Raw genomic sequence first — 144,179 nt, forward strand, 5'->3', positions numbered from 1 at the left:
CAGCAGAACTAAAGTCTGCAGAACATGTCTAAAGTGAGCTCCATCATCAGGGCAGCTAGGGCTCCCAAAAACACAAGTGCCAAAAATCTGGAGGCTCTTGGTATTCACAACACATATGAAGAACATGCCACAGCAGTGGTCACGCCTCAGACAGAACGTCTGAATTCGACAAAACAAGGAAAGGCCCTATTGCAAAAGGTGGCCCTGAGAGCGCAGTATGGCTGGGAAAAAAACAGTTTCGCTACCCAGACAAACAAGAGAGAAAATTCTAGTTTCACCAATCCCAAAGAATATGAGCACGGAACACCACCGAAGCAGGAAAGCGCAATCAAAGGCTTTACTAAAGAAGTATGAAAGAAATCCAGACATATACTACACAAATGCGTGTAAAGTGGCAGCAGACAAATTCACAATAGTGGCCTTCAATCGGTTCACAGTGATAACAACCTCCATTCGTAACCCTTCAGCCTGTACCATGGATGCAGCAGCCATAGCACTGGCCTTTCGAGGTGCAGACAGACAGACAGACAAAGAACTTTAATGACAAGGTCCTGAGAAGCTTTGCCCTAGGGCAGAGCTGCGGGCTGCTCTCACGTGGGGACTGTTAGGCCGAGCCTAACGGCCGCATCGTGGGCTCTCTGGACAGCCTAAGTTTGACGTGCATATTCTGAACGTTAAGAGACGGGAAGATAGCGGTATGGATTAGAGAGAAAACGAGGACAGCCGATATTCTAATTGTCATTAAGTAAAATAAGTGGAGCTGGGCAGGCCATGTAGTGGGTAGCCTAAGTTTGATGTGCATATTCTGAGCTCTGGATGGCAGAGCTCCCAAAAGAAACCATCTGCATTGGCTATGGTGTACCTCTAAGGCAGCATGCTGTTCGTTAATGACGGGTACCGTCCCACGCAAAACTCACAGAATTGCACCAGGTGGTAATTTGGTGCCCGGCGCATTCTGGACTCGAGGGAAATGAGAGGGCAGACCGACTGCTCGGGCAATAAGCATCCAAGCACTAGTCGGTCCTTTCAAGGAACCCCCCATTGACCCACGTGACACCTTCGAAAACCAGGCAAAAGAGAGACAAAAATACAGGCGTCCGCACCCCAACCTTATGGGAGAACAGGCCAGGGATTAGTGCTGTGTACAGACTAACACATATCTACGCCTACAAATACTCAGTAAGATACACTCTGCATTCTATGAAAGTATGTGTTCTTGGTGCGGGGAGCTGCCAACTCTTGCCCACGTAACATGAATGTATAAACTACAGTCTCCAAATTCCAATTCGCCCCTTACGACGCAAGTGCCAAGTAACAGACAATGGAATGTTTGGCTTGCTAGTGAAGATGCAGAGAGCCAGAGAGCTCTTCTTGATCAAGCCCAGCAAACCACAGAGACCAGTGGAGCCCTGGACTGAGGGACGCACCGACCGCCCAAACGACTAAAAGAAATAAAGTTTATACTACTACTATTTGCCCTTAGTGCTATCAGCCATCAAGTTTACGTGCAATTACATATGAGCCACATGTCACTTGATTCACTCAGTTTCCATCCAGAAAATGCACTCTTTGTTGGAGGGCATGCATGATTGATTGTGCATTATGCTAATAGTCATTGATTGTAATATCATGCTGGCACATTTGATTCTGGAACTGTAATAAATTTCCAGACATTTTATTGCTTTGTCATAATTTTTGCACCTCGTTAGACACAATCTACTAAACACACAAAAAACTCCCTTCAACCTCGTAAAATTCCCAAAAGGTGCATAATAAACTCCCGACCTACCTGTAAAAGCTCTAATAAAGAGCTAAAATGCACTCCCAAAACATCTGTTTAAAACTCCCTTAATAAAACAGCTCCCTAAAGCTGTAAAAATTAACTCCCAAACATTCTCTTATATATTCCCATAAAAAGCAAAAATTCAACTCTCAAAATTAACCATAATTGCTCCCTTAAGCAAAGCTCCCAAAATATGGGAACAGTTGCTCCCATGTTTACACCTAAGCACTCCTACAAGGAGGCAAAATAATTTCCCAAAGGTCTCCTTCAACACTCCCTTAAGAAGCCAAACGTTTCCGAAAATGTACGTAAGGACTCCCATCGTTTCTCCTATAAATTCCCATAAGCAGCAAAATAAAATACCCATGTCAACTTGTAAAAGCTCCCAAAGCTCCTCATAAAAAGTTCCATAGTGCTGGTGTCCAAAAGAGGAATGAAAAACTCCCAACGTTCCCCATAAAGACTCCTGCAACCGCTCAGGGGTTGGTGTTTAAAGGAGAATTCAAAAACTCCCATAATTCCCCATAAAACCACCAAACACAAGGAGGTGAAAAAAAACTCCTTTCGAAGGGAGGATCTTGTCCTCCCTTAAGGGCTTGAGTTATGCAACGAGGCCAAAACTCCCTAAAAGGGTCAAACCTGTTTACAGTGCAGTAGTAGGAGCGTCGTGAAGTTGCTGGAGCACGGTGAGTCGTAGGGGCTTGGGAACGACTAGAAGGAGCTCCGGGCTGTCAGGACGAATGCTACGACGGTATAAAGTTCCATCGCGCAAGGTGAACATCCGGAGGGACGGGTCATTGGGCGAGGTGCTTAGGCGTTCCATAAGTGTTCAAAGAACAGGATCTTTGCGCTGCTCGTCACCAATGTGGAGGAAGCCGGAGAGAGATAGATAACTGATGTCTGAGTCTGCATCGGTATCGTAAGGTTGATCCAGGGGATTGCGGGACAGGCAGTCAGCGTCTTTATGCAGGCGCACTGACTTATTCATAATAGGAAATGTATATTCTTGTAGACACAATGCCCAACGTACAAGTCGTCCAGTTGGGTCCTTAAATAAAGAGAGCCAGCAGAGGGCGTGATGATCGGTTACGACGCAGGAGCTCCGATCGAAAAGGTGCGGCCGAAATTTCGCGACCGCCCGTACGAGCGCGACACATTCTCTCTCAGTTATGGAGTAATTTCGCTCGGGCGTGGAAAAAATGCGGCTAGCGTAAGCGATGACGTGGTCTTGGCCCTCTTGACGCTGAGCGAGGACAGCGCCGATGACATGACCACTTGCGTCAGTTCGTACTTCAGTGGACGCAGAAGGGTCAAAGTGTGAAAGAATTGGGGAAGTTGTAAGCCGCTCAATCAGGGTAGAGAAGGCTTTCTCCTGCAGTGGTCCCCAAGAGAAAGAGACGTCTTTCTTAAGAAGGTCAGTGAGAGTGTGAGCAATGTCGGCAAGTTTTTTCGCAAATTCTCAAAAACAAGAGCATCAGCCCAGAAAACTACGGAAAACTACGGAAACTATGGTTTGTTGAACAAGGTACAGGAAAATTTCGCACGGCGTGAACTTTCCTTGGATCAGGTTGGATTCCGGCAGCGTTTACGAGATGGCCGAGCATGGTAATTTCACGGCCAACAAAATGGCACTTGGAGCAGTTTTGCTGAAGGCCAGCCCTGCGAAACACGGAAAGTATGGTTGTGAGGCGCCGCAAGTGGCTCTCAAAGTTCGGCGAAAACACAATCACATCATCGAGGTAACGGAGGCATGTGGACCACTTCAAGCCACGCAAGCGAGAGTCCATCATGCGCTCCAATGTAGCTGGCGCATTGCATAATCCAAAGGGCATAACTTTAAATTCGTACAGACTGTGCGGTGTGACGAAGGCGGTTTACTCGCGGTCCATCTCATCGACGCTAATGTGCCAATTGTGGGAGCGGAGGTCAATCGATGAAAAGTATTGGGATCCGTGAAGGCAGTCAAGAGCGTCATCAATGCGAGGCAGGGGATAAATATCCTTCTTTGTTATTATGTTGAGGTGACGGTAGTCAACGCAGAAGCGCCACGAGTTGTCTTCTTTCTTTACTAAGACAACTGGTGATGCCCATGGTCTACTGGAAGGTTCAATGATGTCCTTTTCCATCATCCTGTTTACCTATTTCTGTATGATGGCCCTTTCTGTTGCGGAGACACGATATGGCCGCCTATGAATGAGGCTAGCGTCAACGGTGTTCATGCGACGCGTGACAACAGATGTCTGGCGAAGTGGACGGTCGTCCAAATCAAAGATGTCCCGGTAAGATGACAGGAGGTGACGAAGAGCTGTTGTTTGCTCGGATTGTAGGTCAAGGGCGATCATTTTAGAAACATCGTCCGCATTCGTCGAGCACGAAGGAGTGGTTGACAAAGGTCCGTTGGTACTGAGGAAGGATTCAGAGGTCAAAGAAGAAATCTCCAATTCTTCCAAAGAAGTGATATGTGCTATGGTGATACCGTGTGGCAGCACATGCGACGAAAATCAAAAATTGAGGATGGGCACGCGAGCGCAGTTTTCGCGGATCCGGATTAAGGTGCTTGGTAGGGCAATATTGCGCGAAAATACCACGTCAGTAAGCGGCGACACGACGTACTCGCCATCAGGTACGGGAGGACAGGGCATCTGGAGGATATTTGTAGCCGCCTGTGGAGACAGCCTTGCAAATTGCAAACTCAGCAGAACATAAGCGGTGGGAAGCAGAAGTTGTTGTGTCGGCAGGAAGCGGCAGATCCAACTGTACAACACCTTCGGAGCAGTCAATTTGGGCAGAGTATTTCGAAAGGAAGTCGAGGCCGAGAATTATGTCGTGCGGACAGTGCTCAAGGACGATAAATAGAACAACGGTATAATGTTCCCCAATGGTCACACGTGCTGTGCACATTCCAAGGCGAGGTGAAGTATTCGCATTGGTTACTCACAGTGCACGGTACGGCGGGTGTCAGAACCTTTTTGAGCCTTCGGCGGAGAACAGCGCTCATAACTGAAAGCTGCGCTCCTGTATCAACGTTAGATCTAACAGGAACGCCATCAACTTCAATGTCCAGTAGGTTTCCACATGTAGGCAGGGTCAACAGAGGATTTGTGGGCCGGGTCGGAGTTGCAGCTTCACCTCCGGGAGCTTCACCGCCTAGTTTCCCGAAGCGAAGCGACCGGTTTCAGAAGGGGACGAAGACTGGTGAACTAGAGGCGAACGGGACCTAGGACCTTGCGGATACGGGGAGCGGCTAGATCTTGGTGGAGCACTGTCCGCGTTGATGTTGCTAGTCGGCATATAGGACGAGAAAGTACGATTGTCTGGTACTTGCCTGTAGTGACTCGGAGACGACCACTGAGGAGTCGACGACCAGTGGTTACGGCAATGACGGGTGATGTGTCCGATACCGGAACAATTAAAACAGATGGGTTTATCATCCACTGTGCGCCAGCCTGCTTGGTTGCGACCAGGTGGTGGAAAGCTTTGCGTCTGGGAGCGAGTGGCCGGAGAAATCTGGTAGGTGTTTGTATGGCGGATCGAGCAGAGAGATGGAATGCTCAAACTATGACAAGCGTTGCCGTATTTTAAATGTCTGCAAACTTTTTTGCTAGTTATCGCGTTATCGCTGAGGCACAAAAAAGAACTGGGCCCGTAGTCACAACACTTTCTTACGATAAGAGCGTTTGTGCCAGCCAATAGTGTTGTAGGACAAATTATTAGCGAATGCCATCAGCTAATGTAAAACAGCATTTACAAACGAAAACCTTCGTGAATTCGTCCCCTGTTCATTTGCTGTTTGAAATGGCCAACGCATGAAGCTTACTTCAAAAAGGGGGATAAAAACCGAATGTTTGTTTTTATGAGAAGGGCAGGTCAGAATTTTAATTCAGGTGAACGTTTTATCTTTTCTATCACAATGAATGTATTTGTCCTATGAGGATAAGATAATTGGATAAATTACAAAAATAAATTCATGTCATCGAAATGAAACCTCAATGTTTCAGTGTTGGAATCAATTATTGGGATGATGACAGTGCACATTGGAAGCTCTAGAAACACTTCGGTCGATGTTTATATTCAGAAAAGCATTGAAAGAGAGAGTGGTACGTTTAAGAGGAAGCGACAGGGGTCTTGTTCATATGAATTTCGCGAAAAAGCACAAATTATAGCCACGGGATGTAGTAGCATTTTACCTTCATTCGAAAACTTTAATTCAAGATATTTCATCTGAGAACTGTGCTTGATAGAGAAGTGTTTATTATGTGCAGAAATTCTGCACTTCTGTGAAGACAACTGCAAAGTGAAAAAAAAATCTTTTTCATACCTAAAATTTTATATGATGTTCTGGATGTTATGTCATACAAGTTGCACTTCAGCATTGTGAGCCTCTACGACTATTGCTGACATAAGAGCAGAAATATGTTTCGATGGACAGAGATAACGGTTTTATGTGAGCGGCAGAAGTAACATGACCCTTATAACCGGTATCGGATGCAACTAACTTTGCAGTGCCAAGAATTTCTCACCATTCATTTAGGGGCAATGAAATGCTCACTTCTGTACAACCAATTCCCAATGATACCAAATGAAATTGTGTAATAACTTTAAACTGATAAATGTGCCCATTTTATTGTGTTTAATTTACTTGGCTCAGTAAAGGATCATATCAAGTGAATTACTTTTTTGTAGCGTGCAGTGCTAATTAAGGACACAAAGTGTTCATAAGTATTTCAGTATTTGAAATGTATTTTTTTTTCAAACAACCAAAATCAACTAGTTTATTTCGCTAGTACATGACTGTTCTTAACGTACGAATTATATAGCAGAAATTAATCAAGTATACTACTGACCCATAAACGCTATGATTAGGCATTAAATTAGGATTTACACATTGTACGTCTAACCATAATAATCTTTGTGCAACATTTCCACGTTGATAAGAATTTGCATTTCAGTGCAAGACATCCGTCTAACTTTGTTTCTTTACCACAGACACAATGACATTTCTGGACATACCCCAAGCTCTGAAATTGGCAGCGTTAGGATGTTTTTTTATGGCTGGTGTGGAAGTTATCAAGACAGGCCCGTGTACTTCACGAAAGGTTCTATTGTACACTCTCATGGACATTGCATACTTGGTAAGATGCGTATTTTGGTTCTGAACGTCTGAAAAGGTTCGTTACCTGCTTCTGTAGTGAAGTATTTGAACCTGTTCTTCCATTTTAACGTGTCACGAGTAAAAAGTTGTCTTTGTAGCAACTTTGCATTTCCACATTGTGCTGCATAATAAACCAAATGTACTACCAAAACTGAAGAAACTAATTAACGTGGGTGGAGCTCGCTGCGTAAAATGCATTCGCTAATCACGGATATCATGATATACCTACTGTATCGCTGTTTGATGGCTAATACACAGCCATAAAAATAATGTTTTGTTCTGATTCAAATCTTTATCTTCCTACAGGTGTCATGCGCTGCAACATGTTTTGTATATATATCAGAACTATATTACGTTGTCTGCAACGACACTGCAGGCATTAGGTGGACTGAAAGTCAAGTTTTTGACGTCGTCTTCATCTTGGTGTTCTGCGTCGCAATCGTAAGTAGCCCTGGGACATATTGTATCACGTGGGAGCACTCGCATGTGTGACCTTGTGTTCGTTACGGCGAACCGCGTGATCACAGCACGACAGTCCCGAACAGATCAGCATATTTTGGAACGTGGCTGCAAGCTGGAGTAGTGCCGTGGCTATCATACGCTGGCACATACTAGCCCCTCATGTAACGCACGTGTGGCTCACATGGGCAACCATATGAGGTATATATGAGAAGCTCAATTAGACATAATCGCGTTGATAATAGAGTATCTTGCTAATAGGTAGGGGTCAGCAATTTCTCTTGCTTTCGTGGACATATTTGTTAAACAGTGGTTGCTTTCACAAGTGAAGAAGAAAACGTACGCAAGTGTTTTTTTAATAATTTCCTGTCTCTGTTTCGCCGTAGCATTGTTGTTTCGCCGTAACGTGGCTTGACCCCACATGGCCAAGCCACGTTCCACAGTGCTGTCAGAGTGATTCTTCCTGGTTGTCTTTTATTGTAAGGTTACTAGAAAAGGTTTCTATCTTCTGCTATTTGGTGAACCAGCAGCGCTCAATGTTTTTCACAGCAGATTTCTATGCTGTTTACTTCGCACAGAACAATCTTCGTGCTTTAATATACCGGTAAATGTTTCTACATACCGTGAAAGGAACATGTGGTTTCCCCTTTTTTTCCACCTTAGAAAAGTTTAACAGGCGCTGCACTTTGCCGTTACCCACCGGCATATAAACATCATACCCCCACTGCTCCTCGCCACTCATATGAGGATAAGTGAAGGGACTTCATTAGATGGAGGTCCATGTAGGAGGGCCTGTGCCAGCAGTTACACTAACTGCTGGCTGCAAAAGAGTCTGACTGTGGTGTTGGGCTACTGCGCACAAGGTCGTGGAATCGAATCCCAGCCATGGCGGCCACTTTTCTGTGGGGTTGAAATGAGAAAACACTCGTGTACTTAGATTTAGGTGCACGTTAAAAAACCCAAGGTTGCCAAAATTTCCGGATTCCCCCACTATAGCGTGCCTTTCAATTAGAAAATGGTTTGGATAGGTAAAACCCCATAATTCAATTTTTTTAAAGGTCTGTATCTTGTAGTGTGATTCGAAGAAGCTCGAAGCAAAGCTGTCTCCCACGCTGAATAGTAATCTAGAATGTGCATTGCAGGCAATATTTATGACACCCAAACCTCAGTGTACTTCACTGTCTGCTTAGTTCCATTAATGGCCCTGTTGACACGTGTAAGCGCCATGAGGTCTCTTCGATTTGGCGAGACTTTCTGAACCAGTTCTTGAGAGTGCTGCGCTGATACTGTATACGACCGTGTATGCGTGCCGGAAAGAGTCAGTCTACAAGCTGTGCTCTGGCTTGCAAAAGGAAAAAAGCCCCTCTATTGCGATGGCCGATAATATATACTTCGGCGGACTTCGCGTGGTAATGTAGCTTGGCGTACGTAGCGCCACCCAGCTATCCGTAGTGACGTCACACGCAGAACACATGCAGGTGATAACAGCACAAGTGCCGTGTGCGATGCAGCACGAATTCACGTCGTGCAAGTGCAGCGCGGCACCTACGTGTGTCGTGGACATTGCAAATCGATAAGTGCAACGATTAACGAACGCTGTTGACTGCTGTCGACGGTCAAATTTTTTCGACAAAATAGCACGTAGCAAAGGCGACGACATTCAAAATAAGCCTTCTTTCCCTGTTTACCAAAATATGGTGCCCTATTTTAAGTGCTAGTAAACTGTCAGGTGCATCCTGAGATCCAAACTGGGTTGCGCGATCACGGAAATTGCATCACAAGGTATGCGGAGCAAGAAGAACAGCGTAGAAACGATGGCCTCTATGTTTGTTAGCCGCATTGATACGAAGTAGGTTGTAGTGAAGCTAGCGAAAGCATAGGAGAAGGTAATTGTTACGTTTAATGGAAATGTAGATCTGGCAGGGTAATCGGAAATGAAAGTGCCTGAAACGACAATTTTGAACTTGTGAGAACCGAACCTGCCTCTCCGCATTTTGTGCGCTGTAGTCTACCTAATAGGCTACCTCGGTGTCATCCCTCTTACCGGGGCGTATCCCGTCATGTCCTCTTTTCCCTTCCTCCCCAGCCATAATGGCGCCATACAACGTCCATGGCTTTGAGCGGCACTGGCTAACCTTCCACCAAGAGAGCGGTGGAAGAAAAGATGTCCGGCAGCCTAATACAGTCCTGCCGCGCCATGCTAACGCGCTTCCTTTGTATTGGTCTACTCACTAAATATTTGGAAACGTTCATCAGGGAGAAATATGGTAGCATCTACGAAGGAGAGGGCGTTATAAGGCACAAAAGAGACGTTAATACTGATAACTACGGCAAGAAATAAAGCGTAATTCATGTTTAAGAAGTCGCAACATAGAAGCCTGACGTCTCAAATGTTATAACGTAGAAAACATGAGAAAAGGGCTGGATGAAATGTCCCCAATAACCTGGCAGGTAATCAAGCAGCGGGCTGCAAAGAGGATGGCACAGCTGACTAAAGTCCAAGAGCTAGATATTAAAACAATTAAAATCGGTTTCGAGTGGCTTGAAAGGGCGGAAGCTTATGTATAAAGTAAAAGGTGATAAGGTACTGCCCAGTTACCGTAACTTCGGCGATCATATATATATATATATCGTAATGAAAGCCATAAACCTAAACTATTGTAGCGTGTGCAGAAAAAGAAAATATTGATGGCCTGCAGAATGCTTTCAGACTGCGACGGCGTTGAAAGAATAATTTACGAGTAACTATAGTAACTTACTAGATAGAGGTGTCTGTAGCCCAAAACATGCATTTTTGCATAGAATTTCTATTAGGGAACCTACGACTTCAACTCCAACTTCACGTCCCAATTATTTCTATATTTCAAACACCCATAATTCGTACCTTATCTTGGCTTCAATGTTTGTCACATTCTGTAATTACGGCGCACAATATAACAAGATATATTGTCTTGTATCGTCCTATATAGTGCCTAATTCGTACCACACAACTTGTAGGTTTTTCACGTCCTTCGCTCTCATGAATACGGAATCAGCTGCGATCGACTTTGGCTTTTGACTAAAGTTTGTGGTACGTGTGATCTTAGTTTAGTACGACACGCTAACACATTTTCACTCTCAATTCGACACTCTAACACATTTTTTCTCGTTTCCGCGTCCTCCCGCTTCACACCCTCTCCCCTTTAGAAGAACCCCACCTATATATATACTGTGGTGAGGAAAGCATATGTCGCCTTGAAGAAGATAAGTCCACTTGTCGAAACGTTGGCTCCTGCATTCACCTTGTTCACGTTTTGCTCATCGTCTTGAATTTCCATCTCCCGCATTCCCCGTCTTTTCTCTTAGTTTAGTAAGGTTATTTACGTCGCATGCACATTATTGTAAATGATATATATGCATGGAAATTGTGAGTGCGGAGTCTTTCGTTAGTAGCAAGTGCAGCCGAGTTTCGCATCTACTCGCCGGTATTAGACAAAGAGACACCAACCTCGTAATTCGCTGAATTACGTGCTCACCAAAGCAATAGTCAACTTGGAAGCCGTTAGGTACGCGTGTTACCCTCCACGGGCACCATATTACGCGCAGCCACGGAACCATTCGAAAAACATAGGCACAAAGTAAACTGCCAGTAAAGAAACATGTGAATTGCACATATGTGTGTTCTGTTTGCAGCGTTATCCAAAACTAATAAATATTCGCTTACATCAGCAGACATTAGTGGACGTGCTGTGGTTGACTTTCGGTTTCGTTAGGGCAAGGATATATATCGGAGTAGCACAACTTCGTGTGAATAAAATAATAGCCTTGGATGCCACTTTTGTGATAAAACACGAATAACAAGAGCATAGTACAGGCAAGACAAATTTAGAGCGTTAGAAGTGTATATTATTGTGCCCTTAAAACTATTCAGAAATTATACCTCACGCTCTTATGCGAGCTACAGTAACTGTTGTCAACGAGATGGGGGATATTTACGTCTACCCACCATAAATGAACCAACGCTGAGCCATGTCGTCTGTGATACCGAGAGCTTTCGATGTGCCAAGTGCAAGAGCTCCGTGAACTCGTGTTAACCTGACCTCGGACGAAGTGAAATCGAATCTTAAGGAACGCGGCGGGTACTGCCCCGTCAAATCAAGGACGAAAGTATGGATGGATGGAAACAACTTAATTTAAAATCCAGCAAAGTTTGACGACCCGGGTTCAGGCCTCTCATGAGGGGACTTCAAGTCCTTGCCTCGTCGCCGCCTATCGAGCCTGCTTGACAGCCTACTCTTGCGTCTTGAGGTTGGAGCTGCGCAGAGCCGTGGCCCATTTCGACGCAAGAGCCTCCGGAGCTACTGCCATTGTAGCTGATGTAACACGACACTCCCAAATGTGTGAGAGCGTCGCTCTAGTTTCCTGACACAATTTGCAAAGAGCACTTGGGCATTGCGCGGGCAAAATGCGCCGCAATCGCACCGGACTGGGGAAGGTTTGTGTCTGCAGTTGTCACCAGACTACTTCCTGGCGATGTTTCAGGGACGAAAGTACTGCAGTTCCTGAACAAAGGTCAAAACGAAACCAAACCAAAGAGCTCTATCTTAAAATATGGACGCTATATAATATGTTCTTATTGTTTTAGATTGGTGACAGGCTTGACAAACATGTTGAGCTAACAATAGTTCCTTGTGAGTAAAACGGATACAGCTGTAAGCCGGAGGACATTGTTCTGCAAAATTATATGTCATTTGTATTTTGGTCGTTCGGTCAGATACATCCGTAGCCAGGCAACCAAGAAGTACACACTACAATGAGTGTGCCGAAGTCACGGCAAAATATTAACTTCACGTACGTAATTATTGTCGAACGCTCCAATGTCCGATGCTTCAAACATTCCTTAGCGCCTACAGGAGTCCCGTGTTTATAATTTTTACCCACATTACTACGATATTTTCGCGTTATACAACAGAACCATTTATTATGACACGTGTAATAACTTTTAATACTAAGTCTTTTGCATATGCTCTGCTTTCTGCCTGAGCGCAAGGATTACTATTTATGCAAGCGAGCCACGACCTAAAGCGAAGAAAGCGGCTTGCTCCAAAATGTGGAGAAACATTTCAGCCCTGAGTAATCACGAGAAAAGCAATCTTCTACATTTTGTTCATTCTACGACAATGATACGAAACATGCGCATCAATTTTTGAATGTGACGTACGTGTGCCTAACACACTGTAGGTCACTCTGTCATCTTAATAACTTAGGGCAATGATACACTGAGACGCTACACCAATTTCAGATAATGACTAATATATATTTAGGAAAATAATTCTCCATAGCTCACAATGGGAATGAATAACGTGTATTTATTTAAGCACGCTTCTTTTGTTATGATAAATGCGCAATACCGTGAAATATTTGCAGCACCCACTGTTGTTTGCACGTGAAGTGTTTTAGCCAACTATTTAAGATCTCCTAGCCTATTTACTTAATTTACCTGCTGTAGAAAAGAAAGCACCTTTTTGTTCATTGTATATTTAGGTGCCTTGATTTTTTTCTGATAGGTGGGGCTGTGTGCCATATTTCTCGAGCGACGACTTAGTGGCGCATGCGTCCCAGGTATTATATGCGTTGTTCACGGTATGATTCTTTCAACGTCGATATGCGACATTTTTCAGGCAGTCGAATATGAATACTCCTCCAAGGTGAGTATTTTTTTTTATTTCTTGGGCCGATGTTTGCTGTTAGGCACACGTAATTCGCTCATCAGCTACGGAGGGATATATGAATCTTTGGAATGCACCATGTAACCACGCAAACAACCAAGGACAAAGAAGCAAACACACAGAACAGGCGCAGAACAGGCGCATCGACGTTCCGCTCTAAAATTTACGATGACGCACGGAACCCATCAATACGCTTGTTACTTCTGCGATGTAGGACAGAGAACTCGCCTTCCTTAAGCACCAAGCTTCGACGTGAAAGCTTCGGAATCAAATTTCGTTTTGTGTGTAGCCATTTCAGAGCGATGTCACTCACAATGATGAACAACGCAATTTTATATATGGGCTTGTCGGTAAGTCATCTCCAAATTTGTCGTAGTGGTCGCCCGATGACATGTATACTCGCCCTACGTGTTGCGCTATGTCATCAATAAAATCGTGTTGGAACTTTTCGATCGCCCACACAATCATGACGCACTGCCGTTCTGATGAACGGTGTCTACTTTCAGGCTCCCTAAGTCGGCAGCTGATGTAGACAACAGGGCGGGCGCACTACGCTCGACGACGAATCACGCTGCTGGAAAACAGCTCCTGATTCATTGGCAGTGGAATCTGTTCTTGCTGTTAAGAGCCTCTTCGTGAAAACGGGGCAATGTTGATGAAACGGCTTCGCCAATAGATCTATTTGAAACCTTTACTACCAGTGACAGCGTCCCTGCTTTGTAGTATCTCGTGAGGCGGCAAGCGATGGCTGTAAACGCCCCACAATCAAGGGCCAAGTGGCATCTGGTGCCAAACTTTGTAGCAAGTAGTAATTGGTTGCTCCGGCAGCAGTTGTGGTAACCAGAAGAGTTTTATCAGTTCCGAATGGCGGGAAAATCGTGCAGGTATGCGAGAAGAGCCTAAATATAATATTACCAAAAGCGGCAAGAATGTTCTTCTGATTTCTTTTGAAGTATGCAGTGGCCCGTCATGAGATGCTCGGTTTTCATATGCTAAGATATTTTGTTTGCGCCAACTTTGAAAGGTTCTACGAGTCACTTGGCGATGACGGACACTATCACTCTCTGTGGTGCGCAAAGACCCCTGTTCGGAAACGTTCGGAGCACATGCAAGTGTTGTCCTGTCTGTAGCCATTTTTTCTGAGCACTCTTATCAGCTGGGGTGAGGCTAAATGTGAATTCTAAAATGCTTTAACACGTCTTCATCGGTGATCGCATGCACAAATATTGTCTCCATCTAGCGGCGTAGCCACGAAGTTTGCACGTGGCCTCCCAAATTCATGACGCCTTCCGAAATACAAGTACGCGCTAATGCTGGGAAACGCGTAACTGGACAACCGGGATCCACCTTCGCGTTTAGATGATGACCATGATGATGGCGACCAATAGTCCCGTAGTTTGCTTGACTTATTCAGGCATAACGAAACCTTGAAAGCGAGTTACATTGTGCCATAGTTGCGCTGTTAATAACATTTCTTTCGTAGCCAAATGTAGATAAGGCTTGTAAGGAGAGGTCGCTCCACTTTGCTGATAATAATATTACCAAAATATTATTATAATATAAAATAATATTATTATTTAATATATTAATAAATATAATAAATTAATGTTATAATATAATATTAATAAATATAATATTAATATAATATTACCAAAATATAATATTATAAATATAATATTACCAAAAGCGGCAAGAATGTTCTTCTGATTTCTTTTGAAGTATGCAGTGGCCCGTCATGAGATGCTCGGTTTTCATATGCTAAGATATTTTGTTTGCGCCAACTTTGAAAGGTTCTACGAGTCACTTGGCGATGACGGACACTATCACTCTCTGTGGCGCGCAAAGACCCCTGTTCGGAAACGTTCGGAGCACATGCAAGTGTTGTCCTGTCTGTAGCCATTTTTTCTGAGCACTCTTATCAGCTGGGGTGAGGCTAAATGTGAATTCTAAAATGCTTTAACACGTCTTCATCGGTGATCGCATGCACAAATATTGTCTCCATCTAGCGGCGTAGCCACGAAGTTTGCACGTGGCCTCCCAAATTCATGACGCCTTCCGAAATACAAGTACGCGCTAATGCTGGGAAACGCGTAACTGGACAACCGGGATCCACCTTCGCGTTTAGATGATGACCATGATGATGGCGACCAATAGTCCCGTTGTTTGCTTGACTTATTCAGGCATAACGAAACCTTGATAGCGAGTTACATTGTGCCATAGTTGCGCTGTTAATAACATTTCTTTCGTAGCCAAATGTAGATAAGGCTTGTAAGGAGAGGTCGCTGCACTTTGCTGATTAGATCATTCCGCTGAAATTGAAAGTTTAGCAGGTAATAATTAAATGTTTGTAATGACGGAATAATTATCTCGCATCCCTTGTCCGCCCACGGTCACCACCGCTGACGGCATGCCTCCCAAGTTGCCATGCTTTCATTTCAAAGCGGCAATTTTTAAAGATTACTAAACGCGCTGGTAGGAACACAAAGTATGTGGGCCTGGCAGCTGGTTTATAAGATTTATTATAGTCAATTTGTCACAGACTGCCTACATAGGCTGTGACCTTGACTTGAAGCACTTATATCGCACCATGCGGCACAACACCTGTCACCAATTCGTTCATCGCCAAGTATGTCGCAAAAACGGCATTTAATTACTTCTGAAAATTTCGCCAAGGTAACAAATTCTTTTCTGTTGCGACCTTGGTGGTCCCCAGGATGGTACAGGGTAGTGCAGGAAAGGACAGGGGAATATGAGCTGATCCCCGAAGTGGTAAAGTATAACACAGCGTACTCAAGCACTAGCTGCCACGAAGAGAAATAGGGCGAACTGGCGCACTCCCACACGTAAGGCAAGAGAAAAAAAATTCCAACTCCCTGACTAGGGCCAACTAGCGCAGGCACACGTGTTGTAGCTCGTGCTGCGTCATGTGACGCACGCGCCGGTCCTCTCAAAAAGCTAGGGGTCGCTGGCACTAGGGAAGCATGCATGCGTCTTACCTCAGCCCAAGCTCAGCTGGTATGCATGCGTACTGTATCTTTGTGTCATTTGAATGAACGCTATAAATTTATTCGAAAGCGGCAATCGTGACCTAAAGATTAGACCATCCGGTTGTGGTTTTCCGCGTCAAATGTTCGATACTGCATTCAGACACTTGCATATCCTTCCTGCCTACCTATCTACACGCATACCTAACTACCTCAAGAACCCTGGGATGAGCCAATGAATACTTGGCATTAAAAAAGAGAAAACATTTGTTTGGGCTTTGTATTGAAAACGCACTCGGAAGCGCCGCATTTTAATTAAGCAAACGAGTCGTGGCACAATCGTTTTTCATTAATTGTGGATTTCGCTTAAGAATATGAACACAATTACCACAGAAGAAATATCCTCGTGCAGACAACCTTCATGGAAGCATTAAAAGCGTTGTACAACGTTTATGAGCACGGTATATCCTTAAGAGAATATGTTAAAAGTTAGATAATGAAATATAAGAAATTTCCAAACAGATCTGCACTACAATGCACGCATGTGCGTTTTGCATGTACATTCGCCTCTAACGTGTAAGTAGTTTTTTTTTTTGAGGTGTGGTTCGATTCACGTAAACCTCCCTGTCTAATATGAATTCTGCAACACCTTCTTTAACCTCTTTTGAAAAAACATCTGGCTTTAGAAACACTTTGAACCAACGATATAATCTATTGACAGTGTGGCCACTTGGCGTTAAAAAGAATATAAATCTTGCCATTTGCTAACCTGACGAAAAATTATGTTCTTTTTGCACGCGAGCTCTATGTTCAACATTTATTCGTCTTTTTCTTTTTCGCATCAGCTGTCTGAAAGTATTTTTCCCGTTCGTTCTGCGACAAAAGCGACCATGTTGATATGTGGGACGTTCATGGCTTTTGGAAACTTTTTGTTGTCTGGCTTCGCCTACTTGCCATCGGATAAACGGAGTCTCAAGGTATTAAAACTCGTCATTCTTACTGGTATACTTTTGTTGACGCGGCATGCATTTTCATCACAGGGTCGCACACGAAATCTTTTTGTGATGACAAAATCCATTTTGACAGCACGCAATGGCCACTCCAAGATCTTGCTGAATAGGTGAAGCCTTCCCTACTTTGCAGTGAATAAATTACGCAGATACCACAGATTCTGGGAATCAGTGCTAATCGGCAGCATATGCTGCACAACGCTATTACTGCTTTAACGTTTTTGTTTGCGCGTACTTCTCTTCAGCTGTTGTAACGGGTGAGCTTTGATAAGCACGCTTACACCCTCTTCATGAGCTTGTATGTAAACGCTTCGGCGTCGCGAGTGCCTGAGCGTCCACCGGAAACGGAAGGCGATAGCTGCATTAGAGACGGCTTGCAAAACTTGCGCGCTCTAACATTCAGTGCACTTCGGTATGCTAGGAGACACACGCGCCAAGAGTTTTCCAGTGCTAGCTTGCACGGGATATGGACTGGTGAGGTCACCATTCTGTCGAGTTCTACGTTTTTCTGCTGGCTGACGGGTAGCGAAATTAGTTGCTACGATGAGCGAGCTGCGCCAACGACCGCCTTCAGGCTCGGGGTTCTATAACTTAACGCTGATCCAGCTTGTTTCTATTCCAGTTCTTCGGCAGGCTCCGTCGGGTTGGTCAAAATTTTCTTCATCTGTCTTTCACGCGACGTCACGAAAAGTGCGAAAACACCCCCATCTGACAAGACATGTACATACTGATTACACATGATGCTACCGAATGAAAGAAACAATGATTTCTGATACGACTCATTTTTCGCCGTTGGCCCTGTCCTAGTGGTCAAACGTTTTCCAGGTTGCACCCACTTCGCCTGTCCGTCACGCGACACCGAAAGACCACGAATTCTCACCGCATTAAGTTCATGTGTACGCGTTAAAGACGTAATAACATGCAGGACAAAACAGATATTTTTCTAAATAGGCGTAGGTTGCCCCGTTCTGAAAGGAATGGCATTGGCCCCTGGGAGCTTCCGGGGGAAAATGGATTTATTTGCGCGCAATAAAAACTTTTCGTGGCCATATTACGTCTCGGATCCCTTGCGGCACGTATACGACACCGTTCTGCCAACTTTTCTTTGGTGAAAATCTGTGCTGGCAGCATTTCTGCCCATCTTGCGCTGGCTGGACGAAAATAGCAGCGGCGTGCAAAATATGTGCAGAAATGCTGCCAGAAGAGATCTTCATCAAAGAAAAGTTGGCAGAGCGATGTCGTATACCTGCCACAAGGGCTCCGTGACGTAATATGGGGCGCTATAACGTAAAACTATTCCAAACTTTCCTATTCCAATTTTGCAATCAGCCCACCGCTATTGGTCAACAACTCTTTTGGACCCCCCCACTTCAACTGTCTGTCACGCGACGTCAGTAGAACTGCGATAGCTCCCCATCTGATATGACATGTCGACACTAAGTATGCATAATTTGACCGCACAAGAGAAAAAGTTATTTCTGATTCGACGTCTTTTTGCCATTAGTCTTCGGCTATTGGTCAAAAGCTTTCGGGCTGCACCCACTTCACCTGCCTCTCACGCGACGTCACAAAACAGCAAAAGCTTACCGCGTCAAAGTAACGCCTACGCGTTAAAGATGCATTATTATACTGAACAAAACTGAATTTTCTTTCTGAATAGCCGCTTTGCCCCGTTCTGAAAGGAATAAAAGATGGCTACCACCGATCACTGCGGCACTGGCTACTCGCCCCTGCCGTAGAGCATGGGTTTATTTGCGTGTAATAAAACTTTTTGCGTGGCCGTATAACGTTTTCGATAACTTTCGGCACGTTTACTTTCTCGTTCTGCCAACTCTTCTTTGCTGAGGATCCGATTTAACGTCATTCTTAAGCTTCCGTTACATGCCGCCGTGATTGTTGACGAGCCACCACAAGCTAAGTAAGAGAAAGCTGACCAATCGCAGATGCCGGCACCACCCTCTTCATCCGTTTATCGATATTCAGGGCAGAGGCTGGTCCCCATCGAATCCCTCTTCACTTGAGCATGCTCCTCGCCTGTTATGAGCCAATTAAATAACACAAGCCGCTCAGCGTAGGCAATGTTTTTCGTATTTCAAGCAAACAAAAGTGACCTCTTATGAACGAGGGGAGCATTTGATTGCTTTGTTCAGACAAACCTGCGGGTGACCGTCCGATGCTTGCGTCGGTGGTCACCCAAATTTTACGTCAGGAAATTGGAATAAAAACATATTGGAATAGCTTTACGTTATACGGCCAATGGCCATGAACAGTTTTATTATGCGCAAATAAATCCATGTTCCCCGGCTGCTCCCAGTAGCCAAAGTAAGGGGAAGCGGACCAATCGCAGATGCCGGCACCTCCCTCCGCAACCAGTTATCGACTGTCATTGTCCTTGCTCAGCCCCATCGAAACCCTCTAGACTTGAGCGTGCTCCTTGCCTCTGGTCAAGCAATTAGATAAGAAAAACTGATCAACGTAGTCAATGCTACTCGCTTTGAGAGCAGCAAAAAAATTGACATTCTATAAACTACTAGCGCGCTGGATTTGGCCTTTCAAACAACGGTGCGGGTTACAGCCTGATGGTTGCGTTTGTGGTAACTTAAATTTGACGTCACGACATTTGAATCAAAACAGGTCGAAATAATTTCGCTTTATTAGATCCCCACAATTGTAAACACACTTTTGAAGCTACTTGATCAGACGCACGAATGAAACCATGGAATTGAGCACCATAATGCTAGTCAATAAAATAATATATACACTCTCCATGAATATCAACATTGAGCTGTACCTTCTTAGCGTGTTTCGCTTTCCAAATGACTAGAAATATTATTTACGCCTACAGAGCGCTGCTACCCAGACACAAGACGAGCACCTCGCCAAAACTTCTTTGTCCACTTCATCATGCAAGCAACGGAAATAAGTGTAATCTTTTATGTGCTAGGTGACCGCTGTTCCTGCTAAGCAGGGAATTCAAGGCACGCATTATCAACGAATCTGTTTTAAGATTGCTTTTACCAACTTGCACGTAATTAGTAAGAACTAAATAATTACCTACAATCTCTTGCGTTTTGTTAATATTCTAATTTAACTGTTAAATGCTTTACTCGTTGACACTCAATGTATTTCAATTATTTTTTCAGAGCCAATTACAAGTAATTAGTCACCTTATTGGAGAGGCAAACTTAGAAGAGATGAAAAATTGGCGAACTTGACTATGGCGGGATCTACAGTAGAACGCCCGAGATCATGCCACGCATCAGTTTCACAGATGCTTATGTCCAGACAAGCAAACGCGGCAGCACAATATTTCTTTCCTCGTGTTTAAGGCTCCGCCAGATGTTGACATAATAATTCAACCGGTGCTGATGTGTCTCAAAGCGAACGCCACTTAGGACGCTCATGCCAATATATCACCTAGAAACTATTTTTAGACGTTTTCATTATTCCCAATGGGAGGGTCTTCTTCTAGTCTCGGAGATAATGAACGCTGTTCACTGCAGAGGACCCAGGCGCTCAGTAACAAATTTCTGTGCAAGATGTTCGTACGTGTCAGCACCACTCTCCCACCTAGCCTGCATGTCGAGCGAGCTTTAGGTGTCACTGCTGATGCCTTAAAAACAATAACGAGGGAAGATGACCAATGAAATTATTTAAAAGCCATTGAGGATATAAAATTTCTGAATGTGAGCTTTTCTGTTTGGCATATGGTTTGACCTAACCACAATGGTGGACTTCGGATTAGCATTGTAATAAGGCGTCAGCATGCGGGCTATCGACACCATTCCTGCTGCATTCCTTCGCTCACTCCATCCTTGCTTTTAAAACGCAGTCTCATATTTCGCAGTAATACTAGGTTGAACGCGGCCGTCTTGCTTAGCGCAAGTTAGCAGTGCTGCAAAGGCTGCTTACGGAATTTCGCATATTGTTTATTGTTTGTAATGACAAGCAATGTATGAAGAGCTACAGAGCGCGCACCGGATGTGCCAGGCCAGCTCGTTCTGTTTACGGTATCCAGGCAGTGTTAATAAATGTGCGGCTGAAAGTTACGTAGAAGTAATCGATTACTTTTTAGTAATTCCTCAAGTATTTCCTGTGGGCAGTAATTAGTAGTGACAATGAATTAATATTTGAATGACGTATTTGTAATTGTGATCGGTTATGTTTGCCTGTAACATGCGCAAATTCTGGATTTTACTGATCTTTGATTATTGAGTAATGTGCAGTTTAAGGGAAAGCTAACTGCTCTTAATAATCGCTAACACTGCAGGCACGAGGTCTTGAGGAATTGAGTGCTATGTATCATGCAGAATTTGAACCAATCAAAGAAGCAATAGATTTTGTCACCGTCCTGCTAAGCCTTCCTTCGTTCGCCTTCGCAAAACAACTGTGGCAAAAACTTTAGCTGTATTTCAAAAAAACTGCATGATCATTTGACTTTTTATGTGGTACGTCGTGCCCTAGAGCTTGCAGAAGGCGAAAAACGAGCGACGAAACAAGCGAAGTTGATTGGCCTGTTTTCTACTGCATAAACGCTCTTTGCAGTAAAGAAAGATGTCTTGCAGCTAAATGTTACATCTATGAAGGAGCAAAGCCTTCTTTACCTTCTGAAAAACGAAGCTTGTAATTGTTTTTTAACCTTTCACTTTTGTTTTCACAGCGAAAAAAACGGCAAGACTTGGACGGTTGCTCACCGTTTTCTAAAGTGGCTGTCAGTATTATTCTCAAGTGAGTGTTCATTCTATTTTCCTAGGGACAACAAGAGATAATACGCATTCTAATGAGCAATCCCTAGGCGGTAATGTGCTACACGAGAGCAAGCAACTTACCACAAATGCAATATAGCGCAGCCTTATCTCCCTACACTCTCTTAAACTAAGTATGTGGGTAGGCGACTCATAATGAACTTGAACTATGCAGATTCGCTACTTGCAATATCGAAAAACTGAGTTTTTAGGCTTAAACGCTACAACCCCGTGTTTTATGTTAATTTTCAAATATGCCCAAAAGCTGCTTTATGTGAAGATCTTGGTCTTTGCCACAGCCTAATCCAAGTAGAGGGTTTACATTCTTTTTTTGTACTTGATTAGTTTCTTATCTAACGCAGGTACATCAAAAACGCTCTTGTTCAATCAGGAGTTATCACAGAAGACATCCCGAGGCTTACTCGGCGCACTCGTTGCAGCCCACGCAGGGAAAACGATTGCCAAAAATTGATCAAGAAAACGCAAGTATTATAATTACGAGAATTGAGCTTTCATTTTTTGAGCACACGTATGCACCACGAATTCTCTGGAATAGTGTCATAACCCATTGAAACAAGGATATGTTGACAGATAATAATTGAATTTGAACTGTAAAAGCAAGAAAAGGCTATGAATGATGTCCTAGGAACGGGCTTCGAACGTTTGCAGTGCTTAATTTCTTTTTTATCCCTGTCGGAATTCTGCCCATGCCACCGGTAATGGTAATGCCCTTGGTGTGAGCTCATAGAATGGCTGGGCAACTAGTCCATGGCGAATAATAACGTACTTACCGAAACAGAAATCTAGTGGTGAAGTCATAAAATTTTAATCTATTAATAGGAGAACTAAGAAAATATACTTTTGTTCACAGTATGTTGCCTCTGTTAAAACTGTGGGGCCCAAGCATATAAACTTAGGACATACTGTGGACAAAGCTGCCTTACGCAGAAGCACTCAGTGTGTCCAAATACCACGTCGACAATGTTCTCACAGAACCTATTTTCAAATATTTTAAGGCCCTAGTTTGGAAGAATACGCCCAAGATGTAGTTAAACTTTGAGATTAATTTACGATAAAATGACAACATAACGAGTTCGTCTCAATGCACGCTGTAAAACAACTCAGCGCTAGGCGCTGGGAAGAGCAAAGTATTATGATCAGAATGGTGACAAGCGACCACTAGCTTCTCAGACAAGCCTTGTCAAATACTCAGCTCGCATTTTCTCCCCGAGAACCTATGCAATACCTCGCGTAACAAAGCCATTCTGGTGCATTCATCACACAGTTCTTAGTCATGTTCTTTTGTATATATTTTGCATGCAGTACAAATTTAAAGCAATATGCAATGCACTCCACTTCTGAATATCCGCCTTCGTCAACGCCATCATGATGTTTCATATTCCAGCCAAAGTGTCAGCAACCCGTACCGTTTCATCTGCCTGGTGCTGAGGCATATCTGGAGGGAACTGTTCTGGTCGAATGCTTTGACCCTTCTCTACTATTCGTCGCTTCTGCTCCGAATTCCGCTGTTTGTGTGAGTTATTAGTTATTGTTTTCGTTCTCTTAGCTCCGCTCGCCAAAACTATCTTTCCCTTTGAAGACATCTTGTTACAATGCCATTTCCTTTCCAGAACTTCGCAAAGGAAAGCCCCATAGATACTGCAAATTCTGCCAAAGTAATACCGCTTACTTGTAGTGTCATTGTCTTGGCCAGCTAGTATCATTGTAGGCTATTTGGAGGGCTTGCTGTTTTTTTTTCTTCATTTATACAAAGAAGCTTTTCAGAATTGTCACAAACCAAACTAACTTGAAAATTGGAATATAAAAACAAAGCTATCTCCCAAGGGTTGACGTGGTTAGAAAAGCGGAATTAATTGCCGTTACTAACTTTATGTCAACAGCGCCATATTTCTGCATTATGCATATGCAAACGATTGCCAATAATTTTATTTATTATACTGGAAACTAAAACGCTAGGTATGAGTGCAATTTCGCTTGTACACCAGTCTACTGGTTGGTGGTTTCGATGCCATGTAGTATGCTCTGGCCTAAATAATCTTAAAATTGCTCTTTTCTTGATCATGAAGCACTTTTGTCAGTGAACTGCGACGACTGTCGTGACGCAAAGACAAATTTTACCTAGACTCCTAAGCAACGTAATATTTGTCAACGAAAGTACTCATGTCCTCAAAGTGCTTCGCCGAAGGAATTCACGATTAATCGTTTCAAAGTTCATTGTTCAGTAAGCAGAGCGCTATTAAGATATGGTTTTGGTATATCCAACATAGAATCCATCTGACCAGATAATAGTACCCTCCAGATTCAGAGAAGTGCACCTCCTAAGCCAACCACAGAGTACGTGCCAATATTCGTGTTTTATACAGTTTGTGCTTAGCTCAGAAGAAAAATTACAAGTTAAACGTCGATACAGTAGTAAACCCTTTATTTTTTTATGTGCGCAGCGGCCTACTGGAAGGTACCAGCAGCTTCTCCTTCTATCAATCTGTTGCCCTCCTGTCTACTTCATGCATCACTGAATGCCTCGTGTCAAGCATGCAGTCTTACTCTATAACGCAAAATCAACTGAAGGCACAACTTTTTCTTCAAACTGCCGTGTTTCAGAAGGTAAGCACTGCATATTGTCGAAATGTACTAGGTTTCATGTTCAGTGAAATACCGAGCATACTTTCTGTAACATTAAACTCCTATCTTTGAGGTTTCAGAGAACACGTACGTTGGTTTTATACGCGATAAACTTTACAGGTGCATCTCTCAGCCCCAGTCAACGCATTGTGAATAAAATACGAGCTTCCGTAGCCATTCACTATACTCCTTTGCGTGGTTTGGATAATGTACGCGGGCTATTCATTAAGTTATTTAACACCAGCAGTGCGCAGCGGAGCAGCGAATCATCCACACGCATTGCTTTCATCCAGATTCTCTGAACAAGAAAGGTGTCTCGATGTTACATAATAGCAGGGACGGTGCGACTCTTCTAGCACTGCAAGTTAGAGCCTGAATGCTGGGTGAAAATTAGAGCTGTCAGGGTCGACTATCGAATGCCTTTCAGGGCTCTTGATGCAACAGCCCTTATAAGATAAGCCTCATGGCAGGCATGTTTAGAAATTTGGCAACGAACACACCTGCAGTTCACTTAAGTTGCTCCTGTCTCATTTAATCAAATGTTCACCTCTAGTCGCATTCGACAGCAACAGCGCTTTTGTTTCTCAACCACGCCGGAAGACTTTCCATCCCGCTCTTTCTTTCCTTCACTAGAGAGTGACTCCTACGGAAAAGCAATGGTAATGAGCCTAGAAACATAGTGAGCTCATTACCGGTAGGAAACTTTGAAGGCTAACTGAAAGACAGTAAGGATCATTAACCTTTCCGAAATTGGTCCTTCCTTATTGGGTTGCTTTCTTATATTTCTCTTTTAAGTGTTCGCTTTTTAAAAGAAGCGTAATTATGAAGGAACCTTCTGTGAAATACAGTAGGCAACAATAATGAACCTTTAATAGTAACGATTTCATTGCAACAAATTTTTTGTGATATGGAGGTAAATACAGAGTTCCTTCAAGCAAAACGGTAGCTGTTATTTTCACAACATTTCCGTGCGCCGAGCAAATTGGTGCAAATAGATATATCTATTGTAACTGGCTTCTCAGAACAGAGGTAGGATTATGTGCTACCTCAATTTCATTTCCCATTTTGGAAAGGCAACCCTCTTTTGTCCAGAGCTTTCGGAAAAGCTACAGCAAAAGCCCATGTAAGACAGCGATAGGTGCTTACTATAATATAAGAGGTTGACGTTTACTGTTGTATGCACTATATTTCCCATTCTTGCCATTTAATTTATTTCATCTGCAGGTTACATGCCTGTCAGCCACCGCTATCGCCGAGAATCCTGCAGGTCACGTTGCTTCACTATTAGCCGCCGACAGCTGGCAAGTTTCAGTGGCCCTTTTTTTCCTGCCTAACACTATGATGGGCGTTGTGTGTGTGGTCATAGCGCTGGGTGTGCTTGGTGTCCGCATGGGGTTCACAGCGGCGGGCGTCTGTTTCCTGTGGCTGGTTTTCATCGCAAGTGCATCGTTCTCTATGGAACCATTGCTTGACAAGTACTGCGTGAGTATTTCGGGCACCTTTCGTATGCATTTCATTATCATGTTAACCTCTTAGGCAAAAGTGAAATCAATGTAGTGTCCCTTTGGAAACTGCAGAAGGACTCTTCCAGCATGTGCCACTGCTGAGAATATGACTACTCGTTATACATATGGAAACCGCTGATGCGGATAGGGCAACAATACTAAAGTGACAGTGTAATTGAAAAGTGGCCTCTTCTCGTACTATTTGATGCATTTGCTTGATCGAATGAGTCATTTGGGAGGTAGTGGCCGAATACCGAACCAGGGAGGCGAATTCCTATTTTGGTGAGAGAGTGTCGTTTGTTGAAGCCTAGTGGGCCTTCCTAATTTGGTTGTACTTGGATTAGCATAGTGCCATTGTTTCGCGGCAATTTTGCCGGTGTCAGGCGCCATTCCAAACCTGGGGATGTGCACTGGAGGTAAGCTGCAGTGGAAGGATGTGCCTGCTCACATGCTCCACTCAGGATATCCTGCTCCACTCACGAGCAGGATATACCTGCTCACCTGCATTCACCTGCTCCAGTACACTTCGTGCACTGGAGCAGGTGAAGCTGAGCTTACCGTCTTCAGGTTAGAAAAAAAAGCCGATAATACGAACTTCTGACTACGGCAACCGAGCAGCCGAGATAGCCAAGTCAGATAATCCTACAGGCTGGGAGGCACCCTTATGGCGGAGAAGTCCAGCCCAGAGGATCCTACAAGTCTAAATACTCCCTTGATTTATCCGTGATAGACGGGTTAGATAGGTTAGGCGGGTTTGATAGGTAGCTAAAGAAAGCGTTGCTTTACTTTCTAATAGTTTAAATAAAACGTTCTTGAAAATGCCACCAAAACGTGTCGTGGCTGAAAAATTGGAAGACAACCATCGCTCACCCGCGGAGAAAGCATGCCAAAACTAATCCGTACTGCGTGCTAAGAAAGTGAACGTCGTCTACAGCTAATGAGTGCGCTAAACGACCATCGACAGCAGCTCGATGGCTGTTCACTTGCTTATATAGTTATATAATTAAATTATATATAATTCGCGTGCTTATCTAATTATATTTGATAGTTTTTCGACAATTGTCTTACAATTTCTGCACACGTTTGCTCTTTTCCACAGAACATCCTTTACAAATGCCGCAATGAGCGACTGAAAAAGTTCAGCGATTTTCTTTCCGTTTTTCGTCTGGTGAAGATGTCTGCACTTGAAGACGTGTTTAGAAGTAAGCTCTCTGAACTCCGACTGAAGGAGATAGACCAAGCGTACTGCGTCAACGTACTGGACAGCCTTCTCGAGACTTTCATTAGTGCATCTACATCTGTGGTAAGAATGCTAGCTGTGTCATTTGTATTTGGTATATATATAGTTTATTAGGATACTGCTTGTGACATTATCAGATAACACTCGGTTACTTAATGTGTTGACATATTAGAAGAAAGAAGTTTATTCGTGTGATCTAGTTAGGTACACCTGAAGGCGAAGAAATGCCTTTATGGCTCTTAAGCGAAAATGGAAGATAAAGGAGCCCAGAAGAGTCCATGCAATCGGCTCTAATGACAGGAGACAGCACTGATCAAAGCGTTACATGCGGGAGCACATCTGCGTTGGGTAATATCTGCTCGAAGCATCCAGCCACCACAATTAAGTTGGCAAGCGTTACGATTCCAGTGTATTGCGGTTGATATAATCACCTGTCAATATTTTGTTCTTTCTTAAGCGAAGCCTTCATTATCTACCCTCCGAGTTTTGACGTGGCTGCTTTTTTTTCTTATGCACAAACGGTTGATAACTACACGAATATTAATATCTTTGAAGAAATCTACTTTGAAAAACATGACACTCATTTTTTTTCGATGTTTCAGCAAGGGACGATATTTTATCAAGAATCGTTTAGCATGCCTATCGAGAGCTCCTTCATGCATTTAGGCTACAGTCCTTGTGCAGCGTTACACAATAACTGGTTTTAAACGAAACAATCAAAGTGCCCAATTCGACACAAAAGAAACCCTGGAAATAAATCGTGACTATGGACAGCACCGGGGTAGGGCCCGTTTTAAGGCGTGTCCGAAGCATAGTAATACAATCACGGGCATTAAGGCTTTCAAGACGTACTCAGTTCCGAAGTCCTAATCTTCTAGCAGTGTACGAAGAAAAGGCGGCAGAGCATAGCTCCACCATCGAGCAACTGACACAATTAGTTACAACAGGTAATTCATTAGGTATGACTCGCAAGCTTCTCTGTTATAGTTGACTTGAATTGCAGACGGCAGAATTATCACCTCAGAGGTGTGTCCGCGTGTGTTGAGAAACGCAAAAATGCACGCACATGCACATACATGCAGACATGCCCGCACGCACACACAGACACACACACGCATATATATATATATATATATATATATATATATATATATATATATATATATATATATATATATATATATATATATATATATATATATATATATATATATTCTAAAGGTGTTTATTTGTTTATTCGGCAGAGCTCGGAACAGCCCAACGTCGACGGGCAGGGCAGTCACAGCTTCCAAGCACGAGAGCCTTTGCTGAGCAGGAGCGCTCGACCCACTAGCATTTAGAGCCAATAGCGCTGAACCCACTAGCGTCTCTCATCGCTACAATCACCCCCCGGTAGCGAGAAGGGAGGCGTCCGGTGACCTAACAGCTCGTCACGATGAGCGGGTCGTAGTAACGCTTTAAGCGGGCGACATGGGCAATGTCTCGTCCACGGCGGCGCATGTTTGAAGATGGCTCAACTGGTTCTATGACATGGTTCACAGGAGAGGCGCGTTCGAGAACACGATCAGGGCCTTCATACTTAGGGACCAGTTTTGATGAGAGGCCAGGGGCAGTTAAAGGGACTGAGAGCCACACGAGCGCTCCCGGATCGAAGGTGACCATGGCAGTGGCGTCACTGCGAGTGCTCCTCTGGTGCTCTTGATCAGCGGAAGTGAAAGCCCGTGCGAGGTCGCGGCACTCTTCTGCATGTCTGACCATGGCAGAAATAGGCACGCACTCGGATGCGTCCGGCCGGAACGGAAGAATGGTGTCGATGGTGTGCGAAGGGTGTCGACTATACAGCAAGAAATAGGGTGAAAATGCCGTGGTGCTCTGCGTAGCGGTATTATACGCGTAGGTGACGAATGGCAGAATGGAGTCCCAGTTCGTGTGGTCGGTGGTAACGTACATTGAAAGCATGTCGCCGAGCGTACGGTTGAAGCGTTCTGTGAGACCATTCGTTTGAGGGTGGTAGGCCGTAGTCGTACAATGAACAACGTGGTACTCCTTGAGAATCACTTCAACTACTTCCGACAGAAACATGCGTCCGCGATCGCTGAGCAGTTCTTGAGGTGGACCATGCCGCAGGATGAATCGGCGAAGCAGGAATGATGCAACATCGCGCGCTGTAGCTGCTGGGAGAGCGGTGGTTTCAGCGTATCGTGTAAAGTGATCTACTGCCACAATGGCCCAGCGGTTACCAGCCGACGTCAGGGGAAGTGGCCCATAAAAATCGATGCCAACGCGCCCGAACGGCCGGGTAGGGCAGGGTAGAGGCTGCAGACCAGCTGGCGAGAGGCGGGGGGAAGATTTTTGGCGCTGGCAGTCGGGGCATGAGCGAACGAACTTTTGAATGTAGTTGTACATTCCTCGCCAGTAGTAGCATCATCGGGGGCGCTGGTAGGTTTTGAAACGTCCCGAGTGAGCACACTGTGAATCAGAGTGGAACGTTGCGCAGATTTCAGCACGCAGGCTTCGAGGTACAACTAATAACCACTTGCGGCCGTCAGAGGTGTAATTGCGTCGGTGAAGCAGGTCGTCGCGAATGGCGAAATGGCGAGCTTGATGGCGCAATGCACGAGTGGTTGGCTGCGATGACGGATCAGCAAGGCAGTCTATGATGGAGGAAATCCAGGGGTCCTTGCGCTGCTCAGAAGCGATGGTCCCAATGCCGACAGAAGAAACGTCAAGCTGGGATAGTGCGCAGCAGGAATTGTCGCCTGGCAAGGGAGAACGTGAGCGGGCGTCAGCATCAGCATGCTGGCGTTCGTTGCGGTACAGTACGCGGATATTGTAATCCTGTAAGTAAAGCGCCCAGCGGGCGAGTCGGCCTGAGGGATTCTTCAATGACGACAGCCAGCATAGTGCATGGTGGCCCGTGACGACATCAAATTGGAGACCATACAAATGGGGCCGGAACTTGGTAAGCAGCCAGATGATCGCCAGGCATTCTTTTTCCGCGACGGTGTGATAGATCTCGGCTTTCGTAAGCATACGGCTTGCATATGCCCCAACATATTCAGGAAACCCTTCTTTGCGCTGCGCTACGACAGCACCGAGGCCAACACCGCTGGCATCTGTGTGTACCTCAATAGGTGCCGTTGGGTCGTAGTGGCGCAAAATGACAGGAGACATCAGCGAACGACGGAGCTTAGTGAACGCCTCGTCACACTCGGACGGCCATGAATGGTGAGGTCCGTTGCTGCCAAGCAGCTTCGTCAGGGGCGATATGACGTAGGCGAAATTGCGAATGAAGCGCCTGAAGTAGGAACACAAACCTACAAAACTGCACTGTTCTTTGACGAACGTCGGTTTAAGAAATTCAGCTATGGCACGAAGTTTGTCTGGATCGGGGAGGATTCCATCCTTCGAGACGACGTAACCTATTATCGTGAGCTTCCGCGCTGCAAATCGGCTCTTCTTTAGGTTCAGTTGGAGGCCAGCGTTTGCTAAGCACGTCAAAACACGCCGTAGGCATTGAAGGTGCGTGGTGAAGTCAGAGGCAAAAACAACAACGTCGTCGAGATAACATTAGCACGTGTGCCACTTCGAACCACACAGAACTGTGTCCATCATGCGTTCAAAGGTTGCTGGCGCACTACAAAGTCCAAACGGCATGGCGTTAAATTCGTATAAGCCGTCGGGTGTGACAAACGCTGTCTTCGGCCTATCGACGTCAGCCATGAGTACTTGCCAATAGCCGGAGCGTAAACCTAGAGATGAAAAGAATTCTGCTCCTTGTAGGCTATCGATGGCGTCATCGGTTCGCGGCAGCGGGTATACATCTTTGCGAGTGATCTTGTTCAGGCGTCGATAGTCTACACAGAAGCTTACCGAGCCATGTTTTTTCGTAACAAGGACGACAGGGGATGCCCATGGACTGTTCGAGGGTCGGATCACTTCGCGGCGAAGCATATCGTGCGCTTGCTCAGTAATCACACGACGTTCTGTGGCAGAGACGCGATATCGTCGTTGCCGCAACGGCGGTTGCGAGCCAGTGTCAATATGGTGCGTGACAGCAGACGCCCGGCCCAGGGAATGTTGCCCGACGTCAAAAGAAGAACGAATATCTTCTAAGATGCGCAGAAGCTGCGAACGCTGAGGTGGGGTGAGGCCAGCGGCAATAGATGAATCGAACACACCTGTGGGCAAAGGGTCGGACGTAGAGAGAGAACCGAGCGCGTTGTAACTGGCGCAGGACGTGTCTTCGGGAACATCCGTAATTTGTACGGCGTCGATGACTTCCACGTGGCCAAGATATTTGCCTTGAAGCCGCACCACAGGGTATGAGAAGGGGTTACAGACAAAAAAAGCTGTGGAGTCCTGTTTGACGTTCACAGTCGCAAAAGGCAGCTGCAGACCTTTTCGAGTATAAAAGCGGCCCGACGGAGAAAGTAGTGCGATGGCGTCAGAGAGGCTGCTGCCATGCATTGACACAATCACTGACGAGTTGGGAGGAACGCTGGTGCCGTGCCTGACGAGTGTTCGCAAAAGAAGCATTATCGGCAAGCGTCATATGTTAGATCGGCGACAGTTCTAGTTGGGCCCGTGCGCAATGAATGACGACATCGTGGCGAGCGAGAGGGTCTCACCCCAGGTTAACTTCTTGGGAGCCCGAGGAAACCACAATAAATTCGACGGCGTATACAACGTCCTCGATGAGAACATGAGTGGTGCTCGCGGCAATCGGGAGAATACGCTGTGCACCTGCTGGGCGGAGGGCGAATCGAGCAATGGGGGTCGTAACATTTCGAAGAAAGCGACAAAGCTTTGCGTCCATAACTGATGCAGCGGCTCCGGTATCCACGAGGGCATATGTGCGCACACCGTCAACTAACACGTCTATCACATTGGTGGGGCTACGTTGAAGACTTCCGCGTTTCGACGGCGTCGCAGTCCTTGCCTCATGGACTGCGACGATTAGTTTTCCTCATCCCGAGCTTCGGGATGAGGCCGCATCGGTGATGGGGAGCGTCGGCGTGGAGAAGTTGAGCGGCAGATGTTGGCGGACCGGCGGAATTGTGGTGACGCTGCCCGAGGTTCGTCGTCGTAATAAGGACGCGGAGAACCCGCCACAGTACTTGGCACATATGGTGTAGCGCTAGGCGACTGCACGCGACTGCAGTGGCCTGCTACGTGGCCTGCATAGCCGCACGTAAAACATATCGGTCGATTATCCGCTGTACGCCACCGACTCATTGCGGCAGGTCCCATCCATGTGGAATGACGCGTTCGACGTGGCGGCTGGTGAAGTGATTGCATAGCAGGCTGTTGTCGGCGCATAGCGAGGACTTCGGCGTAGGTGAGAGGTCCCCGTTGAGGGAGTTGTTGAGGCTGGGTGACGACTTCCGCGTAGCTGAGTGGCACAGCCGTCGGGATCTGTTGGGGCCTGGCCATGACTTCAGCGTAGCTGTGAGGCGCAGCCGCAGGAACATGCTGGTGGTGCTCAGGCAAAATCTTGTGTAGATCTTACGCTATGACGCGGCGAAGCGGAGGCGGAAAACTTGGCGTAGGCGCGTGTACCGACTGCGGGTGTGCAAAATCCGTCAACGAGAGTTGCCGGGCAACTTCCTCGCGGACGAACGCCTTCATTTCTGTGAGCGACGCTCCGTGGTTGGACATTGCAGCCAAACCAGCGAGGTGTTCGTCACGCGGTAGAGATCGACGGGTCCGTGACCGCTGCCTGCGGAGTTCTTCATAGCTCTGGCACAGTGTGACAATTTCAGCCACAGAGCGTGGACTTTTGGCCAGCAATATGTTAAAGGTGTCGTCTTCTATGCCCTTCAGGATGTTTCGGATTCGATCAGACTCCACCATGGTCAAATCGACTTTCCTGCATAGGTCCAGGACATGTTCGATATAACTGGTGAATGTTTCGCCTGGCTGTTGGGCTCGTTCTCGCAAACGTTGCTCGGCACGCAGCTTGCGAACAGCAGGGCGACCAAATACATCAGCTAGGGAAGTCTTAAATTCCGACCATGTCTGGAACTCTGCTTGATGGTTGTTATACCACAGGCTGGCCACTCCGGCGAGGTAGAACAGAACATGGCTCAGTTTGGCCGCTTCGTCCCACTTGTTATGGTCGCCTACCCTGTCGTACGCCGTGAGCCATTCGTCCACGTCAGTGTCGTCCGCTCCAGTGTAGATAGGAGGGTCGCGATGACGAGGCACTCCGGGACACGCAGTGGGTGCAGGAGGAGGCGTTTGCTGGGAGGCGTCTTGCGGCATGGTAGTTGGTAGGGTACGGGACCGGAGTTCCAGGATGATCGTCTGAGGGTACCCCGAACACTCCACCAATTATAAAGGTGTTTATTTGGCGGAGTTCGGAGCAGCGCAACATCGACGGGCAAGGCATTCACAGCCTCCAAGCATGAGAGCCAGTAGTGCTGAACCCACTAGCATCTCTCTTCACTACAATGCATATATATATATATATATATATATATATATATATATAGCAGGTACAAAGACGTCTGCCTTCACGAAGGTCTGAAAAACGTTTTATATTCTGCACGGACGCAGGTATCTTGTAGACACCATATTAACTTCGCAGCAGGGTAGCTACTAGAAAAATCGACGCACTTAAGTACCTGTGCTGCAGTATCTTGACCTCAACATATTAAAAGGGAAACGCAAATGTGACCACGGCACAAACATCTTTGATGAAATAGCGAGTGTACGACATGCGTGGCTATCGAGTGTTTTATGTCTACCAAGTGCCCGGTTACCTGGGAAACCTTCAAATTGTTTGTGTGCAACAGTCGACGCCTGCAGATGACGATATTGATAGCTGATTGATTTCTTAGATAAGTTGCTTTATGTTGCGAAGTTGAAAGCTAGCCCAAATTAGCGGGAAAGAGAAATGACAGGCACCTTTTCCATGTTCTTGTTAAAATACGCTCGCTTTCAACTTGGTACTCACGATTCCACGCTAGACTATAACTGTCTTCATGTTTTATGTGGGATTAGGCGTATGTCATTACGTTTGCTTCATTTATTTTGTTCCCGTTAAGGGGCTTCCGCAATATAGCAGTACATGATGAGAAATAGTGTTAACTGAAACCAGCATACGTCAACAAGGACTCAGAAGATCCCGACACTGTACTAAGCAGAAATAAAGATTGCATGAGGCAGAGTTACCCGGAACAGGGAGATGGTGGCTTTTGCCGTGGCAGTGGATTGTCCGGCGCTCAAGCCGAGATGAAGAAGCGTGGTGCCAGTGTACAGATACTAAAATATTTGTTGTATTCCCAGAGTAAGTAGTGATAAACCTGATTGTGATATTTTCACTCAGGAAGCAATATATCTTGAGCAAATTTGAAGCTACATAGCTATCGTGTGTCAGCGTATTGCTTAGAAGGAGGGTGAACTGAACAAGGTTCTCGTGCTCGATATTTTACGTTGAAGATGTTACTGCTTTGAATGCTTCTTTCTCGTCTGCTACAGTTCCGAAATGCAGTAACCTCAAATTTAAAATGTTTATTTCAGATGATCATTATTGCTTTTGCAATCGTTACGTTCATGAACCCGGAGAAAATATTTAGCCCAGCTACAATATACTCATGTATGTACATCTTAATACTGATGGATGTTTTCACAAATACGATGCCCCATGCTATCAGGCTAAAGAGCCCGGTGAGTAAAAAAAAGCATTCTATCAAAGCGGAAGAAGAAAGAAAAGGGCTCTGCTCGATGCCCATTATGAAATTAATGTCAAAAACAGGCAGCAATAATGGTGTCATTGTTCAATATGAATTTTAAGCTCGCGTTAGCCATCACAGATATATTGCATCCAGAACACAACCCGCAGGGCCCACAGAAACCTCGTAATCTGCTCATGCGCCATGATATAACGTTTCTATTGCGCCTGTTTGACTCCCCAACTTTTTGGTCAGACATGAATGGAGTTAAGTATTTACGCAACTGCGCTCTCTCGTCGCCTTCCAGTCGTAAACCATCTGGAGAGTGTAATTGTGCTAACCTATAGGCCGCTGACGCAACAAGGAAGCGTAGTTAACTGCAACTACTTACGCAGTGTAATTTTCTCGAAATTCAAACTTGTTGCAATTTGAGGCTGGCGAAAATTGTCCCCACGCTTGCTCGCTGCTGCACGACGCGCGCACCGATGGCAATGTCGTGGTAGTGCTCCGTTCGGAGAGTTGGCTCAGCACTGCGGAATTTCGCATTTGCGATGGTTCCAGAGAGGATGCCCAGCCACTCGCATACTCAACGTCTTTGTCGTTTTTCCAGGCAAAGTGCATTTCCAAATGGAGTGATCCTAGCTTTCGTTCGCAACGAGAAAGCGAGAAGCTTGTATGGAAATGGACGTCAAGCTGATCGAGCTCACAATGAAAAGCATGTGGATGCAGGATGCTGGTTGCAAGAAATAATTCTATTTTACCAAAGAAGCACAAGGATAGGCAATTAACGATGAGCTGAACAATATAACTGCTGCTGGCGAAAACTTAAGCCAGATGTCAGATACATAAACAAGAAACGGGCAGTCGTCCGAAGCAACCTACCTGTGTAGTAATGAATCATGCCAAGGTGAACCAGGTGTAGCGATCAGGTTCTATCGCCTCCAGAAGATGAAAACATGTGCGATTTGAAATTGCAACACTACAAAAGCTAAGTAATAAAAATGACAGAGAAGTAGGAAATCCTGACAAAATCAGGCGATGTATTAAGCAAAAGCGAATAAGAGGAATAGTGAACTCAACTGCGAAGTCTCAGCTGCTACCTTTGACAAATATGAAATCCGACCTCATGGTAGGAGGGAATGATGCTGGATCCGAATGGATGGAGAGCACTCAAATTGCTTGCGATCTTGTATGCACGATACCTAATGATATCGGTTGTCGTAATGATGTCAAATAATATTGTTGCTTAAAAAATGGGCGATGCTACACTGATGAGGCTAATATTACCTATTATCTAACTCAAAATTACAAATTTTGCCTTATAAGCTACTCTAGTAGACACACGTAAAAAGGGAAAACGAAAAGAAAGCTTGGCTTCAGGAAGGTAGCTGCCGGTAAATTAGGATTATGCAAGAAAGAATGATTCAGAAAATGAAAGGCGTGATGCAAAGATACTTGAAAATTGAAAGAAAACATAATTAACATGATATCACAAGAAATGTTGTCATCCACCTAAATTTACCACGAAGCTACAGATGAATTCTTACGGGTTTCTTAAAAGAAAGCTTCGCAGCTGTAGAAAAAAAATGTTTGGTACAGGATTCGAACCTAGGACCCACGCCTTCGAGGGGCGGTCGCCCTACTATCTGAGCAAGCCAAGAGGCCACCAGGGACCTCCACAACTAGGAAGCCTTCTTCCTGAGATTCCAGAACGAGTTACCTTTGCAGCTTCCGTTACATTTGGGTGGATAACAATTTTCTCTTCCATGACACTTTGTCCAAGTTATGGGATTCTGCAGAACGGTTCTATCAAGCAATATCTCATTTTTTAGTGGGTATGTGGAGCTGTTGCTAATTACTCAATTCCGTTCTTTTCGCTGTTAAGGTTTTTCGCAGCAGTCGAAGACTAATGTCATTTTTTGCTGATGAAGAATGGAAGTCTCCACCACCTGAAAGCACTGAAGTCCGCGAAGCTGCCAGTAAGACGTGTTTCCCCTTGAGCCTCAATAATTTCCCATAAAAAATTTGAGTGCATGTCATTAATAGCGTATATAATTTTGTTTTTGCATAACGTTGCCAAGAATCATGCAAGCATTCAAGTCGACTAGGAATAGAGCGGTACAATATTTATTTTCCTCTAACGCTATCACCCCCCCCCTCTACCTAATTGCCTTACTCCTTTAGTGAAAGAAATGTTCGGCGGAACTCACACTGGCTCAAATAGACATTAAGCGAAGCAGGGATAATTACAAGAGCGCCGCCATGTATATGTCCATAATTATTTTTGGGGAAGTTAACCGCTTCCACATGATATCTGCTTTGCTGACTTGCATGTAAACAATTAAATGTAATTCAATTCAATTCTTTATTGGCTGACTTAGAACATAGAGAAATACGAAAACTAGTTGGACCCATAGCCACAGGCTAGTTTCTGGTCCAATGAAAAGTATATAACAATTACAAGTACAAAGCAAGTAAGATACATCATGTGCATACACATATTTGTCGTACACTCTTAACTTGCACGAGCGTACAAAAGGAAATGTGAAATTGTGAAAAGCATGTTATGGCATCAAGCATTTCTGAGTAAACATATAAAACACATATACCTGGCGAGTAATTAGGTTTTTGTAAATCTGTAATTTAATGGCTGATTGATTTACTCAGTAAGCTAACTGTAATTAGGTTGCTTTCTTTATAGTCATCAATTATTATTATTCACCGTTATATTTGGTACGAAAGAAGCTCTGACAGGCGATGCAGCTTTGAGCGCCTAGATTTGGCGCGAATAACAGAGTCCACAGGGATGAAAACGTGTGCGTAGGTTGCCTCCTTCCCAGAATCAGCGCCTTGCAGCCGCGTATAAATCACCATATTTGCAGCTTATCTTGAATTTCCGACGTCCGCACTTTCATTTTGTGATAAATGTATCTCCCTTTCTCCTGGAAGCGCTTAAGGGCGGCTTTCTAAAGCGGTAAGAGATGCTGCCCAATTTTTCGCTTAATGTAGTGAATTAATTCCCTTATATACACCGATGTATTTCGCAATCCTCTATCGCTTTGATTTACTGGACTCGAGTGCACATATTTTTTATTGCAACACAGGAACACTATTTGTAGAAGGGAAGAATATCCAGCATCATAATGAATTACACTGCGTATTTGGCCTCTTGACCAAGGAATGTGAGCGTTTGCAGCTGTCCATTGCAATTACTTTTTGAAGTCTAAGTAGATAACGATTCAAGGGCGCCGAGAAGAAGTCTGCCAAATGTTGGCAATCAAATTAAATCGGTGCTGCTGGGGCCTCTTAGAACGTTCCTTTTCACCTAACATACATTTTTTTTTTATTTTCACTGGCCCTGTCGGGAGCATTTTTTATTAAGCCCAGCAACATTGAAGAGCTCCTCTTCGTGACAACCTCTACACCAGAGCATTTAGCGATCACGATGTCTTGAGGAAGGTGCTTGGGCGTTACTACGCAGACGTTCTCTGCGGCGCACACAATCGATCAGGTTTCGGTGTCTCTGCATATGTCCTCGCAAGAAAATGAAGGAATATTACAAAATAATATTTTTGACGGAATTTTTGCAAAGATAAACAAGCTGCGAAGGACCGCAGAGGACATATTGGAAATTTCAGGGCAGCTCATTTGCTTTATTGCATTTGTGCAACGGTATTAAAAATAGGGATGAAAGCAACGTGAAATTTATCGATTGCATTTTAATAATGCCTCATCTTTGTGGGACAGTAATCGGTAACTGTAATCAATTGCATTGTTTGAAGAAGTAATTGAAATTGTAAACGGCTACTTTTTTTGTACCGTGTACAAGTCCGCTGCTACGAAATATTTTTACACATGTTGTGTGGTCGATTTGTTTTTCTCCTGGTGCTCCACGTGTGCTTATATATGAAAATATCCCTCGTCTGGATGGTAACGTGTCTTCACTGTCGGCCTGTCTGTATGAGTGAGTCGTTAGACTACACTTCTAATTTGCTCAAGTTCTCGTTCCACGACCGTCTTCGCCGTATACTGTAATATTTCACAGTGTGTCAGTTCCTCCACTCTTTCAAAGGCTGGGAAGGTATCACATGTTAGTTTCATGGCTTTCTTTTTTTGAGAGGGGTAACCCGACGTCCAGCAGCGTTGCCGCAGAAGCCAGCGCACCCGTACCAAGGAATCGTCTTCAGTGAGGTGCTTAGAGATGTGCGGATAGAAGCGGCATCTATGTAATGGTCTTCCAAAGAGCCCAGCATTGCAGCACATTACGCACATTTCCATTAGTTGAGTGATAATGTGAATGCCGTCTTTATTTACTTGTGTGGCCGACAAAAAGTCGCAACGGTCGTCGGTTGAATATATCTCATAAACCCAGTTGTTTCGATATGCGACGTAGATAACGAGTAGGCAAAATTTTAGTTGCAAGATATATACAGAGAGTTCATAGATAAAATGGCAGAATAACCAAAAGCACGAACGAGTTCTTTCGATGGTCCTCTGAAGATGACTAGTGACCATACAACAGGGTTATCTCGTATGTCACCTCGGTGAGCTGGTGTAGAACCTTGTAGGGCCCGGATTAGCGGGAAAGAAGTTTCGAAAACATGCCGATGTGACGACAAGGCATCCAAAGAAGAATGGAGGAGCCCATTTCGAAATGAAAGATTTTGCGGTGCCTCTCGTAACGAGCTTTTTGAGTCAGCTGCCAGGCAGAGAGATGGTCCCATGCGATGTTAGGAGCAGTTTGAGCAGGAGCAATAGCGTTGCGAGCATATTCTGTAGCAGCGTACGGAGCTGATGGAAGTGGCGTCTCAAAGGACAACGTGGGGTGACGGACAAACAAGAGCTAAAAGGGGGGAAACCAGCTGTGTGGTTGTAGGACGACTTGTATGTGAATGTCCCAATTACGTGGTCTATTGAAACGTACACGGATAGCATCGTGATGAGCGTGTGGTTGAAGCGTTCTGTAAGTGCGGCTGAAGCGTTCTGCGAATGGTAGGTGGTGGTCATGTTGTGACGTGTACAACAAAAGACCGACCGCGATCTGTCACACTCCGCCATGGAGCGCCGTTGTGGAGGATAACGTCGGTGAGCAGGAAGTCAGCAACGTCCGTGGTGCAACTGGTTTGAAGTGCCCGTGCGATCGCGTATGGTGTCGCGTAGTCAGCAGCTACGGCGATCCACTTGTTCCGCAAAGTCAGAAATGGCCCAACGAGATCAAGGCTGATGAGGTAGAACGGACTAGTTGGAATGTCTATAGGCACAAATGGGCCGACAGGCTGCAACGACGAACGCTTGCGGCGTTGGCAGCACTTGCAACCAGCAACTTAGCGGTGCACAGAACAGTAAATGCCTGGCCAACAGAATCGACGCCGCACGCGGTTGTATGTACGGGGTACTCCGATGTGTCCGGCTGCTGGGGTATCGTGGAGCTGGGAGAGTAGAACGGAGGGTCGTGGGTACTACGAGCAGAAGCTCGGTACCGTCGCAGTTGGTATTGTGATGGTAGGGAATATTGTCGCAGAGAAGGAGCAGGTGGAGCGACGGGTAAGGTGGATTACAGCGCAGACGATCGATGACGGACCAGGAATTTGCATCTCTAAGCTGTTGATTGCGCATACCGCGCATACCACTCATGTCGGAAATGGCGAGGACGCAGGTGTCGGAATCGTGGGCGGTGGAATCGGAAGGTCAACTTAATGACGTGATAGACAATCGGCGTTCGGGTGCATGGCGCCGGGCTTGTAAAGGGCATCAAAGCTGAATTTTTAACACTTAGCAACCAGGGACCAAGGCGTCCAGTCGGGTGATGGCCGACCCATGATGGCCGAAAGTATGCTGACAAACAAGTACGGTCGAAATTCGGCGACTACCCTAACTACAGCAAAACATTCGCATTCAGTGATGGAGAACTTGCGCTCTGAAGGAGGGAGAAGGCGACTAGAGTAGGCGAGGACGCAGTCTCAGTCTCGTTGCTGCTGTGCGAGGATAGTGCCGATGCCATGTCCACTGGCGTCCGTTCGTACTTGTGCAGACGCTGTGGGGTGAAAACGCGCTAAGATTGGAGGAGTATAGTAAGCAACAATGTGAGCGTTTGAAATGCATCGGCTTGTGGAGGACCCCATGAAAATGTGCTTTCGTTCTTTAGGAGCTGCGTTAGCGGACTGCAAATGTCGGCGAAGTTCTTGACAAAATGTCGGAAATAAGAACATAAGCCAACAAAGCTTCCGACGTCTTTGGCCGAAAGTGGCATGCAATTTTGTTAAGGTCAGGTTGGACGCTCCAAAAACGCACATGGTTGCCTAGGACAGTATCTACACTTTGAAAAGTTCAACTAAAGGCGAGCACGTGGGAAATCGTCGAGCACTGCCGGTAAGCGAGTCAGGTGGCTCTCAAATGCTGGCAAAAAATGACCACATCATCAAGGTAACAAAGGCATGTCGGTGATTTCTTGCCACGATGCAGAGAGTCCATCCTTCTTTCAAACGTGGTGGGGGCATTACATAACCCAAAAGGCATAACTTTGAATTTAGAAAGACCGTTGGGTGTAACAAATGTGGTCTTTTCGCGGTTCAAGGTGTCAACAAAAATCTGCCCATGTCCTGATAGAAGTTCGATGGATGATACGTAGGTAGACCCGTGAAGACAGTGGAGGGCTTCATCAATACGCGGCAGTCAGTAGACGTCCTTACATGGGACACTGTTATTAGTGATGGTAACGAGGGTGTGGGGAAAGGTAATGTTTTGGGCCTACACCTATTAGAGTCAAGAAATAATCACCATCGGAATTAAAAGTAGGGCAGTAAAGTTCACGTTCGGTGGCTGTCCAACCTGATCGACCAAGCAGAAACACGGTTGGCATGTGGACGGACCATCAGAGGGAAGAGGCAGGTCGATCTCGAGGACACCACTTCCATAATCAAACAGGACGGAATGGGCTGATAGAAAGTCCATGCTGAGGATTAGCTTATGAGAGCACGACTGCACTACTTTAGTAGTGCAGTCGTGGCGCCGTCGACAACACTTACGCGTACTCAGTCCATCCCAAGGACAGGAAGAGTTCCTCTATCAGGGACACAGATAGTTGACAACATGGGTGGGGTGAAGACCTTCTTCAAGTGATTACAAAGCTCTGAACACATCACAAATATCTGTGCTCCCTTGTCAACGAGAGCAGCGACACGTACGCCATCCACTTTAACCTCTATTAGGTTACGTAGTGTCGGCAGTGTGGTCAGAGGACTTTGCGGACTACTTGTTAATGCAGCGTCACCTCTGGGCGCTGCGTCGCCTATTTTTCCGAAGGTTTTTCCGAAATCGGGCATGAAGGAGCGACGGCGCGCACAGAATACAAGACAACGCTTCACAGCTCCGAACGAACGGTGGCTTGGACAAGAGGTATCATCGGGGACGTAGGCTGAACGGCGCGGAAGCATGCGGAAGCAGGAGACATGGCCTTTTTGCGACGGGTAATCTTTGTGAGATGGTCCGCAGTGAGCGGTACCTGTGGTACAGGTACCCCTTGTTAGGCAGTCACGCGAAGTTGTGAGCGATGCGCCGGCTTCTGACGTTCTCAAAACGCTTACACTCCCGCATAATGGAATCGACCGTGTTTGAGTTCTTGCAAGTGAGCAAATTCAAAGCATCATCTGCTATCCCTTTTAAAACATATCCCACTTTGTGTGAATCCATCATGTCATCTTCCGCTTTGCGATAAAGGGCCAAAGTCCTGTACATAAGAAATATAGGACTCCGTAGATGTTTGGGCCCGTCACACCAGCGCCTACTTCGCGGTGGCCATACGATCAATGGCCTTCCCAAACAGATCATGCATCTTTCGTTTGCAGGAATCCCAACTTACGATGTCGGCTTCATTATTCCCGAACCAAACCTTTCCTGCTCTTTGTAACTAAAATATAACTTTCGCCAGCATCACCGTATTGTCCTACCCCTTGATTTAAATTACACGCTCGTATAAGGACAACGAGTCGTCAATATCGCCTTCATCGGTTGTGTAAAACGTGCCTGGATCTCTTTGTCGCGCAGGGATAACCTTTGACATTGCCACCGCTGAGAAAGTGGCTGCCTCTTCAGCCATTATGTAAACATCCAAGTGACGGTCGCTGCGGAGCTCCATCATAAGTTCTTGCCCAATCCTCAAAAGGCAAAATTATACGTACAAAATGCCGTCGCTTCTTCACGCCCGACTAACCATCATCAAGTCAACTATGTTCAAGGCCCCCGCTGCATAAATTCCCAGCCAAGATGGAAGAATAATTAAAACCAGGAACGAGCTCTTTCGATTGTCCTCTTCGTCGTCCTGCTGAGCACCTTATTAAAATTGCGGGAATGGCTTGTGGCAATGTCCCTAGAAAATTACGGGGCCTGTAACTTTGCAATGTAATTTGCAAATTTCCGCGAAGCGGTTTAAGGCTATTGGTCCGTTAGAATATCCAGTTCAGTTCACTTCTCTTTACTCGCTTTCAAATTATTGCGCAAGGTTACTAGCGCAAATGCTGAGCTCGTGAAATTGTCGACTGCTATACCATAGGGGGCTCAACTGTGAGTCGCGTTTGGTAACAACCATCCTGCATAACACTATTTTGCAGCTGGAGAAATTACCTTGAGTGACTGCTCCTTTGCCTGGGCAAAGGAAGAATCCAAGATGGATCCTCCGGTTCTTCATAATATCAGCGTCAACGTGAGCAGTGGCTCCATTGTAGGCATCGTGGGTTCTGTAGGAAGCGGGAAGTCTTCGCTCTTGTCGGCTGTCTCCGGCGACATGAGATGCCTGAGGGGCTCCGCAGTGCTTAGAGTGAGTGATCAACGCACTGGGTCTCTTTGCCACTTCTTTGTAAATGAGTTGATGGTAAAGCTACATTCTGATGTGCGCGCTTATTCTGATCTTATTGCAAGCTAGATGGCAGGAAACCAATCCCTGCACGAGAAGATGTCCGCTTCTTTCCCGGTAACAGATCTGGTAATTTTGGTAACGCTTATCCCTAGCACGGTGTTTCAAGAAAGTTTCGCACTCTCATTGCAGATTTACTTTTTGCAAAATTTCCTATCAACGTCTAATAAGCCCTAATTTTCAAGCACGCTGTGCGCTTGGCAGCAAGAGCGATCTGCCACTATCAAGTCTTGTGCTCGGTCAGTGTTTTTTCGTGTAGTGGACACTTGTCTAACTCCATCGCTGGAAGTTTGGTTCGTCTTTGCATGTTTGTATGGCTTCGCTTGTTCACAATTGAGCGCTCCTTTATACTATGCAGAAACTGGTTAACAAGCGCTCGAAAAAAATGGTTGCCCGCCGATCTTTTCTGTAAACAACAAAAGAGCAGCCATTTTTTCTACAGCGCGTGCCGCTTTTATGACGTAGTGCATTCAAACTTGCACTGCCATGCGAGAAAACACGCACTAAATAAGCATATCAGACCATTCATAGGCCCCAGGGTTTAGGAAACCGCACGAAAGAGCACGTTTCGCTAACGGGAGTTGTCGTTGTAGTGTAGGTGTTGACCAACAAAGTATCTGGTGAGTGCTACCGTGATGTTAAATTCAGTGTGCTCTTTTCAAACACCCTGTGCAGAACCTATTAATATTAGTGTCACCCCCTTGTGGTGACTCACGTGCGGCTTTGCGCTGCTCAGCACGGAATCTTCGATTCAATCTGAGCCGCGGCAGCTGCGTTCAGATGGAGAAGAAAAATGCAAGAACCCTTGTGTCCCGTTTTTCAGATGCACGTTAGATGCCACCAATTGGTTAACATCGAACCGTAGTCCCCCACAACGCCATCCCTCATAACGCGAATGTGCAGTTTCGGGACGTTAAAACCCAGAATTTATGTAATTGCTATTGTTACTTGTACACTGCATTCCTCTTGGCCTCTGATTGTTTTTTTCCCACGGATTATAACTTTTACGCAGTTAACGCATGGTTACTGATGCGCCCGCATGAATCTAATTTTTTTTATGTTGTCGCCAATTCTATGGCAAAAGAGCCTCGTGTATTGAGAATTATGCATGCGAAGCGCATAGTGTTGTCGTTCCTAAAATTCCGTGAGAACCACTGATTACTCGCACTTCCCACAGTTGTACACCCGTAAATGGCCGACGGACTTGATTTGTTAGCTCACATTCGACGATGAATTATTGTGCTCGCCGCGGTTGTGATTTGGTTGTTTCTTGTTTTTGTGGGAGCAAGTTGCCCAATGCAAATTCGTAACTCACCTTTTTGAATGTAGCTTGCTTCTTCGTCGTCGCTACAGCAAAACATTACATAGTTTGGCATTTGGCAAGAATGTTTTGTACACAGAGCTCCTGCATGGCAATTAACTTGTTTGATTGAGTCAATGGAGCTGCCACAAAACTATCGAGTAAGTTGCAAAGAAACCGTTTCTAGTTGCTTTTATCGCCAGGATGACAAAAAATACTGTAACTCTATTCCTACAAGCACCCCAATTATTTATTGCGGTACGTTTACGCAGGGCACAATTGGTGTTGTATGTCAAAGACCTCATGTGTTCAACATGACCATAAGAGACAACATAATCTTCGGCAGAAAGGTTGATGAATCGTACTACTGGAAAGTGCTGGAAGCTTGTCAAATGATTCGAGACATCGAGAGTCTTCCGGCTGGTGACTTGGCTGAAGCAGGAGAGAAGGTAAGGTGACAGTATACTGGAGGGGGGGGGGGGGGGGAGGAGTTACAGATAAGGCATCGCAAATGCAGAGCTTTCAGGAGTGATATATCATTTGGGACAGCCTTTACGCTAAAGCAAGGTGTAAGCACACTACAATACCGAGTCACTTCATTAGGCAATCATTTTTAGAAGCTAGTGGCATATGAATGTACTCGTTGTGATTCTGCGTTCATTTTCTTATATAACGATGATAGTACAGTAGCTATAACGAATACAATATTGCATGCAGGAGAAAATGGATAATTTTACATCTTTTGATACATCTGATTTGTTTCAGAGCACTGGTTTAGCCTTTAGTGAGCGCGAATCACACATTCAAAAGATACATTCAATAGATGGCAAATACTCTTAATAAGTGGTTCTAAATAACGCGTAAGCAATGACCAATGTGTTATTTTTTACTCTGAAGCGGTTGTTTCTAATTGTGAAGTCCCGGGATCATGCGTCCGTGATAGAGGCAGATTATGCCTCTCGCTTCTCCACAAATAACTCTAGAGGGAAATGGCTTCTTTTCGTCATCGTATGCCAGAAAACTATTCGCTTGATGTACTCGCCTTTGCTAGTGGCCCTGAAACTGACGTTGTCCAAGCGCTCGCTTGGACAACGTCAGTTTAATATTTTATAATGTAAAACAGTATGAAATGTTCAAATGTGCAATATAATTTGGAGAAGGGTTGAAATCTGGGCCAGTTGGTACATACTTGAACGGAAAAAACCAGTCAAAAACACAAAGGACCAGAGGAGAAGTTCACGACACAACGACTGGACTATCAACTGTGGTTTATTAGAATCGGTGTAGTCCCAGCAAGGGCAGCAGAGCATGCGCAACCGCATCATCACTTATCACATAGCATAAAAGACAGCGCCGTTTCTATCGGGAGCGACTTAGAAATTCAAATTCTTTTTCTTGTAAGCGCACCGAGGTTGTACTAACGCAGTCATCACCTAATAAACTGATGAAGTACGCTTCCAAGATTTCACGCTCTTCTTTGCCCTTGCCCCTACCAAGAATGGTCACATTGCTAAACAAAGGATAACAACCACACTCATTGCAATGGCGAGGCAAGTTTGCACCGTTATCTGACCCCAGGGAGGAGTGGTGCTCACGCAGGCGGTCATTAATACATCGACCGGTTTGGCCTATGTAAAATCTTTCGCACGTGAGAGGGAACTTATAAACAACCCCTGCAGCACATGCCGTGAAACGATTTTCATGCTGCGTTGTGCACACATGGTTCCTTGCCCTGCCTCGAGAAATGCGCGAACACAGACCCGAAAGCTTACAAGGGGCAGAAAAAACAACACTTACTCCCTCCTTGGCGGCAACTTTCTTAATACTGTGGCTCACTTTATGCACGTACGGCATAACTTCAAGTTTCTTACGTTCAATAGCCCCACCATCTACCAGCTCCGTACGTTCCTTCTTTAGCCTCTGAAGCAGCGATTCAGCCACCGCTTTCAAAAGAGGCGGAGGGAACCCTGCTGCTTCTAGACGTTGAAATTGTGCGTCAAAGCTACTTTTAATGGCGTGGTGACAGCTTCTTTCAAGTGCATTGCGGAAACAATTCATTGCAATCCCTCTTTTTACAATCTTTGAATGTGCAGATCCAAATGGTAAAAGAGCTTTCTTGCCCCTAGGTGAAAACATCCAGCACAAATGCCCGTCGTCAAAGAAAGTTAGTTGCAGTTCTAGGAACCTGATAGAATGATTGCTAGGAAGTTCATGAGTGAAATTAAGAGTGCGTGAAGAAGCTTTAAAAGCAGTCAATACATCGTCTACTGCTGCGGGCAGAGTGTCATTTGGTAAAAGCTCTAAAAGTACTAAAAAATCGTCCACATACCTAAAAACTTTGCACACACGCTTGTTTAGAAGGAAGCCTTGAAGTTTCCTGTCAAATTTTGCTAAAAATATCTGGGAAAGCACTGGGGCAACACTAGAGCCAATACATATTCCTTTTTTTCTGAAGAAACAAGGAACCTTTGAATTCAACAACAGTGGATGACAGATAAAAGGATAGGAGCTCTAGAAAGGCATCCACCGACATACCACATGCATTCTGGAAGTTTACAGCACTGCAGTGATCAATAAGTTCACGCACAGCTACAAAGAGTTCATCATGGGGAATGCTGTAGAAGAGGTCTTCAATGTCAACTGAAAAGGAGTTAGCTGAATTTGGAGTTAGGCACTTCGCAATGTCTAGCGAGCTTTGGTTCGTGATGCCTTCGTTATACTATTGTTACGGCTTTCACTGCCTTCGTGACTAATATTTACGAAAGAACATGAGCCGATTACATAATTCAGCTTAGTGCCAGCTAAGGTGAGTACCATAAGTATCCAATGTATCTAAAAGTATCTAAATGCGCACTCTATCGGTAAAACATACAACAAGCGCTATATTACTGCTTGCTTGAAAAACAGTGGCCAGCCCCGACGTTTCTGAAGATTGTTTACTCCTAGTTCACATCTGGTCCTACCACTTGTTTCCAGTCCAGCAGCTGTTACCTGATGCTTTCGTCATCAAGAAATATTTCTTGATGACGATCCATAACTACGTTCCAAGAAATTTGCGGCAAATGTTTGCTCATGAGTGTTTCATTTCTGTCGCCTCTTATATCATGCCAAAATTATTACTCTTTTTACCCTGTGCAGGGTGAAATGCTCAGTGGAGGTCAAAAACAGCGAGTAGCTTTAGCCCGGGCGGTCTACTCAAGAAGCGACATTTACCTCCTGGACGATCCGACCAGCTCTCAAGATTCCCGCGTAGCCCACGGTATCCTCGAGCGAGTCATTGGGCCACGTGGTCTGCTCGGAACAAAGGTGAAATATTTGTTTGTTAGTACACATCATATAAAGGTATTTGCGGCCATTAACTATTTGCGCATACATCATTACATCGTGCTAAACGGTGTGAAACTTAGGTAAAAACTTATTAGACAAGTTTAGAGTGCCATCATAAGCATTTAAAAAATTCACTCGTGGGGTTCTTACGTTTTCAAACTGTACAGCGGTTTACGAGTAAGTCCGCTGCGGTGTGCATCGGGACCCCCTGGGGTTCTTTATTCTGTACCCACTGCATGGTACACGGGCGTTTATACATTTCACCCCATCGAAGCGCCGCTGCCTAGGGCTGGATTCGAACTCGCGCCCTCGGGCTTAGCAGCGCAACACCGAATGCACTACGCGACAAAGTCGGGTTACTGCAAAGATACGAATGCAGGCTAAAGTTAGAAGCATGGCTGATTGTGCACGATGAGTGCAAGCGCTGGCGAAAATTAGTCACCTTCGTCCGTCCCCCTGATCTCGGGATCTGGAACGTCCATCTTTGGTAAATTATAAAATATATTTTTATAATGTGCCGTAACCCGCCTTGCGTGCTCACATAAATAATCGTAATCGGCGAACGACTCGCCAGCTATCCCACCAGACACGGTGGTGAAACGTGTCCCGCCGAGCGAGCATCTCGCAAAAGAAACTCGTCGATAGAAATAATTTGATTCATCCTGCGAGGCACCACTCTTGTCCCGAAACATACATAAGTTGCTCCTCCACCTTCTCCGCTGCAGAAATTTGAAGGATCTGCTGGAAGACAGCCACTTTCGTCAATATTGTTACGGTGAAGTGAAGGAAGAAGTTGGATTGGTCGAGAGGAAGACGAAGTCTGGCACTTGCCTGAACGCCATTAACCTCACTTGTAAATATACATTATTTTACATTCGTGGGCCTGCTTTCTTCCTGCAACATTTTGGTGGAAGGTGCGGGGTACAATTACGGAACTTCGCAGCGGACGTCATCTACCTGCCGCCACAATGGCAAATCAACCGACACAAGTGACAATGCCTCAGCAGCCCGTGCCAACGGTCATGCTCACTCACCCGCGGGACCCAGGGACATTTTGTGGCATGGACAACGCCGACGTCGAGGACTGGCTTACGATGTACGAGCGAGTGTGCGACAACAACAGGTGGGATCCAACAATGATGCTTGCAAACGTGATATTTTATCTAAGAGGAACTGCGAAGCAGTGGTACGACACACACGAAGCTGACCTAACGAGCTGGGATGTCTGCAAAGACAAAATGCGAGACCTGTTTGGTAGACCTGTCGGTCGTCAGCTGGCAGCTAAAAAAAAACTTGCGTGCCGCGCTCAGATGTCCACAGAATCCTATGTCATGTACATACAGGATGTGCTGGCCCTCTGTCGCAAGGCTGATGACAACATGACCGAGGCAGACAAGATTGGTGACATACTTAAAGGTATTGCAGACCATGCCTTCAATCTCCTAATCTGTAAGGATTGTGCCACTGTGGATGCAATTGTAAAGAGTGCCGGCGCTTCGAACAAGCGAAGGGCCGCCGCGTCGCTCAAACTTTCGACCGGCTCCCAATACCGCCGCGACATCTTTTTGCGAAGACCCGCCGCAGTTCGTTCAGCCCGCAGGACCGGAAGATATCACGCGCTCGTTCGCCGTGAGCTTGAGGCCATGGCTCCGGCTCCAGTTCGTCCCGACTGTCGGGAAAGCGTGCCCGCTATCTCCCTTATACGAGCGGTCGTTCGGGAGGAAATAGCAAGTTTGGGCATTCCATCTCTCTGCTCGGTCCGCCATACAAACACCTACCAGATTTATCCGGCCGCTCGCTCCCAGACGCAAAGCTTTCCGTCACGCCGTCGCAACCCAGCTGACTGGCGCACAGTGGATGATAAACTCATCTGCTTTAATTGTTCCGGTATTGGACACATCGCCCGTCATTGCCGTAACCATTGGTCGTCGCCTCCTCGGTGGTCGTCTCCGAGTCACTACCGCCAAGTACCAGACAATCGCACTTTCTCGCCCTATCCGCCGTCTAGGAACATGAACGCCGACAGTGCTCCACCAAGATCTAGCCGCTCCCCGTCTCCGCAAGGTCGTAGGTCCCGTTCGCCACTTGTTCAGCGCTCTTCGTCCCCTTCTGCAACCGGTCGCTTCGCTTCGGGAAACTAGGCGGTGTAGCTCCCGGAGGTGAAGCTGCATCTACGACCCGGCCCACAAATCCTCTGTTGACCCTGCCTACATGTGGAAACCTACTGGACATTGAAATTGATGGTGTTCCTGTTAGATCTCTCGTTGATACAGGAGCGCAGCTTTCAGTTATGAGGGCTGCTCTCCGCCGAAGGCTCAAGAAGGTTCTGACACCCGCCGTACTGGGCACTGTGCGAGTCGCCGATGGGAGTACTTGACCTGTCCTTGGAATGTGCACAGCACGTGTGACCATTGGGGGCCACTATACCGTTGTTCTATTTATCATCCTTGAACACTGTCCGCACGACCTAATTCTCGGCCACGACTTCCTTTCCAAACACTCTGCCCAAATTGACTGCTCCACAGGTGTTGTACAATTGGACCTACCGCTTCCTGCCGACGCAACAACTTGCGCTTCACACCGCTTATGTTCAGCTGAGTTTGCAAGGCTGTCTCCACAAGCGGCTACAAATGTCCTCCTGACGCCCTGTCCTCCCGTACCTGATGGCGAGTACGTCGTGTCGCCGCTTACTGACGTGGTTTTGTCGCGACATATCGCCCAGCTGAGCACCTTAGTCCGGATCCGCGAAAACTGCACTCGCGTGCCCATCCTCAATTTTGGATTTTTGTCGCATGTGCTGCCACACGGTATCGCCATAGCGCATATCACTCCTTTGGAAGAATTCGAAGTTTCTTCTTTGACCTCTGAATCCTTCCTCAGTACCAACGGACCTTTGTCCCCCACTCCTCCGTCCTCGACGCCTACGGACGATGTTTCTAATATGATCGCCCCAGACCTTCCTTCCGAGCAAACCGCAGCTGTTCTTCACCTGCTGTCATCTTATCGGGACATCTTTGATTTCGACGACCGTCCACTTGGTCAGACATCTGTTGTCACGCATCGCATCAACACCGGTGACGCCAGCCCCATTCATAGGCGGCCATATCGTGTCTCCGCAACAGAAAGGGCCATCATACAAAAAGAGGTAGACAGGATGCTGGACAAGGACATCATTGAACCTTCAAGTAGCCCGTGGGCATCACCAGTTGTATTAGTTAAGAAGAAAGACAACTCGTGGCGCTTCTGCGTTGACTACCGTCACCTCAACAGAATAACAAAGAAGGATGTTTATCCCCTGCCTCGCATTGATGACGCTCTTGACTGCCTTCATGGATCCCAATATTTTTCATCAGTTGACCTCCGCTCCGGCTATTGGCAGATTAGCGTCGATGAGATGGACCGCGAGAAAACCGCATTCGTCACTCCAGATGGCCAGTACCAATTTAAAGTCATGCCCTCTGGATTATGAAATGCGCCAGCTACATTCGAGCGCATGATGGACTCTCTCTTGCGCGGCATGAAGTGGCCTACATGCCTCTGTTACCTCGACGATGTGATTGTGTTTTCGCCGAACTTTGAGAGCCATCTGCGGCGTCTCACAACCATACTCTCCGTGTTTCGCAGGGCTGGCCGTCAGCTAAACTCCTCCAAGTGCCATTTCGGTCGCCGTGAAATAAACATGCTCGGCCATCTCGTCAACGCCGCCGGAATCCAACCTGATCCACAGAAAGTTCACGCCGTGCGAAATTTTCCTGTACCTTGTTCAACCAACGATGTCCGTAGTTTTCTGGGCTTATGCTCTTATTTCCGGCGTTTTGTGAAAAATTTTGCTAACATAGCTCACCCTCCCACTGACCTTCTTAAGAAAGACGTCTCTTTCTCTTGGGGACCACTGCAGGAGAAAGCGTTCTCCACCCTGTTTGAGCGGCTTACAACTTCCCCAATTCTGTCACACTTTGACCCTTCTGCGCCCACTGAAGTACGAACTGACGCGAGTGGTCATGGCACCGGCGCTGTCCTCGCTCAGCGTAAGCAGGGCCAAGACCGTGTCATCGCTTACGCTAGCCGCCTTCTTTCCACGCCCGAGCGAAATTACTCCACTACTGAGAGAGAATGTCTCGCGCTCGTATGGGCGGTCGCAAAATTTCGGCCCTACCTTTTCGGTCGGCGCTTCTGCGTCGTAACCGATCATCATGCCCTTTGCTGGCTCTCCTCTTTGAAGGACCCCACTGGACGACTTGCAAGTTGGGCCTTGCGTCTACAAGAATATACATTTTCTATTATGTATAAATCAGGGCGCCTGCATAAAGACGCTGACTGCCTGTCCCGCAATCTAGTGGATCCCCCGGACTATACGGATGCAGACTCGGGCATCAGTGTTCTATCCCTCTCCGGCTTCCTCCATATTGGCGACGAGCAGCGCAAAGATCCTGTTCTTCGAACGCTTATGGAACGCCTAAGCTCCTCGCCCAATGACCCGTCCCTCCGGATGTTCACCTTCCGCGATGGAACTTTATACCGTCGTACCGTTCGTCCTGACAGCCCGGAGCTCCTCCTAGTCGTTCCCAAGCACCTTCGACTAGCCGTGCTCCAGCAACTTCACGACGCTCCTACTTCTGAACATCTGGGCATCACTCGAACATACGACCGCCTCCGGCGACGCTTCTTCTGGCCCGGCATTTATCGCTCTGTGCGCCGTTATGTCACTTCTTGCGACCTGTGTGAGCGCCGGGCGACGCCTGCTCTGCCTCCCGCTGGCTTACTGCAACCAATTGATATCCCTAGAGAGCCCTTCTTCCGTGTGGGCCTAGATCTCCTTGGCCCCTTTCCAACTTCCATCAAAGGAAACAAATGGATTGCTGTGGCAACCGATTATGCCACGAGATATGCCATCATACGAGCGCTACCAGCCAGCTGCGCTACAGATGTCGCCGACTTCTTATTATACGACGTCATCCTGCACCCCGGCGCCCCTCACCAGTTGCTGACGGATCGCGGCCGCTACTTTCTATCGAAGGTCGTCGATGATCTGCTCCGCTCCTGTTCTACACAACACCAGATTGCTACCGCGTACCACCCTCAAACGAACCGCCTCATCGAGCGACTCAACCGCACGCTAACTGAAATGCTGGCCATGTACGTTTCCGACGATCACTGCGACTGGGACGTCGCTTTACCGTACATCACTTTCGCATACAACTCGTCCCGTCGCGATACTGCCGGATTTTCACCATTTTACCGGTTGTATGGCCGCGACCCCACCTTGCCCTTTGACACGTTGCTACCTTCCGCAGTACAATCACCCAGCACTGATTACGCTCGCGATGCTATTGACTTAGCCGCCCAGGCCCGAGAAGTCGCCCGTAATCGCCTCACAGTCTCGCAAGCTTCTCAAAAGCGACGCTACGACCTTCGGCACCGAGACCCATTTTTCACCTGGTTCCCTTGTCCTTCTCTGGACCCCTTCACGTCGCGTCGGCTTGTCGGAAAAACTACTTTCCTGTTATTCTGGACCGTACCAGATCTTACGCCAACTGTCCGACGTGACATACGAGATCGCCCAAGTCGGTCAGCCTTCAGTGCATTCCAACGTCACCAGCGATGTTGTTCACGCCGCCAGGCTGAAGCCCTATGTCCCCCCATTAAGTGAGGCTCCATAACTTGCACCGGGACGGCGCTACTCCACCGGGAGGGTGATGTTACGGTGAAGTGAAGGAAGAAGTTGGATTGGTCGAGAGGAAGACGAAGTCTGGCACTTGCCTGAACGCCATTAACCTCACTTGTAAATATACATTATTTTACATTCGTGGGCCTGCTTTCTTCCTGCAAAAATATTTTCGGGCTGCATGTCATCATTGGTGTTTTATAGCATTTGTTTAAATATTTACGCGTTGCCCCTCCCCCGTATATTGTAATAGCAGCACTCTCCGTACATGATGGCAAAATTCCGCAGAGACACCTAAGTCCCTTTGATGAATAGTTTTCACTTAGGTATTCAAGTTTCAAGTTTCAAGTTTCAAGTTTATTCATCAATGATGTCAGATTTACAAGAATTGTATGCAAAATGAGCACTACACAGGGAGTCCCAAAGTTACAAACTGTCAGGGGGACTCCCATACATGAAAAAATAAAAAAGACAATACAGATCAAACATTGGTTACGGTGGCATTACAGACTAAATAAGAAACAGCGCGAAAAAAAGAAGAACTCAAAACTGTTTAGTAAGGCAAAAAATTGCGGAGAAGACTTCTGTAGTGAACAAGTAATGCAAATGTAAAATACAATAAAAATATGAGTAATAAACGTGTAGTACAATAGCTAAGTCAATTATGATTACAATCACAAAGGCAGTGGTTAGGATGAAGAGAGTTGCTGCATAAAGTATTTCTTAACCTGATTCTTGAATATGTGCTCTGTGGGGGATGATTTTATGGTATGTGGAATAGAATTCCATAGTTTTATTCCCGCAAATGTGGTAGTGAACTTACCATAGTTTGTGCGCACTTTAGGCAAAAGACGATTATCGAGTTCAGAGAACCTAGTAGTGTTAGTATTTACAAAAGTTTCAGTAACAAAGCCATCTATGTGTGCAATATTACGAAATAACTTATAGATCACGATTGTTAACTTTAACTGAAAGAGCTGATGAAGAGGATGAATGTTTAAACTGCAATAAAGTGGCGTTGCATTCGATAGGAAATGGCTGAAAGTCATGAGGCGAATCGCCTGATTCTGCATGCGTTGAAGTTGGCTGAGGTGAGCGAGGTATGTGTTTCCCCAGGCTGATATGCAGTAAGATAAATGGCTGTGAATGTGTGCATGATAAAGGGAATGGATAATGTGTGGCTGAAAGTACGAGCGGGTTTTGATTATGGCGCGTATTCCAAACGATATCTTACGGACAAGTGACTGCGCATGAAGATTGAATTTCAGATGCCTGTCTAAAACTACGCCAAGAAACTTAGTGCTAACAGATATTGGTATTAAGTTGTTTTCAAGACGCACCGATATAGAGTTCGAAATTAGTGTCGGGGAGGAATGAAAAACCATAAAAACCGTTTTTAGAGGATTGATGCACAACATGTTCTTTTGACACCAGGAAGTTATGTTATGCAGATCAACGTTAACATTTTGCTGTAGCTCGTCGACATCGTTAGCACAAGTAAAAATAGTGGTGTCGTCTGCATATAATATACAGTCTGTAGTGGTTAGAACATTAGGTAGGTCGTTGATAAATAGCAGAAACAGCAGCGGGCCAAGGATCGAGCCCTGAGGAACGCCTTGATATATGTTCTTAGCAGATGAGAGTTTGCCGTCAATCTGAACAACTTGAGTACGATTAGTTAGGTAGCTAGAAATAAGCTGAAGTGCTGGGCCAGTTATGCCGTAAGATTCAAGTTTATGTATTAGAATTTTGTGATTAATGGTGTCAAAGGCTTTTGTTAAATCTATGAATACACTTCCAACCAGCAGGCCTTGGTCGATTGCCTTCTTGACTTTGTCGGCAAAGGTTAGAAGCGCAAGCTCAGTTGAGCAACCCTGCCGAAAGCCATACTGTTTAGGTGATAGTAGATTAAATTTTGCTAGGTAGGATGATAAACGTGTATGAACTAGTCGTTCAATGATTTTACTGAAAAATGAAAGAATACAAATAGGCCTGTAGTTATTCAGAAGTTCACGATTGCCTTTTTTGTGAACAGGTGTTATTTTACCAACTTTCAGAGAACTGGGAAATATGCCTGCTTTAAACATTTTGTTAACAATATCGGCTATGATAGGAGACAGTTCATTAGAAACTAACTTGATACGTGATGGGTGAACAGAGTCTAGGCCAGGTCCAGTAGACCTAAGCGAAGATATAACATGAAGAACTTCCTTTGCATTCGTAGGTCCCAAGTAAAAAGAATGAAGATGACGAGGCAATGTCGGTAATGGGGGATCTGTTTGAGAATCGCAAGTACTGCTAAAATACTCGCTGAAGGCATTCGCGATATCAGCTGGGTGGCAGTATGTATGTGTCTCAGTTTTTATTTTTGTTACATGCTCACGGCATTTATTATTTAAGAATTCGTTAATGACCTGCCAGTTGCGCCTCGTATTATTGGCATTATTCAAAATCTTGTTCTGAAAGTAATCTCGTTTAGCACATTTAAGTGCTGCTGCAAGCGTGTTAGAATATTTTTTGAAACGAGATTTAAGTTCACAGTTAAATGGTTGACAAATTACCTTTTTGTGGAGCCGATTGTTCTTCAATATACATCGAAGTAGCGCTTTCGGAGCATTCATTCATCGGAGCATCGTCGTTCACGTTGTAAACTTTTGCACGACGTTCCGTTTGAGACATGATGGCGGTCGTATACGTCATCTTGTACACTTATGATTTGGCGTCGATGGTGGTATTGCTCTTGTTGTTGTCCTTGATTTCCTGTCACGTATGTGGCTTCGACCCACTATGCACGATTGGCCAAGAAATGGGTAAGCGAAGCGCAGCGGTCTCATTTCGCATTGAGGAATTGTTAGTGCGTGATAGAAGACGATCACGACAGTGACCCGCAAATCATCAAAATTTATTACTCAAAGCGATTTCATTGTTGACCGTACTATTCATTTCATTCTTCCCATTTTACCTCATTTATGCTTATAGATGCATTTTTATATGTAGTGTAGTGTACTAGAATATGGGTTGCGTGTTCAGGGAGGACTCACGGCTGCCGTATTTGATGTAAAAAACCACGAGATGGCGCCACCAGAGCATGGGCCGTTGCATCATGCGTCGCTTCAGATGCACTACGGCGCTTTGCACACACACGCCTAAGAATTTGCTGTTTAATTTCTAACACGCCAATGATAACACGTCCTTGGTTCAACGGCATCATCGAAATAATTAGGTTTGGCTTCTCGGTTGGATCCATTGCAATGTTCAAGAAGAGAGCTCATTTCTTCATCAATCTCTGCATTGCCCGAGCTTACTGCTTTCGCGAGGATATACAATGGCAACCAATTTACAACAATCAGGAACTGTGTTGATGTGGGATGATCATTCGATTCCCCTTATTGTCTGACATTCCCCCCCCCCCAAAAAAAACGGATCCTGGTTTCGCCCGGATTCGTTTACATAATATGACAATCAAAATATTAAGTAACGAGACTGGCTATCTTATCTCTAGGTCACTGGATCAACAACCTATTGGATATACCTAAAGTAACTAATTACAAAATGATTTACCTATTTGCTTAATTGTTTAGGTAATATGAGCAATAGAAACAAACAGCACATTAACTTTTCAATTATTGAAATAATAATTATTTATTAATCACAACTTTATTATCTGACTTACTTCGAAACTTGACTAACTACAATATTTCAATAATTGGGTAAATAATCAATCGCCTTCAGCTCTTTATATTGCGGTGTCAACCGCAGTGGATATTTCAAGCCTTTATTTTAACCAATGCGTCGTTTCAACTAGATGAACTAAAAAGAAACACAAGCAGTGGAAACATTGGCATACGCGCTAGCGGCGTGCTGCCATCACAACTGACACGAACGAGTCACGGATTGATCGATGTTGGAGGCGGTGCTGTTGTCACGTGGGCTGGCATCCAAATGCCCGACCTTTCCACACGTGCCGCCTCACGGCAATGCATGCCGCTTGCACGCCCCCCCCCCCTCGCCCTGAACGTACTACCCCCTTTCAGTACTCTTTAGCTCTAATGCTCCAATGTAGCTCTTCACTTTGTCGCCTTTATTTTCATGCTCCAGACACGCCTTTTTGTAACCAACAACACGAGGCTACCATTCAGTCCCGATCAATGGGTCCTTATGAACGACAGGACCGCAGTGCTCTTCGAAGATCTGGACAAGCTGAAGCAGCACTCGGGAGCACCAATGGAACTCTTCAAAGAATCTAATGGTAAACGATTCCGCCAAATTGAACCGGAGGAAAGGTAAGGAACAGCACAAAGCTTTTCAACACTAAAGAAGCATTTAGATAGCACTTAATAAGGCGAACATTAATTCACGTGCTGTTGTTGCATGCACGAAGATTACATTGCAAGTTCTTCGCATCATGTGCAGAAGCCCATGAATGTTTAGCTACAAGCATACTATTTATGCTTTTGAATACTTCAGATTTATGAGCAGCTATTGCTGCTAGCTGAATGTTAGCGGCTGTCCTGCTGGCCTCCCTTTGTGCTTCTTGTAAACTCTGCGATAAAACAGTATTAAGTCATACTATCATCTTGATAAAAACGCTAAGTTATGTGAAATTATAGCAGTAGAATTAGCCTGTAACGGGATATTTATTGTGCCAATTAAAAATTAAATTATGCGGTTTTGCGTTTCAAAACGACTTTCTGATTATGAGGAATGCCGTACTGGAGGTCTCCGGAAATTTTGACCACCTGAGGTTCTTTAACGTACACCTGAATCTAAGTACACGGGTGTTTTCGCATTTAGCTCCAATCGAAATGCGGCCGCCGTGGCCAGGATTCGATCCCGCGACCTTGTGCTCCGCAGCCCAACACCAAAGCCATTCAGCAACCACGGCGGGTATTCAATGTGCCGATGTAATTTTCCGAAGATGTACACAAAGCTCATTAGCAGTGTGCCGATGATTTGTTCTCACATTCAAAAGCACCTTATATATTTCGATATTTTCCACTAGTAAATTGCCAAGGGAGCTGTCATTTGTGCGCACACTGAAACTAAGAAACTTCATTATATTAATATGCCATGTGCATTACCAGTAGTGAATACGTTGCCAGAACTCAACTATTTCAATGATCAATAAACTTGGATATATGGGACGCAAGACGACTGCCATTTCTTATGCGAAACTTACTGTCATTAAAGTAAAACGTTTTCTTCCATAACAAACAATTTCCAAGTTTGTGCCGTGAAATATATTGAGTACTGATCAGACCATCTTTTTTTTCAGGAAAGACGACGTAGGAACGGTGACAGACAAGGAAGCAGTAACGGTTCTTAAAGAAGAGGGTCTGTCCTCTAATAAGGTAACGTCTTCTTTTTGTTTGCTTTGTTTACAAATTTTGTTTATAAAATATTGTTGTGTAATTCTTTAGAAAATGCTTTGAAATATAACTGCAGTTTAAACGGACGACGGATGTATTTCCCAATATGAATGGATGCGCAAAATATAACTGGACAATTATTACCTTTCTTTCTGACACCATAACTTTGTAATTATTTTAAATAGTTTACTAAAAGAACCACAACTCTTATACAGGCGCATCAGCCTAGCCATTGCACGCGCTGTCTTTTGCTATTCTTCAAAAAACAATTACAAGGTTTATTTTGCAACATTTGCTGCTGCCTTATTCATATCAGTCCAGTATGTACTGACAAGCCTACCTACTTGACTAATCACCAATGGGTGCGTGCAAATGCCTGCTTTTATTGTTTTTACAGTGTCGGTTTTTCTTTCGTATTCTTTATGTAAGACAGACCCCCCCCCCCCCCATTTACTTCTCTAGAATATTTTTTATCGCAAAATATACTTTTCTTGACATAGAATTTTGTGCATTTCGCCACAAGTTACCTTTATTTTTTTTTCTCACATGTAGGGAAAACTGGACATTTTCATAACATACATGAAATACTCAGGCCCTTGCACAATGCTGGCACTGCTTTGTTTTGTGTTCAGCGCCGCGTTCACGGCCGGGCAGTTTGTCTGCATCAGAGCGTGGGCGGCACTCAAGACCCGTGAAAATGATATGAGCCACTCCAGTCACGACGTAATAGTATGGCTTGCCTTGACCTGCTTAGGAGATGGTAAGCGGGTCCAACACTCATGCCTAATGCAGCACTTGCGACCATGTATAGCTCAACGTATTGCGCATGCTGATGAGATGCGTTACTTAATAAATCTACACGAAAGTATTTCAGCCGACGTTTTCTCTCGTGCATTATTTGAAATGTTTACGTACAACCACCTATATCAGTCGCTTCTAACTTCCACTTGTGAGTTAGGGAGTTTTTATTGAGCGCATCATGATCCACATTTTTTCTCAGTACCAGCCTCAATTCAATAAAAAAATTAAATTAAGGGGTTTTACGTGCCCAAAACACATTCTTATTATCAGGCACGCCGTAGTGGGGGACTCCGGAAATTTGCACCACCTGCAGTCCTTTACCGTGCACCTAAATCTTAGTACACGGGTGTTTTCGCATTTCGTACCCATCAAAATGTGGCCGCTATGGACGGGATTCGATCCCGTGACCTCGTGCCTAGCAGCCCATGCACCATAGCCACTAAGCGATCGCCGGCGGGTAGCCTCAATTCATCTTTTTTTCCCCTCGCTGCTCCAGTTTTGCCCCGTTTTCCCTGCGCCCTGAGCTTGCTTTCTCTCTCCTCAAATTGCCACGCAGTGCTCTCCCGGCTGGTCGGGGGAATTCTGCTCGCTCGGGGCACTCGGCACTGTTCGCTCAGCCTCCACGACAAGATGCTCAGTCACGTGGCCAGCAGCCCGCTGTCGTTTTTCGACGCCACGCCGCGCGCAAGAATATTGAACCGCTTTTCCGTGGACCTGGAAATGAACGACAGCCGCGGGTTCGTCGCGATGAAGCAGCTATACCAGACATTACTCGGCGTCGTTGCACGGCTCGCCGTCATCGGAACGCAGGCATTGGTCGTTTGTGTCCTGGCCTGTGGTGCAGAGATTGTACTAGTCTTCATATTGGTGAGTACGGCTGTTTGCGTTCACCTCTTATCGCGCTTTAATCACTATCAGCTCAGAAATGCTTGCTGAGAACCCAGAAGCAGAAATATAGCAATGCTATTATGAAACAATTATTGCCGTCAATTCCGATTACCAATCACCACTGTCTAAAAGGACGCGGAAGCTCAGCCAGCATCAGCCAATAAGGAAGCATCAGCCAATAAGCAAATGGAATGAACAAAATTCAACCTCCAGGAAACATTGCGTGCGTAGTTTTATTTGTTGTTTGGTGGTCAATAGACAGTCTACTTACGCAAGTTGAAGTATGCGAATCTTTTGAAACCTAATTTCGGCCGAGGTGTGAAAATCAGTGTGAAAATTATTAAAGCATTGGTGCAAGCTAGGTCTACTGCTCCCCACGGTACTTTTTGTCAAGTTGTCAGGCTTCTCACATATGGAGCCATGTCAACGATCTTTCTTTCAAAGCAGATTGATGCCTCGCTCGCAACATTACTTATTTATATTTTTGTTAGTTTTTAATATACAGCCTCTAAAGAATAAACCTTCTCATGCTAGTGTCAGAAAATTTCAAAAATTGGTGCTTAGCCTTTCTGAAGAAGCCTTAAACAGTTTTTAAAGACTTCTTGCTTGCCAAATCATGGCTTGGATTACATCCTCTCCATATCGGGTGCTTTAACTATTATGCATCAAGTTTCTTTAAAGAAAGCGAGGTTGTCTGTCTGTAAGGATGAAGCCAACTTTATCTTGTCAATGGCAGCGTGAAGTAGCCACTACTTTTGTGCATTGTCGCAGATAAATACTTTTTAATGATAATTTAACAATTTTATTTACATTTACGTCAACTATGCCAATTCTATTGGTCTTTGAACGCATCAGATTAAATCGTTTGTGGCGCGTTATATCTTGTATGCATCGTTTTCACTTTTTCGCCTTCCTCGGGACTTGATATTTCTATGCTTCCGTCTGTGTCTGATGAACGTTTCCGGATCTGGTCGACATGTCATCGAACGACACTGTCCTCGGTAGCCACAGTGACTACATGGGCACCACTCGTCAGTTTTACTTTGCCTGGTGTCCACCCTTCTCCTTTGCCGTAGTTGCGCACATAGACAGCATTTCCAGGGGCGAACTACCAACTGGCGGAATCAGCCGCTGGATTCTTGGGCTTTTCGTGGCTCCTGGGATGAAGATACATGTCTAGTCTTGTACGCAAACGGTACCCAAGAAGTTCAGACGGTGAAAACCCTGAAGCCTGTTGCAAATTTCTGTAGTTACAAAGAATTCTAGCCAAAGCAGTGTCCAACTCCACACCAGGTATTCTCTTCAAGCCCTCCTTGATGGTTCTCATGGCCCGTTCGGCGAGACCATTGCTTTGAGGGTGATAAGGCGGGGTGCGAATATGCTCGATTTCATTTTTCTGCGCAAATACAGCAAACTCTGAACCGGTAAAGGGCGTACCGTTATCCGTAACTATGGTGCGGGGTAACCCAAACCTGCTAAACAAGGTTCGCATGCAATCGGCAGTTGCATTAGCGGTTGCTCAAGATACTGGAATGGCTTCTATCCAATGGCTGTGTGCGTCGACGATCACCAATAACATCTTGCTTGCAGTAGGCCTTGCGTAGCCGGCATGCAGCCATGACCACCTCTCTCGCGAAATCGGCCAGCTAACGGGGTTCCATGCAGGTGGCATGAGCAGAGCCTGCGCGCAGCTTCTAAAGTCTGAGACCATTCTACAAATGACTCGATCTAGACCTGGCCACCCAAATCTAGCCCCCGTCTTCATGGTAGACGCCCGCTGATGAGACTCGTGCAGCATCTTCAACAGTTTCTCGCTCGCCTCACTTGGTATCACCACACGATAGCCCCATTGCAACAGCTCCTTCTCTACAGACAACTCGTGTCACCTTTTCCAGAATTCCGACATTTCTCTGCTATCATCTTCTACGGCGGAAGGCCATCCTTCAGCCACGTACCTGCATATCGTGTGCGAAAAACCATCAGCTGCTGCGAGTGCTTGAATCTCTTCGTGGGAAACCGCTGGCTGGTCCCATTCGTCTATGATCAGCACCATTTCCGACAGATCTTCGGTTTCCGCTAGCGGCTCCTGCACCGATTGAGGCAAACGACTTAGAGCGTCAGAAATTAGCATCTGTTTGCCAGGATTACAGATCAGCTTGTACTGGTATGCCCCGAGCAAAAGCGCCCAGCGCTGAATTCGGGTGGCAGCCATGACAGAAGTTTGACGATCCTCTCTGAGAAGGCCCAACAAGGGGTGGTGGTCCGTTACAAGCGTGAACTCCCGTCCGAACAGGTAATCGCGGAACCGTGTCACGCAAAATACCAGGGTTAAAGCCTCGCGCTCACTTTGGGAGTATTTTCTCTCTGCTGAGGTGAGCGTTCGTTGTCTGAAAGCAATTGGCCTGTCTTCACCATTTATTGGATGGAAAAGGGCAGCACCGACAACGTAAGGTGACGCGTCGCATTCCAACATCAACTTCAGCTGCGGATCAAGTACGTTAGCACTGGGGCTGAACAAAAAGCATCCTATCATATCATATCACCAGGAAGTCCGTAGCACGGCCTCTTACGTGAGGTCTCGGCTGCGGTAACTGCATTAAGAGAAAGTACCTGCCTCCCAGCTTTTTGGCTCAAAGGCCTCCCGGAGGCACAGGTGCTATTTCCATGTTCTTGCATTTTAGCACCATGTTCATTTATCATGCATACTATCTCCATAGACAACTACATGTATCACTATAATAATTTTATTCCATATATCATTTTACGCTTCTATAATACGGATTGATTTTAGGCCACTTTACAGCCATGCTACATCCCACCATCGCCATTCACAAATCAGCGCTTAACCCAACATTATAAGTCATGGCGCTCTTTGGCCACACCTGGCCCTTGCGCCACTAAACAACACACATTCATTCATTCAAAAAGCATCCTTGGCCTTCTGAAATGCCGCGTCTTCTTTTTCGTGCTAAACCCATTTTGCACCTTTTTCAAGAAGGCTGTACAAGGGTGAAAGTATAGTGGAAACATTAGGCAAAAACTTATTGTAAAATGTAACCATTCCCACAAAGGATCGCAACTCAGTAACGTTTCGTGGTGAAGGGGCTAGCCTGTTTGCATCCACATGCTTCTCGAGTGGGTGTAGCCCTTCAGCTTCGATACGATAGCCAATATAAATCAATGATTGTTCACCAAACTTGCACTTGTTGGAACGAAGCTTGATACCGTTCTCGCGGAAACGCTGTAGCACAGCTTGCAGGTTTACGTTTTTAGCATCGCGGCTCTCGGCTATCAGGACGTCGTCTAGATAAGCCTGGGCCCGTTTTAGTCCTTGCAGCGCAGATTTAGTTTTGCGTTGGAATGTCGCTTTAGCTGATACGATGCTAAACGGTAACCTGTTGTAGCAAATGAGCCCCTTTTGTGTGTTTATCACGGCTAATTTCCGCGAGTCTTCATCTAGCTCGACCTGATTGTAAGCATCGCGAAGGTGTAAAATACTGAATTTTTTTCCTCCACACAGGCTTGCACAAATATCGTCTATGAGAGGCAAGGGATACTGCTCAACATTGCACACAGGGTTTAGTGTAACCTTGAAGTCCCCGCAAATGCGCATTTTTCCGTCCTTCTTCAAAACTGGCACGATGGGCGTTGCCCATTCGGAATGAGGGACTGGAGGTATTATACTACCTGAGACTAATCTGTCAAGCTCCTTAGACACTTTATCACGAAGAACAAAAGGAATTTTCCTTGCCTTGAAGAACTTGGGGTTTGCTCCGGCCTTGATGTGCAGTTGGGCTGGCGGGCCTTTCATGAGAGCAGCGCCTTCAGTGAAAAGGTCGGAGTGTTGCTAGAGCAGCGTCGGCACGTAGTCCAAGGCTTGTTTTGGCACAGGAGCCGTCGAATACACGCTCAGCGCCTGATGGCGTTCGTCTGTTAATTTTTTTCAGCAGGTCTCGACCACATAGACTCGGGCCATTGCAGTCTAAAACTGTCAGACTGCACTGCACTGTTGTACCTTCATAAGAAACTGGCATTGTCAGTGCACCCAAAAGCGGCAACTTTCCGAGATAACATGAAAGCTGTACTTCCGCCTTTTTTAGCTGCGGCCATCGGTGAGAGTGCAATTTGTAAATGCTCTTGGGAATGACACAAACAGGGGAGGCAGTATCAATGTCCAATATTTTGATGCCATTCCACAGAAACGATTTCCTGATGGGTGGTATGAGCGAGCGCGAGGTGGCCAAGGACTAGATTTGTGACGTGTTGTATCTCTCTCTTCGGTTTCCGTCGCCTGAGCAGTTACTGCTAGCATTTTGCTTGTTTCATTTGCCGCACACATTCTCGCTGAATGCCCTGGCCGTGCACACTTGTAACATTTGCGCCTGATTAGTCGACAAGCATTGGTCTTGTGACCACGCTTACCGCAACATTTGCATTGTTGTACGCCTTGCGACTTTGCGCGCGATTCGTATTGACCCGAGAGCTTTAGCAATCTTGCTTGTTCTTGGTCCATAACAATACCTTGCGAATCGGGTTCAGCGCTCTCCGGGCAAGGGCGAGAGCCTCGGCTTATTCAAGATTCAGATCTTTCTTTGCTAGCAGCTGCTTCTGCACTTTCTTGTATCTGACGCCGCACAAAATACGGTCCCTTATCATTCTGTCTAGCATAGTTCCAAAATTGCAGTTGTGTGCCATCTGCCGTATTGCCACTATGAATGCATGTACAGATTCCCCTTCTTGCGTGGCATTGTACGCCCTCATACATGCCTGATACACAAACTGCGATTAGGCGTCGCCTTCACGCGCAAATATTTGCACATTATTGGACGGACAGACTCCCCGGACTGTTCAGTGTGTGGCGCTGTAGAGACTATAGCACATGTGCTCGTGGTGTGCCCTGAGTATGCTCGAGAAAGACTGACATTGGCAGATACATTAAGACATTTACACAATGGACCACTGTCGGAGGACCTCTTGCTAGGCGCGTGGCCACAGAGCTGGCAGACGACAGTGACAATGTGTGCACTTTCACGTTTCCTAGGTGACACGGGCCTGGACTCACGCCTGTGATACCAGTTGTGTAATGTGTCATTCACCTCGTTCCTCCCATTATCATCCCCCATTGTGACCCTTTTTCTTCCCCTCTTCCCCTTCCCTTACGTAGAGTAGCAGGCCAGATGCTCCATTATCCGGCCGACCTCTCTACATTTCCCATTAATTAAAATACTTCTTCTTCCCCTTCTTGCTGGCAGCGATGGAAGAACTTGAAACTTTCAGAAATTTCATTCGGTACCCTTGTAGTAGCCGTTTAACATCTGCACAACTTCTTTGTAGTTCAGGGCGTTAGGCTTTCGCGTGGTTACTTTGCGTTCAAAATTTTTATTGTCCTTGTTCCAAGCGCAGCTTCCAGCAGAGCTCTTTGCTTAGCATCGTCCTTCACATCATTTGCTTCGAAATAGGCTTCAACCTTGACTAGGTACGCCTGCCACTTATCTTTTTCATGTTCAAATTATGGTAGCCTGTGTGCCATGGTCGGTGGTGGGCTCCTTCTGCTTGGCTTCCTTGCTGCAGCAGAATGCTCGTCGCCACTGTTACGTTCTACTGGCCAAAGGCCGGCAGCTACGCGATGAAATCCAGGCCGATTCGCAGAGCAAAAAGACGACGCTTTATTGACTTTATTTCCACCTCGGAAGTATATATAGAAGAGAAAAGAGAGAAAGAAGGAAAGAGGTACCATCAACGCATGCGCGGAGAGGCGCGCGTGGCTCCGAATAGGTTATGTGCAGCAGCCGGTAATATGGAAAAGCCACGCGGTTTCCCGTTAGCGCCACCCAAATACTGCTCTCAAAAGTAGTGCAAAGCAACAAAGTGTTCTTTCAGTCCTACCTCGGAGCTGCATCGCTTTGACTGGGCGTTCACCTTGGTATGTCCAGCATAAAAATGTTGGCGTTGGTGAATGCAGTTGTTTATATTATCTGACAATGGCGTTCTTGTGCAAGTGAGTACCCCTAACATCAAAATGTCTGTGGTGCATTTGGCCATTACGGGCTAGTTTGAGAACAGAAGCATACACGTTTGAGAATGCTGACTGGAAAATTAGTTTGCTAAACCAAACTAGGACATCTGAGGGGATGGAAACACTCCCACCTATAGCCAACCGTGCAGTAAAGTTTCTGCTTCAAACAAATGCAGCATAGAAAAGGTTTTTCAGTAAATACTAAACACGTGTTCAGTCCTTATGAACAAATTGCAGCAGAACTCATCTCAAGATGACTGTCGAGGGTAATGCGAATTGCCAACTAGCAATGTAGCTGCAGACCATAATCCCGAAGTCACACGTATTTAAGACGTCTAGTGCTGATTATTAGAGTTTCGTTACTTCAGTTATGTGAAACATACTCCAATATCGTCCAGCTTTGCTATGTCACCCTCTTGCCAAAGTAAGCGATCGGCATGGAGGAGTGACGGCGACTGTATGACGCCGACGCAGTGACGATGAAATGATGAAGGAATCGTGAACGAATACGGGATTGTGGTGGTGATGGCTCGTAGGCTCGTGGCCCAAGGTATTGAACAACTTGGGTTGCTTGGTCGGGTAGAAGGCATGACGACGACGGCATGACCAGAGTAAGCTATTGTAGCACCCACCGACCGTATAACGTGGGGACGCCGGGGTGGCTCTCAGGCGGCGCCTTGGTGCCGGCTCGTAAATATTAGGAACATAATGATGGGTAGCGCGTGCTCGGTGCGCAAGCACGGCAAAAGGCAGTTCTGTTCTTGAAACCTGGCACTCTGGTAAACTTATTGTGGCGCTCCGCTGCGACTCCTCGGTCCCCGACAGCAGTGTCTAACGGCCGAATAGGTGACCGACTGACCCCAGCAACCTACCATACTCAGGCAACCTTGCGTCTGGAGCTACCTCGCGCCCACGGGACGTCGCAGCTCACAAGCTCCACCTGCCGACGTCCTGGCGCAAGAACGCACAGATTTGGTTCGCCCAGGTTCAAGCCATCTTAGATCTGCACAACATCCCCTAGGAGACTTCTCTGTTTCACCATTTACTTTGCAATCTATCTCCTGAGGTGGTCCAAAAGGTGGCAGACATCATCTCTGCACCGCTGGGCGATGCTCCGTACCAGCAATTTAAGCAGAGTATTATAGATCGCACCAGGAATCTGAGAGCGCGCGCCTCCAGTGCCTGCTCACGTCCGAGGAGCTTTCAGATCACTGCCCCTCTGCGCTGCTCAACAGCATGTGGCAGCTACTAGGCACAAGCAACCTCAACTCGAACGGTGCGCTGTTGAGGGAGACCTTCCTGTAGAGCTTGCTGTAGTCCATCCACCTTGTCTTCGCCGCTCCAAGGCTCTAGGCCCTTGAGCGCCTCTCCCAGATCACTGATCGATTCCAGGACACGAATTCTGCAGTCGCCGCCCTCTCTTCAACACCAGAGTCCTCAATCATGTACCGCTCGATGTCCCTGATTCACCCAGTCCCCATTCCCATCGACCACCTAAGGACCACCTCTCTTGATCAGCACAACTCCACCTGAAATCTTAGCCGCCATTCATCTTCCCCGAGCTGCCTTCGCTCGCGCAGTCCTCGAAGCTTGCCTATTTGCTGGTATCATCTCAATTTCCAGCACCGTGCCCGCCACTCCAAGTCCCCGCGAAACTTGTCAGCATACGAACCACGAGATCATAGATGGTGGCATGTGACCTCGCCTTACAACCCGGTCTCCTTTTTCTTAGTCACGGATCGCATTTCCGGCGCGCGCTTCCTTGTACACAGAGGTGCCGAGGTCCGCATAGTGGCATTCTCAAAAGTGACCGCACTTCCAAGTCGCCTGGACTCACACACCCAAGATTTCGCAGCCACTCAGAAGGATGCAAGATCTTTAGTAAAGTGGACTTCGTCAATGCGTATCACGAAATCTCCGTTGAGGCTGCCAATATCCCGAAAAGGGCCATTACTACACCGTTCGGCCTATTTGAGTATGAGCGCATGCCTTTTGTGCTATGCAACGCCGCTCCAACCTTCCAAAGATTCCTTACCGAGGTAACGCGTGGCCTCCTGCTATATTTGCCTACATCGAAGATATCTGTAGTCGCGAATTTCATTATACAAGATCATGAGTGTCACCTCTGGGAACTGTTTCAATACCTTCAACAATGTGGCGTAGTTATCAACCCCCAGAAAAGCGTCTTCACGCTTTCCGAGTTTGAGTTCCTGTACCACCACATCTCGGCGCTGAGAATTCGTCTGTAACCCTCTCACGTCCAGGCAGCAGGCTTCTCTGTGCCCACTACCCTAGGCCAGCTGAGTTCCTGGGCTTAGTGAATTTCTCACACCACTATATTCCCCTCTACACTGAGCTTCTGCCACCACTAAATGACCTTTCCACAACTAAGAGCTCCTCATACGCAATTTCATGGTCTCCCGAAGCTTATGCTGCTTTTAGGGCTGCTGAACAAGCCATAACCGATTCAGTATTTTTCATCCACCCGCGGATTAACGTGCCCACTCGCACCATGGTGGGTGCTTCTAGAGTTGCCATTGGCGCCGCTCTCCAACAGAAAATTCAAATCTTACTTACTTTCTTCTCTCGGACGGTCCATCCTGTCGAGGTTCACTACAGTGTTTTTGCACCTGAGTCATTCGCGATATCTACTCCACCAACCTATCGATCCGGCACTTCTCGGAAGGCCGGCCGTTTCATGTTCTAACCGATCACAACACTCTAGTGTACGTTTTCTGTAGAAACTCTTCCAAGTATGTCTCACATTAATTTCGACAAATGGCCTATTACCAGAGTTCACAACGAATATTCGGCCAATCGAAAGCACCGACAACGAGGCAGCTGACGCACTCTCACGCATCACTTACCAAGGCACTTTTACATTTGCTTGCGATTGGGAACGCCTAGCTCGGGCTCAGATTTAAGACCCTGGGTTGCAACTGCTGCGTGACCACCCACGTTCCCTCCGTCTGTAACTCGTTCCTCGCCCGTTTGTGCCTGGCTTACTCTGGTACGACGTGTCAACGGCTGCATGCCGTTTCTTGATTGCAGCCGCCTTTCACCGTTGGGTTTTCCAGCTAGTTCGCGACATCTGTCATCCCAGAATCTATGCCACACAGCACCTCGTTACACTGCGGTACACCTTACCGAGTACTAAAACCGATGTTAACTAGTTGGCCCCCTCGTGCCTGGCTTTGACTGACCGCCGAAGACTACCACGAAGTTTTTCTTGCCACCTAGCTATTGCTTTGAATACGTGTAACTTGATTTGGTTGCACAGCTTCTTCCTTATGAAAACAAGAGGTGAGACGTGCAGACAGGACACTAGAGTAGAGAAGTGGACAACACGAATGCCGACTATCAAGTGAAGGGAGCACTGAGGCGAAAGAAGGCTCACGCACGCACTTCCACCATTATAGATATGCGACGTCATATGGGTGTGGTTTATAAGATTCCCCTTAGCTGTGGCCAGTTCTACGTAAGGCAAACGGGACGGTGTATCAATCAGAGGCTACCGGAATATAAAAGGTCGTTAATGGTGGATTGCCTTTAGTGCTTCCCTACATTGCCAAAATTGTAACTGCACACGAGAGTTAGATGAATGCGCGATATTGTACAGGCATAAGAATGAAGATACGCGTCTTATGGTAGAGGCATGGCATATCTATAATGGGGGAAGTGCGTGTGTGAGTCAGCTTTCGATTACTTTACATAGTGAAGTGCCTTAACAGTTATCTCTCAGGTAGACCCGTACATGTGCCCGACTGACACGTGGTGATACCATTCCTGAGTTTGCGCAGACAAGTTTTGTGTCTTCTTTCTTTTTTCGCCTCAGTGCTCCCTTCAGTTCATAGTCTGCGTTCATGTTGTCCACTTCTCTAATCTTGTGTCCTGTCTGCACAGCTCACCTCTTTTTTACATAATGAATCCTTACCAACTAGCTCAGCTTTCTGTCATTCGGCCTTCTTCCCTCTCACGATTGCCGGTATATTCTGACAATGATTTACCACTTCCCCCATTGTCTCGATACCATGCCCATTCTGGACATCACTGCGGAAACGGTGGCAAAGCCTTCGTTCCAGCATGGATTTCCCGCTTCGTATGCGCCAGCACTGCTACAACATATCGCTGGCCGGCACTTTTAATCTATTTTCTTCGTTTCCCTCATTCGCCTGCTTGTCACTAAGCACTGCCTTACCACGGCATACCGCCACTGTGCCAGCGGCGAGGTTAAGCGGTTCCATCTCCAGCTCAAGACTGCCCTCACTGCGCGCCTGGATCAAGTACACTGGATCGACAACACTTTTATGGTGCTTCTTGGCCCACGCACCATCCTTCATCCTAGCCGTCACGACCTTCACTGTTCAGCGGCCGAACTCGTCACCGAAGCACCCCGTGGCTTCCTGTAGAAGTGTTTGTTCCTTCGGCCCCTTCGCCCCAGCCGTTTCAGTACCTCTAGTGCCTACAGGAATGCGTTCAGCAACTGCACCCCATCCCGCCTCGACCTCCTGACCACGGCATCTTTCTACATCCAGAGTTTGCGTCTTCAGCGCACGTTTTCTCAGGCGAGACGCTGTCAAGCTAGCTTATACAACCTCCTACGATGGGTCGTATCGGTCCTCCTGAAGACACTGAAGTCCGTCACACGCTATTATATGGTCGTGAAAAGGTTCCCTCGTTAGACCGCCTCAAACCGGCCTACCTCGAAGACGCCTCCCGCAGAGTTCCCCGCAGATGCCACCAACGTATCCACTCATCTGCATGTCACCAAGACAGCCCCACCTCTGCCTCGTCGACGCGTACATTTCACCGTTCCGTCTTGGTGAGGAGCGCTGTAGTGCCCACCGATGCCGCCTTGCGGGGGCGCTAAGGTCAGCCCGCTTAGCCGGCGCCGTTCTGCTGGCTGCGAAAGTCGCGGGAATTAAAGATAGGCTGCACGTGCTCGATGCGCAAGCACGGCACGGACAGTTCTGTTCTAGAAGCCTGATACGGTGGTGCTTTTGTTCTGGCGCTGCACTCCTATGCGACTCCTCGGTTCCCGACAATATTACGACGCTGGAACGACGATAATGTAATCACTACGATCGCATCAGGTCCCGGAGCGCACGGCTAATGGCTAATACCTAATGGTTCAAGTAGGCCGACGTGACCTAATGGCTCAAGTAGGCTGACAACTAGGGCCACTTGGTCGGCGTAAGAGGATCGTTGCATAGATAGATAGATAGATAGATAGATAGATAGATAGATAGATAGATAGATAGATAGATAGATAGATAGATAGATAGATAGATAGATAGATAGATAGATAGATAGATAGATAGATAGATAGATAGATAGATAGATAGATAGACAGACAGACAGACAGACAGACAGACAGATAGATAGATAGATAGATAGATAGATAGATAGATAGATAGATAGATAGATAGATAGATAGATAGATAGATAGATAGATAGATAGATAGATAGATAGATAGATAGATAGATAGATAGATAGATAGATAGATAGATAGATAGATAGATAGATAGATAGATAGATAGATAGATAGATAGATAGATAGATAGATAGATAGATAGATAGATAGATAGATAGAAAATGCAGAACTAGGCAAAAATGATATTCGCATAGATACGAGAAGTACTATTGAGCTTGAGTGTTTATGAATTGCAGTCACGAGGACGCCGAAATACCTCCTATTGAATAGACAGTAAACTTCTGACTTGGTTTTATACAATTGCAGTGAAGCTGCTAGTTAAACTACTTTATCTTGAAAAAAACAAAAAAAGTATCCTTTGTTGACAGTTCGTTTGAACGGAGACCAAAAAAATATTTTCATTAAGAAACATTTACTCTTTTAGCGAACGAGAGTTTCTTTCTCAACAGAAGTGTTACGTGTGAGGTAAAATGAGAAATTTCTCGTGAGCGAAATAGGCTTTTATTTATTTATTTATTTTTTAGCTATCCTCAATTTACATATATGTGCAGCGTGGCACCACCCACGTAAATGCAGCTAAACAGATTTGGCGTGAGCAAATAAATAGCTTTTTTTTAAACGATACAGCTGCTCACAGGGCTAATCCTGGCGCCCTAAGCATGGCTCATGCAGAGGCTGTTTGCATGAGTCGCGTAGTGCCATGTTTCTTCTATGTCCCGTGTAGCATGAATATTTATATTTACATATAAAATGTGTGGCAAACGCATCGCAGCGTTTGACTCTAATAGACACAGAAAACTGCAGTCATTGAGAGAGTAAAAATTACTTCTGTAAGGAATATGAATAAGAATTCACGCAAAAGTCAACACCATATTTTAAAGTTACCAATAAAGAACAAGAAAGCTAATGCCACAAAAATGCAATATTTTTTTAATTCATGCTTTGAATTTTGGACAATATGTCACTTAGCAAACAAATAAGTGAAACCAAGTTAAAGTGAACATGTGCACTCATTGGTATTGCTTATTAACTTTTATTTTAAGGTAGTACAAATTTTTCATTCTTTCGTGAAGTTCATTCTTTCTTCTGTACACGAAAGAAAGTACAGTAAAGCTACAGCCACGAAGCCCGATGAGAGCTATTATTCCGCTTAACCTTGCAAGAGCGCAAAGTACACACGTCCAATGCAATTTCATATGCTCAAATTGTAAATAAATTGTTCGTGTTGCAATGTATAGAAAGAAGCAAAGAAAATAAACAGAAATTAGGTACAGAGAGGCTGAAAACATGGACTAATAGTGAATTCAGGCACACATTGTAAACGCAATCCCCCACATACAGTATTCAAAACGGAGAACGAGAAGAACAGAAACGAAGTACTCAAAAAACACTGAAGAAATCTTCGGTCAGGTGCAGTAACCGCAAATGTAATAATTAGTTACAAAAGCTAAAAAAATACTCAAGTAGCGGTTAAATTAAACTCAATTTGTTCTACAATGTGACATCAAATTAAGGACAAATGAACCGCTACAAATATTTCTAGAAAAAAATACTTGAGTTAGCCTATGAGCTATCAGTCTGTTTTATCAATTCTTAGGTAAAATAAAATGCTCTGCTTTTCTCGCATTTGCAGCGCCCTGTGATCACAGCAACAACGATCGGCAGGCAATACGAGAGTACAAGACTGTCTAGGCTGCTGCAGCACCTAACGGAGACTCTGGATTCTGTGGGGATGATTCGCTGCTACCGGGTAATGGAGAAATTTTGCGCCCGTTTCAGGCGACTCGTCAACGACTACACAGAAGCCTTCAACGCCTTCACTCTGTCATACTCCTTCACCCGCCTCATCGTGACCTTTTTTGGCGTGCTTGTTATTTTCCTCGCCGTGATAGTCGTTGTGGTGCCGAATCAAGGAGACCCGCAATCTGCAGCCACGGTTGGCCTGTCGCTTCTATCAGCTTTGACGGTAGGTTCTACAAGTACGATTCGTCAAAATCAAGGGTGATAGCCTCAGCTGCCATTTCAGTAATAACTTATTCCCCTATCTTTCTGAAGCTGGTTAGTGCTTTGAGAATTCGGAAATTACAATAACACTAGATACCTATTCCGTTTGAACAATATTTATTTTAGGCATAATATCGCCGGTAAGTTTGACAGGCATTCTAGCATCCCAGGTTATTGCGATCATGTTTACAATTCATGAAAGGTCACTCATTTAATCTTCTTCAGATCTCGATATCGTCGTTGCTGCGAAATAAAAATGAGCAGTGGTAGCGGCTGCTCTGTTTCTGGATATAAAAAATCACATGCTCTCTTCTTTCGAAACCTCATACGAAATTTGGCCGCACAAACGACGTAGTCTGGATAGAGTACAATGTTCTTTTAATGGGTTACAATCGGGCCTGCTTTTACTGTTGTAATATAGTTACTGAAAATGTGTATATAGCTTTCTCGTGACAATAAACAGTTTCCTTAATTCGATGGGGCAGGCGCTTGTAATTTGATCCCGTGGCATGTATTCAGAACGTGTATTCAAACAAGAAGTAGCACCTTCTTTTCGCCGTTTCAAGGTTTTTAGTGTTCTCACCTGTATTTGGCACATGGTGTGAGAGATATTGACGAGAAATAGCGCAGAAAAGACAAGAAACGATAAATAAACATGGCATGGGCGCAGCAATTGCAGCTGTAGTTTATTGACACAAACACAAATTTAAACTTTGGCAAAAACACGTGTTAAATATTAAAGATTAGTGGATAAATGATCTATTTATTGCTTATGCAGCCTCACAGACGACCTCACAGCGAATATCTCTCCGGATTTGTTAATAAAGTATTCTTGAGCAATCTCCCGGGCGATCCTACCTTTGTACCGTGACAATACCTTAGTTCTGAACTTAAACTTACAGCGCCGACACCTAAGACGAATCATAAAAGGAAGATACGATACACACTGGCGCCAGTGCCTGTCGTATCTTCCTTTTGTGGTTCGTCCTAGGTGTTTGCGCTGCAAGGTTAAATTCAGAATTATGTAGCAACTAGGCCCAAAAGAATTTTTACTGAAATACCTTAGTTCAATGTAGCAACAGTTTACACTTGCATTGTCCGCAATATAGGCACAAATTAGACCACGGCTGCGCTTTTAGCGGAGCTCTGTGGTTAATTAATTCGAACGCCATCTGGTTTGACCAATGTGCCACCTGCTGCAGAAGAAGAGCATGTGATGCATTACACCCTTTCCACACACAAAAAAAACTATCAGGGTTTGTAACAGCACAATCACTCCATTTTTGGCCATCGCCTTCGACCTTCCTTCCTACTGCTGTGGAGACACGGCACAACTTATATCGTGGCCAAAAGACGGCGTTTATGTTATATCGGCTTCCCACCTTCTTCATGCGTTGAGAAAAGACGGGCAGGTACAGAAACCTAGCGACTGGCCTTTTTTTGCGTTAAGATGTCTTGTCATGACACCCTTTGCTATCAATTTTAACTCCCTCAATAATCGTTCACTGAGGGAAGCCAAAGCACTCAATGGATAATTTGACTGCCTAAGTTTTTTGAGTTGACCAGAAGAGGGTTCAGTCATTTGATGTGGGCATGACTTGCGCAAAGCAGATTCCAAATAAGATGTGGAGATACCGTTCTTCACTAACTTCGAGTGACCAGAGCAGAAATCCACAGTGGGCTCGGTGAAGTCGGTCGGTGAAATCATTGGTCGGTGAAATCCACAGACCTTGGTGCAGACAACCAACAAGTGCGGTCGCACCAAATCCGGATATGTAGATCCAAAAAGTCGATGCAACCCTAGTTAGGTACTTCAAACTTGAAATTCACACCACTAACATTCTCCTTAAAAAGCCTGACCGCATTCACTCGAGCACGCACTCAACAGTTCGCCTCAGGAAAAACAAGGTAATTGGCAGCATAGCGCATCGTTCTTAGCACAACACCTTCCAATACAACCACAACTGCCTTCTCGTCTCTTTTCCCGCGCTGTTGTTCGTCAGTATGGAATACCAACTCGGCCCTACAGTCAGCACTCCTAGCGTATATATTATTATCACACACCATAACTGGGCCCGAGTACTTACGTTGGCGCAATGTATTGGAAGCGGCCCGTTAACGAAGTATGAGCAATAACATGGTTCGCTCTGCGTAGTTTGATTGCATTTGAAACACCGCGCAGGCACCCTTTTGGGCATTTCGGTAAGTGGCTTGATAGTTATGCAAGTTGTTAATTGCCATGATAATGGTCCTGGCCAAACCAAAAGTAAATAATAATTGGCAGACACTGTCTCTCTACAAAATACGACGCATTGTCACTTTGCGAGTATGTCCACCGAATTGGCTTCTTGTGCAAAAGCAGCAATAGCTGAGAGAGTAAAATGCGAAGTATATTAGTATTGTATAGTGTATGTACAACTAAAGTCAATGATGACTCAATACGGCAATCATACGGCCTTGCAGCAAGTGCCTGCGCGTTTCTACTTACATTAGTATGAGATGTTTGTTTCCCTGCAATCAGTACCAGCAGTTCGTTTCATTCTTTTGTTTTGTATGGTCTTTCTTTAACATAGTCTGTGGAAGATAACGCAATCTGGCTTTTACTGGTGGAATAATAGAAGAGTTAGACAATACTTTGACAGTGTATTGAAATTTCTATTTTGATAAATAAAAAGATTCCCTATAATCTTTCTTTTATTATTCACTTGTGGAAATTACAAATCTGAAACCGGGAACTGTTGAAGTTGTATCTGCTTAGTATCATTTTCGAGATCTTCGTTCCCTCAATACTGCTGAAACATCTATTAACTCTCCAGTAGTATTCCACACCGTTAGAGGGATTTCTTAACACGGCTAACCGGAACGGCATTAATTTTATGCCACATCTTAGAGAGAGAGAGGGAGGGATAGAGAAAGAGAAAGGACAAGGAAAGGCAGGGTGGTAAACCAGAGAGGAAGATCCGGTTTCCTATATTGCGCTGGAGAGAGAGGGGAGGGGGAGGAAAAGTGATAACAAAGTAGAGATAAAGAAAGTACATCTTAAAACATCTTAAAGAGCAATATGACCTAAGTGGCACTGGCCTTCCGATTTTTGGTAAGTAAATTTAACCTCACTGCTGCTCATTGTCATTATTTGCGAACGTAACATAGTTACTCATTGAAAGGCAACTGGCGGATATTTTAATTAGCTATGTGAACAGTGTGATTTGTCATGCAAATAGTGCCCGCATCTTGAGACCATACCCTTGAACTGGCTAAATTGCTCTTTGCTTGCGATTCTTTAAAGAAAGCGTGCTGAATATATCAAAATACACAACATATGGTATATTTTGAAAGCTTCCGTATTCTATATCATTGGCAGATCTTCATGCCGGAAAATTAAAGAGGAAATCGGGGCAACGAAGAGGTGACTCAACAATGCTTAGTTTTGCCCATCATTGCCCCATTTTATTCTTTATTTCGATTTAGCTGTGTCTACGTGATTTCTAATCTCCCGTCACGCCAACGGCAGCTCCAGCCTTTCTCCAGTAGCAAAGTTTCAAAATGTGATACGCTTCTGATATGATGCAAAGGTGCCGCAGGTTGGAAAGGCTGTGCAAATTAGGAACCCACGTATCCAATCAATCACGCACCTTTCTGCGGGATCGCATAATTAATGTAATCCAACGTGGTCTCGCAGAAGTCTGTTTCAAGCGTCTTTTTTCATTTCCTTTATTTTATTGCTCCCATTCTCCATTGTAATGCATAGTATCACGAATCTGGTTACATTGCACATTACGAAATCGGTTTCCTTGTTGCAGCGACACGACGACTAAACAGCCGCGTGCGACATCAGAAGGCAACGATGGTTCGCAAATGTTTCTTCATTATCACTTTCATAAGTGTAACTTAAGCACTTTACGTGAATACTCTAATAAATACAGGTTTACGGATGCTTATCTATTTTTCTTGCACCCCCGAAAACAGAAGGGTTTCATGAGATCTCGTCAAACGCTATTTCTAGAAAGCACAAAAGCTTAGGAATTCACAGCATCGCATTTTTTTTTTCTAAGATCGGTTATTTAATTGCTCCTGTTTACATGGCGCGTGAGTTACTTACCAGTCAGCATGACCAGTGCTTCGTTAGTAGCCTAACTTTAAGGCAGCAAATTTATATTAATCTGCAACAATATAAATTTCTAAGTGAACTGAAGTAATTATGAATATACAAGCGGCCCCTTTGTCGATCATCTTGACTAATACAACCTTTATTAAGGCGAAAGGCTTTCTAGGCTCATGATGAAGTTTGTCTCAGCTGACGTGAGCGTCGGAGTGTCCGCAGAAGCGTCATCACCCCATACGAAGAGAGATTAAAGACAGAATAAAGAATGAAAATTGATTGATAGTGGCAGTTAGTAAACGATAACGTTATAATAGAGATTGTTAGATGTTAGTAATGACTAGTAATGACCAATAATGGTTACTAATGACTTGCAATGACTACTAATGGCTATGATGTGACAAACATGTCTAAGGACGGCTTGTAATGAGCACAATTGATTACAAATGACTAGAAATGCTTATTGGTGAGTACTGATGACTAATAATGACTGAACTGACTTGTAATGAATTGTAATGACTATAAAATGACCAATATGTCTAACGACAGCTTTTAGCAGCCGTAATGAATTACAAATGACTAAAATCCTTAGTAATGACCAGTAATGAGTAATGATAACTGAAATGACTTGTAATTAGTAGCGATGACTGATATTACCAACATATCTAACGACGGCTTGTAATGACCACAATTGATTACAAATGACTAAAAATTCTTAGCAGTGAGTAGTAATGACTAATAATGACTGAAATGACTTGTAATGACTAGTAATGACTACTAATGACCAGTATTTCTAACGGCAACTTGTAGCCACTTCAAATCTTTACAAATTACTAAAAATTCTTAGTAATGACCAGTAATGACTAATAATGACTGAAAGGGCTTTCGCCATTCACCTGTAATTTTTTAGAATATTCTTACCAGTCGCGGTTGCTTAGGGGCTACGGCGTTGTGTTACTAATACTAAGCAGGATGTCGCGGGGTCGAATTACGGTGACAGCGGTCGTATTTTGATGGGGGCAAAATGCAGAAACACCCGTGTACTAGGCATTTGGTGCACGTTAAGGAAGCCCACGTGGCCAAAGCTAACCGGACCTCCCCATTACGACGTGCCTCTTAATCATATAGGGATTTTCGCACGTAACACCTTACAGTTTTAATAGCGTTAAGTTGGTATTTTTTGCTCCATTTACTTCAACGTTCCAATTAAATAGATCTTTTTTTCAGTATCCTAAGCTATAATAGGTCCTAAAAATGCGCAACAGTTCTTAAATACTTTATTCATTTCTGCTGCATTACTAAAAGCGTTCAGAGGTGAACAAGAATTAGTTCAGCGTTGCATATATTTTTGTAAGGCGCTTCACTAATAAACTAACTGAAAGCACGCAGGTTTGTCATATTTAATATCCTCTCTTTGCATAAAGGTACCATTTGCCATGACGGGTGTCTTCATGGTCCTATTTTGGGCTGTTCTGGCTTTTGTGGCGCTGGAGCGTTCACTGGAATACACGGAATTACCTATTGAAGAGGTAAGACAACCCTGCACGAATTCTCTGGGTTCGTTCGTTCTTTGTTGAAATGTATGCTGCTCTATATACCGTATGCGCGACTAGAAAGATTGTATTCGCTGTTCCCTCCAGTTTGCCGAGTGCTTGTAGTCTCTGCCTTACGGTGGTACCGAGCAATTACGAGCAATTGAAGACAGTTTTCTGTCGGCGTTACGTCATGAACAAATCCCGGGATCCTAGCCATAGACAGCTTCGCTGTAAGAACATGTACCACCGTTCTTTATCTTTCATTGGAGATAGACGATGAACAGTAAAAAAAAAGCTATCAAATATCAACGTACTGTCACGCTCAGTATCAGCTATAACAGGGAAGCAGTAGCAGGAGCAACGCTGTCGCAGTATCGCCCGAAAGGCGAAGCATTCATTGCAATAACAAATAAGCAGACACCCATACGAAGTGAGGATGCTAATTTTATGGCCGGTATCAACATGTAAACATTCGTTTCCTAACTAAATTAACAAGCATGGTGTCAGCGCGCACAGCAAACTCTCGATGAATGCGGACGCTCGCTGTCTAAACGCTAGCGTGATGAACGTGGCAGCAGCAGCGGGCGAAGTGGCCTTCTTGTCTATCGCTTCAACACAAACTGAGCGCCGAGGACACACAGCACGCACAAAGCTACAAGCCGCCGACGCCCTCACTATACGGACGCACGACTGCGCCCAACCACTACATGCGCAGTTGCAGCCGAAGTAGAACGAACGCCGCCCTCCCCGCCACCCCCCCCCCCCGGTTCTTCGCCTCGTTGTGTGAATCCCGCCCCACACAAGACGGCGCCCTTCCTCCCCGCTTTCCATCCTTACTGCCGAGATTGAGCCGCGATTGTGGGCTCCCCTCGCACGCTTCCATTTGAACACACAGGTAGGGCGAGCGGAGGCGGTGTTATCGCCCTTGGAATATATACGAAACATAATGGCGACCGCGGCACTGATAGCGATGGCACAAATGTGCCTGTAGTGTCCGCATAATTGCTATCGCAATAAAAAAAGGGCAGAGGGTTTCGCCCTTCTAGCAATGCTGAAACGGCGAAATTCTGCGTCTGCGTCGTTAGTGGTAATGAAACGTCGAACCACTGTGCAACTATCGCACCAGCACACACAATAAAGACAAAAAAAACCGTTGAAAGGTGATTCCACCTCCAGTAGAAGCCGATGCTGCAGTCACAAAGGAATACAACAAGAGCGGACACTCTCAAAGAACCCAGCGGCCCAATTGACTGCAGCGCACCAAGCCGCCGGAGTTACTACCTCAACCACAATTCCGGTTTCGGTTTTGTGCGAGCGCGTTTTGAATGCTGGCTAGTACGCGTGACGCCGACTGCTCTGGTTTTTTTTTTGTTGTTGTTATTATTCCACAGCTCGACCGCACATGGTTTTCGTGCGAAATCATTTTTTTATAACGTAAAATTGATTGCGAACGATCTTTACAAGCCTTCATTGCATATGCGCCACGTGCAATTTCATAAAGATAAGACGCCTTGTGAAATCAGGAAATGTTTATTTTATTCTATATAAATTCTCGTTGCGAGCTTTTTGTGCATTCATCCAATGTTGTGGCAACAGGTAAGCAGCAGTATTTCCCGTAGGAAGCTCCACCGGACGACGTCAGCTGAAAAAATTAAATTAAAAGCACGTGTCGTTTTGGTAATAACAGGCAACAGCAACGCGTGTAGAGGCGAAGCGTGCGAAAGTGGGGAATGGGTTACAAACAAAATCAGTTCGCTTTTACATACACAGCGTAAAATTAATAAAGAGAAATCAGACATCCACCCATTTGTAGCAACTGCTACAAAGGAAACAAGGTACGGGTTCCTCGAAAGAAAAGCCTCGCAGTTGGAGAAAAATTCGTCCCGGTCCGGCACTTGAACCCGGGTCCACCACCTTTCTGGGGCCGCCGCTCTACCATCTGAGCTAACCAGACGGCTAGTAGATGGTAGGGCGAAGTCGAATTTGTCAACAACTCGAAGCAAAGGCAAGAGTTTGACATAATAGTTCTGCCGAAACCCGCAAGGTGGAGAGAAGTAATTAATAAAGGGAAAATCAGACATCCACCCGTTTGTAGCAATTGCTACGAACGGGTGGAGACGTGGCGAAAGCTGGGCTCACTGCAGAGTCAGCGAAATGCGCGGTTTGTGGGGTAGATGGCGGCCCTTCCCGCCATACACTGCTCAGTTTGGGATTTTATTACCTGGCATATAAAAATCAAGGTTTGTTTTGCAAACACTCCCGGACCTTGATGAACGTGGCCGCAGAGTGCTGCTGCTGTTAATGTTCCAGCTGAGTAGCTCACACACACAAGGCCACTGATATATTTCGTTGGCTTATATATATATATATATATATATATATATATATATATATATATATATATATATATATATATATATATATATAGCCATAGGTGCTACCCCTACACGCGTGCTGGTGCGTAGTTCGGTTGCCCACAAAATTGCACAGCTAAATGATTAAACGTATGCAAATATTCTCAATGCAATAGATATACGAATTCCGATGCATAATTCTTGTTTTAAATCGAATCCCTCTCCGCTTTCATTCCCCGAGATTGGCGCGCCTGCTACTTCACCTGTTTCTTGCCGAGTAAAACGGGCCAATCTCAGAGAAGGAGGACTAGCGAACTGTGCCGATCGTGTAGATAGCGTGGCGAAAGCTGGGCTGGTTGCAGAGTCAGGGAAAGGCGCGGTTTGTGGGTAACGTTGGTGGCCTGCTGGGTGTTGCCTACGTCCTGCTGAGCAAACACTCAATTGCTTTACTGCAAAACGTGGTGCAGAAGATGAGCGGTCTCACGGTGTTTAATCACCTGCTCCACGAATGTATCGCTTCTCGTAGATTCCAAATGCACATTGATTCTGGATGATGATTTATTTTCTCGCTGACAATTCTTTTCCTGTCATATGTTGACAGATTGTCCGAGATGTTTATATATTGCGAAGAAGCGCTGTTTCTCAAACTCGTTTGCCTAGATGCTTACATTGAATAAAGAAACGATGTGGAAATTTTTATGTGACTGACCAAGCAAGAAGATGCGACTTAAAAGGGCTAGTAGCTGGCGCTGTAAAAAAAAAAGACAATTTAAGAAAGGAACTGAGTCAGTAAAAAAAGTTTCTTTTATAATTATGCGGTTGTTGATAGGAACCATTTCCCGATGAAACACACTTGTTCTTAGCTAAGTTAGAGCTTTCAACTTTCTCGGTGATTAAGAAAAGGGCAACTTTTTCTAAAAAAAAATGTTTACTTAAATGACTAAAGCTGACTGCCCTACTACGCGGTGTAATAAAATAAGCGATTAACGTACAATTTGTACCACAATATTTTTTGCCATAGGTGGTATAACGCTTTGTACAAATCTTCAAATATGTCTGGTTTTTGTGCAGGATACTTCGTGCGACATACTGCTCCCTTCGGGTAAACTAGACATGCCGAACGCACGGCTCTTCCTGGAACCTTACGACGGTTTGTGGCCCAGTCAGGGTGTCGTGAAATTCCAGAACTTCAGTGCATCCTACCGGCCTGGCGTCGTAGAAGATGCTCTAAAGGACATCTGCTTCGAGGCAAACGCCGGAGAGAAGGTGCGGACTTTTGGTTCTACTGTGTGCAAAATAAAGCTAAAACAGAGCTACGTCCACGTGTGTTTCCAAGTGCCATCCAGTGCAACTTCGCGCGAATGCCTAAATGTGGTCATTACAAAGGCGTTACTCTCTATAGCCTTCGTCTTGATAGACCTAGATGAGCGATTTCGTATATTTGTTAGGTAAATGTAACGCCGTGTTACAGGTGGGGTTGAAATTCAACAAGGTTACTAAATGGCGACAAGTAGGGGAGAGAGAGAGAGAGAAAGCAAGGATAGGAAAGGGAAGGAAGTCAACCAGATGAGTGTCCGGTTTACGACCCTAGACTGAGGGTAACGGAAAGGGGAATAGAAAAAAGGAAAAGAGGGAGAGCGTTAACAGTGAGTGCACGTGAGAGTATGCATAGGGACACTATAAGCGATCTTAAGGAAGCCATATTGTCCTATTGTAACTGAGTCAATCAGTATGTTTGCCAAGATAACCAGTTTAAAGGACGGAGCTTTACATTATCATTTCTGACCTGACGCTCTCACGAGCATAATTTTGCATGCACAATATCTTATAGCATATCACGAAATTCCAATCACTACAAAGCTTTCCTCTGCACCCTTGCTCAGAAGTGCCCCACCCGATAAGACTTACTCAGCGCAACAGCTTTTGCGTAAATTCACATAATATTGTCAAGATAACAGGCTACGTGGGGCTGAATTTATACTCAATAGGAAGGTTACGATCAAACTGTCGACGCAGACCAAATTGTGCAATTTTTTATTTGCCATCAAAAAATCAAGAAGGGGGCTGACTGATGTAGTACGACTTGAGGCATTAAGGTTATAAACAGGGACCAGGTGCTTGAGGCACCTTATCCATATTTAGAACCTTTATTGGGGATCAGTACGCCCTAGAAATGTGCTGCAACTCACCATCCGCATCGGCACAGGAGATGCAATCAGCACTTGCTATAAAACACGTCTGCGCCATTCTCCACTACGACACTGCACCGGCTGTCCATCGGCAGCATCGTTTGGCCACGCATCTCGATGTTGAGTCGATAGTCACTGCCGCTGAGGAGCAACAGTGTAACTGAGGTCCACAAAAAAAGTTCTACGGAGTGTTCCAGATCTCTTGTCCTAACCGTGATGTAAGCTGTGAGCAAACCATATTCAGTAGACTCTTTGAAACGTTTTGTGGGTGTAACGGCCGCAAATTATTTTGGCACTTGTCCTGTCTTACCGTAAAGTATAGATGTTATAATAGGGCCGTCGCTTTACAAGTTCCTATTCAAAATACTGTGCTAAGCGCACAAGCTGCCACTTTAAGATGATTTGTGTGGTTTGCAATAAGTAGAGTTGAACATGGAAATTGAGTGCACGAACATAAATGCTACGTGTTGATTGTTACAGCGTGAGCTCTTATGAGCTCGTTCCAATAGCTTGTTTCGGTTGGCGATAGTGTCCACATCCGCCGCCACTACTAGAAACATATATATGTGGTGCACAATTCAAGATGCTTCACAAATAACATTGAACAAACAATTTCAAAATTCGACAAATGAGCGTTTGGCAGGCTAAGATTTGTGTACTTGTTTTTTCATTTTTTTTCAAGCAAGATTTTAATAGCATATACCCATGTCCATACATCCCAGGTGGCTGTCGTGGGAAGAACAGGTGCTGGAAAGTCGTCACTTGTGCTAGCGCTTTTGCGAATGATTCAAAGGACATCCGGTGCGATCACTATCGACGGCACAGATATCTACGATGTGCCACTTAAGAGGCTGCGCTCGGCTATAGCAATCATACCACAGGTAAGGCAGAAGAAGCGACATATTTTTTTCTTTTACAGCGAAGCTGTGAGCCTTTAGTTGGTTGCATTTTTCGTGTCTGCCTCCGTCAGCAAGAATGTGGGCTGATCCCGGCGGCCGTACAGGCCAAGGCGCAGGGGCTCGTGCTCCCTAAGCCAGAGGCTTCAAGCCGTCAGCAAAGCAAAACAGACCGCGCTTAGATTTACTAACGACTGCTGCTGGGAAAGTTGGTTTAGAAATGGTTTTAGGCGCAAAAAAATAAGACGCGGACAACAGAGTAAATGTTGAATAAATTGAACGAATTAAACAAATGTGCCTGTCCATGTCTTTTTTATGTTGTCTGCGTCCTATTTTTCGTGCCTAAAACCATTACTAAAACGGCACACATTCTTTGGAATCACGCATACAACATACAGAACAGCATACGTTGCAACAAATAACAAGGACAAAACAACCATCCAATTATCAAAACAATCACCCCGCGAACACATGCAAAGTGCCTCAAGTGACCAGTCGCGCGGCAATTTTTTCGTGTATTCGCGGGCTTCTTTCACGCTCGGAAAACCATATTTATGTAGCACGTATTGAGCAGCAGAAGGCTATATCGAGTGTTTTTCATGTTGCTCTACAATTTTCCCCTTGAGACTTTTTCGTTTAACTATAATATATGAGAAGTAGAGTAAATAATTTAGACTAATTGTGTAATTATTCGGAATGCAAAAAATAGTCTGAGTAATTTCAAGCCGACGACACATAACATTACTTTGGTTCGGTGCAGCTACGTGGCATTTGTATATTTTTAAATCTTGCTTCATGATAATTTGGACACAGTTATATATAGCTCTACGACTTGACTGTCTAGGTAGACTTCACACGCATAAACATTTTTCCACTTTGACACACTTAATGCTCCTGCATTAAAAGGTGTTTCATGAATGCATATTTTATTGTTGCTGGCACATAAAGGATTAATTAGTATAAATAGAATTCTGGATATTCATGGAAAACACACTCAAAGAGAGCAGCCGAGGTCTTAAGATGCGATTAGGAACTATGCAGGACCAGGATCATGCGAACAAGCGCAGAACTAGGGTTATCGATGCGAATATGCTCTGGGTGGCTCTGACCAGACACACACGAAGAAACACTACATACACATGCTTAACTAAATTACAATGGAAATTACGTTCCTAATGCTAGGCCAAAACAAAACAGCAACACTAATTGTACAGAAAGATCTGTGTTCCTGTACCTGGCGCCTGGGAACTCGCCAAGACTATCCTCATTCCCAAACCGGGCAAGGAGCCTGGCGTCTATAACCTTCGCCCCATCTCGCTCACGTAGTGCGTAGGTGAGGTGGCCGAGCATGTCGTACTCAACAGAGTCGGCCGGTATCTCGTAGACCAAGACTGTTTCACACACCGCAGGATCGGCTTCGACCCGGGCTCTCGATGCAGGATACGATGCTTCTCCTGAAACACCAGATCATAGACGCCGGGGCCACTTGAGGCACCCACGCCATACTCGGCCTCGAGTGGGAGATGGCGTTCGATAACATCGAGCAATCGGCAATACTGAAGGAGATCGCGCGCATAGGATTTGGGCGCCGGTTCTACGAGTTCGTCCGCTCCTTTCTAACCCGTTGCAAGGCCGTGCTCCGTGCCGGAGACCTCACGTCGGAAGAAGTCGAGCTCGGACATCATGGCACCCCCCAGCGCTCCGCCCTCTCGCCGAAGCTGTGCAACCTTGTGATGATCGGCCTCTCCGAACGCCTCTCGAACATACAACGCCTCAACTATACTGTATATGTGGACGGCATCACCATCTGGTGCTCCGTGGGGCAGGACGGCTTTATCGAATCCGCTCTGCAGGAGGCAGTCAAAACCACCGAGTCCTACCTCGAGCACACGGGCCTGAAGTGCTCCTCCACCAAACCGGAGCTGTTGCTGTACTGTCCAATACGACAAGGCAATAAGCCTAAGGGGTGGGAACCCCCGACAGAGCGCAACATCACCTTCCCCATCAGAGACGGTCGCCATCTTCCCAGGGTCGATTCTATCCGAGTACTGGGAATTATAATCGAGGCGGGTGCATAAACATTCAAAACTTTCCACAAGCTGACGACAAAGACGGACAACGCGATACGACTCGTACGCAGATTGGTGAACCGTCACCATTGCCTCAAAAAAGACACTCTGCTGCGTCTCGTACACGCGTTAGTTCTATGTTACTTTACCTACGTCGCAGCAATGCACAAGTGGATACAATCGGAGCGTGACAAGCTCAATGTACTCATCCGAATCGTAGTAAAGCGCGCCCTCGGGCTCCTGATCACGCCGACGTATCGACTCCTCGAGCTCGGATGCACAATGCGCTCGAAGAGATCACTGAGGCTCAGGAGAGAGCATAGACGATACGACTGACGACGACCAAGATGGGTCGCCACATCTTGCACGAGCTTGGCAACTTCCCAATGAACACCCAGGATCCACCGGAGTTTACGCCGGTTCCCCACGATCTCAGCGATCTGATCATGATCGCACCCATTCCTTGAAACGTACAACCGGAACACAATCACGGCAGGCGCCTAGCCCGGGCGACCGCATTCCTCAAACGCATAAAGAAAGCGACACGATGTCGTTTCATGCACGCCACCGCCTACCGCTGCAATCGAGCCTTCACCGCGGTAGCATTCTCGTTCTCGCAGCGGAACCTAAATGCCACCACGATACTCACACGTGACCCCGAGAGGGTGGAGCAGGAGGCAATGACCCTGTAAATGCTCGAAGACGAGCGAAAGATAATATTCAGTGACTCGAGAGCAGCCATCAAAGCGGTCGAGAGAGGAGTCGTCGACAACCAGATGTTACACGTCCTCCGCGGCGCTGATCCGAGCATCCTCAGGCAGCACACCGTCATCTGGTTTGACGCCCACCTGGGTCGCATCCCGGGCCCACCCTCAATGACACAGCCCACCACGATGCGCGCGGTAACCTACCGCGCCGTCACCCCCAGGCAACCGCATCTCGATTAGTCGGAGGTGAACAGGGACGTCCCAGTAACGTACAATGAAACCACTAAACACTTTTACTTGGAACGAAGTCTCTTTTGGCCCCCGCACCCCAAACTGAAAGGCCGCAGGCGCTAACGCTACACTTGTTACAGACACATACCTATCCCAACCCCGCCACGTTACACATCATCGACCCAGACGTCTACCCTGATGATGCGTGCCCCAGCTGCGAGCACATGGCGACACTTGCACAAGTGCTCTTGGAGTGCAGAAACGCTCCGCCCGATTCTATCTCGGACAAGTGGGAGGAGACCCTGCGAAGGCCGCTACTACAAAACCAGCAATGGGTCGTCCAGCAGGCTCGCACAGCGGCCACCAAGTCCTCCCTGTCGGTCTCTGCGTGGGAGACGCCCACTGCACGCTGACGTGCGTCCCTGCAGGACCTTTAATAATGTTTGTCCAATCCAATTTGTATTCCATATCGTTGTTGCCTTTCGTGGACATTTTCGTGGAACTGTGAATAAAACAATTGTCAGTCTCCGGTTCATCGTGTGTGTCATTGTGTTCCGTCGCATGTGTGTTGTCAGAGCAATGCAGCGCAGCTTCGCATCCATTACTGAGGACCAACCAGCCTTTACGCAACCGTCTTTAGAACAAGGGTATTGAAAAATTGCCGGAGGAGAATATAAAAGTCTAAACTGATAATGATAGCGGTGGTGAAGCCAAAGTCAATATCTATAATTAAAACAATATATCTCATTTTTTCACAGGACCCATCCTTGTTCTGCGGTACTCTACGCGAAACTTTGGATCCTCAAGGTCGCATGCCCGATTCTGAGCTTTGGGGTGCCTTGCAGAAAGTGGGGCTCGAAGAATTCACTAGGAGCAACCCCAGCGGCCTTTCTTTTCTAATAGCAGAAAAGGCAGAAAACCTAAGGTACGTGTGAAAGATGCAAGCTACTGATCGGTTATCCGGATTACTCACAGGTATATAAGGTTATAAAGATTTCCCTTATGGAAGTAATGATCATTACTACATCAATTACTCCAACATACTGGAAAATCAGAAGCCAGAAACACTCCGTTAACATGCATTTTCACTCTTTATATAACTACAACTCACATAAGGGCCAAAACAGTTTATCGTGTTCGAACTATGCGGATGCATTGTAAAAAGCGTGTACACCCAAAAACTATTTTGTGGCACACTTGATCATAGATTATCTAACCGTCTAATTGTGCGAGTGACGTGTACTTCTTTGATATGCATCAGGTTTTTATTGTTTGTATTGGAGGAGTCGCATCTACAGCACTTGAGATATCTGTCGGTGTTTCCACCCCTCGCAGTCGATGGAACTGCAAGTTCTGGTAGCTCAGCTGTTGGGGTCTTGGTGGAAAAGCACATCGTGAAATTTAAATATGATGCAGTAAAATGCATGCGAACCCAGTACACACAATAAGTTGCGCTTGAAAAAGAGGTATACTGAAACAAATGTTAAATGGGCCCTCGCGAGGCAACACTTAAAATTTTGAGTATGCGCTGCAAGTTGTTGCGCGACGTCTTGGGAGCATTCTCCCGCAAGACATTCTTCAAATTGGTTCATTAATAGCCGAAATAGAAGTATTTATGTGCCGCAAACACTTGATTTCAGAAGACGAGCATCATCGTCAACATAGACACTCTCTGCGCGTGCCACGTCCAGCCTCCACAATCAAAATTTATTTCCTGTGCTCTCCCATTCAGCAGCTCGAGAATCACGTGACGCAAACGTCACAGGCCCCACCTCTTCATTTCTCGCCTCGCTTTTTTGTTGCGCTGCGCACTTCCGCTGACGGTCTTTTTTGAGCGAGTGGTTGCATTTGTCTCGTTTCGTCAGCACACGATTTTCCGCGCTGTGCATGAGAACACCTGACTAGCAGTATAAGTCGGCGCTATACGAACAATGCGACAGATACAAGCGAGTCACAGAGCCTGGGCGCTATAACGTAAAGCTATTCCAAACTTTTTTATTCCAACTTTGCAATGAGCGCACCGCGATATGTCTAAAACTTTTGTGGGACACCCCCACTTCACCTGTTCGTCATGCGACGTCACGAAAACCCCCGATAGCCCCCAATCTGACGTGACGTGCATGCAGTGATTATGCATGATTCTGCCGAACAAAAGAAAAATAATTATTTCTGATTCAACGCCTTTTCACCACTAACCCTCTGCTATTGGTCGAAAGGTTTCAGGCTGCAGCCACTTCACCTGTCTGTCACTCGACGTCACAAAACAGGGAAAACGCACTGCTTCCGAGTGACGTGTACGCTAAAGATGCATTAATATGCCGGACAAAATTACACATATTTAATAGCCGGAGACTACCCCGTTTTGAAGAGAACAAAAGATGGCTTCTGCAGATCGCTCAGACACTGGCTACTCGCACCTGCTGGAGAGCATGGGTTTATTTGCGTATAACAAAACTTTTTTGCTTGGCCATATAACGTTATCGAGCCCTTTCGGCACGAGTACGACATCGCTTTGCCAACTCTTCTTTGATGAGGATCCGTCTTAGCGGAGTTTTAAACACTGCGTTGCACGCCGCCGCAATTTTAAGAAAGCCTCGGCACGCAAAGTAAGGGAAAGCGAATCAATCGCAGATACCAACACCACACTCTTCATCCGGTTATCTATTTTCAGTGCGCTGGCTCGGCCCCATTGAAACTTTATGCACTTGAGCGTGCTCTTCACCTCTTGCCAGCCAATTCGATCAGAAAAACCGCTCAATGTAGGGAATGTTAATCATTTTGAAAGCAAACAAAAGCCACCTTCTATATATGAGGAGAGCACTTGATTGGGCGCTTCAGGCAACGCTGCGGGTCACCGCCCGATGCTTGTGACGGCGGTTACTTAAATGTGACGCCAGGAGATTGGAATAGTTTTATGTTATAGGGCCCCGTGATCCGTGATCACGCGCTGGAACACATTAGAAAATGACACAGTCATCTGTGCGCGCGACTGAACGATATGGGAACAATCAGACGAAACGGAAGTACATCTCTCGTGCTATTGCACGAAGCTAAAGAAAAACAAGCAGAAATTAGGTTTGTGGGTTTTATTATTTGTCTAAGCTTCCATTCGCCTATTGAAGCTCGAAATTGCGCAGCGACGTCACAGCGCAGACATGTACGCAGGCACACTTGCGCACATACGTAACCTCTCCGGCTGGTAGCGTGGAGCTCGCCAGTAGATGCAAACGGTCTACAATTCGAAATTTCGGCTCCTTCAGTGGCGCGTGGTGATGTAATACGTAGCAGATACGGTCTTTAGCACAAATTGTATGCACTGCGCTCGTCAGCTCAACACGGCCAAACCAGGAGAGGGGCAATATAAATTAAACCGCGGTTTGTCAATTCCTATCCGTACCACGCTACCAAACCTTCTGCTGAGAATAGCCGATCGTATTTGGTACAATGGTGTCGAATGATTTCATAGTCTTGATTTGTGCGGGCAAGCTTCAAGAACGTACGTCAGGTTTGACATAAAAGTACTTTGTATTGCGTAACACTGCATAATTAGGTAACAAATTGTCGCTAAATTATGCAGCGGTATGCATGTTGTTTGGATTACATTTACAACAAATTATGACACTGCATGGTGCATTCAGTTACAGATAACGTTTCACATATAGATACCATATCTTGATTTATGCTGAACATAGGCAAAAAAAGCGTTGCGAGCATGAGACCATTTGAAAAGCCTATCTCGCGTATTCCCACTTCTTCTGCTTTACTCGCACTGAAACTGACGCCCAGCATTAGGGCTCACCACAAGCGACTGCGACATGCTTAATACTCGGGGGCTTTTCTTTCGGTAAAGTTATTCATCGAAAAGAGTGGCGTTTTCTTTTTTTAAATAATATATTCTCAAGCACTCCTCAAACTGATATTCCCATTAACTCCTCAAGCTGCGCAAACTCCACAAACTCCTCAGCTGATACAAGATTCAATGATGTCCACTGGCAGAGGTCTCATTGGTAATGGGGACCCGAAGATTCCCCTAATCACCCTTTCCCCTTCCCACACCCACCCCTGTTTATGACTTTCTATAATGGGGCTTGCAATGTGCCTAAGGAAAATTATAATTAGATGGGCTTTTCTTTTCGTATTCCGTGCTGCTGACACAGCACGATGTATCGATATTTTGGTGTAGCAAGTATTTGCTTGGCCTCTGAATGGCACGTTTGATGTCTGGATGAATTTCTTTCCAGTGCAGTAAATCTCTTCTGCTGTGCTGCCATTCTAGTTTTTGATCAGTCAGAGAAGTATAGGGCCACTCAACGCACAGCCATTCTTCATGTCCTCCATTACAGGTGTTTTAGAACGTCTGTACACTTTCCGGGAAATAAACTCATGAACTTGGCGCTTGTAACGAGCAGAACTGTCAATTTGAAAAGCCCGATTTGTATTCGTTGCCCACACCGGCGCATAACGTATCGTAAAACTGCATTTATTTGAAATTGCCTCATTGCGATAGCAATGAAAAATTTACGTCTACAACGCGTCACAAAAAACAGGCTACTATCGCTTAAATGGTGCTCTGCTTCTGCCTTATTCCTTGGTTTAGGTGTTTGTATAGCCAACACAAGGCCGCTGAACAATGTGATAACATATGGTGGCACCGTGACTTTATTTTACGGAAAAAATTTTCAGTCACAGTTTGCGGGCATTTCTCAGGACGCGCGTGTCCCCTTCTGGAACTTTATTTTTTTCTTTTAAACTTTCTCGATTGCAGTGCCGGCCAGAGACAGCTGGTGTCGTTCGCTCGGGCCTTGCTTCGAGGTACAAAGATTCTAGTGCTCGATGAAGCCACTTCACAGATGGACCAGGAAACAGATCGCCGGGTGCAGGCGACTCTTCGGGAAAGCTTTTCCCATTGTACACTAATCACCATAGCACACCGCATCGACACAATTCTCGATTATGACCGGTAAGAGCATCGCCTGCTTTTGAACGCTCAAGCAAACTTTCAATCGGGCATTCTGTGTAAGTCGTTCAAAGCTGCATGGTTTCACTAATCCCGCGCATTTTCTTTCTCGTGGACCATTCTAAAACTGTGGTCGCATTGCGGACTTTGAGTAACAACTAAAATTATCGCAGTTGAAAACAGGAATTAAAACGAGCCTCACTGCATGCGCCATTTGCCCTAGAGAAGCTCTGTTAACCGGTATGCACAGGTTATCTGTGCATACCGGTTAACAGAACCAGTGACATATGAACCAGTGCATCTGTGCACTGGTTCATATATCGGAACACGTGGCTCCAGTCAATCAATTCTGCATATGATCGTCATTTCTGAAGATGGCATGCACGTGAGAATCTTGGAGCAATCAAGAGAATAACTGCGAACGGGTTGTAGCTCTGAGTGCGAGAAATTCACGGCAAATGCATCGTTGCCTATTGCCATGTACGTGCATGAGCGTCATCTGGGATGATCCCAGCTGTTCTCACAATCAAGAATCAGCGAGTTTTCATTCGCCAAACTATGACCAAGTTATATGCGGTCATTTGTACAGAGAGACACCACATGCACGAGTGTACAATTTTTCCTCAAGGCACAGTGAAAGGCTGTTTGATGAGGCTTTTGTTGAGACGAATTACTCAGGGGAAACAATAGAAAAGTGATCTTATTCCAAAACGAAAGCACTGATGATGTTTCAATGACGTTATCATACACACGTATTTTACGAGAGACAATCCTTCATTAGATCAGTGTATTTTGTAAACCTGTTGTGCGTATTTCATGGTGAAAGCAGATTTCTGGATTTGAATGTGTGTCGTGGCCAGTTAACTACATTAACAAAAAAAGCAATATGAGCAGAGCTGCTGTCATCATCAACTATACCCGCGAGTAGTTTGTGCAAATGTGGCTCAACCGAAAAAAAATACCAGAACATCAACCAATATGATAGATTGGAATGGAAGTCTGGTAATTAAAATGCTAAACATTTATTGGCATTTCTACATTAGTTAATGCAGGTCATATTTTAAGAAGATTATGAAAAGCGAAAGCAGAAACAGATTTAGCTATTATAGCATGCAAATGCTTTGACACCTGTGATTTCAAAATTTTTGTACATACGGCTCTGGAGCTTCATGTCTCAATATGCTAATTTAGGGGCGGGAAACCTATAACGAGCCGATAGTTGTATTTGTAGGATACGCTATAGTGAAGTTTCATCTGTGGCTAGAAAAGCAAAGCAGTTGTGCAAAACTTAAATGTTCTGCTAATAAACTATACCTCTGATATAATTTCATTAGTTTTGCGAAAATCTACGCCCTATGGTAAAAAATAAACATGTTCAATTTTTTTCATATGATATTGCTTGATCAGGCACGGAAAAAAAATGCGGATGCTTTTTTCATGACACCGCAAGCATCTTAATTTTTTAATAAATTGTTAGGTTGACTTTAACAGTCTGACGGTACTACAAGGTACTTTTTAGCATACAGATTGAAATTTAAGAAGAAAAAAAGACTGCTATAAACTGCCTGAAATACACCTGAAGTACTCGTAACAGCTGGCGCTGTAGCCAAATAGCTGAATATATCGTGCCCGGCAAGCAGTGCCATAGACTTTCGACACAGGCACTCTATGCTTCGTTTCATACACATCAGGCAGCGAAGCGAATGTTACGCAGGTAGTACGGCCAAATGCGTCTCACTTCCAATGATGGGAAGTGCAACTCTTCTTGATCGGCAAATTTTTCTGAAAAATAAGCACTTCGTATACTACCACCGCAGTCGGTGAACGCAGATTACCTGCCGTGGTTGCTCAGTGGCTATGGTGTTGGGCTGCTGAGCACGAGGTCGAGTGATCGAATCCCAGCCACGGCAGCTGCATTTCGTTGGGGCGAAATGTGAAATCATCCGCGTACTAAGGTTAAGGTACACGTTAAAGAACCCCAGGTGGTTAAAATTTCCGGAGGCCTCTACTGCGGCGTGCCTCATAATCAGAAGGTGGTTTTGTCTCGTTAAACCCCATAATTTAATCTTAACGCAGATTCATGTCAAATGACTCAAAAATTTGTGCCTCTAAAAGCCGACGTGCGATTTTTTGTTGTGAGCACAATTTATGTACTGGGCCGCCCAAGCATTGCGCTCGCGGAATTATGTACTCCGCTCATTTCATGGTAACTAGGTTCAGATGTCCGCCGTATTTTGTACAATATACACGTCATATTTCGTCACATAAAAGTATTATACACAATTTTACATCAAATTACATTGCGCGTACTTAATATATTTCTTTCATAGGTGACGCACTATTTTTCGTCATGGATGCTAACAGTGAGAAAAGTCGCTCTAGCTTACGCAGCTTACACATACCCCATATGATATTTGGAAAAAGAACCCTTTCATGATAGCAGACTTCGAACACCGAATCAAATACACAAGGCGACAGACCAGAAACATGGACTCAGTATACCGTGCAACGGAACACATTTATGCAGTTACTATCTCTACTTGCGTAATACCTTCAGTGCATTCATAACCATAAATGGTGGTCGCTGAAGTAACCAACATGGTGTCTCGCGCTGTCCCTGTAAAATAAACCAGAGATGTTGGTGTTGCGAAGTCTGAGAAAATTCAGGATACCGGTGAGAAAATTCAGGTTACCGCCATTATTTTTCAGAGTCGTCGTCATGGGAGATGGCAGAGTTATAGAATGTGGACACATATATGACCTCCTGGCTGATCGAGGCTCCACCTTTCGCAGCATGGCCGCCGGTGCTGGAATACCGTTGGAATAATCATCGGCATCTTACTTGAGGATGCATGCGCTGCCATGTGGTGGCTGATCAGAATATGATATCCCTGCAATAAAATCATATCACCAGCCTTTAATGTAATATTAATTTTTTCTTTCTTCTTTCAGCTCACTTACCGAACTTTGGTTCTGCACACAAATTTTATTGTTAAAAAGCGCATGAGTCGTCCAAATCTTTGTGTACACCTTGTCACTTATGCATATTATGCTGCTTTTTTTCATTCTTGTGTTCCGCCACAGTGTCTATAATATTAAGTGTTTTTTGTCACAAAAGGCTGACGTAAGGCCCAGCACGACCCGCGAAGCAATGTCTTCAATTTCTTAATGGGAAGACCACTGCTGAAGTGTACGGCAGTTACTTACACAGCTGTGCTTTGCAGCAAAAGGAAATAACCCGTAGAGATAGCACAAACAAAATAGCCAAGAAGCAAGTAAAGGGTTAAGAAACAGGAATATGTAAGCACATCAACAAGAAATTGCAATCACGTTCAAAAGCACTCGTACATGGTTAACTCTGTTGAAGACACGCAGTTACTGTTTAAAATTCCATCAACTACACTCGAATCATTGTTGTAAAACGTTGTCCCAACGCGGTTTAATGAGCTACTTCGCCTTATCAATCACAATTAGGTGTGGCTTTTTACAAGCACCGAAGCAATATGACAAAGAAAAACAAGCACTACCGAGATCTTTTCGTTGACACTTTTTAACACATAGTTGTCATAAATGGCTACCCGTATAACAATGGGTACAGCAAGACGCCGTTTAATCAACCGAGCAGCATTTTCAGTGATGGCACCAGCAGCACGATAAATAAATTTAATGCGGTTAAACTTTTATATGAAAGTGCTTGATTTGCATTTCTACAGAAGAATGCCCCATTTCGTGCCGTAATCTCAATTAAGCGTACTGATTCTCGTTAGACCAGCGTAACCATTGTTACTTCGAACGTTCTCTCGTTTTTTTTTCTTTTTCCTTTCATTACACAGAATAGTAACTGCATTAGTGAGAGGCCTAGTTAGAGCCCTTTTCCTTGCCAGTCTAGCGGTGTTCACCTAAACTTTGAGCAAGTATGGCAAAATCATATGAGCAATGCTCGCTTACGCTATTGTCTTGGTTTACGGAACCTGGACACGAATAAACTGCAGCGAAACCCGTCTCACGATGCCTGTCGGGAGGAAGAGGAAGGGAAAGGGAAGAGAAAGGACTAGATGTCGGCCTGGAGAGCGTGTCTCTAGCCTTCTACTCTTTACTAGGGTAAGGGGAAGTGGGAGATACAGGGAAAAAGAGGTGGCAGGTGATTATGATATGATCCAATGAGCTGCCATTAACGTGTTTGCCAATACGCGGTTGCGCGTTTTAGACACACTACCCGCACGAGTAATCTTCTCCGCACAAAACATCATCACGCAAACACTGTCATTAGCATAAATCAATATAGCGAAACAGCGCATTACCACCGTCTAAACGAGTTACGTGTGGGGCAGGGTGCTAGATATGCACTCTTTAAGTGACGACATTCACCAGGTGCGATCGACCTCACATAGCACCGACGGTGCGCATCCATCGGCATGGTGATGGTAGCGGACACCTATGGGCGTGACGACGCAAGTTCATTTAGAAGGCAGGCGAGAATTTGGTGCAGGTCAAGGAGAGAGAGAGAGAGTAAAACTTTATTAATGTAAATAAAAGAAGGCACGATGGTTGGAGCCCCTATTCCAGGGCCCCACTGGCACGAGCGGCTCGCTGGGCTTGGTCCAGAAGAGCCAACTGGCTCTCCCGACCCTCGTCCGCAAGCCATGCCTCCGACTGCCTATTCCTCATTAGTGGATGTTCGTGTAATATGGGACTGTCTATGTGCGGAGGCCTCCTGGGACACTCCCATGTGATGTGTTTTAGTGTGGGTGTGTCTGTGCACCACGGGCACTCGTCAGTGAACCTTGTGGGGTGTATTCTGTGCAGGTGGTGCAGGTTGGGGTATGTATTCTTCTGAATACGACGCCAGTTCCTCTCCTGTTGGCTGTTTAAATCGCAGTGAGGATGTCCAAAACGTCTCCGCTCCTGCCTTTGCTGTAGGAGGATGTCACGAGAATTCGGTGGAAGGTCGTCGCTAGGCCATACCGTTGCTCGGACGTTCAAACCTCGAGCAATACGGTCTGCCCTAGCGTTTCCTGCCAGTCGCTCGTGTGCCGGACACCAGACGATAGTGTGGTGCCCCTCTAGTTCAGTGCCTAAAATTTTGATTACTGATTTGGGTGCCGTTCCTTGTAAAAACAGGCGGCAAGCCGCTTGTGAGTCGGATAATATGACAGCCGAATTGGTTTGGCGCTCGGCGTCCTGAATGGCCAAGGCGATGGCTGCAGCCTCTGCCACGCATGCCGAGGCGGTTTTGAAGGATGCCGTTGTTATGTTGTTGTTGCATGTAGAAACTATGGTGAAAGTGTCTGAGCTGGCTCGACTGGCATCCGTATAATACACCCCCGGTCCCATGCCGAAACGTTTGTGAAGGGTCTGCGTCGTCCGGGATGGTACTTGGGGTGCATGTTTTTGTGAATTGGGGCCACCGCGATGTGCGATCGAACATTTCGGTCTATCTGTGCCGTTTCCTCTCCGCAATACTGGGGTCTCAGGGGAAAGCCTAACCTCGCCAATACTTCCCTGCCCTGAGTTGAAGAACAAAGTCGTTCTTTCTGGGCATATAACGTCGCGACTGCGTACTCGTCAAAAGTATTGTGCAGGCCCAGTCCCTCGAATCTCTCTGTGCTAGCGCATTCGGGAAGACCAAGGGCGGCTTTGAAGGCTTTTCTTATTATTGCGTTTGCCTGTTTAGTCTCTTGGCTTGTCAAGGCCTGATATGTAAGGGCATATGTGAGTCGGCTAATTACGAATGCGTGAACCAGGCTGATGGTCTCTCCCTCAGTTAGGCTGTCTCTGCTTCTTGCCACTCTCCTTATCATTCTGGCCACGTTTCCTGTGACCGCCTTTAGTTTTTGTAGGGTGTGAGATGTTCCAGCATTCTGCTGTATCCACATCCCCAATATTCTGAGTGTCTCCACTTCACGAATTGGCGCCCCGTCGAGAGTCAGAGTGAGCGGCACCCAGTCCTTCTTTCTTGCGTATTTCGCACGCACCCGAATGAATTCCGATTTTTCGGGTGCGCATACCATGTCCGCCGCCCTCGCATATTCCACGACTGCGTCTATGGCCTTTTGAAGGGTTTCTTGCTTGTCCCCGTAGGACCCCTGGTGAGCCCAGAACGTAATATCATCGGCATATATCGCACAACCGAGATTCGGGTGTTTATCTAGCTCCAGGGCTAGCTTTCTCATCCCTACATTGAAAAGCAGTGGAGAGAGTATAGCTCCCTGAGGGGTACGTCTGTCGGGACAGTTGAAGGTGTCGGACCTCGTGGAGCCTAATCCGATTGTGGCGGTGCGGTGGCTGAGGAACGAGCGCACGTAGTTATAAATTCGCGTTCCGCAGTTCACCGCTTCCAGTCCCTCCAGAATAGCGTGGTGGGAGATGCTGTCGAAGGCCTTTTTGATGTCCAATGCCAGTACAAATTTATCTTCCGACCCTCTGTTAGGGTGCAGGACATCGTGTTTTAGTAGTAGAAAAACGTCCTGCGCTGACACGTGGGGTCAGAAACCGAACATGTTGGAGGGGAACATGTTGTTTAGCTCTATGTGGTTCGAGAGCCGGACCTGCACAACCTTTTCAAAGAGTTTCCCCGCGCACGACGTTAGGGAGATGGGTCGAAGGTTGTTGATGTTACGAGGCTTACCTGGTTTTGGAATAAGAATAATTTTTGCTTCCTTCCATTCTTTTGGAAGGACGCCGTCCTCTGTCCAATCCGTGTCGTTAAAGAATTTGGTCAAGCTCTTTAGCGTGTCGTCACTTAGATTGCGAATCATTGCGTTCGTGACCTGATCTACCCCTGGGGTCGTGTTTTTCTTGAAGGAGTGTGCCGCTGCGTAAACCTCTTCAAAGGTTATGGGGGCGTCCAGTTCCGGTTGGTCCTGACCTTCGTAAACGGGTTTGGTGGATTGCCCGGTCGGTACAGTTCCTACGTATATCTCTTTAATTTTGTCTATCATGTCAGCTTCCCGACCTTCAGACTCGTTTTCAAGTAGCTTGAGTGTGCGATTCGCGACTGTTCTTGTTCCTCCCGCGTCAATCATACTTCGAAGAATGCGCCGTGTTTTCTTTGTAGTCAACGTGCCCCGAAGCGAGTCACTGAACTGACGCCAATTGCTGTCGCTTAACTTTTGTGCGTATTCGTTAGCTTCCTGCGCCAGCTGAGCTATCCGTATCCGGAGTTTGCGCTTAAGCTTCTGCCTTTTCCACCTTTTTTGTGAGGTTTCTCCGGGCTTCCCAGAGATGCAAGAGGTGACGATCCACGGCTGGAGCCTCCGTTGTCGTTTCAATTGTTTTTGTGACCGTAGAGTGAATAACTCGGATCCGCTCGGCCCATTCTCCTACGTCTGTTATGCTGCCGATTGTTTTCTGTTTTTCCCGAAATTTGGTCCAGTCGGATAGCCTTGCCTTGCCAATAGCTCTTCGAATCCTGGCTGCATTAACCGATATGTTTAAGATATAGTGATCGCTTCCTAGGTTTTCACCTAGGTTCGTCCATCGCGTCTCACTTTCGTTGTTGGTGAACGTGAGGTCGAGGGAAGTGTCGTGGGACACGCTGTTCCCGATTCGCATTGGGATGGGAGATCTGGTTGAGTTAGCTGGAAAAGTCCGTAGCGCTCTACAACGTCTGCTAACAATATGCCCTTGGGATTGTCTCTATTGTAGCCCCAGTTTGAGTGTTGTGCGTTAAAGTCGCCTAACAATATTAATTTGTCCCTACCTTGAGCGAGTCGCACCGCGGTGGCCACCACGTTTTCAAAATCCGCCTGTTTTTCTCTGGGAGAACTGTAAACGTTGACAATAATTGTTTTAGGTTTGCCCCTTTTCTGCGGCCAAATCGTGATTATCTGGCGCTGAATAGGTTCCCGAAAAGAATAATTTACGCTAATCGTGACATCCTTCTTGGCAAAGGTGGCTACTTGAGGGTAGTCAGGGTGAGCATAAAGCTCGTACCCTTTGAGTTTTGGATTTTGTTTCCCTATTTCCTGAATACAGATAACGTCGGGAAGGATTGGCGCCGATTCTATGTAGTGCGTGAAATTAGCCAATTTAGTCCGTAGCGTGCAGCAATTCCATTGCCAGATTTCAATGTGTCCGGTCTTTGTGTTGTTTGCCATATTATCCATGGATATTACTGTCGCAATCAGTGCGCTCTATAGCTTTCGGTGTCCTGGTAGGAGCTCCCGAACTTTGACTGACCCTCTTTCGGGGGACGGCCGCGGCTTTTGTTTGCAAATCCTCTACCATTCGTTTGAGTTTGTGTAGCTCTGCAAACATTAGTTGCATGTTTTGTGCTAACTGTTCCAGCGTTAACGAATGAGCGCTGGAGGCGGTACTTTGTTGCAGTGATGTCTGCGGTGGTGATTTGGAAGTGTTGTCCGCAATTTGTGTGGGTTGCTGTGATGTGCTGTTGTTTGCCGTGCGCTTAAAAGCTTCAGACTCGGCTCGTAGCTCGGCTAAACTGTTTCGAAGTATTTTGTTTTCTTCTACTATTTTCTTGTACTCTGGGTTTTGTGTGATTGGTGTAGGTGTATTCTTAGGATTGGCAGTGGGAGATGCGACTTGCGCCCAGCTCACCTGATTATTTTGTGGGGTGCTGCATGCCAGTAGGATCCCTGGTGACTTGCTTCTTGGGGCCTCTTTCTTTTTCGTCTGATCTTGCTGCTTAGGCACCTTGGGTCGGGATGCCGAACGTCTCCTCCGGCCCGGCTGCCCGGAACAAGATCGGCTCCTCGACGGCGAGCGGGTTCTGGAGCGGCTGCGACGATCCATGGCCGGAAGGAACTCCAGCTCGGAGTTCTCGTCTTCGGTGGCAAACCACCGTAGCTGGGTCTTCGTTGGCTTCTTTGGCCGTGGTCTTGATATCTGCCTGACTGGCTTTAGTCTTTTGGGACATCGGCGGTCACCCGTTGGATGATCACTCCCACAAATGGCCCATTTGGGGGTGCACGTGTGTCCATCGGCAGGCTCCCGCACCCCGCACGAGCGGCACACCTGCGCGTCGGGCTGTGGACATACGTCGGTGCGGTGTCCCACGGTGCCACAGGTACGGCAGAATTGTACCGCATTTCGGTAGGGTGTGCAGAGTTTCTCTCCCCCGCAGTAATAAACAAACCTTGGCACTCGGCTGCCGTAGAAGGTGAGCAAGGCACTTTGTGAGTCGCCCATCATTCTTGCGTCGATCAACTCCAGTCCTTGCGTTCGGATACGTAGGTTCGATCGCAGCACGTCAGCAGGGGTGTGTGCTTCTATCCCGTGATTACTCCCCGCGTCGTATCTTCTCCTGCCGTAACGTACGCATTCACCGGGTGTTGTCGTCCGTTGATGTTCAAAGATTTAATGGCTTGCGTGACCTTGGCCGTATCCCGATTCGGGGTGGATATCACTGCAATGTTCGAGCCTGACTTGATTCTTAGAATAAAATCGTTGTCAGTGGTTCTGTCCTCGCACGCCTCCATGACGGCTCTTGCCAGTGCCTGACTGGTAACATTCTTGAGTGGTAGCCCTTGGTGTGGTCTGATGACCACCTTCAGGTCACTCTTCGGTAGCGGCGGAAGACGCTTGAATCGTGGGTGCCCGCGATGCGCCATGGGTTTAGACGAGTTGGTAGTCGGACCTGATGGCAGTGCGCTTCCTTGCGTGGAGCGGCGCTGCTGAGCGAGATTTTTCTTTTCCTTCAGGGAAAGAACGCGCTCCCATCCGGCTTCTGCGGTCGTTTCATTGACCACGGTAGCGCTTTGCATGTTGTTGTTGATCGTGGCTGCCTCATTGCATTCGTGGTGCGGTGTAGCATCACCGACCTGAGATGCAGTGAAATCCATCTGGTCTTCAAGGCGCGACGTTGTAATAAGTCGCGGGTTCGATGTCGCAGCCGGAGTTCTTAAGGCCGCCATGTTCAAATACGCGCGCGCCCGCCGGCGCCGCTCTTTAACTGAAGGTAGGGTTAGCAGCTCGCCACGTTCTGAAGGTGGAAAATCGGCCGTAAGATGCCGAAATATGGTCCGACTGACCTGCAGTTGGTCTCCACAGGCGCCGGACTACTTCTTGGAGATGGTGGTGATCGTTTCGGGCTGGTCCCAGAAGGTGGTCTGCCCGAAAAACCAAACATGCGTAGCCCGATGTGAGCGCAGCTGTTTCGAACGGCGTCTTCTTCTTCCTTCATCGCAGGTCAAGGAAAGCGCAGATAACACAAGCAACCAGAGAACGGCGTTTGCACGCGGCGACGCGTCGCCGTCTCTGCTCCGTCGAGGTAATGTCCACTACCCCACGCTCTCCCCTCGGCACGGTGACCTACTTCACCACGTCACTCAATCATTTCAGACTGCCCGCGCAGAACCATGTTTCTATACCAACGGGAGATCAAACCGCCTCTGTCTTGAAGTTGCATCATACCGCCAATAGGTAGTTGCTGCCATGACCGGCCCGATGGACGCGCGCTGTTGCTGATTTATCTTGTCGAACGCTCCTCGCAAGTAAGCCAAAAAGTGTCCTCACATAAAGAATTCCATCATCATCAGCAGCAGCAGCAGCATCATCATCAGCATCAGCCTGGTTACGCCTACTGCAGGGCAAAGGCCTCTCCCATACTTCTCCAACTGCCCCGGTCATGCACTAATTATGGCCATGTGGTCCCTGCAAACTTCTTAATCTCATCCGCTCACCTTACTTTCTGCCGCCCTCTGCTACGCTTCCCTTCCCTTGGAATCCAGTCCGTAAGCCTTAATAACCATCGGTTATCTTCCCTCCTCATTACATATCCTGCCCATGCTCATTTCCTTTTCTTGATTTCAACTAAGATATCATTAACTCGCGTCTGTTCCCTCACCCAATCTGCTCTTTTCTGATCCGTTAGCGTTACACCTATCATTTTTCTTTCCATAGCTCGTTGCATCGTCCTCAATTTAAGTAGAACCCTTTTCGTAAGCCTCCAAGTTTCTGCCCCGTACGTGACTACTGGTAAGACACAGCTGTTATATACTTCTCTCTTGAGGGATAATAGCAACCTGCTGTTCATGATCTGAGAATGCCTGCCAAACGTAACCCAGCCCATTCTTATTCTTCTGATTATTTCAGTCTCATGATCCGGATCCGTAGTCACTACCTGTCTTAAGTAGATGTATTACGTTACCACTTCCAGTGCCTCGCTACCTATCGTAAACTGCTTCTCTCTAACGAGAATATTAAACATTATTCCAGTTTTCTGCAAAATAATATTTAGACCCACCCTTCGGCTTTGCCTCTCCAGGTCAGTGAGCATGCTTGGCAGTTGGTCCTCTGAGTTACTAAGCAAGGCAATATCATCCGCAAATCGCAAGTTACTAAGGTGTTCTCCATTAGGTCTTATCCCCAACTCGTCCCAATCCAGGTCTCTTAATACCTCCTGTAAACACGCTGTGAATAGCATTGGAGAGATTGTATCTACCTGCCTGACTGCTTTCTTTTTTGGGATTTTGTTCCTTTCTTTATGGAGGACTACGGTGGCTGTGGAGCCGCTATAGATATCTTTCAGTATTTTTACATAAGGCTCGTCTACAACCTGATTCCGCAATGCTTCCATGACTGCTGAGGCTTCGGCTGAATCAAACGCTTTCTCGCAATCAATGAAAGCTATATATAAGGGTTGGTTATATTCCGCACATTTCTCTATCACCTGATTGATAGTGTGAATATGGTCTATTGTTGAGTAGCCTTTACGGAATCCTGCCTGGTCCTTTGGTTGACGGATGTCTAAGGTGTTCCTGATTCTATTTGCAATTACCTTAGTAAATATTTTGTAGGCAACGGACAGTAAGCTGATCTGTCTATAATTTTTCAAATCTGGCGTCCCCTTTCTTATGGATTACGATTATGTTAACGTTTTTCTAAGATTCCGGTACGCTCGAAGTCATGAGGCATTGCCTATACAGGGTGACCAGTTTTTCTAGAACAATCTGCCCACCATCCTTCAACAAATCTGCTGTTACCTGATCCTCCCCAGCTGCCTTCCCTCTTTGCATAGCTCCCAAGGCTTTCTTTACTTCTTCCGGCGTTACTTGTGGGATTTCAAAATCCTCTAGATTATTTTCTCTTCCATTATCGTCGTGGGTGCCACTGGTACTACATAAATCTCTATAGAACTCCTCAGCCACTTGAACTATCTCATCCATATTGGTAATGATATTGCCGGCTATGTCTCTTAACGTATACATCTGATTCTTGCCAATTCCTAGCTTCTTCTTTCGGCTTCCTCCGTTCCTGAGAGCATGTTCAATTCTATCCATACACTTCCACATATATCCACATACTTCCTTATGTCTGCTGTCTTACGCGTGTTGATTAACTTCGAAAGTTCTTCCAGTTCTATTCTAGCTGTAGGGTTAGAGCCTTTCATACATTGGCGTTTCTTGATCAGATCATTTGTCTCCTGTGATAGCTTACTGGTATCCTGTCTGACAGAGTTGCCACTGACTTATATTGCAGACTCCTTAATGATGCTCAGAAGATTGTCGTTCATTGCTTGAACACTAAGGTCCTCTTCCAGTGTTAATGCTGAATAGCTGGTCTGTAGCTTGATCCGGAATTCCTCTATTTTCCCTCTTACCACTAACTCATTGATCGGCTTATTAAGTACCAGTTTCTTCCGTTCCCTCCTCAAGTCTAGGCTAATTCGAGTTCTTACCATCCTATGGGCACTGCAGCGCACCTTGCCGAGCACGTCCACATCTTGTATGATGTCAGGGTTAGCGCAGAGTATAAAGTCTATTTCATTTCTAGTCTGGTCATTCGGGCTCCTCCACGTCCACTTTCGGCTATCCCGCTTGCGGAAAAAGCTATTCATTTTCCGCATATTATTCTGTTCTGCAAAGTCTACTAATAACTCTCCCCTACTATCCCTAGTGCCTATGCCATATTGCCCCACTGCCTTGTCTCCAGCCTGCTTCCTACCTACCTTGGCATTGAAGTCGCCCATCAGTACAGTGTATTTTGTTTGGACCTTACCCATCGCCAATTCCACGTCTTCATAGAAGCTTTCGACTTCCTGTTCATTATGACTGGATGTAGGGGCGTACACCTGTACGACCTTCCATTTGTACCTCTTATTAAGGTTCACAACAAGACCTGCCACCCTCTCGCTAATGCTATAGAATTCCTGAAGGCTGAAAAACGAGTCATTCGGTAACTGGGCTCACCTCTCGCGCTTCTTTCTGGACATGCTGCGCAATCTAGTAGCACTGCCGAGAAGCCTACGCGTGGCCTCCATGACGAGAAGCATGACGCGCTACTGCCTGCGTACGCTTAAAATTGTTCCTTCACTTCACGTACACTTAGTGGCACATACTCAGTGACCGAAGTTGGCGAGAGGTTCATTCAGAAAGCTGCACATACCCAGTGCATTATTGGCGCAGGCTGCTGATTTATCGGGCTGCTGTTCATGAGACAAGGGTTCGATTCTGCTCAACCTCGGCGAAATTTAAGGGATCTATTTTGTTATTGCAGATCAGCACATTCCCAGTGTCACGTACCTAGCTAACCAAGTTAGCGTCAAATACGTTCATTGATACGCACTACACACCCATAAGCACATACCCAGAGACCCAAGTTGGCATCTAAGAGGTTAATTGAAGCACAGGAGAGAGTGAATAGGCTCTACTGAGGGCTCCAAGTAGGCGTCAAAAAGTTTCTTTGACGCCTACTCAGTCCCGCATCTGCAATGACCCGTGTCTGCATGAAAGAGATTCATTGATGAGCAACACGTATGTACGCATTTCCAACTCAGTGACACAAGTTGGTCCGATGTTTGCCTTCGAACGTTGTTATGTAAGCCCAGCGGCCCGATGCGCTACCAATTCTACCACAGGCTGCATACCTTGGATTAGCGATTTCAAATGTCTTTAGATGGGAGGCACACGTAAACTATGTTACATTGTCCGCCTTAAATATATTATTCTTCCTTAAAAGGCAACTCCGGTCTGTCCCACTTAAATCAAAGCTACATTACCTTTATTCCACCTATACTAGAATATGCAAATGTAGTTTAGCTCATGCCCACAATTAGTTTAATTAACAAGCAGGAAGGAGTACAAATCAACGCCGTTAGGTTTGTCTACAACAAATATGGTTTATTTGATTCACCCTCAGAAATAAATGAAAAATCTGGAATGTCATCATTAACTAATGCACTAAATTCGCACGCCAAGAAATGCTATTCCAACTCCTTCATAAGCAGCTTGAGATCGTCAACTCAAGATTTATATCTAAATGCGGAACTAGACAATCACGCCACAAACATCCACTAACCTTAAAAGAATAACGTTTCAATACAAACTGTCTCACATATTCTTTTTTCCCACGGTCAAATAAATAGTGGATTAGATTACCCGAATTTATAACTAGTTGTAACGATTTGAGCAAATTTTTAACATTACTTGAAAGTCACTCGTGTACCCACAGTTAACACCTCGTGTACTTTTCCTTTGTACTAGTGCTATTCTTAAATGTGATCATCATGTGTTATACGTCTGTTCGTAATGTTCTTACTATATGTTTTTTGGGCGGGAAGAAGAAGAAGCCGGAGGGAGTGGATGCACATCACGTCAGCTCCGTATTCCACGAATGTACTTCCAGCACAAATCGCCAAAAAGCCACCCGCTATTGCACGCCAACGGACTGAGCTCGTTGCCAGGAACTAGTGGATACCAAAAACCAGGAGGGATTCTCATTTTTGAAGCCTCTACGACAATATTTTGACCGGATCTTGTGGCAGGAGGGCCGCGAGGCCACGCGCCGGAGCCGGCTTCCTCAACAATTGCCGATCATTTTCTCAATGATGGAAGTCACCGTAGAGGGGCACAGCATATCCCAGGAAGAAATGGATACAAGCAAGGGATGGAAGGAGGTCAGACACAGAGGATCAGACCGGCGAACCTCCCAACATCGCGAGAGCACCTTGTCGCCGACGCGGCTCGACAAGCGCTACAATAACCCATGGAAATGCGGGCTAGAGCAAATACGCAAGGCAAGCAGAATGCCACATTTGCCAAGAGGGGATTACAAGATTGTGATCAGACCGCGTAGAGTACTCAAATTATCCGAGCACGGTATAGTTCCCCTCACAGCTGCGGTACAAGTTGCGGCAGGTATTCCTCGAGACGAAAGGGAGGAGGACATTGTCTGCCCCAACAATTATCAAAATATCCTCATCTTCAGTACCTCCGATCAAGAGCGTGCAAACAAATATCATGAAGTAGCACGTATCAAGATTCAAGACAAGTTTTACGAGACCAATGCTTACGAGACAGCGCCTGACATGACGGCCAAAGGAGTGATAAGAGGAATCCCACTCGACGAGGGCCCAAGAGACATCACAGCAGCGGTGGTTATGAGTAAAAACCCTATGGCGATAGCAGCAAAGAGACTCAGTAATACTACCACAGTGATTGTGCTCTTTGAAGGACACAAAGTGCCCACGTAGGTCCGATACAGGACAGCGCTACTCCCTTGCTCCCTGTACAGGAAAGAAGTGGATTTCTGTCACCAATGCAACAGACTTGGGCACAGAGGAGATGTATGTCCCAACCCTGACCACAAGATTTGTGCGGGATGTGGAACCAAGCGTCCCTATGCGCTCGCTTGCCCGCGAGGAGATTATACCTCGAAGGAATGCTCAGTGGCGTTCAGATGGGCATTATTGATTTCGCATTCACAACTCATAAGAAGTGCTTAGGTGTCCCCGGTTTTTCTTTTTTTTAACAGCTGACGCGAATGACGAGGGATGATCACACTTGCCCATGTAAACAAAGATGCCGCTCAAGGGTTCGAATCCATGCTTTTCTCATGATAACGTCACCCTTACGAATCGATGTTAAAACGCATAAAGACGTGCTTTAATGGTTCTTACAACGGCAAGTGGCATATTCTTCCGACAAGTGGCAAAACCAATGAATATGCAAGCAGAACACGTCAAAATCAATGGCTGAGAGACTACTCTAGGCGCGTAAGCACAGCTGAAGTTAGAGTGAAGGTTGGCCTGCATGTAGCTAAGGTTATTGCCTGGATAAGAAGGTGGCGCCGTGTTAGTGAGATAAAGAAATTGACCTTGCTTTCGACGACACACTGCGGGTGTCGTCGGCGAAACCAGGTACATGTTTGTGAAAGACTTACACAGCACTTCGCTATGATAACACTCCTTCGAAAAAAATTTTTTGCGGCAGCATGTTGACTGCAATTCTTTATTTAGAAGAATAAATTTATAAGAGGTATTTACGCGCCGCTAACAACAGTACCCGGACACAGCGGCTTTGTTCTCTTCGCCCTTCAAAGGTCGTCCACGTCATTCTGGCAGAGCTCTTTCGAATACTCTTCCTTGGAGACGTCACAAATATCTTCGAGCTGATCCAAGCAATGCTGAGGAATGTTGTCTTTCACTTCCTTCGAAACCCATAGCTGGCATTCTGGTTAGAAAACAAGGAATGGTAACAATAAGCAGTGCTCACTCCCGTCAAGCCGGCTACACTGGTTGGTATTCCCAAGTGTTCGGTATTAGCAAAAACACCAAATTAAACATCCACGATAATAAGCAAACAACTAAGAACGATGCACACTGAATATTTATATTTTTTTCAGCGCATCTAGGTTGTGTATCACTGCCTTGTAAGCCCCAACTTGAATCAAGCACACTCCCATATGCCTATAAGCAACACTTAGCGCAAGGCCTAGAATCTTGTTTCTCGTTCCCTGTGCGGAATTTCTGTTTTTGATGTTCGTAAAATGCCCTCGCTTGGTTATTTTTTACTTTATTTCGCAGAAGAAATAACGCCGCTCAAGTAAAAATTGCACTCAATGTGAAATAGAACTTAAGAACACTGAAAGGTTTCAGTTTCTGTGTTCTAAAAAGAAACACATTCCTTGCTTCAATACTTCTACTGTATTGAAGTCAGTTGTCGTTGTTCAGGTAAGTGTTTGTTTGTGTACTTTGTGCGTGTATGTGTGCGTGCGTGCGTGTGTGTGTGGAGGGGGGGGGGTGTTATCAGAACGAGTTCCATTAGTCTAAAATGGAAATGCTGCACAAAGAAGAACTGATATTCTTTTACATGCTCAGATCGTATGTATTATAACATTTATTTATTATTTGGCATTTTTTCGTATTTGTGAAAGGCCGTCATGGTCTTGCCCAGCGGGTTCTAGCGCCCGCTTGAAATAGGCTCCGTAGTCTCCTAAAGATATTCTGTAATGCTCTCGTTGACACGGAAAAGATCACAGCTTTAGTAGTGTATAGAGCTTTGTACAAAAACGTTTAGTAGAGCTCTAACAAACTTGTAGAAGCGTGTGACGTATGATGTGTCACTGCAGTAGTAAGCCTTTTATGTCGCTTTATAGCATGGAAGGATTTCCTCTTCTAGAACTGCCGGGCCATTCTCAATTAAGAACGGGCTCGTTTACTGCTATGTGGCATTATGATGCCTGATCTAGGTTAAGTCCCGCAAATATCTTGTTGGCGGCTGGTTCCCCTTTACAACTTTACGAATTTAGATGTTTCCTCACATTCACATTAAACGCAATTAAAATCACCGCTCAAACATCTTGTTGCAGCTGCAAATATTCTCTTTCCGACAAAAAAAAAGAAAAACGAAAACACACTCAAATACACTGTTACAATTCCAGTCATTCGCAGGAAAGGCTTGACGCATTCTGGAAAGAGATACTGCATGCACACTGCGATTCACATTGCAAGATATTATTGCAAAATTGTAGCCAAATTTCTGTGCCTTCGATGGCTCAGCTGTCTTGCGGCGTAGCTTTCTCAGGCCTATCTTCAAGCTATTCAAGCCTTGCAGTGTGCTCGCTACCACAGGGGCTGTTTGGGTAATGGCGACTTTAATGCGAGCTATAGCAGTCTTTTAGTGTGGGCGTGAATTACATCATGCTAAGGCCATCTTAAATAGCCATGAGAGCCCAAAACTCCTTCGTGTAAATGTGTGTTCTTTGCCCGAAAGAGCCATTCCAGCAGCAGTGACAAACTAGACGCGTGCGTCAGGCAGAAATGTCAGGCTGTAATGAAACGGGATCAATGCTTTAGCAGTGGGAAACTAAATCGCAAGAACAGACATTTAGTGAACGCCTATGTATGAATAAATTTTTCTTACGATCTCCATCGTAGGGAATCTCCACAATGACGCAGTCTTTATAGTCTGTATACACAAAATGGGCAACCATGGTGTGTTCCGTGTCTGCAAGAAATACGCATGCAAGCAACCACAGTCACGTTAAGCTACAGCATTAGAGCTCTACTCTAGTATTTTAGAAAAATTTCAGGTGGAGCCCATCTGACGACGAATGTTGAATGCACTTCAGTGAGCATTGAAGAAATCTAGAGACGCGTTCACAACCACCGAAACGCGTCATGCATAAGGGGTGTATGCAGGGGGGCACCTCTCTTGCACTCGTCACTAACCCCGCTGCGCCATCTCGCGACACGGCCCAGAAGTGCTCGCAGGGCACTTGCACACACATTGGATGTATATGTAGCAGGTTCGATTCCGCCCCTCGCCGGTAAACCTTTGCCGGATTTTTTGTCACTAAAGATTGGCACATGTCCGGTGACCCAAGTTGGCGTCAAAATGATTTACTGAAGTTGTTACGTTTAAGAGGACCTAAGCGCTGAGAGTATACGTTAGAATGTTGCCACATTTTCCGACGCTATCGCTGATATTTTCAGTTAATATTTCTAGACGTCCACTAGCGCAGTGGAATGGTATTGCTTAAGAGAATAATTAGCAGCAAGCAGTGGCCAACTTACCATCATTCAAGGTAAAGACGACCCTGTCCGGTGCGTCGCCGGCGGATAAATGCAAAGCAACATTTTTTCTGCACAAAAGATGAAGTTCATATTAACCCTGAAGTAAAAAAAATGGTCAGTCCAACAGTAAATAGCCATACAGGAGCGGATGAGTGCCATGAATGAACTTTCTCCATATTCCAGCATATATTCACGTGTTCTAGCATTTCCGAAGTGGGGCTCACGAAGGCCTAGTCTTCTGAAGAAATGTGCCAGCTTAACGTCAGCATTGATATTACATCACCCACATGTCCGTTCATCTGTACATTTAGTAAACAGGCCATTTTCCCCAAATACAATAACCGCCAATAGCTTAAAATGAGAAAGAACTTACCTCTCACTGCCGTTATGGCCTTTGAACATCCAGACGTACGTGGCTTTTTTAGCATTCATGTCCAACTCAGTTCGCTTGTTCGTCAGGCACTGAAATTCCGGATCCTCGCCTGAACTGTACACTAGCACAACGTAAGGGAACTTGTCGAACAGCTGCAAAAACACAGAGGCAGGAGTGGATAAGAGTGAGCAGACGTCCCGATTTAGGTGAGACAATTCCCGCTTATGCTGCCGGGGTGTGGCGGTCCCCCTTGAATACATGTAGGACAGTGCTTTGTCCCACTTCGACCTCTGCAGCTTCCAGTTGTCTCAAAAAATTTGGAGGTTGCGAAGCTTAAACTTTGCCTTTAAGAGAGGAACGTAATGGCATCCAAAGATCTCCGACTGCTTGTCATGGTTCATGGCGAGTGCAACTTATGTAACCATAACTTTTACTGGGAAACTGTGGAGGTGAACGCTATGCAAGAAGGCGAGCGTTACGGTAGAAACGCCACCTTTTGCGTGGGCCCCCATGCGGCGGAGGTGAGCGCCATTTCGTGGTGTTGCAAGCAATCGTGCGTGCTGCTCCGTAGCCTCCGAGATGTGCACGCGCTGGCGCGCGCTCACCTCAGACGCCATGTCCGGTCTATAAATGGTATAAACGCTGCAAAAGGGATATTTGTTTGACTTTCCGCTTAACAGAATTATGTTTCCGCCTATATTCAAATTACAATACCATGTTATTATGTTTATAGGTTCTGTTTAAGTTGTACTTTATCATTTTCCTGGCGTATATTACTTTAATAAATTCAATTACTCCGGTAACTTCTTTGGGCTACATGGAGGGCCTGCTTGGTTGGGAATGCGTGGTGCGAAATGAGTTTACCAGAAGCGACGGTCGACGCTGGACGCGAAGCGCTGACGCCGGATTGTCTGCGACACGGAGCCGTTGACGGCGTTAAAGACCTGCCCTGTGGAACCGAATTGGCCGTTAACTTATGATGATTTCTTCCCACGCTCTTTGAAACAGGGCGTTGACAAATAGCCACCTAGAGGGCTTCAGTTATACAAATGCGCTGTATACGTTTTTATTTCTAGCATTTTCGTATAGATCTCCAATATATTCTTTTCTACAATACTTCTCTCTCTACCTAGTACGGCTACCTATGCCTGTAATAAATGCGGTCGTATCAAGTAGCGATTGCGCTGGCCCTCACAGAACAGGAATGCGAAGTCGTGCTAAGTGACTCACAAACGGCAGTAAAGAATTATGCCAAAGGTCGAATTTCCAAGGAAGCCATGTCCATTCTGGCCAAAGCAGGCAGATCCAAAACCGCGAGCTCGAGTATCGTATGGTTCCCCGCGCACGTCACCACGGAAGGCGACGCGCTCCCGAACCTAAACGAGACGGCGCACCGGACGGCGCGAGACATGATCCACCGCGCCGAACAGGGCAACGCCTCTCGCACGATAGCGAGCGCTTCTCGAGCAGAACGGGACAGGCTCACAAGATACGACATCACCAGTGCATATTTGAACGCCAGAAGGACATACCCCCCTCCGAGTCCCAAATTGAACAGGAGGCAGGCCATCGCCTGGCGACAACTCCAGACAAACACGTTCCCTAATCCATTCCGCCTCAAACGCATCTTCCCAGATAAGCATCAGGACAACACGTGCAAATTGTGCCAGGAAGGACCACCAACACTCAAACACATGCTGTGGGAGTGCAATGTAGTTATAGGAGGGGTGGCAGTTACTCCGGAGACCCTGTCGTCGAGGTGGGCCGCCGCTCTGCGCAGCTCAGACCTCGGAATCCATACGTGGGCAGTCCAGCAAGCCCGTGAGGCGGCATTGAGGCAGGGCCTTGACGTTCCTCCGTGGGAGACCTGAGCCCGGGTCGCGTTAAACCTTGCCGGACGTACAAGAAAGTTGTATCCATCCACCCATCCATCCATCCATATCAATCTCTTCCCTACTTTTATTTTATTCCACGCATATTGTAAACTTATCTTGCCTATCTCCAGTGCTGACCGGTTGGTGCTTCCATTCACTTTAACTTCAAGCGCTTCTGGAAGGTGCACTGGATTGCCCCCATCGTTTGCCGCTGGGTGTACACGCCGCCCCCCTCCCCCCTCTTCCTGCGAGTCTCCGGTTGTCGAAGCGCCGGCTCGAACTTAATTCCTTTCTCCGCTCCTCCTCCTCCCTGTGCGGTGGCAATCAGAGAGCCAGATCGGTGGCGGCGGATCTGTATATGTGCACCGCCCGAGCCGAAATTGCCGCTGCCGTTCGCCCTGTGCGGCGGCAATCAGAGAGCCAGATCGGTGGCGGCGGATTGCTGCGCTCAAATTTCGCATTAGGAAGTAACGTAATCGTCGGTAATTTTTTTTATTCTTGTTACCTTCTTTTTCTAACCTCGCAGCCCATGCCACGAGTCCCCTGACTCACGCGCTGGAGCGCGCCTTATGTAAATGGCGGCCGAGGAAGATGACAAATAAGGCTAGACAAATGTTTGCTCCGGTATGTATATGTCCTTAGCCGACCAGCTCGAGCTTCAAAGAGCAAGATACTGCCAATTGTGTGATTGCACAGATGATCTCTTCTAATTGCTCTCTCCCCATTCTTTTGAATGTCTATGCTTTTCCTGTTTCCATTCTTTGCGTCCAATTCGCATGTCTCGGATTCTCTCGCTTTGTTCCTAATGACTCTTGATTGCCTATTTACACTTTCAAATACCCTGTAGTAGGCTGCCAACATCCTTGAACTCTTCCTGCAGTCTATGCCCACCCTTTTCAGGCACAGACACTTGCGCACTTTGGCTGTCCATGGATTTTGATCCATGAGTCTGTATTTTTCTTCCAAAATAATTTTGTTCTGCACTCCTCGGACTTCGAGAGAGGCTCGTCTCATGTCCTGTTACACTGCCTCATTTGTGGTTTTGCCGTGGGCTCCCAAAACCAACCGGCCTACCAATCATTGGCTAATTTCCAACGCAGCCAAGGTATCCATTTTGAAGCACAAATTGCGAACGTTAGCGCTGGCGCAATCACTCCTTTCCTGATACCACGTGCCACCTGATATTGTGGCCCCAAATGTTCTATGTTTCAAATATTGCTGTTTTCCGCTTCTCTTTTATTTTCAGATTACCTTAATGGCTACTTGAGCAAGTCATTACCTCGTTTATGTATGTACGCCGAGGTATCCATATTGCTTAATGAGGACAATGACTTGCTTTTGAATTGACGCCGCGTAATTGTTCTTATCCTCACTAAAGATAGAAATTCCCGACTTCTATGTGCTAAACTTAAGGTATATATTGGTCCCTGCGTTGCCACAGGCATACTTAGGTCTCTGTAAATATCTTGCATTGTCTGCTAGTAGCACTATGTCATCCGCATACATCAGTCCTGTGACTTTCTTATGGACCATTTGTCCGCTACGCACGTAGGATAAATCAAACCCTCCTATTTTAATGGTTTGTAACCATTATTTTATGTCATTAACATAAACTGTGATGCTGAATTTCCACCACTTATTAAATTCTTCGTTTTCCCATACAACTTGTATTCGGTTGTTTCTATATATATATCTCAGCACCTATGCGTTCGTGCTTGAGAATATTCCATAACAACTGGCCAGTCTACGTTGTCGTAGGCTCCTTTAATAGCTAGAAATACTAGCTATACAGCTATGTTCTCAGCTGCTGAAATATCCATGGACTTACTTAGTACAAACACATTATCCTTTAAGCGTCTGCCTGGTTGGAACACATTCTGTAGTTCCTCCAGTAGACGATTTAGCTCCACCCACTTCGACAGTACTAGTTTTCTGGATTGCATTGCCATTCTATGGTATATCACACTGACGTTATCGTGACTGGCCTGTACAAGCTCGTCTTATTCTTATCACCTTTGCCTTTGCAGACGAGCTTCATCTTGCTTTCACGCCATCCAACCCGAATTTTCTTCGTTCTTATCACTGGCTCTATGGCATTAATCAACAATGCCTTGCTCTTTAGACCGACATATCTGATTAACTATATGAGGAATTCATAAGGTCCTGCGGCCATGGTATTAGGAACATTTTCTTGTGGTTTTCTTACAGCAAGCGTGTTTTATGGTCATTTTTCTATCTTTCGGAATTCTCTATTGTTGCTGGATCTGAGTCTAAACTACGCTTTCTTTCTCACCGATGTTATCCCTGATGTACCGCAGCACATCTCTGATGAACATCTTTGATGTACAGCAGCACGCCGTTTGCTTCGAAGTTACCGTCTTCATCCGTCATAGCCGTTTGCGAAATTTAGTTGCAGCTTCGAGTGCCCTTGCATGGTTCCAGAATATCTTCGGTGCGCCTTTCTCTCTTTTGGGAATGTTGTGCCCCCAAAGTTAACTTTTGCATTGAATATTCCTTTGCACGGGCTCACTCTCCACCCTTTTCTTTTCTCGGTATTTTTTTCACGTAAGCATCACCACTGCTATGTGTAATCCTAACTTTTGGGCTTCTCAGTGATTCCTTGACGTCTGCTTATTTTCTTCTATAGCTTGCTTTATTTTTTTGTTCCGCCGCTTACGTGGATTCCACTTTCCAATCCAACACTCTTTCTTTTTTTTGCCGTGTCTTTCTTATCTCCTGCTGCAATGCCTACCAGTTCTTTATGTTCCAAGACTAGAAGGAAGCGCTTCCATTTCTTATCTGTGTTTTTTTTTTGCAATCTCTGTTATTAGCTTTGGGAGAGAGCCTTGGCCAGCTCCGGCCTCGAGGATCAGCAACGGATGATTGCGAGAGCCCAGTGTTAACGCAAAAAAAAAGTTTTTTTGAGATAACCTCTGAACTGATTTTAATGAAATGTGTTGAATTTCAGAGAGAAAGTACAATTCTAGTGACTGTTGGAAGTGGAATATCGATTTAGGGTCTTACTTTGTTAAAAAGATTTGAAATAATTCGAAGGCTTGGAAAAAACAGAAGCACGAAGTTTACAAATTAATAGCTCTACATAAAGACGAGATATCGCCGTTCTGTAAACGACATCCCCTAGATCATTGAAAGCAGACAAATTTCACTTGTCGTTTTGTATCTTACGTGAATTTGTTACGTTGTGTGCAAGGGTTCTGCAAGAACTGTATTTCCATATTACTAAATATATTAAGCTTTGTGTGTAATACAGCAACTTTGTACAATATATATATACTATTAGATGAAGTTCAGAAAATAGTAATATTTCTTTTTCATTGCCGTGTTACAGAGTTGTAATTTTGGGAGTTTAGTTTTCTCAAAATCTTCGATTTTTGCCATTTTTTAATAAAATATTGACGACTTAAATTGAAAATTCAAAGCCAACCATCACTAGATTTTAAGTTTTTCTTTTAAGTTCAACAAACCTCGTCAAATTTTGTGCAGTGGTTGCCAAGAAAAACAATTTCTCCTTTTACATGTATTTAGATAGGAGCACCCGAGTTAAAGCTTCCTCTTAAGCAACGACCAACTTTCTCGGGCACGGGACTTAATTAAGAACCAATATTTCTTAGGTGTTGAAAGAATACAATGTGGGATTCTCAAGATGAAGTATATCGTACAAAGCCCAATGCACCTGTACACAGCTGATAAATATAAAAGCTCTAGAAATATTTGCATTATGTATGCAGATAACGCTGCGCCCCCTCCGGCACGCTCAACACTAGAATCTTATTACCCAGTCATCTAGTCACGCAGTCATCTGCTAAATGTCTAATTTTAAATTGACTTAAGGAAGAAAGGCAAATCCACCCTACCACATAAATGTAGGGCTATTCAGTAAGAAAGAAAGCACCACTCCAACGGTTCTTCCTTGAAATACGCAGACGTACATATAAGTGGTGTTTATTATTTATGCGGAACCTTTCCTTTTAAAGAAGACTGCCCCACCGAGGACCCTGCCGTTTTTTGCAGATAAGCAACGCAGCTATGCGGACATTAGAAAGAACGAAGTCTGAACAACAGTTTACATAATGTTTCCTGACTGACTTCTTATTTATTCAGTTTAGGCCACATGTTGCAATTTCGAAAGTGAAGCCGACGGGTAGGGAAGTCATATAGGCTTAACGGAAATGCTATTGCTAGCACAACTTCTAGCAATGCGGCCTATATCATTAGATATTCAGTGAAATTCTGATGTGATTTTTTTTCCATCTGGCTGCTAACGCATGGCTATCACTGATTTGAATAGCAAACTGCTTATATTCTCACGTTCTATTGGCGATGAACAACCAGACGGTGCGAAATTTGTGAGCCCTAATATAACTTCTTTTTATTAGCCCAAGAATCCAAATGACGCCTCAAAGAACAGCGATGACGTCTAGCGCCCCCTCCCTCCTCCCCAGTTGGCGGTAATCTAAAATTAATTCAATATTTGGGTTTCACGTCAACAAACCATTATCCGACTATGAGGCACGTCCGAGCGAGGGACTCCGGAATGCTTTGACCACCGTGGTTTCTTTGCCCGCCACTCGATGCACGGCACACGGGCGATCTGGCATCCCACCCCCACTGAAATCCGGCCGCAGAGGCCCGCATTGAATACTCGGCCTCAGAGTCAGCAGCTCGACGCCATGCAGCCACTAGATTATTGGCGCGGGTGTCGAACGTTTATTCCACGCACCAAGTGCATCGGCTACTTATGCAGGGATCATGGTGCGTGCATTAAAGCGTAATCGCGGGCGCTCGCGTACGTTCCACAAAGGACACAACTATTCGCCTCGCACGCCTAGTTGGATTAGGCAAGGTTACTTCCCTCAAGGGTCGGCGACAACAATCTACAAGGTTCCTACGCATGAAGGCGCATCCCGCGCCGAGCAATACCCTTGTAGCAGTTGTTGGCCGAAAAAAAAAGCTGTCCCTGGAAAAAGATAAACAAAGGACGCGTGTCCAAAGTTTTGCGACGAGTCTTAGTCGGACTTTCGCCGTTTAGGTCTACCGCAATTCTTGCGCATTACACAAATAAAATGTGTCTTCTCGGCTAAACCATTGCGCAAAGAAAACCAGTTATAAATTAAGTTGTTGCTCCAGTAATTAGTTTTCATAAAACGTCCCTGGACCAGTCCAGGACAAAGTTATTGGAGCGCTGAGGCATTTGGTTTTATATTTCTAGGGTTTCCATCTAGAGAGTTCTGCTATACTTAGGATTACTGTTATGTAGACATTATTCACTACACGTCAGGTTCAGTTTTGCAATCCTTTATGCCCTAAACCCAAAAAATTCAAATATGTGTAGCACATTTATGAGAATTATCTAATGTATCTTAGACCTTTTTCTTGCTGTCAATGTGTACCGAGCCGCATAGCCTAAACACAAAGAACCGGCAGGGTCCTAGGTATGACAGTTTCTATAAATGAAAGTTTTACAACAAGAAAATAAAAGCACCTTGTATATCTTATCTTATATTTCCGCGTTTACCCCGAAGAACATTTCAACGTTGCAGAAACATGGAAGCAGCGCTTGTTCTCTCCAAACAACTCACCTCGAACGTGTCAGTCAAGTTACGCTGAAGCTTGTGCTGGGCGTTCGACGAGGCCGGGAAATAAACGAACGCCGCATGAGCAATGGCGACGGCAAAAGCAACGTACAGAGGCCGCATGGTGATGTTTTGCCAGGACTGTATATGGGCTCGAGATGTTTTGCGGGCTCATTTTTATACATACGTGAGCACAAATGTCGTACGTGCGAATGAAGAACATCTGTATTGCAATTTTTAGTGTATTATGTTTCTGGTTCACCTTCCAAAACGAGCATATTTTTTTTTCCTTTGCTACAAATAAGGCTAGAATTCTATGCCACAATTTAGCAAGGGTATTGAACCGTGCGTTCTGAAATTATCTCTTTAATTGGACGATGCAGATGTTGAAGTAGGTTGATCGTCCATGTTGCTCAATCACCTAGTAGTAACGCTATACCATGGCAGCTGCGGGAATGAGTGACATGTAATTATGTCAAGCGAACATCTACGACATAGCCCCTCGATTTATAAAATAACACAGATAGGATATCTGACGTTCATTTTCATTGGCTGAGTGTGACAAACTAATATTTCACTGTCACGTTAAGAAAAAAAATTATAGTCGGCTTACGTCTCTCTGAAACACATTTTCACATGTGGTGCACGGTGCCTCTCGGTTTATGAAATAACAGAGGCTGAATATGATGTCTCATGTTCATTTTCATGGCTAAGTGTTCCAGGCTAATATTTCAGTGTCACATTAAGTAACAAAAAATATAGTCGGCTTACGTCTCTCTGAAACAAATTTGCACGTACGGTGCGGAAGAACTGGTAATGAAATTTTGAACCACAGAATAAGCCTTGATAAATCTAGCATACATGAGGATGTCAAGCAGAACGCATTGAATATGAAGATTATAACGTGGAGACATCTCTTCCAAGTCAAGCAGCAAAAGCATGACGTAGTGTAAAATTGCTGTTGATGCACTATCTTGCTGTGCACAGTAGCGTACAGCAATATAGTGCATCAACAGTAAAAGCACTCATGCAAGTAATAATATTTAAAATGTGTAGCATACATCTTGAAACACCTATAACTGGAATTTCGCTGCAATTTTAATAGCATGTGCAATATGTTTCAGCAAAATGAATGCGAAAGTAGGCGGTTGGGTGTTTTTACTCGGCGTCAGTATGTTGTATGTAACGGATTCTCTTGTTTTATTGTTTTTGACAATGTCAATCACCACGCTTAACTTTCAAGTGTCTGGATAAATGCTTTTCAAGCTTTTCGAAACATGAAATAGCTTATGCTGTCATGTTTGATGTTCCTGTAATGAGTTTTCACATAGAGTCGACATTCTGCAAACATGACAAAACTCACTAAACAAATGAACATTTATAATCTGCTCTGGAGCTGTACACTTTCCGTGATTCTGAAAATGCAGTAAATCTGGTGAAAGGAAGTTTTCAATCAGCGGGATAAAGTGGCGACTAAAATGGTTAAATTCACTATCAGCTTTCACCTTCGTGGTACAGTTATCCCCACTGGGAATGTCTTCAAATAGCACGTAAAATTGGTTTTGCCGCCTCAAAGGTTATCTGAAACACAGTAGTAGTCTAATAGACCGAGGTATAATTCATGGTTACGACTTCACTGGTCACCTTCTACAATCTGTGACGATAAAGTGGAATCAAAGAGCATGAAAATAAACTCGACGTCTCAGAAAGGAAGGGAAGCGTCAGAAAATATTTCTGCATTAGAAGTTTCTACGAACAAGGCAAAGGAGATCGCGAGGATGGGAGAATTGCGGCTTACAACAAAATTAAGCGACATCAGGATTTGGAAGCCCGGAATGTGCACCTTATTGACGCCCCGATTGCCCCTCCTTTGCATCAGAAGTGCAGTTGTTGACACACGTTTTCTTCGGCATCATAACAAGGAACGCTTCGCTCAGCGACACCCTGCTTACTGTACTCGTAACAGCAAGCACTTCAGTATAAGACACTTTCCCTCTCAAAGATAACATTTTTGACGTTTCGAAGCGTACTCACCATTGCCATTTGTTGGGCGTGTTAGTAAACTGACTTGCAAAGCATATTTAGCGCCATCGAGCAATAACAGAAGGCAGACGACCCCACAATGAGCGTCCTACACAGCAGAATTCCTGCTGAACGTAATTTTAGAACGTATTTTTTTTTCTAAGTACGGTAAATACGCCTGATCCTGTGTGAGTGAATATTAATTCCAAGGAAAACTGAATGTTGCGAAGAACAGGTAACATTCGGGCGTACGTTATTTTCGACGATATGTAGCGAAGGTAGATATCATTTATAGGGGCGTTGGGGTATTGACAATAGTTAAATATATATTTTGGTGCATAAATCCGAAAATTCCCCTTCAATGAGAGATATATGCCTATATTCACCCTGCTTATCTAAACTCACAAAAATACTCGATTAAGATCACCTGGATGAAACAAAGCCACAAAATAATTCGGCTCCCTTCCACTCTGTGAAAAAGCATGAGCTGCGAAGCTGTGAATCTGGGCTGCTTACTGATGAACTGCACCTCCACCGTGGGTCGGTTCCGTATTCCACGATCTTCGGGATCGACCAACGCATGGGGAGTGCTTAACGCCTGCTTCGCCTCCGCCGCTGGTCGACCCGACATTGAACTACTTCAGGGTCGGCCCACGTATGGGGAGTGCTTAACTTCTGCTTCACATCCGCCGCGGGTCAGCCAGCCCGGCGTTGCACTAACTTCTGTATCGGCACAGGTATGGAGAGTGCTTAACGCCTGCTTCACCTCCGCTGTTGGTGGGCCCGGTATTGCACTATCTTCGGGATTGGCCCGCGTATAAAAAATAGTTCGTCTATGTCCACAGAGACTACATCCGCCAGAACCTAGCTATAAACAGCTTCGCTGTAAAAAAATTTGGCTGGTGCGCTTGGTATATCTCTTGAGGCAGCTTGTATTTCTGTAATACCAAGCTAAATTATAGCCACGGCATCGATGTGACATAACATGCAGTGATCTCGTAGTATGTAGTTTTACAGAATGCAGCAGCCGAAACTGAGCTGCTCCGATCCGCCCCATGTCATGGGCATTGCATTATTACACACTGCAAGCGGTAAAAAAGCGGAATAAAATTCGTGCACTGGAATTTACTTTCATTGGGGAGCCGCTAATCAAAAAGAAAGCGAAAACGTCAGGCAGTATATAGCATAGTATTATTGACGCATAAAATCAAATCAGAGGCGACATTTATAGTGGGCGAAATAGTGCGTTTATATTTACTGCAGCTGCTGTGAAAAGTCGTTTCACCAAAAGGCTGACCCCCCACTCTCCGTTCCCGCTCAAGCTTGACCACCGCCCGCCACTCCTGGCATTGAAAAATATTGCTGGCCCTCCCGCAATCGAGAGTATATGTACGCCTGAAATGGCAACCGGCAAGCCAGATTGGTTGGAGGTGATACTAGCCACAATCTTAACATGGGTGTAGTGCATGTTCACAACGTCACACTCCACCATACCGGACCGCCCCAAGCCATACTGTGAACTGGTCCACATGGACGCGGCTCAGGTAGAAGAAGAATGAATTTAATTGTACGGTTTTACGCGCCAAAACCCCGAGTTGATTATGAGGCGCGCCATAGTGCGTGACTCTGGATTAATTGTGACCACCAAGGGATCTTAAACGTAACCCCAATCCACGGGCCACGGGCGTTTTTTGCATTTCGCCTCCATCGAAATGTGACCGCCGCAGCTGGGATCTGATCCCGCGACTTCGTGCTTGGCAGCGGAACACCATAACCACTAAGCCACAGCGGCGGGAAGAAGCGCTTAATTAAGGAGGACGAAAAACACGTGCCGCGGCACGCACGAACCGCTAGCATTCAAAATAGAACAGGCAACAGTGTATCAGCGCCAAAAGATGACAATGAAATGTATGGTTCCCTGTATCCGGGGGCCTCTTGAAGGTGGCTTTCGGAAAAGATAAATAAACCTTCGGTGTACAAGAAGTCACAGCTTGAGTGATATCGGGAACATTACAACGAACTCGGAAGCAATATTTTTCTAACTTGCTTGGGCAGTAACTAGCGTATGTATTGCTGTCCTGTACAAAGGGTTGGGAGCCAGAGTCACCATTTTCTCAAGTTTTCGCTTCTTTCCCGGTTGGTCTCATAACTTGCCCGGATGTTTTTGTTTGAGTGGCCGGACAACAGGTCTGGTTTTTGGCTCAAGGTCACCCAAAGGTCACCGACAACGGCAGCTAAAAGCATTTCATGCTTAAAGATTTCACCCAAGCCATCGGCGATGAGTGTTAATGTAAGCGAAAAGCCGAACGCTTCTGGAAAGCCAATTCTTTTATTAGCAGAGAGATTTTCTTAAAGGTTGGTTATTTTGCAATGCATACAGAAAAGCGTCATTTTTCACTGCAGTATTGCGTATCGCGGCCTACGAAATACTTGCGCCGCAGCCACAAATCCCAGAGCCTGCATGGGGATAAATCCTTGTGACATTTGTCGTGAGCGACCTTTGCAGGATGGCGCAGCAGTGGCTAGCGTATCCGGCTACAAATTTCACGTTGACACAGGAGCATCGGTTCGTATCAAAGCGGCGGTAACGGTAGAGCTTCGAGTGCATGTGCTAGCACGTACTTTGCTATCCTTCCGTGCATTCCGCCCAAGTTCACACGTAACCTACTCTGTTGAAGTAATGAAAATTCTAAATATTACATGTTCTTCTATTTGCGAGTCTGTGTGCTTCGATAATAACTATGAGCCGGCTATAATAGCAGGTATATTATCGGGATGTATTGACTCCTTACGCAAAAAAAAAATTACGGGAGAACACTGTGGCTCAAAATATGCGCCTATTGGCTGGGCGTGGTTGATAGCGGCGCGACGGCCAATGCGATGGTGGTGGTGGGCATAGCTTTTCGTTCCGACCCATGGCAAGGATGACGATGAAGAACTGGCCTCGCGACAACACGATGATCACTACTGCCAGCGTCGACCACGCTGTAAAGAACGGGCGCACCAATAGAGAAACAGACAGGAGCTAAGCGAGCTATTTATTGCCTTACTTGCAATATGTGGGCCGGTAATATTCAGGCATGGCTGAAGAACTGAACCTTCTTCAAACCATCAAAAGTGAGCTTTACAGAGTTGGGTAGGTAATTCAGTATTCTGGAGGAATGAAATTATTACTTTCTAAAGAATATTGGTCCACCTCGCCGACTGCCGATTGTCAGATTTTGCCAGTTTGAGGAACCGTCGGGTAAAAAAAAGTCATGACAGTGGCTTGCAAGGAGAGCTGGTACACAACTTTTGAGCACGTTAATGCCGGCCAATATTATATAAACCAGATAAAAATATAATGCAATTGTATATGCCAATCTAAGCAATAGATAAATCATAGGCCGGAAAGCATGGCCACGAATTTGCAGCGATGCCTTTTGCCGATGCTAAAGTTTTTTGTTTTTTTCAGCACTGCTCGCGTACGTAACAGGCCGCGTTCAACGCTCTGCCTTGGGCGGAGCCTCTCTTGACCACTCACCAACGCGAAAAGTGCCGAAACGAATTATCAACGGGATAAAGGCGCCCCAACAAGATCGCGTCTCAGTGTAAAAAACCTCAGAGCGCGGCTTTAGGCCCTGCAACCGCTTCGCTACTATATGTATTTTTTTAACTATTACTTTCCACCTTCTTCCTTTCTCCGCGCTCGGCTACCTATTTCTCTCCCTTCTTTTACGCCCCACTTCCCTTTCCTCGTGCAGTGATGTTGAGGTGACCTCGCCTGAGAGTCAGTTACGGCGCTGCACTTATCTCTTCCCCCTTCCTAATAATCACTCACACACACACTAAGTGTAAGCGAGTTCTGACACCCTTAGGAAGTGCTATGAGTATGATAATTCGGTATCGACGCCCTGGCCATACGGCGTCTATGGGACTCCCAATAAAACTTCGGTTGGGGCTAGCTAATACATCGTATTATAAAGTAAAAGATCCAGCGCAAGTTTACCCAGAACACGCCACGAAAAAGAGGCGTGACAAGGCCCGCTATAACGTCAAATTATTCCAAACTTTCTATTCCAATTCTGCAATCAGCCCTCCGTGAGTGGTCAAAAACTTTTTTGGACCGTACCCGCTGCGCCTGTCTCTAACGCAACGTCACGAAAACCGCGATAGCTTCCCATCTGATATGACGTGCACATACTGATCACGCATGATTGGACCGAACAGAAAAAATAGTTAAATCTCATTCGACGCCTTTTTGCCATTAGCCCTCGGCTATTGGTCAAAAGTTTTTGAGCTGCGCCCACTTCATCTGCCTGTCCCAAGGCGTCACAAAACCGCGAAAACTCACCGAATCAAAGTGACGTGTACCGGTCAAAGATACGATAATATGCCAAACGGAACTTGTTTTTCTTTCTGAATAGCCGCAGGCTGCCCCATTCCAAAAGGACTAAAAGATGGCTGCCATCAATCGCTCATGCACTGGCTACTCGAACCTGCCGGAGGGCATGGGTTTATTTGCGTATAATGCAAGTTTGTGCGTGGCCATGTAAAGTTTTCGAGCACTTTCAGCACGTTTGCGACCACGCTCTGCCAACTATTTCTTGCTGAGTATTTGTTGTAGCGGAATTCTTAAGATTCCGTTGCACGCCGCCACGATTTTCGACCAGCCACCGCAAGCTACGTAAGGAAAAGCGGACCAATTGCAGACGCCGGCACCACCCTCTTCATCCAGTTATCTATTTTCAACGCGCTAGCTGGGCCCCAAGTCCTCTCCACTCCTCGCCTTCTGGCAGCCAATTACAAACGAAAAATTGGTTAATGTAGCCACTCTTGTTCGTTTCGAAAGCAATGTGACCACCTATAAACTAAGAGAGCGTTCGATCGGGCAGTTGATGCAAAGCTGCGGGTCACCGCCCGATGCTTGCGTCGGTGGTTACGCAACCTTGACGTGAGGAGATTGAAATAAAAACATATTGGAATAGTTTTACGTTATTGGGCCCAAGCACTCGCGTCAGTGCTGGTCTCGTCTCTTGTTTGTGGTTTGTCCTGGATGTTTACGCTAAATCTTTTGCCTCATAATAGAACTCCCAAGCAGACAGCATTTCATGGAGGCTCCGTGCACTATCACTATCACAGCCGTACAAACTGATAGCTTATCTCCTACATGTAGCTATAAAAAGGTGACGTTAGAAGAAAAAATTACGGAATACTGGTTTAAAAGATGGCGCAAGAAAGATGTCTATCGAGTGAGGTATATAGCAGGGTAACCTTTGTTTTGTAATCATTGGTAGTTGCACTTGAAAGAAAAAGAGTGGGACACCGAAGCAAGTTGCTTTGCTGGCTTTTACATACCGAGCAGGCCGCCGAACGCCAGTCTTCACCGCACAAAAACAACTCCGCAAAACAGCTTCGCCGTAGAACTTCAGACGCAGACGAATGTCTATGCATTATGCCAGACTAAAAATGACCAATTTCATAGAAACGACGCTCCTCAAGACCACATGGATCTGGTGTGACAGCGCTACAAGTCACTCTGTCTTCTTTATAGTTATTGTTTCTGATTTCATTTCGGTTGGTTAACATTCTCCCGATCAAAATAAAAGTGACAAGACTCCATCACATGAGCTGACAAACCTTTCAGCAAGGGCGAAAGCTCCACGCCAGCTGTTCTTTCTTAGGCGTACAAGGCCTGGCGACTGGAACTCAGCATTTAAGAACACAATGGTTTCAGTGTTGCAAAACAGTTGGAAATATTGCCCGTTCTCGAAACTCAACTCACTTCGAAGGCATCAGTAAAGTCGCGTTGCAGCTTCCGTGATGCTTTCGACAAGGCAGGGGAAAAAAGTAAACGTCGCCTGAACAATAGCGGCCGCAAAGGCAATGTGAAAGTGTCCCATAATGATGCTTAGTGCGACGTCCTTCCTTCTGAAGTGCCGGTCTATACCGAGTTATTACGTACGCGATCAAAACCTGACTCAAGGAGAAAAATTGTTTGCATTTCCAGGCGCTACTTTGTTTCGCCATTCTTTAGCTAAATATTCTATGAAGCATCTCTAACATTGGTATTTAGCCACAATTCAAGAAAGATGCTCTTTTTTTATTAGACGGTACGGGAGTCGCTTCTCTTTCGGCTTGTAATCCCACTCAAGCGTGTGTTGTGCTGAGCTTTGTGGCGGACGCTATTACTTTTTGGAAACAGTGACTTGAAATTAGGTTCTTCAAGTTGATAAAGGTCGTATATTTCACTCTATTCACAAAGAGGGAATGCGAAATCGGTTGTGTGACTTCTTAAGGCTATATATAGCGACTAACATTAACTCGCTTTCAAGTTCCTGCTTCTTGAAACTAATTAGCCCGTGATATCAACCACTTTCGAACATAATTCACTTGAGCTGACCAAACTAGAACAGACAGTTGACACCCGGCCGGGGTTATTGTTCGCGACATGTAAAAGCGTCAAATTTAATATCAAACGCCAACAAAAAAACTAATGTTCCTGAAATGCTTTATAATATAACTTCAACTCCATCAAAAAACATTCACGGCATTGGCTACTACAAAATTATTAAAAGAATAAACTAATCTCATAAGCGAAAGGGGAAGATAACTGGTAAATAATTTTGACAGCGTTGAGGGAAGTAAAACGTATAAGGGTTAGGATGAATCTCGCACACGCATGTGACAAGGCTTCACAGCGCATCACTGCGTGGCAGGAATGCAGCTTAAAATCTTAGACAATTGCTCTTCCGTTCTCCACGATTACAATTTTGAGTACAGAAAAAAATCAGCAGTTCTGCCCGAAAGTCGAAGCACCGATTATAATAGCAAATTAGTAGATAGCTGTACGAAGTAAAGATAGCAGTTTTATCGGACGTATGAACTTGTAATCATTAGCTTACTTACTAAATTAACAACGACAGAATGTGTAGGCGTAACTCAATGAGGACGTAGAAAGAAACAGATGCATAAATACAGCGCTGTCTTTGCCTGTCTGCTTCTTTCTACGTCCTTGTTCAGTCGCGCTTACCCATTCTATCAAGGACTCAGACCAACTAGCCCGTCAACGTGTTTTAACTAAATTACCCAGCACGGTGTCACGCGCGCACAGGTAAACATGAACACATCTCGCTCAATGACAGGGCAAACTGTCTGTAAAATTGCTGGATTTAGGAATCACGGCACCAGCCCCGAGCCAATTGACCTCCGTGCATCTGAGGCATCTGACAACAGGATCATCCTCGTCGATAGGCCGGCTGGAGGCGACATTATGCGCGACGGAACGGCTTCGTTGAAATCACCTGAAACACCAGAAAGATCAACAGCATTGATGCCATTTTCGGCACAAAGCAACGCGAAGTGGACCGGCACCTCAGGACGAAATTTGGGGTGAGTCTAATGGTATCTCGAAGCTCTACAGCTGCTCCTCCGAAGACTACAAGTGAAAGGAGTCGCTAACCCTAATCGCCGGAGCCTCGCCCGCAGCTGGGCAGGTCGACGCTTGAAGCTTCATGGACGAAGAGGCAACCATGGAACCGCATGATCAAAACGGTGAGGAAAAAGTAATTACTATTCCAACCGTGATACGCTGTGCTAAGCCCAAGATTGTCATTCTGCGGCTGGGGACTAAAATCAATTTAACAGAAGCAATGCCCTACCATGTGAGCGCTGCCATCACGGCAGCAGCTGGACTTACTACAGCCTTATCTCGGGACGTCAATACCTAAGTTAGACAGCTGCAGAACGTTGTAGTTACGGAAAGCCGGCGGGAATCTATGACGGAGAAGGTCGCCACACTCAAGACATTGCAGTTCGCTGGGGAACAACACGAAATAACAGCATACGTGGCGCATGAGACGGACAACGCAAGGGCTTAGTTAAAAGGTTCCCACTTCACTTCCCAGACGATGAACTGAAAACAGTCATGACGCTTGAAGATCGGGAACTTCTAGCAGTGACAAGACTGCGCCGATCAACCGTTATACTCATCACTGTCAAAGGACCAGCGCTACCCAAGAGAGCCCTACTTGGGAGATCAGTCCCCGAAATACAGCCGTTCCATTCCAAGGCGGTACAGTGCACAACATGCTTCACCATTCGTCATCGAGCCGACGTCTGCCTCAATGCGTGGAATGTTGTGCGGTGTGAACAATGCGGGCTTCAATTCCCAGCGGACCAAAGACCGTACAGAACACTGCACGAGTGCGAAATGAAGAGTGCGAACTGCAGCGGACCTCATGGGGCAAGACATCCCGATTCCAAAGAAAAAAGAAGCAGACCGCATGGCCAGATGGCGGCCGAAAAACGCAAGCAACACACGTTTAGGAAAGAAAACACCAGCAATCGACACCAGAAAGCATACCGCAATAAGCGACCACCGAAAAACGACACCAACTACCCAACGCTAAAGACACAGTATCGCTTCGACTCCCTAAGATAACCAACACCCTGAGAACGTGCTGAGGCGCTCCGAAGACTACGGCACCTACCTGTCCTCAGTATGCGACACCCACCCAAGGACACTACAGCACCAATGTACAACGCCAAGAACAAGGCAAACAAGAAACCTCAACAAGGCGGTGCACAATGCAAAGCAGCATGGAGGCCACGGGCAGAGCTAAGTCCGCCAGCTCGCACTCCTCAGGGTCGTACTAACGACGAAAGCAAAACTAACCCCCCTCATAACCCCACTCAGTAGCATGCACGAGAGGAATCATGGTCAGGAAAGCTGCATACAAGAACACAGCAAAACTCAACCCACGAAACAACCAAGGACAGCACGCTTGTCTACTTTCTGAAATAAAAAGCAGAAATTCGAAAATAACAAGTACATCTGAAAAAAGAAGATGTAGAACGCGATAGAATAGTAGCGGAAATGCAAAAATAACTCGTTGTCATTACACAACGACATGCCGCGCTAGCGCAAAGCATGGAAACGTTACAATGAACCTCTAGAAAACAACTTCCTGCAAGGGAGGAAGTGCACCCCTGTAAACAAGGACACTCTAGCAGTTATGGAGATTAATAACAGCAAACGTAACTCACGACACGAAACGGCAGTTACCATATGGCAAGGAAATTGCATAGGAATACGCCGCAAGAAGAATTCTCTAACACAATACCTAACACACACTGCGCAAAAGCCGGACGCAATAACTCTTCAGGAGAACAATGCGCCGATCTCCCTACCAGGCTACATGGCTTACCACAATCCAAGTATTACACACTGGCCCCGAAGTTGAACGGATGATCAGATTAGCTACCCTACAATCACGGTGACACGGTGGCGAACCAACACATGGCCTTACACGAGGACCTCAGTCATATGGACAACGGGGAGGAGGAAAGTGTATTGGTTAAATGCCGCTTCTTAAGCCGATATGACGTAACCATTATTAACACATACCCTAATCCTAAAAAACGGGCTTAACCTAAAGTATGGACGAGCTTGCTTAAAAATCATAGCAAGAAAGACTTGTTATGGGTAGGCGATTTCAACAGCCACCATGAGGCGTGGGGCTAAAATCATAGCACACCGAATGGAAGGAAGCTCCTACAAAACGCAAGTGATGCCTACCTAACGCTTCTGAATGGCATAGACACTCCCACTCGTATTGGAAATTCAGTGGAAAGAGACACAAACCCCGACCTGACCTGGGGCCGAACAGCTAAGGAAGTGGAGTGGAAAAACACCGGGCAAACGTCGGGTATTGATCACATCAACATAGACATAATCATTCCCACACCACAGAAGTAATGCACGACCAAAAGAAATCGCACTACAGCGACAAATATCACAGACTGGGATCCTTTCAGGAGTATTCTCCAAGGAGAGCGTACTGATAACCCGGAAGAATGGGCAAAAACACTACCCACCGTGCACAAGGGCACAACCAAGACAGTACAAAGAACTGAACACCACCCGCAAATAGACAAACACCTACTTAACCTATGGGACACAAGGCACAAGGCACTTAACCTATTGGCGCAAGCTACTCAGAAAATGGCGAAAGAATAAGCTGAACAAGCGCCTAAAAGCCCGCGTAGGTAGCATCACCAAGGAGGCGCAAGAATCTACTTAGACAAACTCGCATTTTACAACTGCATGCAGATATGAGAGCAAACTTCTTGGAAAATCCAAGAGAAAGAACCACCTGCGAGAAACCACACTGAGGGAGGAAATCGAAGCGTACGATCTCGCTTGTTCGCATTTCATAAATCTAACGCAAGCACAAACACTTATAAAATATCAGCGCTGATTTTATTGCGAGCAACTATCATATTATACAATTTTGAATACTGCATTGAGAGCATTACGTTGCGCCAAGACCGTGTTCATCGTTTATCTTCAGTAACTTCCATTCAGTAATATGAATCCGGGTTTTAATGATGACTCTAAGCCAAACCCGCATGAACGTCGCAAACGTAAGAAATGCAGACACATAATATCTCAGGAACTACAAGTATAAGTTTGAATCGTGCATGCGTAAAATCACGATCTACCACAAGTTTTAACATATTACACTTATCAGCGCTGTAAATGTTTTCTGTTTCCACGTAAAACCGAAGTTATGCCATGTTCTCTTCACATGCATTTTCCTCATAAAAATAGCAACAGTTGTATCAGTAGAATCACTTGTCATCTTATGTGTTTAGAAAATACGATCTTAGGGTTTAAAAATAAACTTAGCGTCTGTATAAGAAAAGGAAAGTGTATGGCGAGAAGAGAGGAGTCCAAAATTGAGATGTGTACTTTTTGATTAATGTTGCACGTAAGCAAGGGAGGTGAGGTGAGGTGAGAACACCAAAGAAGTAAAACAAAATATGTTTAAAAATGTTCGATTACTATGTTATTGCGGAGGCTCGCATCGAATTTTCCTGCTTTGCATCGAAAATGCAGCTTGCAACATACGTTCCTATCACCATCATTAACCAAGCCGTGCTTCGCCAGGCACCAACCGAGCTGTTGCTGTAAACTGTTACTAAAATCGAACGTTTAACCTATCTACCATCAAGCCGTAAAATTTACAACTTCTCAGAACACTTGCTTAACTATTTGGCACATGCATCCAGTTGTATAGGTTAAATTTTATATACGATAGCATTTCTTTAGTTACCTCCCAGGCAAACTTTTTGTCGCCTTGCACTGCAAACGAAGAAATGTAAAAAGGAAAGTGGAGACTGCAAAGCTTGCCGTTATGGGTCGGAAAGAGGCATCGCCGTCATTCCAATGCCCAATTCAATGCTGGGGAAAGGCGGAGCAAATTAAAGAGAAAAAAAAGCACATTTGTGCAACCTTGCAAAATTATAACCCAATGTCTAGCAGAAGGTGTTTCTCTAGAGCACTTGCAAGAAGAATTTCATTTGCCTCTAAGCAAATCTCAATATTGAAAATATTCCCGTATATTATTATTCTGTTTCAAACCTTTCCTGCGTATACCGCTTTCGTAGACTTGTTAAGCATCACTACAAAGGCTGCAATTCATCCATACACATTTTACATCGCCGGAACTTTAATTTGCAGTGTGTCCATGGTCTCCTCCCCCTGCCATTTTTTACTGAATATGGTCTCGCTTACGTATATATTTCTCCCAAGACAGAGGGATAAATTCTCCGTTGTTTGTAAAACACTTAATACGCTTCTAACTATTTGCATGCGTGTATACTGCGGAGGCCGTAAATAGATCCCATACTTTGATCCCGCCTAGAGATTGTCATTAACCCTATTAAAAATTTAAACAAATATAAACTAATTGTCTTGTTAGTTCCTTTGTATAATGCATAAAAATGAAGAACTAGGGTTCAGTACTGAAGAGAACAGAGATTTACAAGAATGGGGCAAGAAACGACTTAGGAAAATTAGTCCAAAGTGCAATGCCTTGCCACTTGAGGCGCGAACTGCTTTCTTAAGCACATAAGTATAACGAATCAAACATTCACAACAGGATGGGCCATGCGTCTGCTGCGACAGCCATGCAACCCAGCGAGACCAGTAGGTATACGTTTACCTTCTAGGAGTGCCGCGATTTAAGTCGGATCGAAACGATAACCGCTCAGCTGTCGAGATAAGCAAGAGGCACTCAGAATATTGGCGAAAAAGAAAGGATGGAAGAGATTGGTAGGAGTAGGTCATTTGCTCGCTTCCACTTTTCAAATCCGGGAATACGGCGCCTGGAGTCTTGACCAATATCACTCCAGTCTACGCAAAGCTGCTTGAAGAATCCCTGATAGTGGTGGTCTGGCCTCTCCACCAGCTGTTGGCGAAGTCTCAGCAACATTGGTTCTTCAGCACACTCCTCACCGGCATGTATATAGCATAGAGGGTCTGCTCGGTTCTAACTGGTAACTTTCCCCACATCTATACGTCTGGATTGGTCTTTCAAGATTCATCTCCGCATTTATTTGGTCTACTTGCCTGTCAATAGTGCAATTGAACCTCAACAATGCAATATAGGTTCCCAATACTTTCAAAACTACTTTAACTGATTTGACCATGAAAGGTGTTCTTGCGGTAAAGCTGGGGCAGCACGACGCGTTCGCTTCTCGCTGTCAGCGCTCTTCATCACACCAGCGTTATAACAGCAAGTGCTCGTGGTTATCGAGTGAGATGCGTTTATATTTACCTGTGCGTGCGTGACACCAAGCATGTCATAGGCGTATCTACCAGTTCAAGGGGAGGCATGCCCCTCCTCCCCTCCCACAGTCAGAAGTCAATGGGAAAAATAGGCCATTTGCAAACCTCCCCCCCCCACACACACATAAACACAGACTCATGAAAGCGGAGACTGTCAGCTGCATACTGACCAATCCAAAAAAAGAACAGCTGGTGCCAAATTTTATCTCAGAATTGCGCCCACAGGCATGACTTTAATTACGTATCCCCTGCTTGCGCAACTAGGATTCTGTATCGGGCATCGCCGTCACATGCTGTAGGAGATGACGCTCGACAGGCCATGCTAAGCAGCTAGGATTACCGTTGTTTACGGTGCGAGACGCCTGCGGGACGTGCCTAGCAAGCCTGAATGGCTGAAAAAGCTGTCGCCGGACGAAAGCAAGTTTCATCATCATCATCATCATCATCATCATCATCAGCCTGGTTACGCCCACTGCAAGGCAAAGGCCTCTCCCATATTTCTCCAACAACCCCGGTCATGTACTAATTGTGGCCATGCCGTCCCTGCAAATTTCTTAATCTCATCCACCCACCTAACTTTCTGCCGTCCCCTGCTACGCTTCCCTTCCCTTGGAATCCAGTCCGTAACCCTTAATGACCATCGGTTATCTTCCCTCCTCATTACATGTCCTGCCCATGCCCATTTCTTTTTCTTGATTTCAACTAAGATGTCATTAACTCGCGTTTGTTCCCTCACCAAATCTGCTCTTTTCTTATCCCTTAACGTTACACCTATCATTCTTCTTTCCATAGCTCGTTGCGTCGTCCTCAATTTGAGTAGAACCCTCTTCGTAAGCCTCCAGGTTTCTGCCCCGTAGGTGAGTACTGGTAAGACACAGCAATTATACACTTTTCTTTTGAGGCATAATGGCAACCTGCTGTTCATGATCTGAGAATGCCTGCCAAACGCACCCCAGCCCATTCTTATTCTTCTGATTATTTCTGTCTCATGATCCGGATCCGCAGTCACTACCTGCCCTAAGTAGATGTACTCCCTTACGACTTCCAGTGCCTCGCTGCCTATTGTAAACTGCTGTTCTCTTCCGAGACTGTTAAACATTACTTTAGTTTTCTGCAGATTAATTTTTAGACCCACTCTTCTGCTTTGCCTCTCCAGGTCAGTGAGCATGCATTGCAGTTGGTCCCCTGAGTTACAAAGCAAGGCAATATCATCAGCGAATCGCAAGTTAGTAAGGTATTCTCCGTTAACTTTTATCCCCATTTCTTCCCAATCCAGGTCTCTGAATACCTCCTGTAAACACGCTGTGAATAGCATTGGAGAGATCGTATCTCCCTGTCTGACGTCTTTCTTTATTGGGATTTTATTGCTTTCTTTATGGAGGACTACGGTGGCTGTGGAGCCGCTATAGATATTTTTCAATATTTTTACATATGGCTCGTCTACACCCTGATTCTGTAATGCCTCCATGACTGCTGAGGTTTCGACAGAATCAAATGCTTTCTCGTAATCAATGAAGGCTATATATAAGGGTTGGTTGTATTCCGCACATTTCTCTATCACCTGATTGATAGTGTGAATATGATCTATTGTTGAGTACTCTTTACGGAATCCTGCCTGGTCCTTTGCTTGACAGGAGTCTAAGGTGTTCCTGATTATATTTGCGATTACCTTAGTAAATAGTTTGTAGGCAACGGACACTAAGCTGATCGGTCTATAATTTTTCAAGTCTTTGGCGTCCCCTTTCTTATGGATTAGGATTATGTTAGCGTTTTTCCAAGATTCCGGTACGCTCGACGTTATCAGGCATTGCGTGTACAGGGGTGCTATGCAGGATGCGTCGAGTTTCTCGTTCACCCGAGTTTTGCCCGAGTTTGCTCGACGGCAGTCAGTGAACGGAGATAGCGCGGAACGGGCCGAAGGTGCAGGCAAAAAAATATGTAGACAAGAAGTCGCGTATGACAACATGAGCGCACCCTGCGCGGCACGCTGCTTCCACGTTTCAAGCGCAGAAGGCTGCACAACGAAACGCGCCAGCGCCGCGTATTTTTATCAACGGATTATCGCAACTTGGCGATACCGTGACTGCCCCGCTGTCTGTCAGCACACTTGCCGTGAGCCGTTTGCCACGCCTTTCCCGGGCGCGTCAAGGGCGTGCCTCATCTTTCTGGCGCTATCTATCTATCCTCCATCGAATGCGAACGGGGTACATGCGGCGCATTCTTGCATCTACACTTTCACTCAAACGAATACGTTAAAATACAACAAATAAATAACGCACATTTTTATTTCTTTAGGTATCTGTTTTTCGTTTTCAATGCTAGAAATTTGTGATGACAAACGGAGATCGAGCAAATTATTAAATTTTGCACTTCTTGCCGTGAGTGGCGACAGGGAGGCGAAAGCTTAGAAGCGGTACATTGAAGCGGGTCGCACGCACGAGGGCGTTCATACGGTGATAAGTCGCCTAGGGGCGCTGCAGTGCTATTCTCAATAAAGTCGGTCATGATCAATGGAGGGTCATGGCCACTCTTTCTCTATTAGGAGAATAGAAACGCAGCGCCGCGGTACGGCTGTTCATCGCAGGCGCTTCACTAGGCTTTAAGGCCCCCGCTTTACCGGCTAAAAACGACACAACAGCTGTCGCTGTAAAATGGCGGTATGTTATTTTAGAGTGCGTAGTGACGCAGTTCAGTGAAAATGTACCAGTTTATCTTTGTGCGCGAAGCCTCTGCGATACATTGCGAAACGTGCGTGCTTCCCCAGCGACAGAATTCATCGCTTGTCATCGCTTGCCCAGTGAAGGCGCCTCTGAGCGCATGTACGCAGTATATGAGTGTGTTGTGCAGTCGAAGGTGCTTGCGGATTACCTCTGCTGGAGCCAGCAGCGATCGCAGATGGATGTCGTAACGACACCGCAGCACTCGCATTTTGGCAGGTGAGGGCTCTTGTGTGCATTTATGAAATCAGATTTCGAACGGAGAGAGGTGTTGGAACTGTTGAGTGCGCAGTGCTTGTGATGAAGAAATGCCATTGCACTGGGCCTAGAAGAGCGAGCGATTCTCGGACGCTGATCGTGTTCACAAAGTTGTGGCCCCGTTTCATCACCGATGACAGAGCAGCCATCTGAAACGACTGCTGCAATAAACACTTCTCAGCATCGTCGTCCCCCTCGACGCCTTGCAAGCACCTACAGTGACGTGCCGATAATTATTTACTGTGCGCTACGCGCCGCAATGCAGGCAGTGAAACCGTGTTGTGCGGCCATCTCAGCCCGAGAGGATGTATGCCAGCGACAGTCAACGCTTTGTTTTCGATAGTGGTGCTCAGTACATCACCGATGACAGTGCGTTGTGCGTGTTTTATGTCGGCGGTCAAGATTGTTGATGCCTCTCAGCTCGACACCGCGTCGCTGTTGCCGGAAGATAAGTTGGGCGTGGCCCAACTGTAGTGGGTGCGCGCGCAATAGTTACATGCCTCGCGCGGGGCGTGACCTCTGGTTTTGATTGACAGGCGAACTCGTGCTAAACTCGTACATCGCGAAACCCCCTCCGAGTTCAACTCGGGAACATGGCGGCGGCAGCAGCAGCCTGTTTCATTGCATCCAGCGGCAGCAAGCGTCAGTATGACCGTCCGGACCCATTCACCTGCATGACCGACGGGGAGTTTCAGCGTCATTTTCGCCTGTCGAAGACATCAGTGTGCTGGCTGTGTGACGAGCTAGGCGAAGACTCTCGTCTGCGGAGACAGCGTGGCGGGCTTCATTCGCTCACCGTCGTAGAGCAAGTCATCTGTGCCCTCCGTTTCTACGGGACTGAGAGTTTTCAGGGAAGCGTCGGCGCCGAGCGTTACATCGGACGCCATCAAACTACTGTTAGCCACTGTGTCAGGGATGTGTATGACGCGCTTATCGATGCGGCAGTGCGTAAGCGGTGGCTAGCTTTCCAGAATACTGCGGCGGAGCGGACATATATAAAAGAATGCTTCCCACTTCGTGGGAACATTACGAACGTAGTCGGGTGTGTCGACGGAACGTACGTAGGAATTAAGGCGCCTTCAATGTGAACGTTACTGTGATTAACAGACTTTTTCACTGGTTGATCACTTTTTGTCGATTGTTCTACTTATCTGTCAAGGTGCCTTCCAAATGGCTCACTTTCTTGGGAAAGGGGTTAAGTATAAATAGATAAATGGATATCACTAATTGTGTGAAGTAACCTATGAATCCTAATCTCATAAACAACTTGGGGTTCTTCATTGGTGAAGTTACTAAGTATGCACAATGCTGAATTTTGGTCATGCGTAATCTATCGGCCGCACTATGAAACAGCGAGGCATTGCACAATTTGTTGCAGCGCGAGATGTGGATGTTGCGCCAAGCCGGTTGTGCCTATGCATTTGTGGCGAAATGAAAATGCATTGAGAATCTTAGTGTGTTGGCTTGCATGAAGAAAATACTTCAGATTGTTTGCTCTGTTCACTGTCGATGCATGTGCCAGAGGTTCAGTGCATCTTCTTTTTTTTTGGGGGGGGGGGCGGCGTTATTCTGGATGGATAATTGGATGGATGGATAATGGGGCTCTAATTCTTAAGCATTAGAACAATGCACATCCGATACTCTGCAGAACTCTCTGTACGTGAAGATGTCATGAACCACCAAGGCATTATTACATATCGGGAGAAATGTGGTGCAGATGCCAATGAAAAGTGGGTCTTTAACCTACCATGATAAAAATAAAACTTGCAGAGCAAATAGACCATTTGTACAGGTTTAGAGCAACGATTACACAAAACGTGATATGCCCAAACGAGTAAACACTTGCCGCATTGCCAAAGTAGGCTGAGCGACATGCAGCATATATTGGCATTGAACATGTCTCGTAACTGTTATTTTTATTGTACGCCCTCGCTGTCACACCTTTCCCTCCAGCACTCCCTTTCTGAAACGTGGCACTGTCTTTCCATTGGTGTCATGATGATAATGGTAACGGCAGCAGCAAGGCTGGTTAATGCTTGCCTCTTTGATTCCTGTGAGTTTAGTGGTAAAGAATATGGCACGTTCATACATACAGCTGTGCTGCAAAATTTAACATTTGTGATTTTTCGGAGAACTAATTTGTGTTGGGAAATTTCAAAGATGTGCACCATTGTGGCCTAATAACTAGAGCATTGGTGAGGTTGAAGACGGTGTATTGGTATAGAAGCTTGAAGTTTAATTGCACAACAATTCGACGGGACACAAAGAAATACACACAGCAGAATGCTTTGCTGTGTGTGTTACACTTCTTTGTGTGCCGTTGAATTGTTGTGCGATCCAACTTAAAATAGAGCATTGGGCTTCTTTGGTGCAGGACCGAGGAAGTGTGAGCTATTCGACAACATGCCAGTGCTTTGCCACACACTTATGGAAGTCGGAAGGTTTGCAAACAAAACTTTGCTTTCAAATCCAACTGCTCATGTAATACAAGCGCTGATTGAAAGAACCATCACACAAAAGTAATGGTGAAATCAATGGCCTGTGAAAAGTGTAATTTGTATATAGACACTGTTGACATAATAGGTGCCATACCGGTGCCATAATAGGTGCCATACCGGCCTCAAAATTGTACTGGACAGAGCAGTTTGTTTCCTAAGTGAAGTTCGACCTCCCATTACATGCTGTGCAAATAACCAAGCTCAGTTTGTTTTGATGTGCTACACAACATTCAGTGTAATCTGTTTTTGATTCTAAAGAAGTGCCAAACACCACCTCTTTTTCAAGGACGTCATGGGAATATTTGGCGAGACCTTTTTCAGCCCCTCATAATGGAAGTGTGGTCAGCCAGCTTTGCTTGGATGCCTTTATAGATTTCTGCTCCTGATCATTGTGTGCTATCAAATTGCAGAAGTCTATGCAACTGGTGCAAGGCATTACGTGTTTCTATAGTCGGATACAACTTAAGGAGGCTGCGGAATCTGCACTTTAAGGCAGGTGAACACAAGCCTGCACCAATGGGCACGCACTCGAGACTGATATTGTGCCGCCAGACAGACTAATATTGCTCATTGGAGAGGGACTATTTCTTTAGACGTGTAGGCAATCGGCTGCTGCGCTTTGGTCATCTGGGTGGGGCCTCTCCTGTCTTCTGAAGTTTTATCCGACTGTAAAGGATGCTGCTTTTCATACAACACAAAAGGACAAAGTGTACAATTATTTGGCCTATGAAATGGATACATCAGAAGTGTGCTATGCAAGGGCTTAAGATGTGTGAAATATGGTACATGCAATTATAAGACAATGTTAAAGAATATGTGGTATCGAACATGCATGTAATGGCACATTTGAATCGGGGAGTGTTGCAGTCATATGCACAGTCTATAGGTGATAGCATTATTAAGCTCCTGCTGTTTCCTTTCTTCATTGTGAATTACACACACCGTTCATCTTGTGGCTAATGAACACGCACTGTATTCTTGCACATAGAAAAAACAAACAGCATGATGACGTGTATGCTGCATTAGTGTATTTTTTATTTACATGGTCCAAGAGTGGCACAGGTTGTCTTACGTTTTTGCCTATTTTGAAGGGACACAAAGTGCATGTTATAAGTCTCCTAATGTGCACAGCACAATGTTTACTGCAATAATTTTGTTCATGTTCTTGAATAATAAACAAAATATTAAGCTGAAAGCTCCTTTATAAGGTGCCTTCTGTGGGCTCGACAGGACAGCAGTGAGGGCACCGATACTACTGTTGCGGAGCAGCCCTCTGGACCTTTGCCACACTCTCAAGAGCACGTGCCTGGCGCTCGCCTACTGCCACCAGGCGGTTGAGTGGCTCCAGCAGCAGAATGTTTTGCTGCAAAAAAGTGTATTGGAATGAATCAGCCACATACAAACCATTATTTACAAAGAAAAATGCTCGTTGCACTATTAGTACTAAGTGCCCTTAAATGTGGAAGCCTCTAGTGTAGTATGCTTAGTAAAACAATGCGTTGGGACAACATTGCTTTATTTTTCAAAACTGGGGTTTTCTTTTTCAGATCCAATTGTCATGTTGATTAGTGTGCCAGCAGCTGAGGTGGCCCTGCACCTTCACGAGTGTCTACTGTCAGCACCACAAACCTATTTTTGTTTGCTGCAAAACAAATGCCTCACCCTACAATCCAGTCTTATACGAGCTGATTGCATCCTATGCCTACAAACATCATATTCTTGTCCCATTACGCAATTTTCTACCATCCTTGGCTGTAGTTCTCTCTCCTTGACATTCATTCTGTAATGCTTATGTAATCAGCTGATATGAATTGGCAACAAGTGATCGAATACGTGCATGGCCTGCCTGCAGATTCCTTTCTTTTTTAATCTCAACTAGCATATCAGTTGCCATGGTTTACTACGCCACTGTCTTCCTGCCTTAATGCTATCTGCAACAATTTTTGTTAGTTCGCTTTCTACACAGTCCTTGACATCTCAAGTTTCTTTCTTAACCTCCAGGTTTATGTCCCATATTGCACAACCGGTGGAATGCAATGATTCTAGACTTTTTTCAAGGATATCGGTAACGTGGCGATCACGATTCGGTAATGCCTTCCATGTGCTGTTCAACCCATGAAATTTTTGTATAAGTTTCCTGCTTTATATCAGTACTTGCTATTGATATTTCACTTGGATAAAGATACTCTTCCATAAATTTTCTAGCTTAATGTCACTCATGAATTTCTGTTGCCTCACCAAGTTAGTGAAGTTTACCTTCATCTATTCCATATTTTCGCGGGCCCACTTGCACGTAAAAGCACGAACACTCATTGGTTCTCACTGCCTTCTTTAAACTGCTGGACATTCAGTTCTTTACTACGAAAGTGACTTAATCCGTGCACTCTTATTATGCTAAATATGAAACAGTAGAAATATACTTATCTGCAGTTTGTCGAAGTATCCTTCACTGTGTTGGTAGCGAGATCCATCGTCGGTACCACCTCGTCGCATCGTAGCTATATAGGATGTCTACCTTTTGCCCACACTATGTAATGTTCGTGACGCTCGCAGTCACGCAGAGTGGAGGAACTCAGCGCACTCGCAGAAGCAGCACCGGACAAGTTGTTTCTTCAGCACTTCGCCGTGAACAGTAGGTGCGCGTTGCGATCTGTAAAATCGCCGAAGCTATTGGCAGTCTTACCGGGTGCACGGGAAGATTGCCCACGGAGGAACAGAACTATCCAAGAAATAGTGGCCTTCGTCGAGCCTGATCACTACGTCGCGCACTGCAAGCTCGTTGTACGGGTTTGTTTACACTGGGCCTCTCTGATGCTTAGCCGCCATGCTTGCCCGGTGAATGGATGTGATGACGCCACTACAGCGCTCCCTCGTGGTATAATGCGAAGCGTACTAAATTACAAATTAGTCTAAGACGCATTCAGTGCACATCTCGTAAGCTTCAAAATGCTTCTAAACCACGTTAAAGTAACTAATAATATTGTACTAAATGCATTTGTTTTACAACTTGCTTCTGCATGTAATGCACTCGGTGGAACGACAAACAAGTGAAAGAAGGCACGACCATGCACCGACGGTATGATCACGTGAGCCCCAGTTTGTCGACCGCCTAGAAGGCAACGCCCAAGGAATGATAGCCAGCCAGAGTGAATCTAGATAAACCAATGAAACTGGAGGCTTGTCGAAAGATAAACTGTGTCTCGGTACCATTCGTGCTTTCATCTTGGGGTGTCGCCAGAGCTCGTGAAGATCCCGAGTTTCGCCAAACTCGACGCATCCTGCATAGCACCCCAGGGTGCCAGTCTCTCTAGAACAATCTGCCCACCATCCTTCAGTAAATCTGCTGTTATCTGATCCTCCCCAGCTACCTTCCCCCTTTGCATATCTCCCAAGGCTTTCTTTACTTCTTCCGGCGTAATTCCTACGGCACTGACTTACGTTGACCTAGTGTCATCCCCACCAGTGCCCGACGGTCACTATATCGCGGCTCCTATACAAGACGTCCTCCTTACACACGGGATCACGGTACCTCATACCGTTTTATCTATTACGGCTAATTGCGTCTGCCTGCCAGTGGTCAATTTTGGCTTGACGACACAAGTGCTGCCACGCGGGATGTCTCTGGCCCAGCTTTGCTCCTTCGAAGATCACTCAATAGCATCTATTGAGGTAGACAGCAATTCAGCCGATCCTCCTCTACCATCTCAGTCGACAACTTGCACCATCGCCGATTTACAGAAAATGATTGCGCCCGACATGCCGTCCGAGCACGCTCGTGAGCTCTACCGCGTTCTGTTTTCCTACAACGATAT

At 45.6% G+C, this 144,179-nt stretch overlaps 3 protein-coding genes across 3 annotated transcripts; 2 read left to right on the plus strand and 1 right to left on the minus strand.

Annotated features, from left to right (window-relative positions):
* The first annotated feature begins 23,252 nt into the window (after positions 1 to 23,252).
* LOC135899743 (multidrug resistance-associated protein 1-like) lies at positions 23,253 to 50,487 on the plus strand. Its single transcript, XM_070539409.1, has 10 exons — positions 23,253 to 23,375; positions 24,304 to 24,466; positions 25,709 to 25,966; positions 27,089 to 27,292; positions 34,757 to 34,903; positions 36,794 to 36,887; positions 43,515 to 43,720; positions 45,389 to 45,565; positions 48,255 to 48,422; positions 50,452 to 50,487. The coding sequence occupies exons 2-10, from the start codon at positions 24,395 to 24,397 to the stop codon at positions 50,485 to 50,487; spliced, it is 1,362 nt and encodes a 453-aa protein (XP_070395510.1). The 5' UTR covers positions 23,253 to 23,375; positions 24,304 to 24,394.
* Positions 50,488 to 60,038: 9,551 nt separating this feature from the next.
* LOC135899742 (ATP-binding cassette sub-family C member 3-like) lies at positions 60,039 to 96,485 on the plus strand. Its single transcript, XM_065429071.2, has 9 exons — positions 60,039 to 60,237; positions 60,835 to 61,145; positions 74,251 to 74,583; positions 80,145 to 80,249; positions 83,681 to 83,875; positions 85,521 to 85,679; positions 89,460 to 89,626; positions 93,467 to 93,661; positions 96,368 to 96,485. Exons 1-9 carry the CDS (start codon positions 60,057 to 60,059, stop codon positions 96,483 to 96,485), a joined length of 1,764 nt encoding a protein of 587 aa, XP_065285143.2. The 5' UTR covers positions 60,039 to 60,056.
* Positions 96,486 to 109,930: 13,445 nt separating this feature from the next.
* Positions 109,931 to 120,379, minus strand: LOC135899741 (uncharacterized). The gene is made up of 5 exons (XM_070539649.1): positions 120,263 to 120,379; positions 112,789 to 112,940; positions 112,416 to 112,483; positions 111,763 to 111,846; positions 109,931 to 110,070 (listed from the first exon to the last, which is right to left on the minus strand). Exons 1-5 carry the CDS (start codon positions 120,377 to 120,379, stop codon positions 109,934 to 109,936), a joined length of 558 nt encoding a protein of 185 aa, XP_070395750.1. The 3' UTR covers positions 109,931 to 109,933.
* Between the last annotated feature and the right edge of the window lie 23,800 nt (positions 120,380 to 144,179).

This window comes from Dermacentor albipictus, chromosome 5 (genome assembly GCF_038994185.2).
Source record: "Dermacentor albipictus isolate Rhodes 1998 colony chromosome 5, USDA_Dalb.pri_finalv2, whole genome shotgun sequence".
Lineage (NCBI taxonomy): Eukaryota > Metazoa > Arthropoda > Arachnida > Ixodida > Ixodidae > Dermacentor > Dermacentor albipictus.

What these genes read in the sequence shown, in the direction of transcription:
- LOC135899743 (XM_070539409.1), top strand. Translation starts at nt 24,395, where the DNA reads ATGCAGTCTTACTCTATAACGCAAAATCAACTGAAGGCACAACTTTTT. An exon ending in CATTGCTTGACAAGTACTGC is followed by an intron (nt 25,967 to 27,088) that starts GTGAGTATTTCG and finishes TCTTTTCCACAG; the next exon opens with AACATCCTTTACAAATGCCG. An exon ending in GTGGTCTGCTCGGAACAAAG is followed by an intron (nt 48,423 to 50,451) that starts GTGAAATATTTG and finishes TCCGCCGTCTAG; the next exon opens with GAACATGAACGCCGACAGTG.
- LOC135899742 (XM_065429071.2), top strand. Translation starts at nt 60,057, where the DNA reads ATGAAATACTCAGGCCCTTGCACAATGCTGGCACTGCTTTGTTTTGTG. An exon ending in TTGTACTAGTCTTCATATTG is followed by an intron (nt 61,146 to 74,250) that starts GTGAGTACGGCT and finishes TCGCATTTGCAG; the next exon opens with CGCCCTGTGATCACAGCAAC. An exon ending in CGCTTCTATCAGCTTTGACG is followed by an intron (nt 74,584 to 80,144) that starts GTAGGTTCTACA and finishes CTTTGCATAAAG; the next exon opens with GTACCATTTGCCATGACGGG.
- LOC135899741 (XM_070539649.1), bottom strand. Translation starts at nt 120,379, where the DNA reads ATGCGGCCTCTGTACGTTGCTTTTGCCGTCGCCATTGCTCATGCGGCG. An exon ending in GGCCATAACGGCAGTGAGAG is followed by an intron (nt 112,484 to 112,788) that starts GTAAGTTCTTTC and finishes TCTTTTGTGCAG; the next exon opens with AAAAAATGTTGCTTTGCATT. An exon ending in GATTCCCTACGATGGAGATC is followed by an intron (nt 110,071 to 111,762) that starts GTAAGAAAAATT and finishes TTTTCTAACCAG; the next exon opens with AATGCCAGCTATGGGTTTCG.